Source organism: Procambarus clarkii, chromosome 22 (genome assembly GCF_040958095.1).
Source record: "Procambarus clarkii isolate CNS0578487 chromosome 22, FALCON_Pclarkii_2.0, whole genome shotgun sequence".
NCBI classification, from domain to species: Eukaryota; Metazoa; Arthropoda; class Malacostraca; order Decapoda; family Cambaridae; genus Procambarus; species Procambarus clarkii.
In genome coordinates, this window is record NC_091171.1 from 46,906,091 (window position 1) to 47,036,090 (window position 130,000).

Consider the following 130,000-nt stretch of genomic DNA (forward strand, 5'->3'; position numbering starts at 1 on the left):
CTAGTTGTGCTTGCGGGGGTTGAGCTTTGGCTCTTTGGTCCCGCCTCTCAACTGTCAATCTACTGATGTACAGATTCCTGAGCCTACTGGGCTCTATCATATCTATATTTGAAGCTTTGTATGGAGTCAGCCTCCACCACATCACTGACTAATGGTTTCCACCTGTGTCCCCTTGTTCGCGTACCACCAATGTTAAACAGTTTAGCCTTATCAACCCTGTCAATTCCTCTGAGAATTTTGTAGGTGATCATGTCCCCCCTTACTCTTCTGTCTTCCAGTGTCGTAAGGTGCATTTCCCGCAGCCTTTCCTCGTAACTCATGCCTCTTAGTTCTGGGACTAGCCTAGTAGCATACCTTAGAACTTTTTCCAGCTTCGCCTTGTGCTTGACAAGGTACGGGCTCCATGCTGGGGCCGCATACTCAGGATTTGTCTTACATATGTGGTACACAAGGTTCTGAATGATTCCTTACACAGGTTCCTGAAGGCTGTTCTGATGTTAGCCAGCCTCAAGGTAGCCTCGCATATGCCGCAGATGTTATTCTTTCAGGAGACAGGTTTGGTGTGATATTAACTCCTAGATCTTTCTCTCTGTCCGTTTCATTAAGTACTTCATCTCCTATTCTGTAGTGTCTGGCCTTCTGTTTCCACTGCTTAGTTTCAATACCTTGTATTTACTGGGGTTGAACTTTAGTGTGTGTGTGTGCGCGCGTGCACCTTACTTAAATTTCAACTTAAACTGGTGACGGGATTAAGATTAAAGATTAAACTTAGTTAAGATAAAACTGTGAAGAAAAGTTAAGAGAACTTTATCTCTCAATCCTAGAAAAAAAAATGAACAGAGGGGCTATGGTCACTACTTACAAGGTTCTAAGGGAAATAGACTAGGTGTAAAAGGACTGTCTCTTCATAGTGAGAGAAAATAGGACAGGAAGACAGGTGGAAAAGCAAACCAGTTGAAGAAATGTAAGGAAATACTAGTAGGAGTGGTCAACAAGTGGAATGCACGGAAAAAAGTTGTGAAAGCCACCTTCACGTATAATTTGAAGGTCAAATAGAGCAAAGAACTTGAACTATAGCAATAAGACTAGTAGGTAAGCACTGTCAGGAACACACGTGTTCCTTGCTTCACCCTCGCCATGTTTCTGGCTACAGACTGCCAGGAGGACCAGGATGGCAGTTGTCGTACAGCACCCGCAACGGAGTTTGATCTATTCTGGTCCATAAATTCTCTGTACTCGTCGGAGCAACTGACAGGGTCCATGAGTGAACATTACATATTCCGTCTATGCAAATTATTTGGGTCGCCGAATTGTAATGCCCGTGGCTAAAATTACAGAAACGTCAGGCAACGGGTAACGCGGCTTCCGTTGTCTGCTGGCATTGTTGTGAAATTGCCTCGCTGCCAGACGCTCCATCCGGAATGGAAAATTTATTTCTGGATTTGTATCGCGTAACTTTCAAAGAAAATTACTTCTTTTGTCATGCTTCAGATAAACATATGATTATTTTGCATTCTAGATCAGCAGGCACACACCATGATGGATTATCCGTTAAGCACACGGCCTGTTAAGCCTACCAGAGGGTTGGGGGTCAACAAAAAATAAAAAGATAACTTTTTGTTTTCCTTTTCGTACAGGATGTTACTAACTAGATACCGAAGGACTTTTGCCATTTATTGATTACTTAATTCTATTTGTGTCTATGTTACTAATTGATTTATTTTATGTGCCATTCTATTTAGGCATATTCTGGTCATAGAGGAAAGTCAAATATTAGGTACTAGCTTGTGTTATTAGTGAATAAGCTGTCAGATCTGGCCACATATTCTGAAGGAGCCTAAGGCCTACGAAAGTCTTAATAATCGAACCTGAGTACACACGCGAAAAGGTAACTTACAAATATTATCGTTGATTAACTCTGAGCTAATAATTATTTCAATCATTCGCGGATAATGAAAGATATTTACATACTCTACCCAAAGTGTCCTAGTGTAGGTCAGTAGGCTGACTCACATCCCATATATTTCCTTAACTAACTATCCTGTGAGTTTGGGATTTACAACCCATCCTCCTGAAATGTACTTATACTCGTATATTACTTGTTTATTCGAAAGTATGAATGTGTAATGATAGACCATCAAAATGTTCACATTTTTTGGTACTTACAATTGTAGTGAGAAAAATAAAAATAAAGCCTAACTTAATCATTCTTAGGCCGAGTATAACATATATATGTATTATATATATGCTATATAATACATATATATAATATAATGTTAGTGCTAGGATTGGTAGGATAGGAACTATGTTCTGTATTTATGTTGCAGTTAAAATGTTTCTATCTGGCCAAATTCAATAATACTAAAAGACTCAATAATACTAAAAAGTAGTGTGTATATATGAATGCTACACATTATTCATCTATAGACATCCATATATGGTGAAACACATGTGAAGAACCTCTCACACACTCACAGCTCCCTGACAAGAGAGAAGAACACTGTTTTCCAAAGCGGTGCGTTTTCTGATGGAAGAAAACGTAGGTCTGTGGAGATGCGTCTAACCCCCCAACATGCACGCGCAACGCCAGTGTTTATATATATATATACCTAATTTCATCTTCATAGTTTTTCACTTTTTGCCTTAAAATTGCACTGTATCTATTGCTACCCAATCTCCCAACCTTTATGTTCCCAATTTGAACATCTTTACCATTGTGGTCAATTGCTGTCTTCTTATATGTGCTGCCAATCTGCTGTATGGTGTTTATAAATCTTGTTTATCTGTATCTTTTGCTACCCAGTCTCCCAATCTTTATGTATCCAATCTGAACATCTTTACCATTGTGATCATTGCTGTCTTATATGTGCTGTCAATCTGTTGTATGGTGTCTATTAATCTTGTTTAAATTACTAATCAAGCTGTCAATGTAATCAATCAGAGCTTTAATATAACAATGTGCTTTAATATACTTACTAAGCTCTCTCATCTCATTTTTCTCTTGCAATGTATCTTTATCATTTATCAATTCTGATAGAAATTACCTACTTAAAATTATCTGCTAGATTAAGGACCTGCCCGAAACGCTGCGCGTACTAGTGGCTTTACAAGAATGTAAATACTGTACTATCCAATGTATTCTCACAAACCCAATGTACCTTCTTGTATATATATATAAATAAATAAATAAATAAATATATAAGCTTTGCCCGGGTCTGGTGGGTCCCTCCCTGTTCCCGCCACGCACGCAGCTGCTTCACTTACAAAATGCCCACCCTCCTCCCGGGATCCTCTGCATCCCCTGTTTTCTTTTCAAAGGGATGACGCACAGGAAGGCTCAGGGGATACTTGTTCTAGCTTGTTAAGCATTTGCGGTATCTTTGGGGGTGCTCCGCCGGAACCCCCAAAGTGATAAGCCTGCAGATAGATAAGAAATGTTAACATGAATTGTAATTAGTGTAAATTCAAATAATGCAACTTTCAATTACTACCTATAGATGTAACTATTAATTGTAATTGATTTAATACTTTATCATTATACTGATTATTCATTATAATTATTCTTTACTACTTTATTGTTATGCATTACAGTCACTAATTATTTATCATTTACCCTAATTAGCTATTTGATACATTAAAATTATTGCTTATCATTATACTATTTGTTATTATTATTATATTATTATTATATAATAATAATTATTTATTAATTTATTATTAATTTATTATTTACTATTATAAAATAAACAAGTCCCCCACTCTGAGCGCGTTTTCTTCCAACCTCAGAAAAGAGCCAGCTTAGCTTAGCTGCCAACAACCACACATCGTGTCAGCAAGGCGGATAGCCCGCCTGCTTTCATACCTCTCACTGTATTTCCCACTTCTTAAACTTTCTTTTATCTATGCCCCTCCTTCCTCTTTTCTAAAAAAAAAAAGCTACTCTTCTCCCCTCAACTCCTCTACCCCCTCGTCCCAATCTATCCTCTACTTTCCCTTGTGTTGAAATCCCTTCAGAATCTTTACACTAAAACCTGCCAGGTTTATGACAGAAAAAGCATATTTCTCCTGACCTTCCCCGCATATATTTACAAGCTGAGCGAAGAGGAAAGACAAACAGACAGGCAGATAATGCAGACAGTAAAATATTATATGTTAGAAAGAGAGGACGGCATCTCTGAGAAATTGACGGGTTACTCTTCTAATACACACTTGACCGCTATAGCGAGTTGAAACGACGTCCATAAACTAAGATTTTATGTCCTTTTCCCCGACGAAGTGACCGTGCGACAAAACGTAGCGTGACATAAATATCTCTAGAGTTCTTCAGCCGTGTCAAGTTAAGTCAGAAATATTGTTCTTGAGTTTAGGCCCGTGGAGACTATGTGGGGAAAGTGTATTAATCCCCGGGAGAAGTCGGCAACTGTGTGTGTGGAGCAGCCTAATCCTCCTACGAAAAACGTCGCTTTTCGCTGGTATGCGTTACATAAGGCCCCAAAAAATCGTGTGTGTGTGTGTGTGACCATCACGACCGGACATAAGATGATGGTAGCCATTCCCAGAAATACTTGTAACCGAGTCTAAGCCGAGCAGTATAGTAACATCTAGAAGTCTGCTGATTTTATTGGATGATCCATAGATGTGTGGTTCCTCTTGCATGATAGTATGATGATAGATGGAATTACTGGTGTCGATTTCACTTTGCCTCAGATCTACAAGATTTTGCTGAAGTTCTTGGTGTACTATTGCTCTCAGTCTGCTTATTGATAATCCAAGGTTATACTCAATGTCTTCTTTAAAGGCAGATTCTAAAAAAAAAAAATGTTTATTCAGGTAAGGTACATACATACAAGAGATTTTACATAATTTGATCGATATATAGATGGAGCTAGTACATACAATGCCTAAAGCCACTATTACGCAAAGCGTTTTGGGCAGGAAAAACATTATTGACTAAAACTTAATACTAATTGAGTATAAAGAATAAAATGTGTTGAGAACAAATAAAAATAAAGATAAAAAAGGGGGAAACATGGCTGAAAACGCAGCACAAATACAAATAGGTCGACAAACAACGTTGTTTAAGAAAACAGAAGGTAAGGTAGGTTACAGGGAATTTATTAGGTATAGCTTCGTTTTTATCTTAAACTGATTGAGAGAGGTACAGTCTTTAACATGGTTATCTTGAGGTTATCTTGAGTTGATTTCGGGGCTTTAGTGTCCCCGCGGCCCGGTCCTTGACCAGGCCTCCACCCCCAGGAAGCAGCCCGTGACAGCTGACTAACACCCAGGTACCTATTTACTGCTAGGTAACAGGGGCATTCAGGGTGAAAGAAACTTTGCCCATTTGTTTCTGCCTCGTGCGGGAATCGAACCCACGCCACAGAATTACGAGTCCTGCGCGCTATCCACCAGGCTACGAGGCCCCTATTGGTTGGGAAGGTCATTCCACATTCTGGGTCCCTTCAATTGTAGAGCATTTCTAGTTTGATTAAAAAAAAAACAAAGATGCCCGAAACGCTTTGCGTAATAGTGGCTTTAGGCATTGTATGTACTAGCTCTATCTATAAGTCCACCAATCTTTGTAAAAAATTCTTGTATGTATGTACCTTACCTAAATAAACATTTATTTATTTATTTATTTATTTATTTATTTATTTATTTATTAAGTCGTACTCTCGGAATATCAAAACTGAATTTATTTCTGGTGTGGTGGCTCATGGGATCTGTTACAACCTTTAATGAAACTTTTGAGGTCAGGATTGGCATTACAGTTCAGCGTTTTATATATGTATAATACAGATGAGAGAATGTACAGTGACTTAATATCTAACATATTCGGAGATTTGAGTAGGGGTACCGAGTGATGTCTGGGGCCAGAGTTGGATATTGTCCTAATAGCAGCTTTGTGTTGAGTAATTAGAGGACGTAAATGATTTTGGGTAGTAGAACCCCAAGCACATATACCATAGTTGAGATAAGGATAGATGAGGGAGTAATAGAGCGTCACCAGGGCATAGCGGGGTACATAATATCTGATCTTAGAAAGAATGCCAACAGTTTTTGAAACTTTTTTTGATATATTTAGAATGTGTCCCTGGAAATTCAGCGTCTGGTCAATGAGAACGCCAAGGAATTTGCCATCTAATTTGTTACAAATTTGGGTATTGTTTATTCTGAGATTTATTTGATTAGAGGATTTATTGCCAAACAGAATATAGAAAGTTTTGTCAATATTAAGGGTGAGTTTGTTGGCCGTTAGCCAAAGATGGACTTTATTTAGCTCAGTATTTACTGTGGCATTTAGAGCAAGGGGGTCAGGACTGGAGTAAATGAAGGTTGTGTCGTCAGCAAATAGAATTGGTTTGAGGTGTTGGGAGGCATTTGGAAGGTCATTAATGTAGATGAGAAAGAGGAGAGGGCCAAGTATGCTGCTCTGAGGAACACCGATGTTGATGGGTAGGGTGGGAGAAATTGAATTATTCACAGAAACATACTGGAGCCTGTCAGTAAGGTAAGATTTGAGGAATTGCAGGGAGTGTCCTCTGACCCCATAATGATGTAATTTAAGAAGAAGGTTTTGGTGGTTGACAGTGTCAAAAGCCTTACGCAGGTCCACAAATAACCCAACAGGGAACTCTTTTTTATCAAGAGCTGCATGAATCAAGTTAATCATACTAATAAGTGCATCGTTAGTGCTTTTTTTGGGTCTGAAGCCATATTGACAAGAGCTAAGTATATTGTGTTTGGCTAGATAGGAGTAAAGCTGCTTGCAGATTAGTTTTTCAAATATTTTTGACAAGTTAGGCAGGATTGATATACGTCTGTGGTTGTTAACATCTGTGAGATCACCACATTTGTGGACAGGGGTTACTCTCGCTTTTTTTAGAATATCTGGAAAGTTTTGGAGTTCAAGTGACTTGTTGAAGAGCAATGCAATAGCAGGGGATAAAGATCTGGAGGCTTTTTTGTAAATTTAAGTTGGTATCTCCTCGAGGGCACTAGGCTTGGTTTTAAGGGAAAGGATTATCTCATTAACGTCAGTGGAATTAGTAGGCTTTAGGTTTAGAGACTGTGGATAGTTATCTGTAAGATAGTCCTTAACGTCAGTACTGGTATTCTTTGGCTAACTCATCAGTTGCAGCGTGATTACTTTGCGTATAATCATCATCATCATCATCATCTAGCCATGAAAAATATACTTAGCTCTTGCCAATATGGTTTCAGACCCAATAAAAGCACTAACGATGCACTTATTAGTATGATTAACTTGATACATTCAGCTCTTGATAAAAATGAGTTCTCTGGTGGGTTATTTGTGGACCTACGAAAGGCTTTTGACACTGTCAACCACCAAAACCTTCTTAAATTACATCATTATGGAGTCAGGAGTCACTACCTGCAATACCTTCAATCTTACCTTACTGACAGGCTTCAGTATGTTTCTGTGAATAATTCCATTTCTCCTATCCTACCCATCAACATCGGTGTTCCTCAGGGCAGCATACTTGGCCCTCTCCTCTTTCTCATCTACATTAATGACCTTCCAAATGCCTCCCAACACCTCAAACCAATCTTATTTGCTAATGACACAACCTTCATTTTCTCCAGTCCTGACCCCCTTGCGCTAAATGTGACAGTTAATACTGAACTAAATAAAGTCCATCTTTGGCTAACTGCCAACAAACTCACCCTTAACGTTGACAAAACTTTTTATATTTATTATATTTTGTAATAAACAATATCCAAATTAAAAACAAAGTTGATGGTAAATTTCTTGGTATCCTCATCGATAACAAGCTAAATTTCCAGGAACACATCATAAGTATAGCAAAAAAAGTTTCTAAAACTGTTGGCTTCTAAGAAACTGTTTTCTAAGATCAGATATTTTGTACCTCGCCCTGCCCTGGTGACGCTCTATTACTCTCTCATCTATCCTTATCTCAACTATGGTATTTGTGCTTGGAGTTCTACTACCCAAAATCATTTACGTCCTCTAATTACTCATCATAAAGCTGCTATTAGAACAATATCTAACTCTGGCCCCAGACATCACTCGGTACCCTTACTCAAATCTCTAAATATGTTAGATATTAAGTCACTGCACATCCTCTCATGTGTATTATATATTTAAAACTCTGAACTGTAATGTCAGTCCTGACCTTAAAAGCTTCTTAGAAGGATGTAACAGAACCCATGGGCACCTCATCAGAAACAAATATCTATTTGATATTCCAAGAGTACTACTTAATCAAACTAGAAATGCTTTACAAATCAAAGGACCCAGAATGTGGAATTACCTTCCCAATCATGTCAAAGGCTGTACCTCTCTCAACCAGTTTAAGATAAAAACTAAAAACTACCTAATAAACTCCATGTAACTTACCTTACCCCTAAATATCAACCCATGTCTTACAATTTTAAACAATGCTGTTTCAATTCAATTTCTTTCTTTATTATGCACCCCATACCCATCCCGTGGGCGGTGGTGTAAAGGATTACAGAGGCACAAAATAGGTTCAGGAACTGAACCCTCTAGTTATCTTGAGTTGATTTCGGGGCTTTAGTGTCCCCGCGGCCCGGTCCTCGACCAGGCCTCCACCCCCAGGAAGCAGCCCGTGACAGCTGACTAACTCCCAGGTACCTATTTACTGCTAGGTAACAGGGGCATAGGGTGAAAGAAACTCTGCCCATCGGTTCTCTCCGGCGCCCGGGATCAAACCCGGGACCACAGGATCACGTGTCCAGCGTGTTGTCCGCTCGGCCGGCCGGCCCCTTAACATGTACATAGTTCGTTTAGCTAAGCAAATAGCAATCTTTTGACGCTAGTTACAAAATTATTAATGTTATATATACATGTACACATACTCATGCATACATGTACTTATACAAAGGGGGGTAGAAAAAGCCTAAGCTACTCTATCCCTTTGAGATGTATTTCTTTCTTATCTCAATAAACATACTTGAACTGTACATATACATACGTATATATATATATATATATATATATATATATATATATATATATATATATATATATATATATATATATATATATATATACGTATATATATATATATATATACGTATATATATACATATGTATATATATATATACATATACATACGTATATATATGCCCGAAACGCTTTGCGTAATAGTGGCTTTAGGCATTGTATGTACTAGCCCTATCTATAAATCCATCACTCTTTGTAAAATCTCTTGTATGTATGTACCTTACCTAAATAAACATTTGATTTGATTTGATTTGATATATACATACACATACATATTTAATCACCCACACAAATACACACATCAATAATCTTTAGTGTCACAAGTGATCAACAAGAGGCTCGCAACAGTCACTATACAAGGCACTTTACATCTATGGTGAGTCACACAGTTACTAGTCTTGCTGCACACCCACCCAACTGGGCGGCAGCTTTACAGTCATGTGCAGGCTGCACCTACAGTAAGCAAATTTTGGATACTTCGCTAAGATTTCGGGCAGCACATCATTATGAATGCAGTACTTACACATTTCTTGGACACTATTGATGGTGTTATCTCTAAATTCCGCGATTTTTTCACATTCCATTATACAATGCTGTTTGTTGACCAACTTGTATAATTGCTATTTTCTGCCATGTTCCTCCCCTTTTCTTATATTTTTTTTATTTTTTTCAACATAATTTATACCTTAAGCTCAATTACTATTAAGTTTTAGTCTAAGTGTCCCCCCCCTTACCATGTCCGAAACGCTATGCGTACTAGTGGCTTTAGGTATTGTATGTACTACCTCTATCTTTAAATCCAACATCATGTTTGTAACTCATCTTCAATATATGTATCTTTACCCGAATAAAAAAATCTAATTTTATCTAAAATCTAATCATCATCTTTTTTTTGTTAATGGAGAGATAGAAGGTTCGAGGAATGTTAAATACGAGTTATATTATCTAGCTTTAAGCAATACAATTTTATGCAGTGTGTGTTCTTCATAACACTCTCTAGTATTACAACTTACGTGTATTATATTTAGAGTATACTTATATTCACAGTTGCATTAATGTTAATATTATTGGGAAGTAAGTGAGGCGGGTGGGTGTGTGTGAGGCGAGGTTAGTGAGGACGACTCAGCGCCCTCACGCCTCACCTCCCTCATCATTATCATCAGCTGTTGCTGCTCCTAACCCCACGACGATAACATCATCATTATTATCAGCCACACAAGTAACATTTAACAACGTAGTGAAGAGTCAGGTCTTGTATGGGACTAGTCAATCCGGATTTTATACAAGACCAGCCGAGCCTGGTCTCGTACAGGACCAGCTGAGCCTGGTCTCGTACAGGACCAGCTGAGCCTGGTCTCGTACAGGACCAGCTGAGCCTGGTCTCGTACAGGACCAGCTGAGCCTGGTCTCGTACAGGACCAGCTGAGCCTGGTCTCGTATAGGGCCAGCTGAACCTGGTCTCGTACAGGGCCAGCTGAGCCTGGTCTCGTATAGGACCAGCTGAGCCTGGTCTCGTATATGACCAGCTGAGCCTGGTCTCGTACAGGACCAGCCCAGCCTGGTCTTGTATATGACCAGCTGAGCCTGGTCTCGTATAGGACCAGCCCAGCCTGGTCTCATATATGACCAGCTGAGCCTGGTATCGTACAAGACGAGCCGAGCCTGGTCTCGTATAGGACCAGCCGAGCCTGGTCTCGTACAGGACCAACAGAGCTTGGTCTCACCCAGGTCTTGGATATGACCAGGCGAGTCTGGTCTTTCATAAGACTATGTACGCCAGGCCGTATAGGCCAAGGCAAGCCAGATCAGTCAAGATAAATTCTTAAGTAGAACCAGGCAAGCCCAGTCTTCCATAGGACTAGGGGGGGTACCAAGTCTTTCATAGGAGTCTGGAGGCACTACCAAGAATCATGGGCGAGCTACAGGACCTGTTTCAACATTTGGTTCTTGAAATGAAGAATTTTCTGTGTCAGGTACTGTAACAGTTTGTATAGCTGGTATATTGGATGTACTCTACGGTACATCTGGTATAGCTGGTATATTGGATGTACTCTACGGTGCATCTGGTATAGCTGGTATATTGGATGTACTCTACGGTATGACTTATTAAGTAAAAATTTCAGAAATGTTTTGATTTTCCATTTTCAGTGTCAAAAAGCTTGTTATGCTTATTGATGTCCCATAGACCAGCAATCCATCAACTTTGTATCTTACCTTGTATGTATGTACCTTACCTGAATAAAAATGTATTTATTTATTTATTTATTTATAACAACAAACCTTCCTTTCCTTGAGAATGAGAAACCTGTACATATACAGGACACAAGAACAAGACACAGTCAAACTCGAAATATATTTTCCTGAATTTACCTGTATATTACAGTATATGCTAACTTGGTAAAGTTGCTAGATTTGAGAAATTTATTGTTGTTCTATAAACAATAGCTGTGTTAGGTTTATGACAAAATTTATGGTATAAATTACAAGAAATGTTCTACCAAATGGTGCTAGAATAAATGCTTTATATGCAATATCTACAGAAATATTGTAAAACAAAAAAAATGGTGGACTCAGAAGTTGCATTTCACTTTCCAAGTGTTTGGCCACCCTGGTGCTGATCTCCAGACAGGGACTGTCACCAATTTATAAGGGAATTTTTACATAACTATGTATATTATAGTCCATAATATTACTAATTCTTGGGAATGATGCCTAAGCCACGCATCAGTAAATGAAGACAGGACAATGTTTCGGTCTGTCCTGGACTTGATGATGGTCCATTATGGACCAAAATGTAATTTCTTCATTTTCTGATATATGGTTTCGACATCATATCTTCAGCCATGTTATTGTGACTCGTCTGCTCTTTGGAATCACTTAGCATTAAAATCTAATACTGTAGTAGCAGCATGTGTCAGTACTCTTTAGTGGTACAGTACTGTATTTCATTTTGTTTGGTGATTTTTTCTTTTTATAAATGTGTGTCTGTAGATTAGAAAAACACAGACACCTATGTTTGGTAACTAATTCCTAGGAAACCACTGACTGTTATCTAGCTTATGTAACTCCATGCCCAGTCCATGTTACCATGAGGTAACATGCTAGACATGGTCATGTCTAGCATGTTACCTCAAGAAATAAAGGCCTATATATATCTTGAGGAAATTAATAGAGAAGCAGGATATGAATTAGATCAAATCTACAGTGATGTATCTGCTAACTCTACTAATGGTAGGGCTGGAGCAGCATACATTATAATCAGGAACAAATTAATAAAAATAAGGACAAAGCAGGAATTGAGAACTATGCCTCAATTCAAGCAGAGCCCACTACTGTCGTCATGACATTAAGATATCTAGAATAGAACAAGCAGGGGAGAGCAGTAATCTACACTGACTCAAGAGTGGCACTACAAAGCCTCAGAAAAGGTCGAGCAGAAAACAGGGTAATAGTAGCTGAAATCAAGATAATAGTGATAATGCTATTGAACTAGGAAAGGAAAAGAAAGTATGACTATATATTTGCTTGATACCTGCTTGATGGGGTTCTGGGAGTTCTTCTACTCCCCCAAGCCCGGCCTCTTGACTTGTGAGGGCTTGGTCCAACAGGCTGTTTGTTGCTTGGAGCGGCCCGCAGGCCCACATATCCACCACAGCCCAGTTGGTCCAGCATTTCTTGAAGAAAATCATCTAGTTTTCTCTTGAAGATGTCCACGAAAACATTTAGCACATGAAGGATGATCCAGTTTTTGTGGGTTCCCTCTCATGTTGAAATTTGTGGGAATAAATGAGCGGATGGGCTGGCTGAAGAGGGTGCTGAAGAAGATCATAACTTTAATCATTATAGATGAAAAGGAGGGGGCTGAAAGAGGGAATCTGTAATGGTAAGCATTAATTTTGGATACAAGATAGTGCCTGAGAGTGTTCATGTCAAAGAAACATCAGAAATACCTGTAGTATAATAAACCCCACATTTATTTATTTAAATACAAGAAGGTACATTGGGTTTATTAGAGTACAGAGACTTGAAAGTTTTATATTCTTGTAAAGCCACTAGCACGCATAGCATTTCAGGCAGACATTGTTTGAATTAGGAAAGCCCTTTTATTTTGTTTTTAAATATAGATACTGTCTGCAAAAGGTTACCCCACTTTGTGCCTGCAAGATAATGAGAACCTTCAGGGTTACAAGATGTCAATCCCTTGTTTAACAGTTAAGTCCCAGCTGCATCTGTGTACAAGTGACAGTGAACAATCCAGCGAGATTTCTTCCTTTCCCGGGGAATGTTGTACATGCTGCTATGGTAGTATGTTCGCTCAGGATGAGTGATGCTGGACAGTTATTTAGGACTCCAGGGCAAAATTAAATTTTGCAGCTCCTGTCCAGAAACTGGCAACTTTACCCCAATTCAACTATAATGAAAAATGCATAAATTTAAAGAATGGAATGTAATTCCACAGTAGACTATATCAATATTCATTGTCATATTAAAATATATTATGTTATACATAATTATAAGATATTATTTATTACAGTAAAGCATATTACATACCTCTGAAAAAGAGGACTTTTCTTGACAGTTCAAATTATTCATTGCATGAGTGATTACTTAACTAATTTGTACAAATATATAAAAAAGACTATACAAAGCCTGTGATTTTAATGTGGACGTGAAATTGGAATGATATTTAGTAATTTACATTAATTGCAAGGCAGCTTGAGCTAAGAGTAGGCTACGCTTCCTCTGGCCTAAAAGTCATCATATTTTCTTGAATACTCTCTCAAGAAAATCCTGTCTTGTTTCCAGGCACAGGCAGATGGTCAGGTAGTGAAGTATGAGCTGGAGGTGGTGGTGTCGGCATGGCAGCCGAGCACTCCCCATGTGCCCTCCTACAGTTCTGCCTTCCACAGTGCTCTTCTTAGCTTACTACATGTACTGCAGGTTAGATCTTTATCACTGCTGTATTTGAAAATGAATGGTATGATTGACTCTGGTATTTCCAGTGCAGTATCCATTATAATACCAAGGAGGGTTTAAAGCCATTCCACATGATTAGTTCTCCAAGACGACTTCCAAGTCGCCTAAGTTAAAGAGTCTCTATGCAATAAGTTGACAATAAGTTGTGCTCTCGAAATTTTGTACAGTATATTTTTTGATACACAATATTTATGTTCCATGCTGCATATTGTTAATACAGTATATGTAGTGTATTTTGTTAATTTTGTTAATTAGAACTTTTATAAACATGCCATTAGCTTTTTTTGCTTTCTTACACATAACTTCATGCATGATTTGTCATTTTTCCTTTGCAGGAAATTAGTAACCGCTGCAGTTCTCCAGGCTTAAAAGTTGTTAACCCAGAAGCAAGAACCTACTCTCCACAGCTTCAGTCAAGTGACACAAATGTTTGTCACAACTTGGAGAGAATGTATGCAAGCGAAGTCCAGTGTGAAAACCATCTTCCCATAGCACCAAATCAGCAACACCCAATTCCAGTAGAATACATCATTAAAGATGTTTCAAATGAACACATCCCAGATTCACTGGTAAAGCGCTTATCACCCCAGCAGCCAACCACGAAAGAAACAGAAGCAGCTAATGTACTTATGAATCTATCAGGCAAAGCAGCGGACAGAACAAATCAGACGAGATTGGATTCGGGTCTTTCTACCTATCACGAGCTCACTATTCCTGATGTAAGTAAATCATCTTTGTACTTATTATCATCAGGAACATTAAACTCTAAATGTGAATCGAACATTATCAAGAGAGAGTATTCTTTGTGTGATGAAGTTCCTCAAATCAATGAAAAAGACTTGCTGCCTCTTGCAACTCAGGTACTCTGTCAGTATTGTTCACAACAATGTGAAGACTTGGTCGAACTTCATGAACATGTCTTAGCTATGCACAACGTACCTGAAACTGAAACACCATTAATGCCTTCCAACAAAAAAGTGAAAAATCTCTCTGAAGATGATGATGAATTCCTCAGAAGGCTCAGTGATGGTAAAAAGCAAAAACAAGACAAAATTGAATCGAAGCAAGATATTGAACCAAAGCAAGATGCTGAAAACCAAATCAAAGAATGTTCAAAAGACTCGGCTGTTGTGCTTCCCACAAGCACCTCGTCTGACGTACAGCTGACCAAAAACAAGCAGTACACAGAAGAAAAGAAATTAAAGAGAAAACAAAAATTAAAGAAGGAAAGTAAACCAAGCAGCAGCTGGATAATTTATGAAGTGTCTGATCACCCAAATTGTTCGCTGGGGGAAGAGAGTGAGCAAACCAAAAGTTATGTGAAGGAATGTAAAAACTCACCTCAGATGCAAAACACTCCTGGGTCAGAATTACCCACATACAGTTCTCATGAACATTTTGTTCAGGAAAGTACTACACCAGAAGCCAGAAATGATAACTTTTATGATAAAGATGAAGAATGGCTAAAACATAATTCGGGTGAAAATATAACTGAGCTCACACCAGTAGGAAATGATGCTCTGGCAATGGCTATAGAATCCTCACAAATCAGAGTCATTGAGGCAAAAGTAACTATCTATGTGTGTGTAAAGTGTAGCTCTGGCTACACTGATGCTCAAGAATTTAAGGACCACATCTGTCACGCAAGTCGTCCACTTGTGCAGACTTGTGCTGATGGGTCTGTGACACTGGCGTGTGACACAAGTGTTTGCGAGGATCGTATCCAGCTGCCAGAAAGTAATATGTGGTATTTTCCAGAATTTTGTATCAGACGACCTGCGGAAGATGAGAAAAGTGAAATTCGAGGCTTGCAGATCATTCACAATCCCTCAGGAAGAAGAATACTGCTACATACGCACTACCAACCTGCTTATCTCAGTGAGCAGCTCATTTCTTTCAGGTCAGCATTATCCTTAGGGCAAGTAGTGTTAGTTAAGAGAAATTTCAACTGGAATGTACTGTATATAGTGTACAAAATTATCTTAAGAAATTTTCATTGTAATGTGTAAGAAATATGAGTTTCTCTGTTAACTTACTTGGTTCCTCAGTAAGGTAAAATTCAAGTCTATTAAACAGTATAACTGAGCAGTCATGCAAATGGATATTGTGCACTGTTGCCATAGGTCATTGCAGGGTCATATTGGTGCTAGGGAGACACTGGAGAACTTTCAGTTTTGCCCAGAATGACTTTTCATAGGATTATCAAGTTGGGTCATTCACAGGAGTATTGAGACCATAATCTATGTCAGTTTGCCACAGGATCATATACAGTGCAGCATGGCAACACTGGGATTGACAACAATAAAATTGTTCATATATTCACTAAAAAATAATCAGATGCTAAGGAGTACTAGACAATAATTCACTCCAGCTACAGATGACTGACAGAGATTGAATCGTAAAGTGACTGCTTGGTGACAGTCACTGGAGGTAGGCACATGGGGGCAGGTTGTGGTTAATGTGGGTGCTCTTACTGGCATTCACTTGTGATGCCTACTAGGGCTTGCAAGGGCTTTACTTTTTATCAGTTAACCTTCTGGAGGTCACTTTACACTAGAATGTTCTCCATTACCTTTCTAGCACTAACGTGGCCTTGAAGACCCATGTGAAATGTTGATGTGTTTGACTTTTTCCTGATCCTGTACACAGATTTTGGATCTTATCTTGAAAAGGAATTAGGAATTTTTTTTCATAATGAAACTTTTCATATTTATTTCCCTTCCTTCTATCCCTTCCCTCCATACCTCCTCCCTACTTCAAATACATTTTAAACTTTAATCCACATCCCTCAACATTTAAGCTGTGCGCTCTATTTAACCTCGGACCCTCTACAGGTGTCCCACTTGTGAGAACGACTCTGATAGTCTGGGCAGATTCCTAGAGCATTTAACTAAAGGTCCGTGCATGTTTTGGTGCCCTGAGTGCAAGTTGGTGTACATCACGCAGGATAAGCTACAGAAGCACAGAGCCTCTCTTCATCCCTCTCTGGAGGTAAGATGGTGGGAATGTAGTCATTTCTTGCATTGCACAATGCACAGGAATGTGTTATCTCTATGGGGAAATATTGAACCTGTGCAGTGGAGCTTGAGGATATGGGTTCAATACCATTGTATGGCCTCAATATTTTCTCATCTGTTGCATTGTTCTATACAATATTTTCCCTTTAAGTAAGATCCTCCAGTAAAGCAAAAGAAGATTCAGTTTGTTTCTTCCTTTGTAAATAGAAGCTTGATTGATTTTTTTAGCATTCATTCAGGTTTTACACAAACAAGGATTTTATTGCATTATTGGGTTAGTTCTTGTTTTAATATACTGTATATAGCACAGAAGTGATTTTCTGGAGGGATTGAACAGTGGATCCTTGAAGCTAGCTTGCTGAGGTAGGATGATATGACCCATTGCTGAGTCAGGTCAGCCTTTAAAAGAGTCCTAAATGGCCTACTGGGGATCAGAGTCAGAACCTGGGTTTCCCTCACAGGATTATGATCACCAACACCAAGAAAACATTCAAAAGGTAAGCATAACAATACAGACAACTACATAATTCACAGAAAGTAGTTCTAATTCATTAATTTACTTGTATGTTTTAATAAACATTGTTTGGCATTCGTACTCAAATATGTGAAAGTTGTAGGTCAATATGTGTTGAAATGAAGGCAAGAAAAAATACCCCCCCCCCCTCCCACAAAAAAAAATATATGGATAATTATAATAATTATAATGAATTAGGCGATATATTTAGGTATATTTTATATAAGTCAAACAGCCCTAATCTGGTCCCTAATCATCAAAACAATCTAAAGAAGCAAGAAAAATAGTGTGAAATCTGTGAAAAAATCAGCCCAAAAAAATTCAAAGTCCTAAGTTCTGCCAGTTATGACTGATTTATTTGCTGACCAATTTAATTCTTTCTTCACATAGTTATGGAAGGGTATGCATTCTCCAGGATGTAGAGGTTACAACAAAATCAGATAATAAACAAAGAAGAAGAAAAAAAAATGTGTAGACATTGGTGAAAGTAACAGGTTGTTCATTATTGAATAATGTATTTGTGTGATATATAACAAAATAGAGCATAATAACATACTCATTATTATATGTGTTATTATGTATTACTCAGCAATGCTATAAAAACACCAGCTGCATATTCACTTTGTGGACACTTCTAACTACTATTCTTCTTTGTGCATCAGACAGCTGCTTGCATTTCCTTATTACTTCATTATCCCTCAGTTCCAGTTAATAGGAAATGTTCTCCTTATCAACAAAACATTCTTCTTTTAAAAAATAATTGTCTAAAATCCATTTCTGAAAATATTGGGATGAAACTTTCACGACGCTGAAGCCAATAAGTTGGAGATTTGTTTAACATTTAATATTAATTTTCACATACAATAATTCAAATATATTTTCACCCAGCCCAAGCTTATACCCCCATTTACAGCCCAGGCTGTTGCATTGTAAGGGTTAAGGCATTCATTCACATTGAATTTAATTTGCCACTTGACACTCCAAGCATATATTTTATCTAGATAAATTTGAAGTGCATTATAATTGTCTGCATCTCCTGTCTTCCCCAGTATCTTAGCATCATCTGCAAACATTTTCATATAATCCTGTATTCCTTCTGGTAGATTGTTTATGTAGACGACGAACATTACTGCCGCAAGAACTGAACCTTGTGGTACTCCGCTAGTAACACTCCTATAGTCAGATACATTGTCTCTGATTACTGCTTTCATCTGTCAGTTAGAACATTTTTCATCCATGTCCTAAGTCTCCCCTGTCACCCCTCCATCATGTTCAAGTTTCCAGAACAGTCTCTTTGTGGCTGCCTTGTTGCCTGTGGTTTGGGCTTCGGTGGCTCTGCCCAAGCGGCTCATTCCCCACCTTTGGGTATTGATAGCAGCATTTTCCTGACCCATTCTCTCATGTTGGCAGGCTGTGCTGACCTGAGCTTTAAATTCAGCTTGGTCTTTAACCCACCTGTCTGCCTTTCCCTCTTTTTTTTTGTGCTCCTTCTCTTTCCTGTTCCCACAGGCTCCCAGCCCCTTGGATGGGTCCTTTTGCAAAGGAGTTCTGCCTATCCTGTTTTGTAGTGGCCTTCTGGGTTGAGTTCTTGTTGGTTATTGATTGGGGTTGGCCTCCAGTTGGAGTCTGATTCCCAGATCCCCCCCCCCCCCCACTGATTCAGTAGTGGGGTGGGGGGGCTACCCCAGTGAGCTAGCTTTAGGGAAATCACCAAGGCCCTTTCAGAAAGAGATATTTCATTATATACAATGCTGGTTTTTCTAGTTTTCATGTATGTTCCATGCTTAATTTTGTGTAATGCTTTCCCCACACTGTTGCTCTCATGTTGAGACTGGGAAATATTGCTTATGTTTTTGCTAGTATTAGAAGTGTTGAAAATGTTTGTGGAACACTACATAATTTTATCCGTTCCTAAAAGGAATAAAAGTTTTCCAGGATAGAATATAAGAAAAATTCAGATATAATAAGAATATGGTTCTAACTGAAGTCCCGTACATCCTTACAGGATCGCACATGCCCAAACTGTTGTATGGTATTTGAGAAGAGGCACCAACGAAATAGACACCTTAGGACTAAATGCTCTCAACGCCACATTTGTGTCATCTGCGGTGGAGTACTCAAAAATGAGTACAATCTCAGGGTTCACATGCAGTCTCATGAGGTAAGAAGCTGTGAAAATTATTTCTTCGCTTCCTTGAACCAGCAGTCTGTATGAGTCTACAGACATGCATTCCTCTCCATGCTCTGAGTACCTTTTTGTCCACCATAACCAGTTAAATTTTAAATAGGTTGATCACATAGTTAGGGAAGGAAGACAGTGGTGAATCTAGTTTGAGCCACCAATGAGAGACCAACTTACCATCAGACAAATGAATGAACATTAGACCTAACAAACCCACTCTAAACAAAACATCCAAGGTTGAATGTAATAAAACAGCTTTCTGTTGGGTCCCCTCAGTAACTCCTTGAGGCTAGTAGCTCCCTGAAGCCTAACATTGAGCCAGGCCCTTGTGAGTTCTAGGAACATCAGAGGCACAGAGAGTCTGGGGATACTAGATCTTTGCTTTTAATTTAAGCAAAGTAATTTGCTTTTAATGAAATATAGAATAGGCCTGGTCCTGTTTTATATTTATCTGCTATCCCTTTCTCAAAATTTCTTTCTCCCTATCTCCTCACTGCCGTGTACAGTAGTAGTTTCTCGCTTCTTTGTATTGCTAATATGTTTGAAGGTTTGGCCTCTTCCTATATTGATTCCTTTTTTATGTCTTTGTCTCTAGCCCTTTCATAATTTCTGTTGCACCAATCCTGTTTCCTAGTTCTGCATCTCTGTGTTGGTATAAATTGTTTTGCCTTTATCATATATTTCACTAAACTTGACATACATGTGCACCTATCTCTCTTTCAAATAGAGAGAAAGATCTGGGGGTTGATATCACACCGAACCTGTCCCCAGAGGTCCACATCAAAAGAATATCATCAGCGGCATATGCTAGACTGGCCAACATAAGAACTGCCTTTAGAAACTTGTGTAAGGAATCGTTCAGGACCCTGTATACCACTTATGTAAGACCAATCCTGGAGTATGCAGCTCCAGCCTGAAGTCCATTCCTAATTAAACACAAGACAAAGTTAGAGAAGATCCAGCAGTATACCACCAGGCTCGTCCCGGAACTGAGAGGAATGAGCTACGAGGAAAGGCTAAAGGAGCTGAACCTCACATCCATGAAAAACAGAAGAGTAAGGGGAGACATGATAACCACCTACAAAATTCTCAGGGGAATTGACAGGGTGGACAAAGACAAACTGTTCAGCACGGGAGGGACACGAACAAGGGGACACAGGTGGAAACTTAGTACCCAGATGAGCCACAGAGACGTTAGAAAGAATTTTTCCAGTGACAGAGTAGTTTATAAATGGAATGCACTAGGAAGTGATGTGGTGGAGGCTGGCTCCATACACAGTTTCAAATGTAGATATGATAGAGCCCAGTAGGCTCAGGAATCTGTACACCAGTTGAGTGACAGTTGAGAGGTGGGACCAAAGAGCCAAAGCTCAACCCCCGCAAGCACAATTAGGTTATCTTGAGGTTATCTTGAGATGATTTCGAGGCTTTAGTGTCCCCGCGGCCCGGTCCTCGACCAGGCCTCCACCCCCAGGAAGCAGCCCGTGACAGCTGACTAACACCCAGGTACCTATTTTACTGCTAGGTAACAGGGGCATAGGGTGAAAGAAACTGCCCATTGTTTCTCGCCGGCACCTGGGATCGAACCCAGGACCACAGGATCACAAATCCAGCGTGCTGTCCGCTCGGCCGACCGGCTCCCCGGGTGAGTACATCTCATTTACTTCCCTGCCTTACAGCAAATCTTTCCAGTCAAATTCATTAAATAACTTTCTAAGTTTCCATAGTGTCCTCTCCTGAAATCAGGTTTTTCAATTGCTTCAACTTACTCATTTTCTTATAGATTATAACACATTGCTTACTTTATTCCCAAAAGGACATGGTCACTTTTGCCCAAGGGAGGAAGGTACTGAATATCAAATATCTGTTCCTTTTTTCTGGTGAATATCAAGTCCAGCATGGAGGGAACATTCCCTTCCCTCATCCTTGTAGCTTGTTTAACTTGTTGATACGTGAATGTCTCCAGGATGAGGTTTACGAATCTTCAGGGCCCAGAAGTCTTCTGTTCTAGCTTCATGTGTCTCCCATTCTATGGCTTTCAATTTGAAGTCGCTAACTACCAACAATCATGATCTATCTTTATCCACTCCTGCTATATTCCCTCTCATTATTGTTATGAGGCCCTTGTGTTTATTACCCAGCACCTATCCAGAACAACAATTTAGTGGGTTATTACTCTACATGATTTATTTATATATGCAGTATTGTACTGTAATTTAAATTGCTATTCTTTATTTCATCAAGTTTTTCAACAAGTTAAAATACATTGGTGTATACTGTATTACAGGAAAGAACTCATGTGTGTAGTGAATGTGGTGCAGCCTTTCACCGTCGACAAATTCTAACGAGGCACATGATGCGTCATTCGGGAAAGAAACCTCACGCCTGCTCACAGTGTGATGCAAAGTTCTATACTCGTCAGCATCTCAAGACACACATGGATAGACATAGTGGTTTCAGGCGGTTTCCTTGCAGTTCTTGTAATAAAGCTTATTATTCCAAGCATGACAGAGATACACACTACTCCAAAGTACATTGTAAAGTTGTTAGTGGACAGAAATCTTTAGTGGTTCACAAACAAAAATTGGAAAATGAGCATATAATTGAATAAGTTTTTATGAATGTACCTGTATATATTTAATTTATAAATAATTGAAAGAATTTTCCATATAGGTTTTGTAAATTACTGGTTATACAAAAACCTTCATGATAATTAGTTAAATAATTACACTTGCAAAACCAAATGAAATTATAATTTTATCCATTCATATTGTGAGATATTCTCATATATATCCTTCTTCATTTCTTAGTTTTTATGTTATCATTGGCATTTAAACAGGAACCACTAATCATGTTTATACTTTTCTTGCATTTTATATGCATGAAAAACAAAATACTGTAATGCACATTCATCCAAATGAAATTAAATATCAAATTTCTGTAATAGACATGGTTTTTGGTTGGATTAATGTTCTTAGTACAAGTGCTCCAGAAATTATCAATGATCAGTCATTGCTTGCTTGACAAGTTAACTTTTAATTTCTCTTTCCTGCAACCCTATTTCTTCCTCCTTATTTTATTTCTTATCCACCTCCTTTTTCCTATTCTTTTCATGCTCTTCACCTTTACCCCTCCTCTTTCTTCTGCCAACCTTTCCTGCTTTGCCTTTTCCTGACAATCTTTTTTTTTTTTTTTCCCCTATCCACCTTATCCTCCTGATATCTCTTCCTTCCATTCTACCCACTCATCCTTTCTCTATTCCATCTGTCCCATCTCCTTACCCATTTATCCTTATATTAATCCTCTGCTTCCTCCACTTCTCATTCACCCCTCCTTTACTCTTCCTTCCTTCCCTCTACCCCCCTCCTCCCTAATATTCATCTTCTCCCCTACTTACACATTGAGCTTGTGCTATTCCTACACTACTACTCAGATTCAGATTATTTATACCAAAGTTATGTAAATCGTTTCAAAGTTGAACAGAATGAGGTGCACAGACACTAAAATATATTTTATTTTAATACACGCTGTATATTGAATAACAAATAGCTTACAATTTGAGTGGTGATATATAGTGGGGAAAACATAGAATCAAATTTGAATGATAAGACTACAATAGTCTAAATGTAATATGAATTTATATAAAGTTGCACAGCTTACTTATTACAATGAACATAATAACAAAAAATATAATTAAGCCATATCAGCAGTGGGTTCACTGGCTAACCTGGATCAAACTCTGTGAACACACAAGAACATGTAATGGAGATCAAATTCAAATTGCTTATCAACAAGCCATATGTTATGTTCAGTAAGTGTAAACAAGTGCAATTTTGCAGGTACCGAGTCATATTGACTAATGAAATATGAACATTTGCTGTTCAAATGTGCCACTTGCTTTCAAAACCTATTCCTTTCACAAATTGCTTCCCTGTAATACACACAGCCTTATTTATATGGAGAGAAATGGGGTAGGTTTGTGCAGTAATAAACCCAACATTGTCAAACGTGACTTACAAATTGGTCTTCATGTCATCTCAACCAAAAATAGTAAACTTCCTTAATCTACATGCCTACTGGCCATAATGTACTAGGCTGAGGTCATTTGATAGAAAGGACCCCCCCCCCCCTATATGGTCTTGATTGCCTTATCCTATTTAGTCTTCCATCATTTGGTTAAATGCCTCGCTTATAAGGGTAAGATGATGTGCTTCTATACCATTCCCTTACAATAACTAGAATACTGTATAAGAATTAGAGAGCACTACATCAGGCCTGTTGGCCCATACTAGGCAGGTCATATTTAACTCCACCCACCTCTCACACGTAGGTATCTCATCTATTATTGAAGTCTGTCTCAGTAATACTAGCTGGTAACCCATTCCACATTACTCTTAAACAGTATTTCCCATATGTTCCTCATAAATTGAAATTTCTCCAGCTTGTACCTATTGTTGTGGTTTTTGAGCAAAGACATAGTTTTAGAATCCTGTTTATATTACCCTTGTTTATGCCCTTAACCCACATGAAAACCTAGATCATATCTACCCTTGTCCTGTCTCTCCATGAGTATTTACCGAGACATTTTAATGTCTTCATAGACATCATACCTCCACACAAGGTATTAGTCTTTTCATCCTTCTCTGTATTTTCTCAAGTGTGTCTTATGTTTATTCTTATGTTCATACAGGAAACCAGACTACATTTTATTTAGTCCAATGTTAGATATAGCTAAAGGATAATATGTGTACTTCTGTTGTTGATACTTGTTATAATCATCATAAGCATAAACACCACAAAAATCCATTCAGCTATACCTAACACTGGACTGAAAATGCAGTTTTGGTTGATGTATGAACATAAGACATTCCCAAGGTAAATGCAGCCTAAAATTAAGCCTAATACCTTGTATGGAGGACTTCTCCTATGAAGCACCCTGTTTGTTTTGAGCAATGATGCATTACTGTCTCTGCCACTCATTGCTGCTAGCCATTACTCCCAAGTCTCGGAATTAGATTTATCCGGTACTGTACTATGACTATTACAGCACAGTATTGAAGTGGTATGTCATCCAACCTGTTCTCTCTATAGCATGTTGCATTTTGATGTGTACCAAGGCCAAAAATATGGCCTTAGTACACTGCAATCTGTGCAAATTGCAGGTAAAGGATAATATTCAGAGGTTGAAAATGGAAAACAGATTCACAGAAAATGAAAAGGAAATATGTAAAACATTAAAGACTTAATGAGAACACAACATTTCAACCACAAATGTGGGGGCATGAAAAGCAACTGTCTTAAAAACATAAAACTACACACAGCTCCATCATAAAAAATACTTGTCACTGGGGGAAAGGCATCACAGGAAAAATAATGGGAGAAGATATCATCATCAACAGACATCAGACCCATCCATAAATGAAATGGAAACAATTTGATGGCTATGTAGCACCATCAAATGTGCGGAATAATCAGAGGGCGCTAAATATCACTAAGGATACCAATATGAGAACAGAGACGCATAAGGCGAACGATATCAAAAGTATCCGATTCACCAAGAATTCTATCAAATGATAAAATTCCAAGAATTCTACCTACCATTTCTGTCTTCACCGATGGGTGAAGACGGAAATGGAGCGGGAGTGTGAAGAAAAGTGTTCAAGGAAAAGGTGTTTCAGAACTGTAGGAGGGGTAAAAGCTTTAGTCACTTTGGTCAGGGTTTTACAAAATTTAGGAAGGGGGACCCTCCACGGGGGAAAGGACAGAACAAGATGAGAAATATTGGTACAGTATTATTAACCGAAAGAGAATTATGTAGGCAAGTCAACCGTACAGAAAACGGGTGGTGGTGAAGGGGAACAGGAACCACAGGAGCAAAATTCAAAGCACAACATAGGCGAGATTGAGGGTGTTGTAAGGACTGTGCAAGGTAGCAAAGATATTAGCTATCACGGTAGTCCTGGAGAGACAGGACGCCGGTTTCAACATATAAGCTGAGGGTAGGAGTCGAACAAAAGGCATTAGAGCTAAGGCATAACCCAGTATGGTGCAGAGCATCAAGACAGTAGGAGAAGCAGACGAGTAAGTTGGGCAGCCATAATCGAGTTTATACAGAACGAGAGAGGAGCGTGCACCTATTCGGTCCCCAAGAAATATGAGAAGACCTTAAGGAGGTTAAGGGCTTTAAAGCATTCAACTCGGGGGCAAGAGATATGGGGTGGCCAAGACAAATGAGTGTCAAAGATTAACCCCAAAAGCTTAGCAGAATCTTTATACACAAGGGGAGGACCATAATCGACAGAGGGGGACGAAGAACAATCTGCTTCCGAGTAAAAGTCAGCACAAGTCTTAGTTGTAGAGAAATTGAAGTCATGATTGGTGGCTCAAAACGACACGGCATCAATCGCAAGTTGAAGTCGTTGTTGAAGGAAAAAAAAAAAAAGTCATCACCCCGACAACAAAGGGCAAGATCATCGACATAGAGCACTGAGAAGATGCCAGAGGACCATTGAGGGCAACGAGGAAAAGAATAGTGCTACCCTGAGGTACACCTTCGTATTGCCTTAAAGAAACAGGGAGAGTGGTACCATGCCTCACTCTAAAGAACATAAGAATAAAGGCGCAGTAGTCACAATGAGAGAGGGAGCCACTACAGGGGACAAGGTGGTCACCATTGAGGGCCTGGGGCTCAACCCTACCACAGAGGGAGACAGTAGAGTATTTGGGAGGGTCAAAAATAGTAGCTTGGTCTGGGCCAATGTAGCGTGGGCTACAGAGCCCGGTCTTCCATCACAGTTTGACTCGGGGGCCTGATCGCCCACCTAACGAGCCTGGGTAAGAGATCAGTTCAGTTTCCATATATTCATTTTAAAGTCTGGAGCCTGGAACCAAGGGATACCACCTACCAGGGCAGCCAGGGAGGGAGGCCCAAGCGTGGCCCAGTGCATCGTCCCCAGCAACGCTTTCCCCTTTTGAATGGGGGACGTCCTACTGCATCGTCCATTCTCTCACACTGGTGCAAAGACCCCATTCTCCTTCTAGCCCTAGCCATCCACTTAGGACAGCCCCTCACAGGGAACCCGTCCAGCAGGCGGTCCATTGACTCACAGGCCCTACATGGTGTCCTACACGTACAACCCCCAAAGAGGGGCGAAGGCAACCCTCACCGGTCCCAGGGAGGTGTATATGAGCCCCCCTAACCCCAGAGGGATGGGGAGGGGAATGAAACGCAAGTTAGAGGAAATAGTGACCAACATAATTAGTGAAGACGGCAGCAGGAGCATAAGTAATTATCAAAAGAAGGCACCAAACCGGGAAGGCTATGTAGCACCATCAAATACGCAAAATAATCAGAGGGCGCTAAATATCAACAAGGATGCCAATACGAGAACAAAAACGCATAAGGCGAACGATATCAAAAGTATCCGAGTCACCAAGAATTCTATCGAGGGACAGGTGACCGCGAGGGGCGGTCGGAAAGCAAGACACACGCTCGTCCTGGAAGTCAGGACATTCAAGAAGGACATGCACGACCGTAAGAGGGACAATGCAACTAGGACAATAAGGGGCAGGGCGGCGCTCCATCAAGTGACCATGGGTTAAGCGAGTATAGCCAATACGCAACCTCGCCAGAGCTGTTTCCCACCTCCGGTTACGGTGGAGCAGGAGCATAAGACTTCAAAAGAACAGAGGACCGTCCCATGGAGCATCACCCCCCCAGCAGCCACCTACCAAGCCCCCTCACGACGACAACGGGCTGGAAAGGGAGGGGGAATGAAATGGAAGCGTATGAATGGCAGACAGCCCCAGAACTACTGCCTTGCATTTTGCATCACAGCATTTCAGATATAAAAGGTACCAAGGATTAAATAAAACATTCAGGCATTTTATATTTATTATAAGTAGAGGCATATTGTGGCCTACAAGAACGCAAGACAACTATGTGGCAACTCAGCACCAAAAATAATGTAAAATCCTTGTACTGTACTCGTGAGGCTTGTGTGGTAGGATACCATCCCACCTTGTAGTTTTACAGAGAATCTAGCCATACAACATGAACCAGGCTGTATATGAAGGATCTGGGAAATGCAGTGTTAAGTGTTTATAATCATTGTTTGATGTTCATCCTAATGGGTGAAAAATGGATGTACACTTTTAATACCAATACGGCAGACTTAAATGCAACTTCTCCATAACCACTGCACTTCCTTGCTGACATACAACAGACATGTTAAAACTAAACAATCATGAATCTTATAATCTTGGATGTTCTAAACATTATCCCTAAATGCAAAATGTTTAGCAAACATCAATTCATCAAAGGTAAACTGTATTAACATGGCTCCTGTTGTAAATAGGTAATAACAATAAGCATGACAAATTTAAACACCTATTGACAGTAAATGATGATAACAGTCATATTTTGGTGTAAGAATGGCAGTCTCACAGATATACACACGACAAGAACTGTAAATATAGTACTACCAATCAAGTTAGTGCATAGCCATATATGACACTGCAATTTGTTCCGCCATCTGTACATATGCAAAGCAGAATTTTATTTCTGCATTGTACATGAAACATTTAGCCCTTGGAATGGAACCAGTAATGGAACACGGCAGGCCAACAGTGGTGAATATACACAATTAAAATCTTCAAAATGACTGCCTGACTGCACACACACAGGTTATTAACACCAATATTAACATCTAATACTGTACATTCAATACCTCTTGCCCTATGTTGATAGTCCTAGTAAAGATGGAATTACTTCGTACAGATTTTAACTTGTATAGCCTGAACAAATTACTGACTCTCAGGTCAAACCTGACCAAACAATATTTTGTAGGAATGTCTTTGAAAGAACAATGAGTGGAAGGCAGTGTAGGAGAGCAAGAGATGACCCAAAATAGAACAAAAAAGCTAGAAGAAAAATATTTCATATATGCATATTATATATATATATATATATATATATATATATATATATATATATATATATATATATATATATATATATATATATATATATATATATATATATAAACCACCTTCAATTCAAGAATACCAGATCACATTACTAGATTAAGTAGCTGTAAAGATAATGTTACATGCAGTCTAAAGGTAATTTAACAGGGAGGATAATACAAATAGTCATATTTATCTTTACTTCTTAAATTATACTAATGCTCTATTATCTTGAACAGAATTCAGCCAATCCTAAGCCCTATACTGTATTGACGTGTGCATAATCTTATGGGCAAACATTATGAGTGATTACACCTGACAATTTTTACAATGTGTTGTATACCATTACAGTATTGTCAAAAATACTGTATTTCAATTTTCACATTAAGAAAGAATGCATAACAATGGAAGGACCAAACTGGGCTGCACTATTTTTATCTTTCCTTTTTTTTTCCAAACTATAATGTGAGTATGCATCCCAAGAGTCTCTGCTACTAAGAGTGGGATAACAACTCTTCTCTTGTGTACATTTCATCATTAAACAATCTAGAAACTGATGCCAAAAACAACAAATCTTGTTAGTGTACCCTTCACAACCCATTTCATTTAACAGAAACACTATTTTAAAAACTGTCTAAATAAGTGCTAATAGTTAAATATCTGGAATACAAAAATAAATATATATTCGCAGGCACTTAATATATTTCCAAACATCTGAAAACTCAGGATTTAACAATTCTTGCATACATATTGGCTATTATTATATATTACCACTAACCCTTTCTCCTTATACTGTATTAGAATACGCTTTGTCTAATTTCTTTTCTTTTCCAAGTCGGATCTATGTATTACACAATATCCTGGCCAAATAAATAGCCACTTTCGATGACTGAAAATAAAGAACATCATAAACGTAAGAGCTGTAATTGAACACATTGCATTAGGCTTAACACATGACAATACTAATATAAAGTTTATAGGCAAGTTAAATAAAACTCCAAATAACTACACATTTGAATGTTGTGCTCAAGGAGTTGCAGTCAATGATAATATTGACTGAAATGAATACTGTATGTATATTATATATATATATATATATATATATATATATATATATATATATATATATATATATATATATATATATATATATATATATATATATATATATATATATATATATATATAAAAGTATAGATATACACTGTACTACAAAAAATGCAATCCTTGAACCACACTACATGTGCACATCCAGTGTGAAAATAACTGACAATATGTATGAATAATTGCAACTAAATCAAACTCACTTTGCTAAATGCATTATCTTGCACAACCCCAAAATATTGGAATGCAACCCTACATTAACAAAAACTTAAGTAACCACACCTTTATACTGTATTACATTTCCAGTATACACTGACCCAATCATACAAGAAAACCCATTCAAACATCCATACACTCATATCACCAAACTGCAGTAAAGTTATACAGTTATCAATAAATTGCACTACAAAATCCTCTTAAATATAGCAATAACTATTATAATTAATATAATTTTATCAATCTCTTAAGAAAATACCACAAATGGAAAACAAGGTACGCAAATCATTTTATATCGATCGTTTGTATGTCTATTGTAGTATACCATCAATTCTTACTGCCGTATATGGCTTATACTCACACACGTATTCATAAATGTGCACCACCTGTTAATGGGGCTTGCATGTGTGTTCAAGAAAATTCAGCCGAGCTTGACAGGAAATGGAACAATGAAATGGAACAATAAAACTATTCTCCACATAGTCATTCAAATTTCCCAATTAATATACTGTATATGATGAATAATACTAAGTACATTTATGTCAGCTTTATGATGAAACCAACTGCAGGACTACTATAATTATTTCCATATCAAAATAATTAGCAAAGTGCTCATTCAGCAAGAAATCCTGTGTTAAAATAGAAAACTACACATCATTACCCCATTTCCTACTTTGATGGGATGGGGAGGCATCAGGATGGAGGAAAATGGGGGGGTAGCAATTTACTGAAAAAGGTGCAATTAACCTCACATCACGTGTTATAAGGGTCAGGCAACTGAGCTCATTGTCACTCTAAATACATAAATAATATATAGTGACACAGGATAATTTTAAACAAAGTTAAACAAGCTAATTATGAATTTGAGCCAAGTTTTCTTCAATCTTCTGTTTGAGAGCTTACCTTGCATCACAAGTCAAGATTGTCAGAGCACACATGAGAATATCACAAGAATATTGTCAAAAGGGTTGAAGGACAAAACTAAGTACTGTACAATAATCTACCACAGCCACTGTCATTAAACATTTATCAACTTCCTTTTTATCTTATTTTTTCTCATTTACAATAGCAGTATTTTTACTTCTTTTTTTTTTTAGCTATAAATACACTGGCAGAATATATTTACATAACAGCAGAATATCTGAACAATCTGTAAATAATAGCTAATGTTTTGAAATTTAGAGGAATGCTGAAAATATTTGTAAACTATTATTTGTAAATTTTAATATACATTAAAAACAAAGTCACATTATTTACATATTACATAAAAAAATATATATATTTTTTCACTAATGAAGGCATGTAGGAAATGAGAAACATCTCTACCATTTCCACTCTACTAAACAATATTTAACTTTACAACACTACAACAGACCGTAATGCGAAGCAGCTTGTAGAACATTAAGGACAGCTACTGCACTCAACAATTTTCCAACACAATTACTTTTTTTCTTAAGGGCAGTATAAGTTTGCCAACATGAGCAAGTACTCACAGCAAATACTGTATATCTAGATATATGCCTTAAGCCGCAGATGAAATTTCTAACATTTGTATACAATAAACTTATCTCCAAAAGGGGAAGGATCTGCAGTACACCGATAAGATGCTCCAATCCCAGAAATGTATTTCAACCTTCCAAGGATCTTAAATGATGATATAACCAGACTGAGAAACTTTTAAAAATCTTTCCACTCATTAATTCCTCCTAAATAACTTCGTTATGATCATATTCTATCATTTTAGTCTAGATTATATTCCAATAAATTCTCATCTTCAAAATAAACCACTAAATCTTTCCCACTGAGCTAACACTCCTAGACCAAGGAGATTTGTGTACACTAAGCATGCAAAACCAAAGGCTGGAAATTACTGTAGCCACTCCCTCTCGTTACAGTCGATGGCTACTCGTACATTTTGCATTACAACTACCAGTGCCCGGCATGTCCTCACCATCACCCGAGTCTTCCCTTTACCTCTGATATACACAAGCCTTTAGTATTTAAAGTGTGAATACCTTTTTGTTTTCTGGCCAAGTGCAAGAGCTATGGAGCAAGACTTCCAAAGTGTGTCATAATATAAAAAATACTAAGTAATTACCTACCTTGCACACATACTTAGTTATCGATAATTGTTCCAACACGGAGATTGTGATTAAAAGGGCAACAAGCGAATAATTTTACAATATTTTACTGCTTATTTAACCAATTGACTTCGAGACTTCACTGCATTTTGGTTAGACATAACTAGTGCTTTAAAGACCTAACACAAATTAAGGCCATTAAAAAAATCTGAAGTGCAAACTAAGCCAGAAGACAATGGATATACAGTACCAGTCTGTAGTGCATTTTGATACAAGTGACATTTATTGATAACTAAAACTGAAAATATTTAAGGCTTATTAAAACTTGCAACCTAACGGGAACAATTGATATATAAACCATGCTTCCCCATACTACAATCATTCAAGCAGTACACTTCCTTCACCTCATAATATTGCAATTATGAGATACACACAACTCTTACTCCAGGTTATAAGCAGAAACGTAACCACACACACGCAAGGTATTATGTTAACAAGAATGAAATAGCAAGTAATAATACAAGCAATGCTTTATATTACATTTCTTGTACACCGTCACTTTTTGCTCTAATCGTATATCAGATCCCATTCCCTGCTCAAACACTGTAAATAACTCGTGCTCTACATCACCCCTCACCCCCCCCCCCATCTTATAAGGCAACATCAGCAGAGCGTTTAATAGTGGAACTCTCAAATCATGATATAAGCAGACAGGATAAACTACTCTCACATGTTACTATGTACCCTGCTGCTATAATTAAAACCAATATATTATCCTGCAATGACAGCCCTGCCTCAAGTGTTGATCAAGACATTGTAACAACTTGCAAGGAAATCCCAGATTAATACATAAAGTACAGTGAAATGCTGATGTGCACTGAAGCAGCTAAGAGGTAGTAATGACCTGGCAAGATTACAATCAATATTGACAAAATACTGGAAAGGAATGTAAACAAATAATAAGCAACAGGGAAAAAGAATAACAAATTAATAAACAGCACAGGACAATTCCTGGGTATATTAGAGAAGCTTTTATGTTTTATGCTACATTTCCAGCAGCAACCATACCTTTATGCAGACAGTACGACATACAGGGCTCTCATAAAGAGAGAAGTTTAAAATAAATTCATTTCCCAGACACACACGTTTTCTTTATACACACACACTTCCCACATGTACCACACTTCAGGGTTTTCTCTGCACATTTTCTATCCTCTAAAAGAAAATTTATATATATATAATGCAATGGATGTTTTATTAGGGGTAGATATAATTTATATCCTGCACAAAAAACCCTAATAATTGAAGACAAACTTAATTTTCAAAATTAAGAAACCATAATACAAACAAATGATTAATAATAAGGCTTAATGTAGAAGTTCAATATACAACTTAACAATTACCACAGTAAACAATAATACTTATGATTCAAGACCTCTACCCCCACAGCTGGAGTTGTTACACATAATAACGGAAATTCTTTATCCACATACACAATCCAAGAGAATAATACTCTTCCACCAAAAGAGAAATATTTTTAAATTTTTAAAATGATAGTTACCGTAATTTATTCAAAGATTTCAGTTATAACAAAACGTGTTTATCTTCACAAACGACCGTACACTTTTGTTCCAATATTTTTCTAATATATATATAAAATATATTCAAGTTGCAATACTGCTTCCATTATTCTATTGGCCATGCATCTATAACCACAGCCCATATACGTGGGAGCCAGGCACCTCTCCCGTCCCTGTGGGTAGTGGGGAAGTGCTCTGCACAACATGGTCACGGCCCACCCTAACCTCGGCCTCTCTTTCAATTGTTTAATTCCAGATCTTTAAATTCAAACTCCTGACTTAATGAACATCTCAACATTCAAAAACGTATATCATTATGTTTCATATTGATAAAAGATGGAATTAAAAAATAAATTGTATATGTGTATGTATAATATATATATATATATATATATATATATATATATATATATATATATATATATATATATATATATATATATATATATATATATATATATATATATATATATATATATATAATGTATATATATGTATGTCAGTCATCAGTTATGAATCTTGCATCTGCCAATCCTGCACCAATGATGATAATGTTTACAGTAGAAGTAGAGCAGCATTTTGAACTTTACATTAGCAGCCAAAAAGTGGGTGACAACTCTGGATTTATTAATATAAATGTTTGACAAATAATTGATAAGATATTAGTACTGTATATGTGCCCACTACATTATAAGAAAAAAAAATCAAGACCTTAAGTTTCTACAATTAGTAGTTGTCAAAATCTTCAATAACACACAAAATACCGATATCTATTAAAATTTCAAGGTTTGTTTTTGGCCCACATAAGTGTTCATATGATATTGTGGTATATCCAAGGGGTTGAAAAGTGAGTAATTAACAAAAGGCGGCTCAAAGCCAAGAAGACTACGTAGCACTGCCTGTGTCAAGTTGAAAAAGCATTGTTCCTATGTGTATTTCACAATAAAAATTAAAAAATTTCTTGATAAACTATTAAACTAAAATTACCATGTATCAAACTTAGGAAATAATTTCCTTTATCGACCATATACATTAACATGAATATACAGTATACAGCTCTCAATTTAATTCCTCCAAATCCAGATCCTTATAATGTACAAATAAAAAAAAATCATAAAAGCAAAATATAAAATACATTCACCATCTTTGCCTGATAATGGTGTCAGGTGAAACACTAAATTGGTAAAACACTGCTGATGGAAATAGTCAGGATCTGACGAGAATTCACCCATTGAGATTTTTCAGATGTAAAGTTTTCACCCCATTTGGTATTTTAATGGGACTGGCAATTCAGAATAATTTTAATGCAGTAACTTCAGAGTACACAAAACTATCCATCAAGTCATTTAATTTAATGGAGTACCATACACTGGGCTCCTGTTGTCAATCATAATATGGTATCGTAGACCATCGAAATGTCCTTTCCATATGAATAGGTTATTAAATGCTGAATGATGGTTAGTGTGCAAATACTTAAGTTGCTGGCTACTGGTTATCTTAATTGTTGAAACTTCTGCATACATGTAGGTATAATAAATCAAATACAAGATGAAAGATATACGTGACGAGTACAAAGATGCACTGGTTTTAGAAACCTACTTGAGTGAACTAAGGCATCTCCAAATCAGTTTCTCTCTTATGTATTCATTCACACAAACGTTCTAGAATGTAAGAGGTAGAAGTTTAACAGCATTACTGGCCATATGTATTCTACGAATGTGTAAATCATTATTCCACATAATTAGAAAGTTATATATTATGAGTTGTATTTGAAGCTCTGTAAGGAAAACATGCTCAAAGTAATATCTTCCCAGAAAATTAAAATCTTTAATTTATTTCAACAAAACTGAAGACAAACTTATATTTTAAACATGGGAAAAGAAGAGAGTTGAAGATAACATTATCACAACTATTGGCAATGCCTGAAATTCTTTGATCAAGGTCAACCTGTGTTCTTTACAAGACAAAATGTTACAAAACTGGTACTAAATGAAAAGCTAACTAAAACTTCCTTTAAAGAATAATCCTGTTCATGAAAAATATTATCTTAAAATTTATGAATACCATTGTCTAGTGATCTACTTTTAAATGACTTCCAGCAGTGTTTACCATAAACATATTCCTGAGTACAAGCATTAATGCCTCGGATAAAGTTCTTAACTCTCTTCACTTTCACACAGTCTTATATAATCAACTGATATGTTCAAAGTTCAAAAAAAAAAAAAATGGAACAGAACCAAATTCTAAAATTTAAAAAAAAAAAATTTATGCATCAAATACTGTAAATATTTTAGAAATTTAGGTCAAGCAAATGAAGAGTTAACCTTGTATTCTGGAAAGTATCGAGGCAATGCATTGAAGGCCACAAATGTAATAATCATTAATAATGATGAAAATGAACCTGACTAATATGAATGAAAACATCAGAAACATAGTTATTGAAGCCTTGTGGCACCTCTACAGTTTGTGCTAGAGCAGCAGTAGTCAACACTCACACTTTGTATCATCACCTTATTCCTTGTTGCCAAGGAATAAGCTCACGATATTCCAAAAATGCAAAAATATTAATAATAATAACAACAATAATAATAACAATAATAATAATAATAATAATAATAATATTAATAATAAATACTAACGTGTAAAACTTTATGATCATTAATTTAAAATATTGAAAGATTTACGTCCTAAAAATAAAATAATAGGAAAATTAAGCATACTTTTTTTGTGTTGTGGTTGGTGTTCACATCATTTTGATATCAATTACCTATGTACCATTTTGGCTCACTGAAGGTGTGTGTATTAATTTCAAGCAAACTTCATAGAAAATGCAAAGCCTTTATAGTTGTCAAAATACAAGGATAAAATTCATTCACATCTCAGGGTACCTAAACATTACTCGGAAGAATTGTGCTCCAGAAACTGCCTACAATTTACATGTGTTTTCCACACGTTGTTATTTGAAGAACTGGTCCTCCCACATGGGATGTGCATTTTTCAAAATATTAATATGGCAGCTCAAGCAACACCCGAGTATAAATTCAACCAAAATTAAGGTATGTGGGTAAGTTTTATTGCTAAAATTAAGCCCAGATTAGCAACAGTACTAGATGGCTAAATGTCACCAGCTATATACAAAAACCTAATGTGTCAGCATAATTTTTTTTTGTTTTCTTAATTTTATGATTACATTATGAAGAAATAAAAATTAAAATGCCATAACCTTATTATCCACACTCAATCATTTTATTATCAAGTTCTTAGAAGTAAATATATCTGCTTTAATTATTCTTCCAATACTGTATTTGTTTACTATGTCCATGCATGTTGTAAGCTTTAATCATCTGGCAGGCAGAAGTAAATTATGGACTCAAGTCTTCTTGCCAATAGTACCACTTTAAACAATAACATTCAAATTTACAAGTGGTACAATCCAATAAATTGGCCATAGTTCATTGAACTAAACCTACCCTGGTGTGATGGCAGATATAGAATGCAGTCTTTGACAATTCCAACTTGGTGCTATTCACAATCACTATCAGCCTAACTTGCCCCAGAACTTTGAGACTCAAAACTTGGAGTGGCTTGAAACAGCAGCAACACACTTTTCAAGCATGGTCCCATATTCAGAAATGTGATATAATGCAACAAAAAATGAGATGAAACCATCTAATAAAAGTTTCAACCACATTGCAATGATTATGTGAGAAGGGCCAAACTGAGCAGGTTCACAGTGCTCACCCATTTATCAGCTTCAGCCACAATTAAGCATAAAACAATGATGATCATATTTACACTGGTTCCTGTTACTTTCCCCAAACCCAAACTACGCCTCATGTGAGAATACAAGCAAGGTCTCTCTTCTCGTTCAAGATTTTGTACGAATCCACAAATACCTTCTTGACACGTTCAAACACAGCTTCGTCGTACACAGACCTTGCAGTGTTCGTCAGATCAAATGGCTCTGTCAAAGAAAAAATTATATACAAATATTTCTCATGGCAAGTTAAGAGTACAACAGTAAGAAGTTGGTAGGCAAAGGGCACAAGAGTAAGGAGTGATAAATAGATACTCTACAGTTCTAGTACATAAATATTTATGAGACTAAGAGCTTCTAAAATTACAGCCACAAAAATTTAAAAAATTACACAGTACTTTAACCTTCTGCCATATTAAGTATTAAAACTGCAATTCAGGCTTACCCAAATAAGAAAAACCATAGTCTCTGTTGAATGATATATAGTACTATATAACATGCAGTAACTCATTCTTTAGACAATGATGCTCTCTGTCTAGGTTAAAGACAACTCAACTGTGCACTAAAATAGCTATTAGCACCTACAAACCTTCTATGCAGAGGTATTTCCACATCCGTGTATCATTCTTTCGAGATTTTACATTGCGACACTGAGCTGTAGGTACAGTCCCTCCAGTCCGCACCGAGATCGTTTCCTCAATAAACCTGTGAAATTAACTTATGGTGACCTCAATTTCAGCTTATGAATGTATGACTACATTTCACACAAAAGAAAATATTTAGCTAACATGAGTCACCAACTTATGACTAATAAATGTTAGTCACCAACACAAAATTGACCAAATATTGTGGTGCCTAATATATTTCATAAACAAATTACACACAAAGCACAGGGAATTAAATTATTTCTTAAAATTATCAAAAGTACAGTACTATAAGATACATAGAATAAAGATACTCAGACACACCCAACTAAATGAAGAAAGGTTATATGTAACTACTTTTATCTTGAACCCTCTTTCATAACTCATTAGCTACAGCAGTCAATGATTGTCAAAGAGTCAGGTTATCTTGAGATGAATTCGGGGAAAGAAAGAGTGAAAGAAATTCTGCCCACTGTTTCTCGCCGGCGCCCGGGATCGAACCCAGGATCACAAGTGCAGTGTGCTGTCCGCTCGGCCGACCGGCTCCCTTACACGACATTTGATATAACATTTGACTGTCATGACAGTCATGACATTTGCTCTACTATTTGGATGAATATTATCCTTATTGTTTCAGTGCATTGACATACATCCCAGAGGAACTGAATTTCTCTCTTGGGCTTCAAGTTGAGTCTGCATGTGACTGGAAACGTATTAGTGCTAATTTTATCACCACAAATAATAAAACTGTGTATTTTTATTAATTGTAATTCCTGTACTGTACTTACTTGGTTTTTAACCTTTTGATAGATGGTTAATCATATGTTAATCCCAGAGTATTGCAGTTATTGCCATATGTGGATTTAAACAAAAATTGTCAGTTTTTTACATGTATGATGCAAGTAGATATAATAAGTCTATGTGGATGTAATGGCGTTTACCTTGACGCCTTGAAAATATCCTGCAATCATTTCATGGTTATGTTACTAGGTGAATGTGGTTATCATCATATGACGATTATCATCTGTGGGTGCCACAATGGTGGCTTACGTCTTTGTTTCAATCTAAACTCTTGCCCATTTGTGCCAATTAAGTCATATGTCATTGCCCAAAGCCCAATACCATTGAATATTATGTTCATATCCTTTTCACTACTCTATACTGGTTGTAATAGAGCATACCAGGTAAGCCAGTCATCAATTTAACATTATGTGTTATGTGAGTTATGTGATTTATCAAGTTACTCAAACACATACTCTTGTATAAAAAGAAACAATTGATAAACAATCAGTGAAACATCCGAGGATAACACAGGAAGCGTCAGCAAAGTTGAGCACCAGGTGTTGTCAGGTGCCAGACACAGCCACCACGTACCTTTTCACAATGCCTCTACCCAATGAAACTATAAATATTCACTGATTTTCAGTTTTTCTTACATTTTGCATACAAATTAATAATTATATAATGAAAGATTAATTTTGGGAATTTATATATTTTTTGCGCATAGGTGGGTTTGATCATTATTCCTTAGCCACTGTCCAAGGGTTAATTGGTATTATTTTTATTGCATTGTTGCAATATTTATCAGACAAAATGTTAATGTGGTTTCATTGGAAGCCTGCAAAGCACACGTGCATTCAGTTAACCAAATTCTCAGATATAAATTGATTTCAACCAAAACATAAGTAGATTCAGCCATGGTTTTGATCATCAAATACAGTACAGCAATTCAGCCAATCGGAGGTAGGTCATTCGAGAATTAAATAATTTATAATTCTTGTACTGAATACATCATAATTTGCACAATATTTATCTGATACACTGATATACAATACCCTGATAATATTAATCTAAAGTCTACGTAATAGAGGGATTTTACTTACGTAAAGGTATTGGCAAAGTAGTTGAGAAAACCATGGAATAGCTGACCAAGACTGTCATGGTTGTTGGAGGTGAAAGCTGGCATCTTTTCTGTCACTGGGATTGATGTGATTTGTGCATAGGCACGAAACTTTTCTGGGAAGGCCTTCTGCAAGCATGGTAAAACTGGCGGCTCCACACCCTCTGAAAAGCAAATACAGAAGTTTTATTAATTGCTTTGGCAACCTCAACAAGGTTCTGAAACATTTTAATGAAATCAACTATCTAAAGCATCAAATTAATACTTAATGCAAAACTTTACTAGCAATTTCAGCCTTGACTCAAACCAGATACTGTATGTATTTACATATTATTCAATGTGTGTAAATCATGAAAATTAACATGTGATGAAAAGTGTGATAGATTTTATTCAATATATTTAATTTTAATATCTAAACATCTTGTGACCTAATGTAAGAGAAGAATATCTTAATTACACAAAAACAGCTTAAATGTTTAGGAAGAAAATGCAACAATCACATCCTGAGTTACATACTGGACTATTTTTCCAATCACTGCAGCACATCATGTGCTGGTAACCATTTTCAGCTAGAGAGGGGTAACTAGTGAAGCACAAGTACTCTATGTGCTTCATTAACACATTACTCGCTGTTCAAATTTTCAGGAAAATATCTAGATAAAGATTATTCATATACAAATTGACACCACAGAGTAACCCCGTGGTGTCAATTTGTATACGAATGCCTCTACCCAATGAAACTACTCCCCCAGTATCTATGGAGCCGATCAAAGAAAAATCAAAATTATCATTCGTGGCCGTTTAAAGATAAAGAGAAGCTGCAGAATACGCTATTCGGGAAACTACTTACGCTGCAGGTAATGTATGACCATAAGCACTAAGGAATAGGAGGAGATGGTCATATCCTTAGCATTATTGATATTGTGATGCTGAGCCCAAAGTTTCACCACAAGGACCAGGGGACGCACTCGCCAGTCCACTGCAAACCAAGAATAATACAATAATTACATTTCAAGACAAGAAATATGATTTAGTGCAATATGTAAACATGACTTCATTTAAATAATCAGTGGTCTATATCCTTGGCTTACAATCGAGGAACCTAGATTCAATCCCCAGGCAAGACAGAAACAATTGGGATTATCTCCTTTCACCTGATGCCTCTATTCACCTAGCAGTAAATAGGTACCCAGGAGTTAGGCAACTGTTGCATGTTGCATCCTGGGGAAAGTGAGTGATTGGCCTAGAAATAAAAAGATACCATTAATTATTACAACCCTAAAAAAAAGTATTCGATGTAATAAACTGCCTTTTTCCTTGAGGGCCTAGGTGGCTCCCTGCAGCTTGCCACACAAAGATATCTCCACATATATGTGGAATAGGAGAACATAGACCCCACACAACCTATATTAAATTACAGTATGTGAGAAAGCTTTATTGAATTCTGATAAAGAATGAGATCTATGAGTGGTTCTAGATAAAAAAAACTATCACCTGAGGACCACATTAAGAACATTGTGCACGGAGCCAATGCTACACTGTTAACTTCAAAATTGCTTTTAAATACATGGATGGAGAAACACTAAAGAAATTGTTCATGACTTTTGTTAGACCAAAGCTGGAATATGCAGCTGTTGTATGGTGACCATATCTAAAGAAGCATATCAACAAACTGAAAAGAGTGCAACGACATGCCACTAAGTGGCTCCCAGAAATGAAGGATAAGTGCTACGAGGAGAGGTTAGAGGCATTAAATATGCAAAAACTAGAAGATAGTGATCATATCACCTCTTTTTCTCCTACGTACAAAATAGTAACAGGAATCGATAAAATTGATAGGGAAGAATTCCTGAGACCTGGAACTTCAAGAACAAGAGGTCATAGATTTAAACTAACGAAAAAAAGCTGCCAGAGAAATATCCGAAAATTCCTTTTGTAAACAGAGTGGTAGACGGTTGGAACAAGTTAGGTGAGAAGGTGATGGAGGCCGGCCGAGCGGACAGCACACTGGACACGTGATCCTGTGGTCCCGGGTTCGATCCTGGACACCGGCGAGAAACGATGGGCAGAGTTTCTTTCACCCTATGCCCCTGTTACCTAGTAGTAAATAGGTACCTGGGAGTTAGTCAGTTGTCACGGGCTGCTTCCTGGGGGTGGAGGCCTGGTCGAGGACCGGGCCGCGGGGACACTAAAGCCCCGAAATCATCTCAAGATAACCTCAAGAAAACCATCAGTAGTTTCAAAGCATTATATGACAAGTGTGCTGGGTAGACGGGACGCCACAAGTGAAGCTTTCATCCTGTAACTACACTTTGGTAATTACACTTAGGTAATTACATGAGTTATATCAGCACTAGGAGTCCAGAAAGAAGGCAGCAAATGACTGCAAAACCTCCACCCGGTAATAACTGATCGATCAAATTCTTAGTTCCAGCTGGCCATCGTTAGGTAACTTTACCACTAGGAGGTGCAGGCACCGCCATCTCAACACTCATGACTCTGACGCCTAAGAAATACAAATCAATGCACCTGGAATACATTGGTACCAGGAAACCACCAATGCCCACCCAGAAAGAGGTCTTTCATTACATTCAAAGCTTATTTTCTGGAGAAGCCACATGGTAGCTCCCTTTAGCTAACAACAGAGAAGACAAAGTCAGCACTTACTGGGAGAGGAGAGTGAAGATCAACCCCCCCCCCCCCTAGAAACAAAACAAAGGTTTTGTTTTGCTAACTGACAAATTCTTCACCAGAAAAGAAGAAGGCTGCAAATGAAGACACCATCATGGCCAAGGTACAAAACCCCATGCGTCCAGTTAAGCAGCTCGTTTTCACAAGCGTTCCCAACATCAAGAAACTGTTGTACTGAAATGTCCTAACCCACCAGGGGACCCATTCATAGAAAATGAGACATTATGTCAATTTCATGGGTCACTACCATTTTCTTGCATTACAGCTTTTGGCCTTAGATAAAGTACACGTCAAAATGCAACATACTATAGAGGATAGGTTGAGTGAAGCAATCTAATGCATCAACTGGAAGTGAGGGACAACAAAAAACAGGACTTTGAAGAACATATTCCAGACTGAAGAGGCAAATGAAAATCAAGTGAATCATGAAGAGGAAATGTCAAAGGCAAATGCCAAAAAGAGCAATTCACCAAGACCGAATTATAAGAGGTGACAGTACAAGGCATTAGATGCTGATTGACAACCAAGACAAAAAAAATCAAAACCACCAAAATGGACACAGAAGAAACATAATGAAGAAAGACACAGAAGCAAAAGGAGCACCAAGAAACTTCATACTGCAACCACGACGAAAGACAATGGTGGGATACTAACTCAACCAGCTGCTCATCATACAAATGGTCAGAGGGAATTGCGTCAGAAAGTCCATACAAGTAGATCAGCAGAAAATGCAGAACTAGTAAGGTACATCACTGGGCCAGTGTGTTGTTAAATGCATAACCATGGAAAAATGCATGGGTTTGGACACCAGGACAGAAGAGCCATAAACCTAGGCTCAGTTGGCTGCTAAGGAGCCAAAAGTATCAACTTGCCCAAGTATGTCTTCAACTAGGACAACACCCAGAGCAAGAGATGGGGAAAAAAGATACAAGAGATCCCCACCTCAAACAGTTGAGCCAAAAGGCATCCACTGCAAGATCCTTGCAATCAGGAAATGGAGGCACTTTTAAGTGGAAAGCCACTAGCTCCATGCGGACACAAAGAGGTCCATCTTAAGATGACCTAATGTCTCACAGACCCAAAGGAAGGACAGAGCCAAAGGTGTCCCCTCTGTGGTATTGGGACACAAACGAGAGACTACCTATAAGAATGCTGGACACATTCTGCAAGTAAACCATGCAAAGAACCACAATCGAAGAGTCCTGAAAGTCCTGCAGTCCTGAAAGGACTGAAACGATCCCCTGCAGTTCGGTGAATAAACCACCAGGGAGCAGTCAGAATAGAGTTGGGGAATGGAGCCCTAAGGAAGAAGAACCCTCTGAAGGGCCTGCTACACAGCCGCACGCTATCACTCTGTGTGCTCTACACCTGACAGAGTGGGCCAGACCAATGACACCATATGTTAGGCTACCATGCAGATAACAGGCATATAATATCTGCCAACAAAAATAATCTGGAAAGTACTTAGCAATCAACTATGCTGGATTTTTCAACACTTCACTGTTCTTTAGTATTTCTCTGAATTTTACTGCATCTGTTCCACAAATATGCATAACTCAAGGCTTTTATTCTATTGTACTGGCCAATTTTTCATAGTACATGTACATTACTATCAATGGCATAAAAATATCTCCTTGCCTACCGAAAAACTGTAATAAAGTGCAGATGACATGCCACCTTTACCATCATATACTTACCCACATGTTGCACAGCTCCAAAGACATAAAAATGTTGATCAACTTCTACATTACTATCCATTGCCCCTTACCAGGCTGGCACGCATAATTCCTTCTTGTTAGAACCCAAGCAGTGAACCTAATTTCAATATTCTTAAATTAGATTCCAGTCAACATCCTTACTACATCTCTTGCCAAGCCTGTGTTTTGAACCCATAAATTTATATCCTGGTATCTCTAAAACATGACAGCCTCATTCCTCAATTGATTTGTATTAAAGTTTTTTCTTATTCACATATATTTATTAGCAGCAAGATAAATGCTATTTGATGAGTGCAATTAATCACTAACCTATATCAGTCTTTTGTTGCTTCAAAGTTCTAATATGATCAATATTCACTCCAGTAACTAGATATCCCTTGTGCATAATAACAACCACAGAAGTTATGTAATTGCTCCAAACTAGTTTCTCACTAACGAACTTACGCTGTGAGTAGGAGTTGAGAAGATGTGTGTTGCGGATCCCAACAGCATTGTTGCAGTTGAGGTCCACATCCACCTGGTAGCCCGAATCTCTGAACTTAAGAATGGGCACCTTAGCTCGTATTAGCTCCATTTTCTTAATTGAACCTGAAAGACACATAATGATGAGTGCCATAAAAACGTAAAAAATGTATTTATTATATCAGAAAGTCTGTAGCAAAAAATAAAACATGGCACACTGTAATCAGATATCAGCCCACTACCAAGATGAAATCAACTGTACATGCAAGTTACAAAACAATCAAAAGTCCCTCCAGAATATTTGGTAACTACAGGGAATCCTTGCTGTAGTGAAAGGCACTAATGCATTCCTGGATGGTTCACATTGTGTACAATGCAAATTATTCAGTGGAACATACATATGTTCAATTAGGTGAGAATTATTCATCCAAGCTATTGCCGAGGCTAAGTGTCAGAATGTGACTGTGCTAGCATCATTTATGATTCACCTAATCCAAGTGTAAACTATCATATAATGCTTAAACTCCTTTAAAAAACTTAAATACAACAAAATTTTATATTTGTCAGTTCCCATGGCACAGTGGTAACACACTTGCCCCATGCTTTGCGAGAAATTTGGCCTGGGTTAGCATCCTGGCCGGAGAGGATTGACTAGGAATGGGTAGGAGCAGTGAATGGGTACCTGGTTGTTAAATGATTTGGTGGGTCATATTCCAGGGAAAATTAAGATTAACCCTTAAACTGCAAAGGGTTTAACATATTGGGGGTCCCAGAAGCAAAAAATATTCAAATTATGTAAAAATAACTTAAAATTTTTAAAACAAATCTCCAACTTATTGGCTTCAGCTTCGTGAAACTTTCATCAAAATATTTTCATAAATTGATTTTAGACGAATTTTATAAAAGTAAGAACTTTTGTCGATAAGAACGGCTCCTATTAACTGGAACTGGGGGATAATGCAGTAATAAAGAGATGCAAGCACCTGTCCGATGCTCAAAGAAGAATAGTAGTAAGAAGTGTCCACAAAGTGGATATACAGCTGATGCCTTTATAGCATTGCCGAGTAATACATAATAACAGAAATAATAATGAGTACAGTATGTTAATATGCTCTATTTTGTTATATATCATATAAATACATTATTCAATCTTAATATATGTTACTTTCATCAATGTCCCAAAAATATTTTTTTAGGGGAATTTTTTTTTAAGATTATATTTTTTTTCCTCGATAGTTTATTATTTGATTTTGTTGTATCCTTTACATCTTGGAGTGCATACCCATCCTTAACTATGTGAAGATAGAATGAAACTGATCAACAAATAAATCAGTCACAATTCACAGAACTTGGGACTTTGAATTTTGGCCGATTTTTTCTCAGATTTCAAACTATTTTCTTTCACTCTTTAGATTGTTTTGATGATTAGGGACCAGATTAGGGCTTTTTCACTTATATAAAGTATACCCTAAATATATTGCCTAAATCATTATTATAATTATCCCTATATTTTCTTTATTTGGAAGGTTATTTTTTCTTGACTTCATTTCAACACATATTGGCCTACAACTTTCACATATTCGAGTACGAATGCAAAACAATGTTTATTAAAACATTCAATTAAATTAACGAATTGGAGCTACCTTTATTCATTGTCGATAACTTCAACTTCAATTATCTATGAAACTAGAGTTTCAACTCTGAGTGGCTTCTAAATTTCCAGTTTTTGACCAATTCTCACCATTTTGACATATTGTGTGCTCAGCTGTCTGTTCTACAATCCCTTCAGAATGTATTTTTCATAAACCCTATACAGTTGTAGTTATAATTTGTTTGGTCTAAATTTGCCACATATTTCAAATGCCATATTGACGAACTTTTTTTTTTACAGTAAACTATACTGAAAATCTATATTCTAATTTGATGAAAATGAAGAGAGAATAATAACACCAAATGAATAATTGGTGATAGTTTATATTTGGTCAGCCTTGGTTGCTCACTCGTAAGCATTCCCAGCTCTCACACCTGGGAATGTTGCCTACGATTTTTTTTAATGGCGTCAGTTTACTAAAGCCCTAAGGAAGCTTATGTGAACCTCGTGTAGCTGCGGGACATTTACGTTGTGCCCCGCATCCTCAATTGTATATATACAATGTGCGCCATTCAGCATCATTTACTCAAATTGTATATATATACAATTTGCACCCTTTTAGGGTTAAGGACCTGCCCAAAACACTCTGCATGCTAGTGGCTTTACAAAATGTAAGAACTCTTGTATAAATAAATAAAATAATATAATTTTTGCACCAATAATGAACCAATAAGCATTTTGGCACTGTGGCTTGGTTAAGCCATCTCTATACGAATACTTGCAGTACACTGTATTGACTATCAAGGATTTACAAGCACGACTTCTTTACGAGATTTAGAATTTTGAAAGATACGGTGGTGTTCTTCAACGAAATCAAAGTGTGACTTTAATATGATAGTGAGCAGGTATTTAATGAAGGATTAAAGTAGACCCTCTACTGTAATCCTGTCCCCAATGGATGAAGCAAGACCATATGAAAAGTTCCTGGTCACACTGTAGAGACAAGACAACTGAAGCCAGCTAGCCTGGCAAGCAAGACCAGTCTTGGGTGGATCATTTAGTATCTGGTTCATGTAACAATTGAAAAACATGCCCAGAAAGAAACTTTTTATTTCACTCGATAGCCTACTTTTTTTTTCTTAATATCCATACCTTTAAGCTATCGAGTACTTGATGCAATTACAGTGGTACCTCGGAATGCGATTGTCCCTGTATGCGAGGTTTTCGGAAGGCGAGCAGTATTTACTCCAAAAATTTGTCTCAGAAGGCGAGGGTTACTTCGGGACGCGAGTTTGTTGATACGCGTACAGGCCGACCTAGCGCGTGGTGGTTCGGCGATCGACACCCCTCCGCCCTGCCGCCCCTCAGTTTACCATTGTCTCGCGCTCAGTGACTACCCCCACATCAATTCTTCTCGCGGATTTTCAGTGTTTTGTTGGATTTTTGGTGATTTGTCTATACAATTTGTTATTATATATCTCACCATGGGTCCCAAGAAAGCCAGTGGTAAGGATAAAGGCCAGAAAGCTCATGTGAGGATGACAATAGAGGAGAAACAAGAGATCATTCGGAAGCATGAGAACGGTACACGTGTTGTTGAACTTTGTAGGCAGTACAACAAAGCCACATCAACAATATGCACTATACTTAAGAAGAAAAATAAGATTATGGGTGCTAAAGTGGCAAAAGGAGTAAGAACATTAACGGCACAAAGACCACAAATACTTGAAGAAGTGGAAAAGTTGTTATTAATTTGGATACACGACAAGGAGTTGAGGGGTGATAGTGTTTCGGAGGCCATTATTTGTGAGAAAGCCAGGGTGTTGCACGAAGACCTTCTAAAGAATACCCCTGCAACGAGTGATGCAGATAAGAAAGAGTTTAAGGCAAGCAGGGGCTGGTTTGAAAAATTTAGAAAGAGAAGTGGTATCCATAGTGTTACAAGGCATGGGGTTATGTGATGTGATTATGGAAGGGGACTCCCCTTCCAAACAGTAACTCCTCTCCTCCTCCCCCCTCCTCACCATCTTCCATACGCCTACAGCACTCGACAGCAAGGTAAGTAATAACTGGAACACAGTTTTGTAGGTTTATTTAGATGAATTAGGTAAATTAGGTATAAAAATTTAGTTTGATGTGGGGTTTTTGGGGTAGTCAGGAACGGATTAATTCATTTCCCTTTATTTCTTATGGGGAAATTAACTTCGGAATGCGAGTTTTCGGAAGGCGAGGCGTCTCCAGGAACGGATTAAACTCTTATTCTGAGGTATGCCTGTATATCCTACCTTTCTACAGCTCTATGTTACCTTGGCTTTCATGCTTCACCTCTCACCTTGCCCTTCATCATCTTTCTTCTCAATTTCCCCTCTTCCCATATATAAACAGACATGCCCATTCTTCAGTGTAACAACTTGATAAGGGTTAAGGACAGACATATATATGGAGAAAAGAAAAAGCTATTTATTTAAGCAAAATTCTGTATTTTCTCACCACAGTTGTTGAGTTCTCTTTGGAGAAGACGTAAGACAGCAGTTGCCTCAGTCCGCTGATCAAGGTCACCTGGAGTAACCATGAGACACATGTCAACATCACTGCAGTCTGCTCCAAATCCACTTAGAGAAGATCCAACTACATATAACCGACAACTTGGCAGCACGTTCTGAAAATATTAATTTTATTTTTAGTCAAATTTTGTGTGGGCTGTGCACAAAAAAATATATATTAAAATCAAAGAGAAAATACTTTTCAAGTTTATAAATTCAAATTCTTATAGATGGCATGGGTGAAGGTGGGGCAGTCAAAAAGAATTATTTAATTCTTTTAGATTGTTCTCACAACACATCTCTCATCCCTGATAATTGTCTCAGGACATACTTTTAAAAATTTTAATTCTTCTGGCCTGGAGCTGAATATTTTAGGACATTATAGTGTTCATGTGATAACGTTGACATTTGGTAAGTGGTGTAGGTACAGTATATGAGTAGGTGTAGACAGGAAATGACTAATGGTGGCTAGGGATTGAATGGTACTGTTTTGTACATTCAATGGTCAAGGTAGGTAATTTTTGAGGATGTGAAGGGAGGGATTTCTTGGAGGGACAAAGAGGTTGCTAGGTAGGTGGCATTTTATTCTTAAAATGTTTATACATACAATTGTTGCCATTGGGCTTCACTGCCCAATAATGTAGATACTCAGTTTTCTGATCATGCTCAGATGTTTTTGGTTAAACTCAATGGAATGAGGCACTCGTCATATATTCAAACACACAAAATATTGGCCATTACTAGGGTACACTGCCAAAAAAATGGAGCTCAGTATTATGATACTATAAATACTGTATGGCTACAAGTAAATGCAATGACGACTTCACAAAAAGCTGCACGGAAAACAAAAAAATGTACTTCAAAACAAATGAAACAAAAGCTGCTATATCACTTCAGACATCATGAGCAGATATATTCTTTAAACCAGATAGAAGTATTTAAAGTTCCAAGTCAAATTAGCCCTTAATGTGTGGTTATCACACATCCAATATATGTGTAAGTGAAACATTAAACCAAATTTTTGGATGAAACCTTCATCCTTTATCATTACAGTTAGTAATATATATATACAGTACTTGATCCATGTTTTTGTAAATTACATGTACTGTACATAAAATCTAGATATTTAACACATACATGGTGACCAAAATAAAAGGCATGGCAAATGAACTAAAAAGTAAAATAATTATTGTAAACATCCAAGGTAAAACACTTTAATCCTCTGCCACATACCACTGTCAGCAAGGCACAAGGTCTTTTATTGACAGATCTGGCATGGCACACCATTTGCCAACTTTCTACAGTTAATAAAATAGTAAATACATATTTACTATACTTTTTTTAAATTGTTTTCGTCTGGGCAGACATGCATATACAGTACAGTATTTCCATAGCTGTACTTTACACTTGTCTAGATACAGTACTGAAGAACTTGGAAAAAAAAAAAATGTATCCCAATAAGGGATACTTAATAATTAGGTCAATTAAGCTGGTAAAGGTGCTTGCATAAAATTCAAGCTTTGTTTATAGTGTTACTTTTATACTTAATGGTATCATAAATGTTTGCATACTATTATAATACAATTAAATTAACTTACCCTAATGACCTTGAAAATCTTCTCCCGCAGTTTGAGCTTCTTGAAAAATGTTTCATTTGTTTGCTGATGTTTACAGAAAGTATCCCAAACTTGCTTTGACAGACCATCCCACTCTGTTCCTGTCTCCAGTTCACTTGGGGTTTCAACAACTTCACATTTCCACTTAGTATTCACATTCACTCTCTCTTCACTGAATGTTCCTGCAGGGCCACTTAGACGTTTACTTTGGTCCCGAATGCCATCATTGTTGTACGGCAAGCAGTGGTTATTATAATGGTTTGTATTATATTTATTGTATGCCCTCCCCTGATTATATCGCCCAAAACGTTCATCGCCATGTTGGTTAAAGTCTCTCCAACGGTGCTCAATGTGCCCAAAGAAGCCATAGTTATTGTACCCCTTCTCGTATCTTCGGCCTTGAAAGTTGCAGTTCCTATGTGCCAAATCCGGGCAGTGGTGGCTGTAGTACTGGTTGTTTCCCCTTCCCATACCTCCATTATTGCCTACATAGCCCCCTTGTTGGTTAGGATGATTATGAAGTTGCTGGTTATGGTGGTGGTAATTTATGTGATTGGGATGGTGATGTGGTTGGTGGTGGGGCTGTTGGCTGGACTGATGATGTGGCTGATGTGGTTGATGTTGCTGTGGTTGTGGGGGTGGGAGATGTGCTTGATGTTGCTGTGGATGATGAGGCTGATGTTGCTGGGGCTGATGTGGTTGATGGGGCTGATGTGGTTGATGTGGCTGATGGGGTTGTTGATGGTGGGGCTGATGGTGAGAGTAAGATTGATTGTTATTATAATGAATATTGTGTCCGTCGGAATTATTATTGTATCTCCGTTTCTGTCGTGGGTTGCGGTAGGATCCCTGAGAGCTGACGCTGCAGGCACTAGGAGATCCACTTCGGGACTCTCGATTGCTGTTGTTGGTGCTTCTCTTGCCCGGTACATCTAAGTGACGTCTGAAAGATCATCAAAATGATTAGTGTCAAAAGAATTTTCCAATACAGTACAGTATGCTAGCAAATGAGTGCTTTGCCCATGGCTGTGATATGAGAGCATGACCAGCCCTACAGCTTCAAAAGCATTAAGTCACAGTAGTAGAATGTTGGGAGGTATAAATGCACCGCGTACTATAATTACGAGGCAGGGGCCCTATAGTTAGAACATGCTGCCAAAAGACACTACTAAACTAGTCAAGCTTGGCAAGTACTTAATAGTAATGTGCTTCTCAGCTAGTTCAACCAACCTCATAAATCAGAATACCTGGTAATAATGGGCATCAACAAACAGCAAAGCAAAAAAACCTATTATAAAAACAAATACTTTTCTCACTGGTTAAACAGTCAAGGCCTATATTTTTAAGAAATGTTAATTTCTTTAAAAGAAATTAAAGACTGAACTTAAAAATTTAATTCCTAACATTTTTACAACAGGAAGTGATTTATAAAACTTTCCTAAGAGGTTAAGCATTTCAACATCCAACTGCTTGACGAAAGTTACAAGGTTAAAGAGGACTGATGTTAGTGAATACCTAATAAAACAATAACACATAATAATGAAAAGTTCTGTACCAGTGTCCAACATGCTTCAAGCCTCTATACAGCAAAATAAACTGAGCTGAATGTCTTAAATTCATTTCAACCTGAAACTCAAGTGCAGAACATATTAATATCTTCACTAATATTACTTCCATTTACACTTCCTGGAGTGAAGGAGCATTCAACTGGAAGAATGGAGGGATGGAAAGGTATGGTAGGAATGAATGTTAAAAAAATTCAAAATGAAATTGCCAATGGGGAGGGGAGCCGGTCAGCCGAGCGGACAGCACGCTGGACTTGTGATCCTGTGGTCCTGGGTTCGATCCCAGGCGCCGGCGAGAAACAATGGGCATAGTTTCTTTCACCCTATGCCCCTGTTACCTAGCAGTAAAATAGGTACCTGGGTGTTAGTCAGCTGTCACGGGCTGCTTCCTGGTGGTGGAGGCCTGGTCGAGGACCGGGCCACGGGGACACTAAGAAGCCCCGAAATCATCTCAAGATAACCTCAAGATAATGGGGTGAAACAGTAAATCAAGTGACATTTGATGCGAGAGTATAGTCTCCCAGGATTTTTGCACAATTAACTAGAGTGACATTTTACAGTGCAGAGTGCATCAAGCATGCACCAAGCAATGCACATGGCCTATATTCCTAATCACTGGATGGAGGTTATCGTGAGATGATTTCAGGGCTTAGCTTCCCCTTGGCCCAGTCCTTGACCAGGCCTCCTCTTTGTTACACACCCGCAGGAAGCAGCCCATAGCAACTGTCTAACTCCCAGGTACCTAGTTACTGCTAGGTGACAGGGACATTAGAGTGAAAGAAACTCTGCCCATTTATTTTCACCTCCACCGGGCATCGAACAATAAACACATAAATAACAATAACAATACTGTATTGAGACCTCAGGACTACGAATCCGAAGCACTGTCCATTCAGCTGTCATGGCCCCCACTGGCATGGAATTCTGGCATGTTGGGTAATTGGTTTCTCATCTCTGTAATGCTCACATGGATAGGAACAGTGATCATATGGAGCCCAGTGTCCAATGAGAAATTAGATTGGTCAAATTAAGCAGTTATGCTATCTCAGGATTGCAATGAGAGTCAGGGAGCCCCACTGATTTTAAGGTGCAGTTTGTTGCAGATGGGACACCAGCCAGGTGGCAAGAGATAAGCAGTGACCTTTGGGATCAGCCTTAACCGTTGCAAAGGGGAAGCCATAACCAAGTTGTGACGTTGCTTTCCTAACCATCCTGTACAGGGATATATGGTTGGATCCAGTACCTGTGCTGAGAGTTCATAGACCTGACAGTTGTGCCCCAATGAGACCCTAGCAAGTTCCTCCAGGGGACCAGGACCAGCATTCTCATTATAGACACATACCCGGCTGACATGTGTCATTCTATGTATTAGCCAATATACAAGAATACACCATTAAATTTCTCACTGTCAAGTCACTCTCTACATCTTATTCAACATACTGTACCAGCATTTGCCCGGAATCAAGAGGCAGCAAATGTACAGTATTGTATTTGAAATGTACGAGTGTGAGACAAAGATCTTTAGATTCACCAGAATGAAACAGACTGGTATCAGTAAACCTTTGGAGACAAAGTAAGATCAAGGTCATCTGTAAGCAGAAGTGCCTGCGAGTGACTAACTTACAGTGAACTAGATGACTTTACCTCAGACACCCGTGAGAAAATATAACTTAGCCGCCGTCGTCACCGAGTGACGGCAGCGGCTAAGATTTATGATTTGAGATTTTGCCACTCAAATTTCCCACGTGCACATAGCACCCGTCACCGCCCACTATCACTCACCATACCATGTGACATTACTACCTGCCCTGCCTTCTTACACCTAATGTGTCCTGCAAACTATCTGCACGTGAGTCTGCATAAGATACTGGAGTGTGGAGTGACGATTTCGGTGCCATCTATGGACCTGCACTCCACCTCCCAGGTATTAGATGAGACATTGGTGAAAGGCTCCTGTTTCATAACTCAGTTAGAAGGTGAGGTCGATCTTGACCTCTGGCGAGGGGGGGGGGGGGTAACGATATCAACACCATCTAGGTTGTGCAAGCAATTATAATTTCAACTTCCCGGTGGAAGGGTGTTATCCTAAGGCCACCGAGTATACTGTCTGTCTAGCTAATGATGTTTTATGTTCACAGAAGTGACATGAGGAAGCGATTGTGCTGAGGAGGGCAATTCACATTGGGCAGTCCAGAACTTGGTCCTGTGAGAGGACAAAGTGGCCGTAGTAGCTGTGTGTTAGCTACTTTCATCATCCACCTCATACATCTCAAAACTTCCTCTGAACATCAAATATTTCTTAATCCCCAAGTCAATTATTCCATTTTGAATAATCCACTCAACACTCAAATCTTTATAAATCATTATTTAAATGATACACTCTCTAAATATTTCTTTTACATAACATGAGTACATTTGTCCTAAATCTTTATGTAAGGAAATAAACTGAACAACACACGGTAATAGACATTAAGCTATTTTTTCCCATTCCTAATTCTAATATCGCATCCTGTATAAGTATTTTGCTTCAACCACATACCTTTCCACTACCAAAGTATCCACTTTGGATAGTGGAAAGTATCCACTCGCTGCCCTATGTTTTAGCAATAAATATTCTGAATGTTCTCCATCAAATATTTGTACTCACTTGGTGCCGTGTTTTGGGTCAATAGCATCAGAGAGACTGGAGGGCCCAGGTGGGGTGGAGCAGCGAGAAGAGTAACCCGTGTCGCAGCCTCCACTACCAGTCGACTCAACTCCACCCTCGCTGTAATGTTGTCCACAGCATTAATTGCCACAAATAATATTCAGATCAACTAAACGATCGTCAATCTTTTGACCAATGAGGTAATATTCAAAGCGCTAAGTATAATTCATTCCATTTTCTATCTTGTGGGGAATTCGTACTATACTATGGCAACACTTCCAGTAACTAGATACTATACATTTTTATCACACAAAGGCAACCAAGAAAAGCATCCCCAGGTGGGTATATTTCTGGATTCAAAGAGAGCAGAGTCAAGATTACAAGGTGCAATGATTACCTAATGCTACAATGAGTACAGTGGATATAATGAGTTTAGGAAATGTAATAAATATACTAGTACAGGGTAGTATAATATTTTTGTATACAAAGTTGTGGTTATAGTTGTAGATGTGACTAAGGTGGTTGTAACTCTAATAATGGCTATGATTATGATTGTTGGTGGTTAGGGATGTCTGTAGTTGTAGTTGAAAGTTTTTGTTTGTTGCAATATTTGCAGTGAAAGAGTAATTATGTCAGTGACAGGAAGAGTACCCATTGAGGACTATCATGAACAAAGAGCACCCAAAACATTGTGGTTGCATGTAAGCAATAAGGCCCACAAGAGAAAAACCAGCATGGCAGAAAAATTCAGTAATTGACCTCCCCATAACACACATGATTAGTTATGGTTTATTTAACATATATAATTTATTTATTTTTTTACATAAAGGGCAACAGGCAGTGAAAAGAGCACCACGACAGCAAGACCAGAAGAGAATGCAACATACTCTCTCCTACAACTATGGATTTACAGGGGCAAACTCTGGTATCTACCAGTTGCAGACCAGAGTGCTGGGAGAGTCCTACAAACACACCCTATCAATTTGGGAGCATGCAGTGAAGGAAAAGTACACCCCCCCACAGACAAAAACACCATACACATTCATCACTACACAACACTGCATTTTCCAACAAGAAGGCTCTGTGAGACTGCAGTCAGAGCACAGCCAACCCCTTACCACTGAGCCTCACAGAGGAGCAACTGTCCACGTACTACATGAGGCAAGGCCCCTCGAGGAGGAGTCACCCCCAAGAAGATAACCCTGGTGAAAGGCACAGACAACGCCAACAATAACCAAAGAAGAGAGCCTTGGTCCCATGCAACCACAGCAAACATGAGGCACTAATTATGCATATGTAGCCAATACTGAACTGTATCCAAGGGGAATGCCAACATTTGTCCGAAAGTCAAACTGGGCCCAGTAGACCTGTGTAGGACTAGACAGTGGAATACCAGTGCATGAATGGCCACTTTTCCTGAACTAGCCATAATTTTCTACATACAGGGATACCTCGGTTTAAGAATTTAATCCGTTCCTGGAGACGGTTCGCAACCCGAAAATTCGTAAACCGAAGCGAATTTCCCCATAAGAAATAATGGAAAATGAATTAATCCGTTCCTGACTCCCCAAAAACTTCACTTCAAAGTAAATTTTATACCTAATTCACCCAAATCTTAACTACAAAAGTACATTAAGTTATTACTTACCCTTGCTGATGACTCCTGTTGGCATATGGAAGATGGTGAGGAGGGGGAAGGAGGAGAGATGGTACTGTTTGGAAAGGGAGTCCCTTTCCATTATAACATTAGGCAGTGAAGATTTCTCTGGAGTGCACTCTCTGGCACGTTTTGCCTGCATACCCCTAGGTCCTGGTTGTGGCTCACTGCTTGATTTTCTCACTTTTCTCACAAGGAAACGTTCCATTAAAGATTGTTTTTTCCTTCTTTGCAACACTTTTCTGTAGTGAGGCATCACATTGTCATTAAAAAGATCAATGCAATGGCCTACTACAGCTTTATCTGAGCGATTCTTTTCAGCAAAACTTTGCAGTCCTTCCCGTACTGCACACATTTTCTTAATTAATGAGGAAGGGACATGCTCTACTGCCTCCTCTTCCTCCCCTGAAGATTTGTTGTACTGCCTAGCTAGTTCAACAACAAGAGTACCATTTTCATGCTTATGAATGATCTCTTTTTTTCCTCTATGGTCATTCTTCATGTGATTTCTTCCCTTGAACCTCACCACTGGCTTTCTTGGGACCCATGGTGATATATATAATAACTTTTATGCTCAAATGGCCAAAAATCCGACAAAAAACTGTAAATTCTTGTGAAAAATTAAGGCAGGATAGTCACTGGGCGCGAGGCACTGGTAAACTGAGGCGTGATCGCCGTGCCACCGCGCACTAGGTTGGCCGTACGCATATCAACAAACTCATATCCCGATGCAAAGTTTGTATCCCGATGCAAAGTTCGTATCCCGATTCAAATTTTCCGAACACATCAGGCTCGTATCCCGAAAAGTTCGTAAACAGGGACGTTCGTAACCCGAAAGTTCGTAAACAGGGATGTTCGTAACCCGAAAGTTCGTAAACAGGGATGTTCGTAACCCGAAAGTTCGTAAACAGGGACGTTCGTAACCCGAGGTACCACTGTACCTGTACTGTACTGTAGTTTCATAGTTCATATTATGCACTGAATTTTATTTAAAAAGCTGAACATGGTAGGAACCTCCCACATAAAAGCTACAGCAGAACAAATAAAGATGAAGTTAGCCATAGATGTGAGTTAAAGTGAAATGTGAAGGGGCATTATGTTGTGATTAAGTGCTAAACCTGTAATGATGTCAATTACTATTCAAAGCATGCATAACACCACTTGGAAAAAAAAATATTGTACTATCAATATACTGCATTTCCAACAAAAACCTGTTTTGCTTACCTTTTATTTTCGTTCTTCCAGAGAACATCCTGTAGCAGCTTCTGCACCTCTTGTGGATCAAAAGGTTCGCTTGATGCAGGTATCCGAGACAAAGGCAACTGGCCATCCTCACTCTTCTCTTTCTTTTTGTCTGATGGGTTACAGCATTCAATGACACTGTAATTAAAGCAATGCTCTTCCTGGTCTACAGGCTCAATACTCTTGGCAGAAAGTTCTTTGTTTTTACTGTTATTATTTTTGTTATTCCGGTTTTTGATGGAGGTATTGTTATTGTTACTATTGATGCTGCTGCTGGTATTCTTGGGTTCTTGAGTATTCTTCACAGTTTCTTGACTGAGAGCAGGTAAAACCATTCTGACTTGGGCCTCACCAAAGAGACAAGCTTCGCTTTGACCGGTCTCCTTTGAGTTAGGCACCAGACACAAAACTTTTTCCACTGATGTTTCCAAGTTAGAGAGCTGTGGTGCCAGAAGTCCCTGGGATTGACAATCACTCTGCTTGCTATCTGACACAATTCCAACAACGCTAGCACCACCAACACCACTTACACCACACTTCCCGCAACACTCACTACTAATAACTCTATTTGCACTGATTGTATACAGTTGACTATTATTTGTACTAAAATTGTTGCTTTGGTTTAGCAAGGAGACAAGTCCAGTAATAGGGGTTCCACTTGAATGTCCTCCTTGCAAGTTAATTTGAAACGGAATTGGGATACCTTGAGATACTGGAGAGAAGGTCGGGTTGGAAGGAGCAGAAAGGGTGCTTGATTGGTTAGAGTCTAGGGTAATGAGATGTAAGAGATTGTCGGTGAGCTGCCGTTGGTTGGAGACACCACACTTGGCTGCCACCTGGAAAATAATAATTATACTGTATATTGTATTATACATTACAATTCATCCCAGTACTTAACATGACATAACAAAAATTATGAAATGAAAAAACATTTCTTATCCTCAACTTACTACAGTACATCATTTAGTTTATATTTTTATACTGCCTTTAGTTTATACAAGATAGAAAAAGAGGCAACCATCACATTCAAAGAAAATAACGAGATAAGAGGACAACAAATTAGTGAAAGGTCCATAGGTAGGGAAAGTTATAAGTACAGACATATTAAGAGGCTACACAGACAAAAACTTTGCAATGCTATATAATGAAAATTTATACACAAGCTACAATTGTTTATTATTTAGACGCCAGATTTCCTCGTAAACATGGTACCAGTATGTAGCACGGTACAATAGCAGACGAGAATCTGGACTACGCAGTACTGCATATCCTACAAATAAAATCAGACTAGCAAATCCAGAGATTGACAAAGGATAGGAAAGTATCAGACTAGGTGAAAGATAACAAAGAGGAAAATAAAAGATACCAAGATGAAAACACAAGAAATAGTAATCCCAAGATATTGGCACGACCAAAAGAACTGCCTAACATGACCCCGCTAGTAACACTCCCCACCCAGTAACACACCATGACCCACACCCAGCTACCCAACATGACATTCTAATGGAGTGACAGGCCAATACCTCTCTCCCCTGTCCCCAGAGGAAACCCAGTCACCCAGTAATAATGAGCAGTGTAAATACTCAAACAAGAATGTAATAACGAATAAGGAAGGGGAACATCTATAGTACAGTACTCAATAGCTAGCCACAGTGAATTGATTCCCTCTGCTGCCAGGAAAGAATACTTCATAGCAATTGCATGTTTAATATATCGCATCCAGTGCAGAGAAAGTCACAACGTCTTGGAAAGTTTGCTGCAATACATCATTCAATGAAAAAAAATTTAATATGCTCCTACTAAAGCCTGAACAAAAGGATAAAATTATTTCCTCACTAGTAGTATTAAGTATTGATAGAGACCAATGTACAATTCTTGGCTGCTAAGCACTTGGAAAAGATAAGCTAGTTCCATAGAAAAATGAAACTTCAACGCAGAAAAATTAGTAATAAAGCCATTTATTTGCCTTTATTTACACGAGTTGACTAGAGCGCAACTGGGAACACTCAGCGCGTAGGTTCGAACCCTCATCAAGGATCCTGTGGATTTGTTCTTTGACATATCACGTTAATGTGATTTCTCTGTGTAATAAAGGCAATGTTACAAAGGGTTGTAGATTTTTAAATAAAAAAAAGTTTTTTTTTTTATTTAAATTTGATTTTTCCTAATGAACTTTTTCGCATACAAGATTTATCATAAAATAATTCAAGTTTTTAGTTTGTTACTTGTTAAATAATATTTTACTTTATTTTCATTAAATTGAGTACAGTACTACCAGTTTTGTTTAAAGTGAATCTGTATACATCAATAGCATTACAATATACTGTACTGCAGCATTTTTTAATGCAGTACAATTTATTACAGTAATGTTGTACCAGTAGTGTTAGAATTCTAAAATAGATCATTCTTATACCTGTACAGTATTATACTTTATACAGTACAAGTGCTTCTGTCCTGTCTAAATGATGTACCAGAGCAGTACATACATGATACAGTACACTGATAGTGCCACAAATACTACATTTCACTGTCTAACTACGTATGGTTAATGGTTAATGACAAAACAAAAGTGATAGTTTTGCCAAATGAGCTGTCCTATTTCCTACCTTTTATACATGATATACTAAATAATAATTATATTATACAGTATATACAAAGTTGTACTTGTCCCTGCATCACAATGAAATATTGCGGACAGTGGAATGCAAACTTTTAGTTTTGTATGAACCACGTTTCGTACAAGATCCAAACCAACCAGTGTTGACAATTTATGTCTGTAATTTTTCAGGGTTTTTTTTATATATATAATAAATCTGAATTATTGCATCCTTGAACACTTAACATTTAATATAATATTTCCTGAATATTCAAACAATTTTAGGAGAATTAAAATATTTTTACAGGTACAGTATAGTATTAAGGATTTCAGCCCATGAGTCAAAAGATTTTTATTGTAAGAATATACCAATTAGCATGAAAATGTAGATAGTTATATAAAGTGTCTCTAGAGTATAGAACATAGAAAACAGTATGTTTTATTGTCCTAAGAACGTAATATGGTGCAAATATTAGTACAGTAACACAAATGTATTTAAGCATTCTAATGTTCCATACATTTTATTAAACAAGCTTCTAACACACTATTGAATAATAACACTGAATAAAAAATAAATAAATAAATACAGTAAATAAATAAACTCAAACATTGGAATAAATACGTAAAAATATTTTTACTGCGACTCCCGTCCCAGGTCTAGCCCAGGCAACACAGGCTCACTTCACAACAGTCAGTAACAATTTTTTTTTCTTTTTTTTAAAGCAGCAGTAGCTTCCTCTGAAACCCACTCCCTCCTATGGAGGAGGAAACCCTCCTCACATAGTTCACACCTTAACCCTTGTTAACCCTTAACCGTGTGAACCTTTAGTTGATACAAAGCTAAGGAATCCCCTCGGAACAGAGAAAGCAGCAAAACTTGAGTTTCTTTTCAAAACTTAATTCAAACACAGATCACGGTGATGAGGTTTTTCAAATAAGAACAACAGTAATGCATAATATACCAGTGGTGCAGCAAATCCAATGTAAAACATATACCATAAATTATTATTACCTTTGTTTTTCTACCAACTTTGTGCATCTAAATTAGACGACTGATTTGAATTGTTATATTAAATTCAAAAGAATTTTGACCATAGTTGATTTTTTTTTACCCAATTAATTTGATCTATGTCTGATTTCTCTTTATATTGTAGCAGTTATTTCAATTTAAAGAAAATCTGGTCACATTGCTGACAGCAGTGCAGTACTTTATGTTACAATAATTATTTAACAATTTGATGAGACTAATTGAAATTTGAATTGCCATAGTAATATATTGGTGAAATGATTGTGAATAAATAATATATATTCACCTGAATTCAGATTTGCAATGTTTTGGATACAATAAAGCCCTAATTTTGTTTGTAGGTTTGAATTTTAAGCCATTTGTGCAAGTTGTGGTTCTTTTTTCACATAATTTTTCTACAGCTGGTACTGTATTGCTAGGTATGCATTATTTACTATCCTACAGCTAATACTATACTGCTGTTTATATTATTTACTAGCCTACAGCTAGTACTGTACTGCTATGTTTATATTATTTACTATTTATTCTACAGCTAGTACAGGTACTGTACTGCTGTGTTTACATTATTTACTATCCTACAGCTAGTACAGGTATTGTACTGCTGTGTTTACATTATTTACTATTCTACAGCTAGTACAGGTATTGTACTGCTGTGTTTACATTATTTACTATTCTACAGCTAGTACAGGTACTGTACGGCTGTGTTTACATTATTTACTATCCTACAGCTAGTGCAGTACTGCCTTGTTTACAATGTTATTCTACAGGTAGTACTGTACTGCTAAGTTTACATTATTTACTATCCTACAGCTAGTACAGTACTGCCGTGTTTACAATGTTATTCTACAGGTAGTACTGTACAGCTAAGTTTACATTATTTACCATCCTATAGCTAGTACCTGTACTGTACTGCCATGTTTACAATATTATTCTACAGGTAGTACTGTCCTGCTATTTTTACACTATTTACTATTCTACAGCTACCACTGCTAGGTTTACATTATTTACCAGCTTACAGTTATTACTATAAATGAACGGTACTGCTGTTTAATTATTTACTATTCTACGACTAGTACTGTATTGTGGTGTTTATAAATTTAGCACAGTGTATATATTTATAGTTCTGTGGTATATGGCTATTTTTTTTTACATTATTTACTATTCTACACCTAGTAGGGAAGGTTTGTGAGGGGAAGAGGGGAAGGTTTTGTGCTGGGAGAGATGTGAGGGCAAAGTGACAGTGAATGAGGGGGGAGTGAGGGGGGGAGAGGGTGTGGGGATGAGAGGTATGAAGACTGTATATTGAAGATCCAGTAGTTACAGCAATGGGACAAGATGGGAAGTGTGTGTGTGTGGGGGGGGGGGTGACCTAGACATCAGGTTGATCTGGGCACTGCCAGGTATTCTAAAGTATGAAAAGTAAAATGGCAATGACTCTGTGCTCCTCTCTTTTCTCTTCTGCTCCTATCTCTTTGTGACTTTCACCTTTTCCCCCTCTTTTGCTTTTCAAAATTTTCTGTCATATCATTGTGTTTTATTTATTATCTTCATAAAAATATACTGTAATATAAAGGTATCCAGATTACTGAATACCAAAGACTTGACTTGCTGCCAGGCCATGGAAGGGGGAGGTTGTGAGGCAAGATACTTGGTTCCAATCTTTAACTCTACTAATGCACATAATGTTAAGACAACTGATTACCTCAATATTCACAGAATTTGTTGTTTGCCAGTGTGACCTAGGCATTTAATGCAGGCCTATATTGTAAATAAATACTGCCTGACACACAAAATCCCTGTCATTGTAGAAAGTAAATAAAATATTGTATCTGTAGTGACTGCCATACTCTATTGTGTTGTAATAAGATTTAAAATAAATTGCTCATGCACAAAAATTAATGTTACGAAAAACAAATAAGAGGTTAATGATTATAACAAGGAAAATAAAATACTGTAAGTGCAATACAATAATTTATAACCAGACCTCACCAGAGAATTGTCTACCTTACCTGGGCCAAGATCCATTGCACAGGAGAGGCATTCTGAGGGATGGGGTACATGACACGCATTTACAACCGAGGGCAATGCCACCTCGGCACCAAGGCACTGCAATCAAGGAAAGCAATCATGCATACAAGAGATGTGATGCAAAGAGGGGCCAGGACATGCAAGAGACCCACATATTTTTTCTAACCAAGCAGAGAAAGTAAGTGCACAATCATACATTAAGCAGCAAGCAAGATTTAGACCTGGCTAGCAAAAGCACGGCAAAGCATAATTTATAAAGTATAATCAATTCATGCAAAAACAACTCGGAGGCCAGAAAGCCTTCGAGTTGCTGGCTACAGTGTGAGCAGGTTTGTAAGGCATGATCTTTTTTTTTTTTTTTAACAAACCTATGTTGTGTCGATTGTACAAGATTGTTCACTGAAAGATGGTGAATGATGCCCTCCCTGAGGATTCTCTCCATGAGCTTGCAAATGTGTGATAATCAAGCTGATCGGATGGTAGTTTTTCTGCCAAGCTCTTTCTGCCTTTTTTTTAAAATAGAGGTAACATTTGCATATTTCCAATCTAGGGGATGAGGGCTACCCCTTGGTCCAGAGATTTTGTGAAAAGTAGTTCCAATGTCAGGCATAGTTTCTTCTGCCAGTTCCTTTAAGACTTTGGATTGGATTCCATCCACACCTGGGGCTTTTGAGTCTTTTAGTTTGTCAAAGTTTTTCCTGATTACTTAGCATGTTATGGGTATATATCCCTAAATTCATTCACCTCCCCTCCTTTAACCCTTAGACTGCGCAATACCCACATCTTAAATTATTTTTTGTCAAATCATATAAGTTTTTAAAACTTGCACAAACACATTCCAATTTTTTTTGCATAATCAACTAGGCAAATGCTCCAACTTTGTCTAAATGATCACAGCGTAACTTGAAAAACCAGAGTATCAAAATGAATTTTAAAATTGAATATTGAAAACTTCAGATTTTCAGCTTAGAATAAAAAATATCAACTATCATTAATTTTTCATTTAATGTTATTATCCTCTCAAAATAGCATATGATCTTCATTTTCATTAAATTAAAATATAGGTTTTTAGTATAGTTTAATGTAAAAAAATCGTCAATAGGCCATTTGAAATATGTGGCAAATTAAGACCAAAAAAAATTATAACTCCAAATGTATAAAGTTTATGAAAAATACATTCTAATAGGTAGGTTTAATTCGTTAATTTAATTGTGTTTTAATAAAAATTGTTTGGCATTCGTACTCGAATGTGAAAATTGTAGGCCAATATGTGTTGAAGTCAAGAAAAAAATAACCCCCAAAAAACACAAAATATAGGGATAATTATAATAAATCTAATGATTTAGGGAATATATTTAGGGTTTCCTTTATATAAGTGAAAACCCCTCATATGGTCCCTAAGCATCAAAACAACCTAACGAGACAAAGAAAATAGAGTTTGAAATCAGAGAAAAATTAACCCCCCAAAATTAAAAGTTTTGCTAGTTGTGACTGACTTATTTTGTTGACCAATTTCATTCTATCTTCACATAGTTATGAAAACTTATGCATTCTCCAGGATGTAAAGGTTAAAACAAAATCAGATAATAAACAAAAGGAGAAAAAATAACTAAAATCTTAAAAAAAATTTCCCCTAAAATATATTTTTGGGACATTGATGAAAGTAACATATATTAACAATGGACAATGCATTTATATGATATATAACAAAATAAATCATATTAACATAGTTATTCATTATGTTATGTGTTGTTATGTATTACTCGGCAATAATATAAAGGCTCCAACTGCATATCCACTTTGTGGACACTTCTTACTACTACTATTCTTCTTTTCTGAGAATAGGACAGGTGCTTGCATTCTTTATTGCTGCATAATCCTTCAGTTACAGTTATTAGGAGCTCTTCTTCTTGTCAATAAAACATTCTTATTTTTCAAAAATTCGTCTAAAATCAATTTCTGAAAGCTTCACGACACTGAAGCCAATAAGTTGGAGATTTGTTTAACCTTTTTAAGTTATTTTTACATAATTTGAATATTTTTCAATATTATGCCCCCTAAATTTGTGGTAACAGGCACAGTCCAGGGGTTAAAACATTTGTGTAGGTGATGGGATGTCATCCAACCTTTCTAGTGTGAACACATGTAAAATATTCATTTGGAGCGTTTGCTGCCCTTTTATCGTCCATTATAACTTGGTTAGTCTCTCCTATTAAGGGTCCTACCTCGTCATTTGTTTGGTTTTACCTCTTTATATAGGCATAGAAACAATTTTGGATCTTATGTTTTGAGGAAAATTTCTTTATAGTTTCTTGAGGCTGATCTGATTTTCTGGGTGGCCAAGCTTTGTATACAGGTATTTCATAATCGACGATGTTCATCGTGGATTTATACATTCTCCAGAGGTTCCTCTCGGTCACCAATGCACGTTTTATGACCTTCACAGAATATTCATGAAGTCAAGTGCTGTAGCTATGATAAAACAGCTTAAAAACTGATAAGCCCCTACACAGTAGTTTCAAAGCGCTATATGAAAGAGTGCCTGGGAAGACGGGACACCACGAGTGTAGCTCTCATCCTGTAACTACACTTAGGTAATTACAGGTGACCAATACAAGCTCCAGTGGTAATGGTAGACGATTATGTATCATACAGAATTAAATAGCACAGGAGTTTAATCACGTAACATACCTTTTATGGGAAAAATTCCCAAAGTTAGGATTAGGAGATGAGAAGTACAAAGTAATATTTAGACTACTAAGTACAGTACAGTAAAGATATGTTATGACATTCTGTATTATAATAAAATTATTCCCCAAGTTCTCAGTAGATAGATTCCCGAGAAATTTGGCTTGAAGGTCAAGTGTACTGGGACTTTACTGAAATAAAATAGTAATATATTTTGTACACTAAAAAAAAAAAAACACTTGATTTGGGGTTGTTACGAGGAAAACTAAAGACTTGGAGGTATATGAACGATGTACAGTACTGTAATATTAGGTTAGTGCTTTACCTGTCCTTCACCAATGACAGTTCCCTTACTACTAGGTACCTATAAACCGTGTTCAGATAGGTGAACTAAATCATGAGCAGGACTCTAGCAGCCAGATCATAAATCATTCACCTGAAATGAGAGGGAAAACTGATGAGAAAAAGCAATGATCTGAGTAATGTGGATCATGTGGATGTTAACTATAGTACAGTAACTGAATTGTATAAAAATAAATTCATCACGCCTGCACTCACAAAACATTTTTTTTTTACAAATAAGTATACAGTACTGTACATCCAAAACATTTTCTTTCAGTTACAAAAAGTTTTAAACTAACCTGAATTTGCAGAAAATGCCTTTTTCTTTTAATAAAATACAATACAGAGGAACCTCGTTGAAGAGCAGCCCCATCTACGAGCATTTCAGGTAACAAGTGAGCACTCGCAGAAAATTTGTCTCGACTGACGAGCTTCCGCTCAGTTAAAGAGAAAACCACGTGGTGCTTCCTAGCATTCCCGCTAGTTCTCGCAAATTCTCGGTCGCTTCCGATGACAGTGTTGTTGTTTAATCGTACAGGATAAGCATCCCTCTACATTTATTTGTGCTTTACTGTTTTGTGGTTTTGTGACTAACAAAAAGGGAGTATGCCACCTCTTCCAGTGAGATCAGGGAAGTGTTGGGAATGTTTGAAAAGATGAATGCATTCTTGGAAAAGCATCACCCTGATAAAGCAGTGACTGCACGGTGTGTGAACTTGTTTAATGACAATCTGCGGTCACGTTTTAGGGGCATCCTAAAACAAAAGACAAAGCAAGTGTCAATAGATACGTTCTTTGGAAAGGTAAAGAAAAGACGAGCAAGTGATAGTGAACCACAACCCGGACCCAGTGGGGTGAAATTCCCAAGAAGAGAGCCTGCCTGACTCAGAGGTGAATTCTCCTTCCACACCGTAATACCTCTCCTCCTCCCCACCTCCCCATCGTCTCCCTCAAGCCAGCCACAACTCTTCATAATGTAAAATACAATTGAAAACAGTAAAACAAAACATTTATAATAATTACATATATTATAATTACATTATAAAAATTTCATATTGATGTTTTTTGGGGGTGGAACGGAATAATTCTATTTCCATTATTTTAAATGGGGAAATTCGTTTCGCAAGACGAGCATTTCACATGACGAGCTCGGCGTTGGAACGGATTAAATTCGTTAACCGAGGTTCCTCTGTACCATATATAACCCCTGTACTGTATTGACATTTGGTAATCCAATAATTCTATTGAACTCAAAACTCCCCACCTTGATCTGTCCTCATGTAACTACACACAATTTTGATGGTTATGCACTTTCATTGCATATGTACAACTAGACAAAGTTAAACCATCATCCAAATACAGTGTCCTTTATCAGTATCGCTAGATTAGGTGGGTTGTACAGTATATGTTTCGAATGACGATCAGATGCATTTTTTCTTTTTTCTTTTAAGAGAATACTGTACATTAACATTCTAATACCTTCGTGAATGACTGCCCTAGAATATGATGTTTTTGGTATACAACATCAAATTCATCGCCAAATTTGAATTGGTGTACGACGTTTATCTTGGAATACGACATCTGTCAATACATGTTTGGGTCGAATGCGCACGTGGTGCTGGGGTGTGGGGCGATTGTTTACCCGTGTATCCAGCTTACCCACCCAGTGACGACCATGCTTGAACTCTTTGTAAAGAATTTCATTGTTTGTGCTTTTTTTGTGTTTCTGAACATAAAAGTTCTTATTATATATCATACTATGGGTCCCAAGAAAGTCAGTGGTAAAGTCAGTCAACCTAAGAAAATAGTTGTGAGGATGGCGATAGAGGAAATACAAGAGATAATTCGTAAACATGAAAATGGTATGCGGGTTGCTGTCCCTCTTCCTCGTTAATTAAGAAAATGCGTGCAGTATGGGAAGAACTACAAAGTTTTGCTAAAAAGTGTCGCCAAGATAAAGCTGTAACAGGCTGTTGCATTAACCTTTTTTAATGACAATGTGATGTCTCACTACAGACAAGTGTTAAAATGTAGGTAAAAAAACAAGTATCAATAGACAGGTATATAGTGAAACAAACAAGCAGTGACCCACAACCAGGTCCTAGTGGTATGCCTGTAAAACATAGGAGAGAGAGAAGAGAGTACCGAAGAAGAAGAGAAACAGAAGTGTAAGGAAGAAGCAGACAAGTTCGTCCCTGTCCAAAAGGATAGAAATGAAATGCAAATGAGAAACCCATGGTTTAATCAGAGATGTAAGCTAGCGAAGCAAACTAACTACAAGAGCATGGAGAAACTATAAAAATAATAGGACACTAGTGAGCAGAGAAAGATACCAGAGTGCCAGGAATGGATACGTCAGGGTGAGAAGAAGGGCAGAAAGACAATATGAAAATGACATGGTAAGCAAGGCAAAGCCGAACCCACCTAGGGGTGGGTTCGGGCGTGTGCGCGGGAACGTGAAGCTTTATACAGTATGTACTGTACTTCATATGGACAGTTTAACACCTTTCGCACTTTAGATAGAGATAACTCGTCGCCGTTTTTTTCTTACGATTCCGCATAACAGCCTACTTTTCTCGTCCATCGAAAAAATATTTCTATAAATTCCATTTTTTAACCGAAATGGATGGGATACTTTGTTTTGTAGAGAATTTATTTGCGAATTTTTTTGTACCAGAATGAATATTATATCACAAACTTCTATGAGTAAAAAAAAAAATACACAAAGTATGTTTGGGGGTGTGGCGAGCGTGTGGCGAGCATGTGGCAGTGGGTTCCCTTTAGCTGTTGATATATCCAACACGTGGGAAATATTTGTATGTGTTATGTATATGTCTGTGTAGGGAATTGTACTGCGATCACTGTCATACAAATTATAAAAATGTTTCAACAAGTATAAACATGACAAACATCAAACGAACGAAAACAATGCGTTCGTTTCTCTTGCAAACGCATACTGAGCGACGTGGTTCTATATTTGGCGCTTCTCTTACACATGCTTTGTACAAATGTTATACAGTTCATCTTATAGAAAATTTTATTGCGAACACATTGGTATAAAAAAGAAATACGTACATAGAAAAGTAGGGTCAGGAAACGTATAAACTTTCCAAGCATGATTTCCCCCCTGTGTTTTCGCCAGTGCGCTCGCAGCTAACTACTCTCCACTTCACACACTCTTGCGGTAGGTAATTACCTATATTAAACATTCATATGCATATGTCCGTGTAGAGAATTTTATTGTGATTCCAATGATACCAAAATTAGCGATGTAGGACAACTGTAGGCTTCGCAACCATTAAGAGAGTGGAAACATTTTGTTGCTGTTTGGCGCTCTCGGCGAGTGATCTGCATAGTTTTTTATTTGGTGTTGATACTCCTTATGCTTGGGCGGCATTTTATAGGTATGCTCTTATAGACAATTTCATTGCGAACACAGTGATACCAAATTTAAATACGTGCGCCTTCAATTATTGTCAGGACAGTCAAAAGAGTGTACACTTTTTCGGTCTGACCGCGTAGGCGCGCGAAGTGCCGAAAGCATCTGGGGTATTGTTTTTTTTTGAGCGCCGAGAGCGCGAAAGTGTTAAAAGTATCAAATGTATGTACAGTACTGTACTTTATATGGACAGTTTAAAAGTATGTATTGTATTTTTAAACTTGTCCATACAATGCAGAAAAAACTTTGTATCTTATTGCAAAACCTTTAAGGTATTGTTGGCAACAAGACACTGAATATTCAACTACAGTATATCAGGGAGCGTGTGTAGATATTTTGGTGTAGTTACACTTTCTCACGTATGAGAAATCACTCGCTGCCCCTCCTAAGGGATATATGAACCATAGACAGAGAGGATCACCTTACATCACCAAAGTATTAAAAGCTTCAAGTCAATGCACAAAGGCATTCTCCAAATATCACAAGGAGGACTGAAAACTTTATCAATCACAAATTAATTTTAATGAAAATATGCTATTCCCTTGCCAGCCAAATATAATCACGAACTAGACATCAAGAAGCCTGTGTTAATTTGTTGAACAGATGAACATTAAATCAGACATGAGGTAGCTCTGAATCTTGATAAAGAAAGAAAGAATTGAAGAAGTTATTGAATTTTAATTGTCAAGAATACTGATCTGCACAAGTGATGCTTGTTCTAGAAGAACAAAAACGCAAACACGCTCACTCTCGGAAAGCAACCCACACCCGATGGAAAACAATTACTGTACCTTGGTCTGGGTGCTGTCAGTCCCCAGCTTTTTTGTGATGTGTATATATGTGAACACATTGTACTGAATAAGGTGAGAATAGCTTGAGCTACCTCATCCCTTTATGTGTATTTATACCTAAATAAACTTACTTAAATTTACAATTTAAAATGTATCACAGATCAAAGTTTCTGAACTTTTTTTGGTACTCTGACATATAAAACAGTATATGTACAAGAAAGTAAATAGATATATATTTGTTTACATGGTTACAGAGGGGGTTTTTGCACAGTACAATGGCTGTTGTGAGCCATGAGGCAAGGATGTTGAGTGCCAGTGGCAGCAGGGTCCAGTCATGGCTGGTGACTTGCCAAGTCTGTCCAGTGAGTCAGCAAGGACTGAGGCTGGTCATGGCTGGTGACTTGCCAAGTCTGTCCAGTGAGTCAGCAAGGACTGAGGCTAGTCCTGGCTGGTGACTAGCCAAGTCTGTCCAGTGATTCAGTAAGGACTGAGGCTGGTCATGGCTGGTGACTGTAGCAAAGTCTGTCCAGTGATTCAGCAAGGACTGAGGCTGGTCATGGCTGGTGACTTGCCAAGTCTGTCCAGTGATTCAGCAAGGACTGAGGCTGGTCCTGGCTGGTGACTGTGGCCAAGTCTGTCCAGTGATTCAGTAAGGACTGAGGCTGGTCATGGCTGGTGACTGTAGCAAAGTCTGTCCAGTGATTCAGCAAGGACTGAGGCTGGTCATGGCTGGTGACTTGCCAAGTCTGTCCAATGATTCAGCAAGGACTGAGGCTGGTCCTGGCTGGTGACTAGCCAAGTCTGTCCAGTGATTCAGTAAGGACTGAGGCTGGTCATGGCTGGTGACTGTAGCAAAGTCTGTCCAGTGATTCAGCAAGGACTGAGGCTGGTCATGGCTGGTGACTTGCCAAGTCTGTCCAGTGAGACAGCAAGGGACTGAGGCTGGTGACTTGCCAAGTCTGTCCAGTGAGTCAGCAGTGACCGAGTCTGTTTAGAGGTGTTGTTGCTGCTGACTGCTCTGTGTTGAGAATGATCTGGATGCTGCAGTCAGACGGTCTTATATTCTCATCTGCCATGAGGTGTACATGTAGTAGTACTTACTAACTGTGCTGAAATAGCTGCTATAGCATTCTGATGTAGTTGCTAAAACACTGATGGAGGTCCACAGTGAAATATCTTCATTGTAGTTGGTTTCCTTAATGTTTATCTTGTAGTCATTTTTGCAATACTGTCGTAACAGGCTATGTATGATATGTTACAGCATTCTAAAATGAAATAAAAAAATATATACACTACCCATAATTCCACAATGTACTGTAACTTTGAATTAATGTAACTAGGTTAATTGATTACGAAACCTGATAATATTTATGCAAACAAACATCACGTGCTATGACTTTCATAAGAATAATCTGTAGTAACACAGCAGCATCCTTAATTAGTGTAGGTTTCTGTGCATGGACTTTCTAACTATAACTTTGAGCATCATTAGTAGGCAACACTATACCTGTAGTGCATTTATATTGCAGCTTCCAAACCCCCAGACTTTATTCAGCACTAGTGCTATTTACTCGTGATTCACAGATTCAGTTATTAATGTGTAACAAACGAAAACTGGAATCATTAACAATAAAATGCAAAGAGCACTTTAAGGCACTCTTGAGAGTTGTGCTTTTTTTTTTTAATTAGGCGATATTTTAATGTTTTTAACGTTGTCATCACTCTTTGTGTTTTGAAATAAAAATTATTGAGTTTGGAAACATTTTGACACTAACTTTACCTGAACATTGATAAAAAAAACAAAAATATGTCCTTAACAATTGCACTATGAAGTTTTCACCGAAACCAGGTGCACAATGCGGTGGTTAAATACAGAAGTTTGGTACCATAAAAGGTTACAAGACCAGAAAATCAATTATACAAAATCACATCCAAGCACATTGGATGTAGTGAACATCATTACTGTATCTTCATGTTTAAGAAAGAGGAAAATTATAAAAACAATCCTTACATCAGTGTCTTAAGCCTGGACAGTTAATTGTAACAAAACAGTACAAAAAATAATTCCATTACATAATTAATTGTTCAACATTTATATAACTCCTGACTACACACTATCCTAAATAATGCCAATATTTCACATTATATGAACAAGAAACTACTATATTTCAATTATCATCAACTACAACATTACTGTATTACAATGTTAACTGAGTACAGAATAATTGTAATGTTTTCCACAGAAAATTAATCCTTGGACTAGAAACAATTACGTAATCAGTTCTGTTTATCAGACCTTGGGATAGTTGAAATAGTGACAAGATTGTGTACAATCTCAGACAATATAAATAATGTCATTCCTCCCATGACTTTGTAAATTGAATTTTGTTTTTGTTTTCTCAATTATGAGAAAACTGTATTAGGATATGAAAAAAACATTTTAAAGATGTTTCCAAACCTAGAAAACCATTGTTTTTAGTTCTTTCACTTTATTTACAGTAGTCAGAATTGACTACAAAAAATAGTGTAGCTGTTCTTTGCTAAAAAGTTATTGAAGATGCCTAGAAAGGTCTAAATCTTATAACACTAGACTAGACATCTGCCCGTAATAACAAATCCTTGGACCAAATTGGTGCTGCCATCTGTTGGCGGAGAGAAGAAAATGACACCCCCAAGCAGAAAAATGATTCAAGGAAAAAACGTATTGAATGTAATCAAATTCCTCTTCCTGGAAGGGCCTTAGTGGCTTCCTAAAGCCAGTTTGCTGAAAAAGCTCCCCACTACTGAATCATATTAGCTTTAAGAGTCCAGTATGGCCGATTGGGGGCCAGAGCCTGGCACCCCTCAAAGGCACAGGGAGCAGGGGATTGTTAACATCACCTTACCTTGAGGTTACCTTGAGATGATTTCAGGCTTAGGGTTCCCGCAGGACCGGTCCTCAACCAGGCCTCCTCGTTGCTGGACTGGTCAACTAGGTTGGTGGACGCGGCAGCTCGCAGGCTGACGTATGAATCACAGCCTGGTTGATCAGGTATCCTTTGGAGGTGGTGGGTTGAGGGGGGGGGGGGGGGGGGAAGTGTGGTGGGTTGAGGGGGGGGAGTGTGGTGGGTTGAGGAGGGGGGGGAAGTGGGTGGGTTGAGGAGGGGGGGGGAAGTGTGGTGGGTTGAGGAGGGGGGGGAAGTGTGGTGGGTTGAGGAGGCAGGGGGGAAGTGTGGTGGGTTGAGGAGGGGGGGGGAAGTGTGGTGGGTTGAGGAGGGGGGGGGGGGGGGGAAGTGTGGTGGGTTGAGGAGGGGGGGGGGGGGAAGTGTGGTGGGTTGAGGAGGGGGGGGGGGAAGTGTGGTGGGTTGAGGAGGGGGGGGAAGTGTGGTGGGTTGAGGAGGGGGGGGAAGTGTGGTGGGTTGAGGAGGGGGGGAAGTGTGGTGGGTTGAGGGGAGGGGGGAGAAGTGTGGTGGGTTGAGGAGGGGGGGGGGGAAGTGTGGTGGGTTGAGGAGGGGGGGGGAAGTGTGGTGGGTTGAGGAGGGGGGGGGAAGTGTGGTGGGTTGAGGGGGGGGGGAAGTGTGGTGTGTTGAGGGGGGGGAAGTGTGGTGTGTTGAGGGGGGGGGAAGTGTGGTGTGTTGAGGGGGGGGGGAAAGTGTGGTGGGTTGAGGGGGGGGGGGAAGTGTAGTGGGTTGAGGGGGGGGGAAGTGTGGAGGGTTGAGGGGGGGAAGTGTGGAGGGTTGAGGGGGGGGGAAGTGTGGTGGGTTGAGGGGGGGAAGTGTGGTGGGTGAGGGGGGGAAGTGTGGTGGGTTGAGGGGGGGGAAGTGTGGTGGGTTGAGGGGGGGGGGAAGTGTGGTGGGTTGAGGGGGGGGGGAAGTGTGGTGGGTTGAGGGGGGGGGGGGAAGTGTGGTGGGTTGAGGGGGGGGGAAGTGTGGTGGGTTGAGGGGGGGGGGAAGTGTGGTGGGTTGAGGGGCGGGGGAAGTGTGGTGGGTTGAAGGCACAAAATGGTGCCTAGGAAATGTTAATGCCAAACCCCAACAAAAGCAGTTCCGTCAAGGCCAAATGGTACGAGGCGACAGTATTAGTTATGAGATGCCAATCAACAACCAAGACAAAATAGACACGACCACCTGGATGGACACAGACGAAACACAATGATGAGAGCCCAAAAAAAAAGAGGTGCACCAGCACACCAAACAAATTACAAGAGACTTGCATCAGTAAGTTCAGATATGCAGAACAGCCAAGAATGTCTAAACAGCAAAGCACATCACCAGACCAATCTGCAGAAAGAGGCAGAGTTGCAGAATGACACCCAGCTTCAGACACGGCACCAGAAGAGCAAGTAACCAAGATCAAGTTAGCCAACAAGGAGCTAGAAACATTACCTTCCCCAAGTAGCCCCCCCCCCCCCCCCCCCAACCTAGACAACACTCATCTTGAGGTTATCTTGAGATGATTTCGGGGCTTTAGTGTCCCCGCGGCCCGGTCCTCGACCAGGCCTCCACCCCCAGGAAGCAGCCCGTGACAGCTGACTAACACCCAGGTACCTATTTTACTGCTAGGTAACAGGGGCACAGGGTGAAAGAAACTTTGCTCATTGTTTCTCGCCGGCGCCTGGGATCGAACCCAGGACCACAGGATCACAAGTCCAGTGTGCTGTTCGCTCGGCCTGCCGGCTCCCTGCAACAGTTGAACTGGAGAGGGGAGAGATAGAGAAACCCCCCACCTTGACTTGTGCAGCCACCAGGCATCCACCATGACAGCCACACACTCAGAAAATGTGTGAGAGAAATGCCACGTAAGAGAGAAACCACCAGTTCAAAGCCAATGTGAAGTCCACCTCAGGGTGACAATGTCTCACAGAATAATAAAAAGATGTGCACCGTCAACAGTCCATTCTGTGGATAAGAAAAAAACGAGACTATTTGCAAGAATGTTGGACACATCTCACACACGAACCGCAGAGAGAACCAATTCCCAAGAATCCAAAAGCCAAGCTACTCGCAATGTCCAGTTTCAAGAGGAAGAACCAAAGCATCTCTCCACTGTTCAGTGAATGAACCAAGAGAGAGCAATTTGAATGAAGCCAGAGAACAGTGCCTGGAGAAAGTCGAACCCTCCAAAGGGCTTGCCAAGCAGTTCTCATGCAGTGCAAAAGCACCACCACCCAAGAACACCTGAAACATTGAATCCACTTCTCACCTTCACTGGGTTCAGAAGGGAAGCACGGGCATGAACCCAGGAGGAGGAATTGAAAGAGGTCCATCTGAGCTGGAAAGGGGCAAGGCAGGATAATGGAAACTTCCAGAAATAAGATGTATTCACAGAACATAATGAAACAGAAGTGCACCTGGGTGGTAGCAGCAAAGGAATCCAGCTTGAACATAGTACCTATTGAACTGCCTACCCCATTGAAACCATAAATAGAGGCTAAGGGGGAAAAAACCTACCCAGAGTGAAATACCTCTGCTAATGGAAACAAAAACCAGGAAGGCTTGAAGGACACCCAGACACACTCCCTGGTCTCATCCCCAACCCCTACCCCCCAAAACCCGGAAGTTCAAAAGGAAGGAAGGCATCAACATTAAACAGACCCAAGTCAAATACACCCCCCCCCCTAGAAAAATACAGCTATGATCCACTATTGGAAGCAACGACTCATCTCTCTCCACTGTCAAAGTGGAAGGGACAACCCTTAGAGAAGGCCACAACAAAATGCAGCCCATGCTATGAAGCCCTCAGGTGTCCTGGAATGAGAGGCCCTTTAAATTTGCTAAAAAAATTGCAAAATGTATATGCTATTGGCATATTCTACACTTGAAAACATTCTTAGTTATGTAAATTCAGGCTTGGAATTTATAAGAATACAACAATTAAATAGTCCACCTTGGCACTGAATGCTTTCTCCTCTGGCAATTTTTTTGTTATTTAATTAATGAGAATAAAACACCAGTTTGTTAGATATTTTTTAGACTAATTAGAATAAATGCTCAAGTATGAAAAAGACTCTGCAGAGTACTTTTTCTTTCAGGGTTTTAATTAATTTGTAAAAGCAAATGTGAATTGTTTTCAGCATTTAATTTACTGTATTTTAAAATTGTGTGAACTGTATAAAAATAGTTAAATAAAAATAAAACCAGGAAGAAAAATCTTCCTGGTTTTAACTAACGTAGATATATGACCAAACCTAACCTACCCTATCTTAACCTAACCTAAACTAAACTAACATAACTAAATCAATAATTTATGTTCTTAATATAATATAATAATTATATTTAAAATAAACCAATTGGAAACAATTTATTAAAAATAAAAAAAATCACTCATCCTATTAGGCAAATTGGGCCTTGCTTAGTAAACCGAGAAGTGCGTTCTGGCTACTAGGTACGACATAGACAGACAGACACACACACATATTATATATATATATGTTGTACCTAGTAGCCAGAACATCATACTCAGCCTACTATGCAAGGCCCGATTTGCCTAATAAGACAAGTTTCCCTGAATTTATATATTTTTCAATATTATATTTTTCAGTATTATGATTATTGTATACACCCTTTGATCAATTTGTAAACTTCAATCGTGTAACCCCTTGCTCTTCATCCTTCTAGAAAATTTACACTGTATTAATTTTTAACTTCTTTATAAGGTAGATATCTAATTCCTAGGATCCTCTGTATGCATTGAAGTGAAATAATGTCCATTCTATAATAAGGAGACCAAAACTAAACTTCATCAACAAAAGATAAAGCCGAAGAAGATTGATCGAATGATTTTATTTATATTCAAGAAGGTAGATAAGAGTTGTGAGAATACATAATATTGGTGTTCTTAAAGTCTTGCAGTCGCCAACGCACAGTCATTCGGGCAGACATTAGATGTCTTATTGCAAACACTTCTAGAAATGAATCCAAGTATCCTATTTGCTTCATTCCATACACTTATGTATTGATTTTTTTGTTCAGACCCCCTACTATTCATACCTACTATATTTTTTTATCTTACCTTATATATTTTAGTCTGAAAACATGAACGTCACTGATTGGAACCCTTTTATTCAACACAAAATTTGGAACTGATGGGGCTTTGCCACTAGGCCAGGTGCTGGGAGTGGCTAGGCATTCAGAGCTACATCAAATATTTTCTAGAAAAGAAGATTTCATCTCCAATTATTATTAAAGTGTTTTGTAGATTCCACAGCACCAGGAATGACAAGAAAGATGTTCAGTCTAATTACACAGTCATAGTCTCATTTAAATTCAAATTGAACAGAACCAAACCTAATCTAATGAAAATACTGTAGTAAATAGCTTTAGTGAGTCTTGAAGATATTAAATATTTTTCATCAAATATATCCCTGAGAATTTTAATGAAACATTTTGTAAATTATAAGGTAACTGAATTTTTAACTACAACTACATATAAATATAAATTTTGATCGCTATTGACTGGTACAGCTGCTAGCCAGTACAAGCTAAGAGTTTACAATGTTACAATAACACAAACTCGTCAAATTCTTTTCTTTCACATTTTGCTTTGCATCCTTCACTTAATAATGACTCCAGCCATATTTCTATTATTCAGTGTTGTACTACTACTACTCTTAGCCCTCAAAGTAAATGAAAAACAGATTTGTTACTCACCATGGATGACAAGTTATGGGCCATTCTATGCAATCCAGTCATGAGCACCACAAAACTTGCTAACCAATAATCATAAGCCAACACTTGAGCCTACCTTACTTTATGCTGCCATTGAAAATGCAGGTTATAAAATATTAAGTACTCAAAACAGAGTACTGGACACACACTTATTTGTATCTTCTCTCCAGCATTTCTACTTAGTTCACTATGACACTATGAATGTTACTCTTTTCTGCTTGCATCAAACATGTTTCACACATCACTTAGCAACCGCCCTTCTATCATTGCTTCTAGTTCCATTTGGAGCATAAACATGTAATTGATGACCACAATTCTGTACAATAAATCATGACCAACACATGGAAGAAGGCAGGCATTCACATGGAAGAAGACTGGCAGACACTTGACGGCTAATTAAAATCACTAACGTGGCATGAGTGTCCCATGTGGCTGGTGGCTCGGCCAGACTGTGGTCGTGGGAAGAGTGCCAGGAGTCAAGAGTGCCTGACACGTCACACACAAAACCTTCAGAGGTGCCAATGACACCCCTTACTACACCCATGCTGTGTCCCTTCACTAACTGAAGATGTTGCTCAGAGCATGAATTAAATTTTACCAGTATTTTAACATCTGGCTTTACTATTAAGCTCATGCTTACAAGATACCGAGATACTGAGCCTCATTTAACTTAATTTCTCAGCAAAACAAAAATGAACTAGGATAGAATTACCAAGGCCGGGGGTGTGACACATATAGTATACAAGTGACAAGAGTTCTTGCCCACATTCTTTGTTTAGAACCATGCAAATTTTTATACGAGATTAAGAAACATTTCATTGATGAAGCGTATAGTGTGCAAATAAATTTCTAGTATGTTACAACCATGACATCTATAATATTCAATCCATATAAGTGTATACAAGAACACTCCATGACTGTTCACTGCCAATTATTTGTATAGGCAAAGATTACATTGTTAGCTGTAATGTAAACTTGTATTGAATACAGTAGCACAATGCCCAATAGATGTATAACAGCTCAATAGTAAGGCAACAAAACTGTGATACTTCACTAATTGGTTGCCAGTATCATCATACCTACTCCTAACAAAGTTTACCAAGTTCAACTACTGCACAATTTGGGTACTGTACTGTATAGGATAATGAATCATCATAACCCAACGAAGTATAGACCCTACCCAAAAAATAAAAAGCACTTAGAGCAAAATTAACACTATATGTACTCATTAGTACATATATGTACTATATTTAGCACATATAGTACAACTTTTAGCTGTACACATTTCTAAAACTAATTTAAATTCCATTTATTTCCAAATGACTTAAAATGGTATTCGTATATGGAAAACAAAACAAAAAATTGATATTTCATACTTTCATAATTAAGACTGATAATATATATTCCTCAACTTTGGATAGATTTAGCTCATTTTTATATTTCTTTTCTTGTAGAATTCAAAAGAAAGCAGAAATAAATATGGGTGATTATGAAAAAAATAGTCCCTCAACTTAATATTTTGTTGAATATTTTTGGCACAATCATGCCATGTGTCAAGATTATTATAATTAATGCATAATAACACAGTTTACCTTTTGATTAGGTTATAAAAGTCAAGAGAATTGTCAAATCTATGAAAAACATCAGCCTATGATCTAAAGATTCAGTAGCATCTTGTGCAACACTGCCAGTCAACAGGTTTGCCATACTAGAAGGAATAAGACTGCATATCACATCAACTTAATATTGCTGGGATACAAAACCAATAATACTATACAGTACTGTACTGTACTTTGTATTCTCTAATACACAGTACAATTACGTGACACAAACACCACAAAACTGTCCTTAGAGAATCCTGTATAACATGCCACACTAACATAAACCTGCCCCCACCTACCTACAGTAGACAGCAGCCACCAGTTCTCACCCACTGCCACCCACCTAGTGTTATCCTCACCCACTGCCACCCACCTAGTGTTATCCTCACCCACTGCCACCCACCTAGTGTTATCCTTACCTACTGCCACCCACCTAGTGTTATCCTCACCCACTGCCACCCACCTGGTGTTATCCTCACCCACTGCCACCCACCTAGTGTTATCCTTACCTACTGCCACCCACCTAGTGTTATCCTCACCCACTGCCACCCACCTAGTGTTATCCTCACCCACTGCCACCCACCTAGTGTTATCCTCACCCACTGCCACCCACCTAGTGTTATCCTCACCTACTGCCACCCACCTAGTGTTATCCTCACCCACTGCCACCCACCTGGTGTTATCCTCACCCACTGCCACCCACCTAGTGTTATCCTTACCTACTGCCACCCACCTAGTGTTATCCTCACCCACTGCCACCCACCTAGTGTTATCCTCACCCACTGCCACCCACCTAGTGTTATCCTCACCCACTGCCTTCCACTGACAACTACCATAAACAGCACTAAGGCATACTCACTGTGCACAGCACTCGCTGGCTTTCACCCGCTAACAACCTAATGATATACACTATACAATTTTGACAATGGGGTTACCTTACCTTGAGGTTACCTTACCTTGAGGTTACCTTGAGGTGCTTCCGGGGCTAAGCGTCCCCGCGGCCCGGTCGTCGACCAGGCCTCCTGGTTGCCGGACTGATCAACCAGGCTGTTGGACGCGGCTGCTCGCAGCCTGACGTATGAGTCACAGCCTGGTTGATCAGGTATCCTTTGGAGGTGCTTATCCAGTTCTCTCTTGAACACTGTGAGGGGTCTGCCAGTTATGCCCCTTATGTGTAGCGGAAGCCTGTTGAACAGTCTCGGGCCTCTGATGTTGATAGAGTTCTCTCTCAGAGTACCTGTTGCGCCTCTGCTTTTCAACAGGGGTATTCTGCACATCCTGCCATGTCTTCTGGTCTCATGTGATGTTATTTCTGTGTGCAGGTTTGGGACCAGCCCCTCTAATATTTTCCACGTGTAAATTATTATGTACCTCTCCCGCCTGCGCTCAAGGGAGTACAGTTTTAGGCTCTTTAGTCGGTCCCAATAGTTTAGATGTTTTACTAAGTGGATTCTAGCAGTAAAGGCTCTACACGCTCTCCAGGTCAGCAATTTCTCCAGCTTTGAAAGGGGCTGTCATTGTGAAGCAGTACTCCACTCTAGAGAGCACAAGCGTTTTGAAAAGTATGAGAAGACGAGTTTTGTCGGCTTGCTTGTGTGGTTATAAATAGGAGCTGCCTCGTATGGGCCAATAGGCCTTCTGCAGTTACCTTGTTCTCATGTACAATCTGACCTTCCAATAACAGCCTCCACCGGCTCCCACATACACCCATCTACCATGGACCTGAAGAGTTCAAGTACTGTCCAAAGTGAAGCCCATCTTGGTCATTGCTGCCTTTTATAACAACAGCCACCAGAGCTAAGCTTAAGTAACCAAAATAGATCAATGTTTAGCATTTATATCTACTGTCCATGAGGTTACTGATGTATTTTTAAGTCTAGTTACAGTTGTTAAATACTACTGCTTTGGATGGCATCCCCACCTGCCAACTCTTACTATAGACAGCACCCACTACTCCCACCCACTCTCCATACACTCACCCACACAACCACTTCCACCCACTCATCCACACAACCACCCCCCACCCATCTACCGTACTACAAACAGCACCCGCCCACCCACCCACCATACACAGTAACCATCTACTAGACAGCACCCACATAGAGCAACTAGCCTTCATAAACACACACACACAAACATCACCCCATCTATCAAGTACACACAGCACCCACCAGCCCCACCCACTACCCGGGCACGGCACCCACTTACCGTAGACAGCACCCATTGACACCCACGTAGCAGACGGCACCCACCTGCCCTACCCACTCACCGTGCACGGCACCCACTGACACCCACTGACACGTGACATAATGCCTATATTACACCACGTTGCCCCCCAAAGTGGCTGCTGTCCCACGCTGACCTACATAATCCATAATTGGCGTCCTGCGGCCCCTTGCACCACGTGGACGCTGCCTCGCCTCCCCCTCCCTCTCATGCCCCTCACTAATGTGCCATAGCGTCACAAGGCGCCGAGAGGTGGCCGTGGCACTGGCAACAACGAGGTGGCACTTGCAACAACGCGGTGCCAAGCCCAGGAAGGCCGAATGTCAGCCAAGGAATGCGTAGACAGCGGTACCCGCACATTTCCACCCGTCTCCTGAAATATCTACGGTTTAATTTACCTCTAACTACAGATAGGGACAAGCATGGGGCCTTTATGCAGCCGTAGGGTCAGTGCCAACCATACAGGCTCTTGATAACCCTCCAAAACACAGTAATAATGGAGCGAATACCATACCAGCGACAGAACGGAGAAAATTCCAAATACGGTGCGATCACGAGAATTATTATCCTACTTACTATGAATTACATAACATGTCTCTCGGCGTTCTCTCTGCTTATTTGATCTCTTAAAAATTAATGGAGCATTAATGAGGCGGTATATTAGAGTCAAGTACGAGATCAAATAATATTGTCTGTGAATTAAACGCAAACCCGGGGATTTTAACTTTAAATGGCCGTTGCGCATTTGCCAGCGCCGCTGCCATGCTGTTATATGTGCACGATTTTTATTAGGAAAAACGTATTACTAGAGCATTACAAACATTATTAAAGGCTTTTTAAATACATTTTAAGTTTCATTCTAATGCATATATTTTTAGTTGTATTTGGTAAACACTGAGAAAAATTTAATAAATAAGGGTTAATAGGAAACTTGTTCATGAGGACGCAGGGGTGTCCAGCGGCCTCAACACACTAGAAATATACGCAACACTTACATCAACATATAAAAGTAATCACTGATGCGGGTCTTTGATGAATGTGTGTGATCTTGAGGAGAGTGCATCTGTCACTTAGGGACAAGACGATGTATACATCACTGGCTGCGGTACGACAAGTGTACAATGGCACCCACCGGCCATTCATCAGGTGGGAAACCTCACACCTCAACATTAACTTATGCCGGTTACTCCGCCTAAACTACTACCACAACCCTCCCATATTACAATGTGACTTTATTTCCACGAGGCAGACACGGAAGATTGCGTGCAGTCGTGTGCGTGTGGGCGGTCATGTACGACTGGGCCGTGTGCGTGCAGTCAGCCACCAACACCGCACTTATACATATGTTTGCTGGTATCACAAAATTAATTTTATTTTATTATATATCTTCGTTAAATATAGAGATATTTCAGTTACAATGAAGAATAATATTGGTGTGACGAGTCCAATGTAGCCCCAGTAAGAGCGACGTAGGAAGGAGCAAGCAGAGTGCGTCAATATATAGTGACCTTGGGACTGGGGACTCCCGGAAGTGGAAATACTATTTGTTCTATATTCTATAATTACTGCAATCAGTTAATAAATAACTTTTTGGGCCTTTCCTTAGGACAATAATATGGTTGCTGGTATCAGAAAATTAATTTATTTTTTTGCGATTTACAAACTAATTATTCAATTAGGCAAAAAAAAGTTTCACTAAGTTTTAAGGCTATATGGTTTGTGAGGTTCATTACCTCACAAACCCTCTTCATGTGCAGAGGGAGACAGAAAACTTATATAGTTTCAATCCGTAAATACACTTCTTTCCTAATTTCCTACGTAATTGGCAGGTGGCTGCAGGTAATGAACTTCACAATGGTGAACATTACAATTGTAAACTATGTGAACGAGAGCTGGGACATATACTCTATATCTTTTATTGTCCTGTTATCAATCATTTTAGACCATATGGTATGAGGTACTTTGAGCTCTGTAACTACTTCATACACTCACAAATATTGGAAGATATTCTTGTGCTGTAGCCAGAGAGTGCTAGTGCAGGCTAATAGATCCCATGTATAACTAACCATCCTGTAAGATGGGGATATCACCTATACTTATAGTTTTTTTATCTACACTCTGTAATCCTTTATATCATAAGACAACAGCAGCACATTAATTGTTGTGTATACCTAAGTTGTTAATTAAAAAAAAATGGTATTTATGATAAACAAATTCCACTTTTGTTAAACACTAAATATACATCTCTACGACATATTTACCTGTGTTGATAGACAAATGAACATAAATTATTCAGTTTTGGCGACTAACTCGTTCCTACTACAGTACGTCGTATATCTTGTTTACTGGCTGGCCCACTCTCTCAAGGACACTCTTTAAACCGGTTTTATGTGGAAGTTGGAAATACTGCGCGGTTACAGCTGTCGGTTCGCGACTGAAAGGTCCCAGGTTCGATTCTTGAAACAGGACGTACACGTTTGGGTTCATTTCCTTACAACTCTTATTAATGTATTTAATTATATATTTATAGATAAGAAGGTACATTGGGTTTGTGAGAGTACATAAAACTGGTGTTCTTACATTCTTGCAAAGCCACTAACACGCATATATAGTGCTTCTGGCTATGCTTTTGTTCGTCTAGTAGAAAATATATTGGCACCCAGACGTTATAGGCAACTTTCATGTGTTGCGTCATGAAGAAAGATTGTATATGCAGTATAATATATTGTTGTCCTAGATGGACCTTGATAAGACTACACTGGCATATGGGGAACCTTAAGGTGAACTATAAGCACACTGAAACGAGATATATTTATGAGAAAATACCGAAGTTGTAATATATAACCGAACTATCGTGGGCGTTATGACATCCGGCCAGTGGCTCCTGGTGAGGTGGGGAGCTGATAACATGACTGGGCTTGAGACAGGATTGCTTGCTTTACTCCTCGCATTCAAACGAGTATCCAAAGTTGACATGTAATTGTAAATGACTTTGTCATCCTTGACGCATTGGTACTGCATTGGATTTACAGGTTCCTGAAGATGAGAGGAAATGTCAGTGATGTGGAGAAATGCCCGACAGGCTACTGGAACATTGTCTAACACAGTGCAGAGTTATAAACTTAATAAGATTTCAACTAAGCCATTTCCACTGGAGCCAATCGGGGTCGGCTCCAGTGCCACACTTTAAGAAATATCGGCATCTAACCCAACCCCTCCCCAATGTGATGTTCATGAGGTCAAGAGTGAATGTTATCGTGCTGTCCGTAGACTTATTTCAAAGTTTCAGTTATTTATAGTATTTTTCCTGAGGAAACAGAAGAGGGAGGGAGGAGAGAGGGTTGAGAGGGGAGGAATGTTTGAAGAGAAGGAAGGAGAGACGGGGAGAAAGGTTATCAAGTGGTGAAAGAGGGGGCGGAGGAAGGTAGAGAGAGAGGAAGAAAGGGGGATATAGAGAAGAGACATGAGAAAGGGAAGGAGTGGGGACAGACTGAGATAGGGGAAGAGAGACGTGGGTGCAGCCGGCTACCCAGTTTAGTAATACAATAATCAATGACGGAGTCAGACTCTGTCTCCTACGAATTCCATCCCAAATTAATCTCCGAATGCATAGTACAACTGATGAGTTAGCCAAAGCTTCCCAAAGCATATGCACTTAAAGACGGAGTTGATTACCATCTTGGAGTCCCTTTGGACAGCCTGAACTAGGGCAGTAATTTAGCAGACCCGAGACAAAGTGAATTTCACACTAGTTACTGCATGTGCAGAGTGAGCCACGTATCTATGGCTCATCCAATAATAATATGAGGGATAATGACGGTGGTGCGTTCTGCACGAGGGCTTCAGGGATGCGAGCCAGCAAGTTGAAGATGTTGAAGATCTGCCAGCAAGATCTTCAACATCTTTCGCCATGCTGTTGAGGTGGAGATATATTGTCTGGGATATTGGGTATTCCGATAGCATCCTGGCCAAGAGCGAGACTTCCCAAAGTCTCCCTGGCCTAGGGCGAGACTTCCCAAAGTCTCCCTAGCCTAGGGCGAGACTTCCCAAAGTCTCCCTGGCCTAGGGCGAGACTTCCCAAAGTCTCCCTGGCCTAGGGCGAGACTTCCCAAAGTCTTCCTAGCCTAGGGCGAGACTTCCCAAAGTCTTCCTAGCCTAGGGCGAGACTTCCCAAAGTCTCCCTGGCCTAGGGCGAGACTTCCCAAAGTCTTCCTAGCCTAGGGCGAGACTTCCCAAAGTCTTCCTAGCCTAGGGCGAGACTTCCCAAAGTCTCCCTGGCCTAGGGCGAGACTTCCCAAAGTCTCCCTAGCCTAGGGCGAGACTTCCCAAAGTCTCCCTAGCCTAGGGCGAGACTTCCCAAAGTCTCCCTAGCCTAGGGCGAGACTTCCCAAAGTCTCCCTAGCCTAGGGCGAGACTTCCCAACGTCTCCCTAGCCTAGGGCGAGACTTCCCAAAGTCTCCCTAGCCTATCTTGAGGTTATCTTGAGATGATTTCGGGGCTTTTAGTGTCCCCGCGGCCCGGTCCTCGACCAGGCCTCCACCCCCAGGAAGCAGCCCGTGACAGCTGACTAACACCCAGGTACCTATTTTACTGCTAGGTAACAGGGGCATAGGGTGAAAGAAACTCTGCCCATTGTTTCTCGCCGGCGCCCGGGATCGAACCCGGGACCACAGGATCACAAGTCCCGCGTGCTGTCCGCTCGGCCGACCGGCTCCCTAAGCACGAAACTTCACAAAGTCTCCCTGGCCTAGGGCGAGACTTTTTTCTACAGCGTAGAAGCTTTTCATGCAGTACACACAGGAAGCGGAAATAGGCTCCATATCACTTATGATGGAGGCGGCGAGCCATGTCCAGTTGGACTGTGCTTTTAAAGATGTCACGCAACACGGAGGCCATAGGTGCCATAGGAAGGATCTGCAATATATATCTATATAAATAATCGTTATAATTATTGCTAATATTATTATTTTAATACAGTATTACCCTCCATTACCAGGTGTTTCCAATCTGTTTCTCTGCACTTTGATAATCAGTAAATAGCCTATTGTAATATAATTTAATACTTTTATTTACAATAAAAATTACCGCTGTTCCCGAAAATCATTTCTGTGCAACACTCGTAATATATTTGTTGATGTCTATATCATCTATGATTGTAAGGCAGCTCCTGAGATAGTGTTGACATGCAACATTCACTGAGGGCTTGCACTCTCATAGGTGGGGGCGGGAGGGATGTGGCCAGGTGGGGGCAGGATGGAGGTGGCCAGGTGGGGGCAGGATGGAGGTGGCCAGGTGGGGGCAGGATGGAGGTGGCCAGGTGGGGGCAGGATGGAGGTGGCCAGGTGGGGGCAGGATGGAGGTGGCCAGGTGGGGGCAGGATGGAGGTGGCCAGGTGGGGGCAGGATGGAGGTGGCCAGGAGGGGTCAGGATGGAGGTGGTCAGGTGGAGGCAGGATGGAGGTGGCCAGGTGGAGGCAGGATGGATGGCCAGGTGGGGGCAGGATGGAGGTGGCCAGGTGGAGGCAGGATGGATGGCCAGGTGGGGGCAGGATGGAGGTGTCCAGGTGGAGGCAGGATGGAGGTGGTTCCAAACACGAGTCAGTAACGATGACGCGACAATATTCGCAAGATTCAAGTGAATGGTTTTCTTACAGTCACGGTGACTGGTAGTGAGGTACCAGTCTACTGCTGCTACTGTAGGTACCAGTCTACTGCTGCTACTGTAGGTACCAGTCTACTGCTGCTACTGTAGGTACCAGTCTACTGCTGCTACTGTAGGTACCAGTCTACTGCTGCTACTGTAGGTACCAGTCTACTGCTGCTACTGTAGGTACCAGTCTACTGCTGCTACTGTAGGTACCAGTCTACTGCTGCTACTGTAGGTACCAGTCTACTGCTGCTACTGTAGGTACCAGTCTACTGCTGCTACTGTAGGTACCAGTCTACTGTTGCTACTGTAGGTACCAGTCTACTGCTGCTACTGTAGGTACCAGTCTACTGCTGCTACTGTAGGTACCAGTCTACTGCTGCTACTGTAGGTACCAGTCTACTGCTGCTACTGTAGGTACCAGTCTACTGCTGCTACTGTAGGTACCAGTCTACTGCTGCTACTGTAGGTACCAGTCTACTGCTGCTACTGTAGGTACCAGTCTACTGCTGCTACTGTAGGTACCAGTCTACTGCTGCTACTGTAGGTACCAGTCTACTGCTGCTACTGTAGGTACCAGTCTACTGCTGCTACTGTAGGTACCAGTCTACTGCTGCTACTGTAGGTACCAGTCTACTGCTGCTACTGTAGGTACCAGTCTACTGCTGCTACTGTAGGTACCAGTCTACTGCTGCTACTGTAGGTACCAGTCTACTGCTGCTACTGTAGGTACCAGTCTACTGCTGCTACTGTAGGTACCAGTCTACTGCTGCTACTGTAGGTACCAGTCTACTGCTGCTACTGTAGGTACCAGTCTACTGCTGCTACTGTAAGTACCAGTCTACTGCTGCTACTGTAAGTACCAGTCTACTGCTGCTACTGTAAGTACCAGTCTACTGCTGCTACTGTAAGTACCAGTCTACTGCTGCTACTGTAAGTACCAGTCTACTGCTGCTACTGTAAGTACCAGTCTACTGCTGCTACTGTAAGTACCAGTTTACTGCTGCTACTGTAAGTACCAGTCTACTGCTGCTACTGTAGGTACCAGTCTACTGCTGCTACTGTAGGTACCAGTCTACTGCTGCTACTGTAGGTACCAGTCTACTGCTGCTACTGTAGGTACCAGTCTACTGCTGCTACTGTAGGTACCAGTCTACTGCTGCTACTGTAGGTACCAGTCTACTGCTGCTACTGTAGGTACCAGTCTACTGCTGCTACTGTAGGTACAAGTCTACTCCTATTATAGCTTCAAGGTCATTCGGGTTCAGTACTTGAACCTATTATTGACAGTATCTTTCTGCCGTTTGGCAACAGGAAGGACGTGTGGGGTCCACTACCATCCACAGGAAGGGTGTGGGGTCCACTACCATCCACAGGAAGGGTGTGGGGTCCACTACCATCCACAGGAAGTGAGTGGGGTCCACTACCATCCACAGGAAGGGTGTGGGGTCCACTACCATCCACAGGAAGGGTGTGGGGTCCACTACCATCCACAGGAAGGGTGTGGGGTCCACTACCATCCTTAGGAAAGGTGTGGGGTCCACTACCATCCACAGGAAAGGTGTGGGGTCCACTACCATCCACAGGAATGGTGTGGGGTCCACTACCATCCACAGGAAGGATGTGGGGTCCACTACCATCCACAGGAAAGGTGTGGGGTCCACTACCATCCACAGGAAAGGTGTGGGTTCCACTACCATCCACAGGAAAGGTGTGGGGTCCACTACCATCCACAGGAATGGTGTGGGGTCCACTACCATCCACAGGAAGGATGTGGGGTCCACTACCATCCACAGGAATGGTGTGGGGTCCACTACCATCCACAGGAAGGATGTGGGGTCCACTACCATCCACAGGATGGATGTGAGGTGTTACGTATTCCTAGTTGGATACGTATATAAATTCATGATAAAACTTATTAAGTTCAGAATATATATATATTTGAAATGTATCATAGGTCTTGGCAACATCAGTTGAACAGGAGCGGGTTGCTCTAGTCACACGTCTAATACCTGTTAGTTTCGTGGACCTATTTAGTTATGGGCGTTCCAGATGTCACCTTTTAATATTCACATATTTGTTAATTTCGTGTAATTAAGCATGTGACATACATAATACGAAGCGTGCGAACGAATATATACGATGTCGCGGCTTTCCTCAAGAAGCAATAAAGAGGCATACGGTGCCGTCGTTAAGCAGCATCGATTGTACACGGTGTAGTCAATGGAGAGCTGGCATTCTGGGTCACACAGCAGACGCCATTGCCATAGAAATGGTAGTGACGGAGAGACGATTATCAGGGTGGTAAGGTGGCAGAGCTGTGTCAGTCATACCCAGCAGGAGCTGTGGGGCCATCAGGGCACAGTTACTGGTCGCCTACTGCACGAGTCTTTGGACAAGTAATTAAGAATAAAGTTTCTATACAACACAGAAAAAAGGTTGGATCCAAAGATCTTGGAATAGTATCGCTCGTGCACCGGGTATACTTCGTCCTCAGTGGTGTTCCATTATTTTAACAAGGTATACCACTGATATAAGCAAGGAAATTGAGTAGTTGTGGTTTTACCCACGACGGTGCAGGGACTCTTCCCCCCCCCCCCCCCGCAAATAGCGGGAGAGGCTGATTTAGTTCCCTATGTGGGCTATTTCCATCTACACAGGGCGGCCCCTCGATGGTGACCTGCGACGTGGACAGATGACCCAAATGACTCACAGTTGGTGCTTTAGATGCACTGCACTCCAGCATTAATCAAGAACAGCTGGCGAAGCAGCAGCCACTCTTAAACCATCCGGGAAAGGTGCACAAATGCACCCATCTACAAGGCAGTATATTTACAACAAGGCAGTATAGTTGCAACATTAAGAAAGTATAGATGCAACAAGGCAGTACAGCTACAAGACAGTATAGCTACAACAAGACAGTATAGCTACAAGACAGTATAGCTACAAGACAGCATAGCTACAACAAGACAGTATAGTCACAGCAAGACAGTATAGCTACAAGACAGTATATTCACAAGACAGTATAGCTACAACAAGACAGTATAGCTACAACAAGACAGTATAGCTACAAGACAGCATAGCTACAACAAGACAGTATAGTCACAGCAAGACAGTATAGCTACAAGACAGTATATTCACAACAAGACAGTATAGCTACAACAAGACAGTATAGCTACAACAAGACAGTATAGTCACAACAAGACAGTATAGTCACAACAAGACAGTATAGTCACAACAAGACAGTATAGCTACAACAAGACAGTATAGCTACAACAAGACAGTATAGTCACAACAAGACAGTATAGCTACAAGACAGTATATTCACAACAAGACAGTATAGCTACAACAAGACAGTATAGCTACAACAAGACAGTATAGTCACAACAAGACAGTATAGCTACAACAAGACAGTATAGCTACAACAAGACAGTATAGTCACAACAAGACAGTATAGCTACAACAAGACAGTATAGCTACAAGACAGTATAGCTACAACAAGACAGTATAGTCACAACAAGACAGTATAGCTACAAGACAGTATAGCTACAACAAGACAGTATAGTCACAACAAGACAGTATAGTCACAACAAGACAGTATAGTCACAACAAGACAGTATAGTCACAACAAGACAGTATAGCTACAACAAGACAGTATAGTCACAACAAGACAGTATAGCTACAACAAGACAGTATAGCTACAACAAGACAGTATAGTCACAACAAGACAGTATAGCTACAACAAGACAGTATAGTCACAACAAGACAGTATAGCTACAACAAGACAGTATAGCTACAAGACAGTATATTCACAACAAGACAGTATAGCTACAACAAGACAGCATAGCTACAACAAGACAGCATAGCTACAAGACAGTATATTCACAACAAGACAGCATAGCTACAACAAGACAGTATAGTCACAACAAGACAGTATAGCTACAACAAGACAGCATAGCTACAAGACAGTATATTCACAACAAGACAGTATAGCTACAACAAGACAGCATAGCTACAACAAGACAGTATAGCTACAACAAGACAGTATAGCTACAACAAGACAGTATAGCTACAACAAGACAGTATAGCTACAACAAGACAGTATAGCTACAACAAGACAGTATAGTCACAACAAGACAGTATAGCTACAACAAGACAGTATAGCTACAACAAGACAGTATAGTCACAACAAGACAGTATAGCTACAACAAGACAGTATAGCTACAAGACAGTATATTCACAACAAGACAGTATAGCTACAACAAGACAGTATAGCTACAACAAGACAGTATAGCTACAACAAGACAGTATAGCTACAACAAGACAGTATAGCTACAACAAGACAGTATAGCTACAACAAGACAGCATAGCTACAACAAGACAGTATAGCTACAACAAGACAGTATAGCTACAACAAGACAGTATAGTCACAACAAGACAGTATAGCTACAACAAGACAGTATAGCTACAACAAGACAGCATAGCTACAACAAGACAGTATAGCTACAACAAGACAGTATAGTCACAACAAGACAGTATAGCTACAACAAGACAGTATAGTCACAACAAGACAGTATAGCTACAACAAGACAGCATAGCTACAAGACAGTATATTCACAACAAGACAGTATAGCTACAACAAGACAGCATAGCTACAACAAGACAGTATAGCTACAACAAGACAGTATAGTCACAACAAGACAGTATAGCTACAACAAGACAGTATAGCAACAACAAGACAGTATAGCTACAACAAGACAGTATAGCTACAACAAGACAGTATAGTCACAACAAGACAGTATAGCTACAACAAGACAGTATAGTCACAACAAGACAGTATAGCTACAACAAGACAGTATAGCTACAACAAGACAGTATAGCTACAACAAGACAGCATAGCTACAACAAGACAGTATAGCTACAAGACAGCATAGCTACAACAAGACAGTATATTCACAACAAGACAGTATAGCTACAACAAGACAGTATAGTCACAACAAGACAGTATAGTCACAACAAGACAGTATAGTCACAACAAGACAGTATAGCTACAACAAGACAGTATAGCTACAACAAGACAGTATAGCTACAACAAGACAGTATAGCTACAACAAGACAGTATAGCTACAACAAGACAGTATAGCTACAACAAGACAGTATAGTCACAACAAGACAGTATAGCTACAACAAGACAGTATAGTCACAACAAGACAGTATAGCTACAACAAGACAGCATAGCTACAACAAGACAGTATAGCTACAACAAGACAGTATAGTCACAACAAGACAGTATAGCTACAACAAGACAGTATAGTCACAACAAGACAGTATAGCTACAACAAGGCAGTATAGCTACAACAAGACAGTATAGCTACAACAAGACAGTATAGCTACAACAAGACAGTATAGCTACAACAAGACAGCATAGCTACAACAAGACAGTATAGCTACAACAAGACAGTATAGCTACAACAAGACAGTATAGCTACAACAAGACAGTATAGTCACAACAAGACAGTATAGCTACAACAAGACAGTATAGCTACAAGACAGCATAGCTACAACAAGACAGTATAGCTACAACAAGACAGTATAGCTACAACAAGACAGTATAGCTACAACAAGACAGTATAGCTACAACAAGACAGTATAGCTACAACAAGACAGTATAGCTACAAGACAGTATAGCTACAACAAGACAGTATAGCTACAACAAGACAGCATAGCTACAACAAGACAGCATAGCTCCATCAAAAAGCAAATATTAGCAGCATAGAGGATCTTCGTGTTAGGCTATATAATACATGTTCAAGAAATGTGTAAATACTTGCTATAAATGGATAGCGAGTTTAACTGTATAGATATAGAGGTTGGAACATTAGAAAAAAATTACTTACCTGCAAATTATTTCCTAAATAAAGTGATGTGGAAAAAGAAATCTGAGGATTTTCGGGCGTTTTCTAGCTGTTGACATCTGTCTGTACTTCTCTTGGTAACATCAATAATTTATTAATAACAAAATAAATAAATAAATAATAATAACTAAGAGCATACAGGGACACATTAGGTTGAGTTTTCGATTAATTTCATAAAATTAGTTTTCCTAATAATGCAATGATTATTTTCTATGTGTACTGCATATAACTCCAAACCGAAATCTGGCACTTAATAATTTATAACCTTGATGGGATATAAATGACTGGGCGCGTTTCCTATCATCTAATGCATATGTTCACCTGACAGTAGGTCCCCGGGAGTTAGCTTAATATAGGAGCAAAACACACACTTGTTTATTTGAAATTACATCAATTTCACAAATACACAGGTGTGGGTTTTTATCCTATTATTATTATTATTATTATTATTATTATTATTATTATTATTATTATTATTATTATTATTATGTACAACTGAGTATATGCTAGAAAATATTTATGTTATATGAACGGAAGGGCCAACACATGTGATAAGCAAGTGTTTGGCCGTGAACAGGTGTGATGGTGTTGAGCAGGTGTTATTACGAGTGGTGAATAAGGGGGTCGGGGGAAGAGGGTCGTCAGCCTGCATGCCGGCACAGGGGCACCAGACATAGGGACGGGCCGCCATAAAGCTGTCATTATCATTTGCTGCTTATACAGATGCGGATTATTGTACAGATATAGGAAGGGGTTCCCAATATTAATTCACTAATATTGGCATAACAACCACGTATGTTCCGTTGAAGATTGAACATTGCGAAGAACAATAAACATATAGGTAAAGAATCAAGATACAATACTAATGGAGAGCAGAATCAAGTTAATTTAAATTAGGGTTGGAGAGGGGGGGATGCAGAGGTGAAGCCAGCAAGGAAGGATGTGTGAACAGTGATACAGTATGCAGTAGGGGTGCAGAAACCAAGTAAGATATTTCACAGGAGAAAGCACTGAGGGACGGACTTATCAAGGGAAAGCGCCAGGCCATTACGACACTTGGGAGGGGTCAGGATAAGAATTTTTGATGGGACGGGGGTAAAGGAATGGTATCCAACCACTTGGACGGTCGGGGATTGAACGCCGACCTGCATGAAGCTAGACCGTCGCTCTATTTTTTATCCTGGAAGGGAAGGAGATTTACTCTCCTGTGGAGTGTTAGAGACATGTTCGTTTGCTTGGAAAATGTGGGAGATCTTGATTTATATCACTACATTGTGATAGTATCTGGGTTGTAGTAGGATGGAGATTAGTGAATTTAAAGATTGAGCTTCATGTATGTTCTGTAAGAAGTATTTAGTTATCGTTAGATAATATAGACAATTTGTCAACTGGAATCTGCAATACTAGAAAGTGAGTACACTGCCAGGTGTATGAGTATTTTGTTCACAAAGAAATCACACTAACGTGATATATCATTGAGAAAATCAATTGGAGTAACGAAATAACTGGAACCAGTGATCCGGTAACTCCCAGCCACGCACCTTACCGCTGTACGGTACCATGGTAAACGTTATACATCCCGAGATTCCACTGAATCCACAAGACGTCTGGAGAACCCCTACTGAAGCTAGTCCAAGTTTTTACATATAACCCCATGCACTCTGGTATTGTGGGAGTTCGTCACCCATATACTCCCTTTAAATACACAAAGAAATCATGCTAACATAATATATCAACAAGAAAATCATTGATTTCCTCGTTAATATGTCCTGCCCAACCACTTGGGCAGCATGGTAGAGCGACGGTCTCGCTTCATGCAGGTCGGCGTTCAATCCCCGACTGTCTAAGTGGTTGGGCACCATTCCTTCCCCCCTTCCCCTGGGAGCCGGTCGGCCGAGCAGACAGCACACTGGACTTGTGATCCTGTGGTCCCGGGTTCGATCTCGGGCGCCAGCGAGAAACAATGGGCAGAGTTTCTTTCACCCTATGCCCCTGTTACCTAGCAGTAAAATAGGTACCTGGGTGTTAGTCAGCTGTCACGGGCTGCTTCCTGGGGGTGGAGGCCTGGTCGAGGACCGGGCCGCGGGGACACTAAAAACCCCGAAATCATCTCAAGATAACCTCCCCCCAACCCATCCCAAATCCTTATTCTGACCCTTTCCAAGTGCTATATAGCCGTAATGGCTATATAGCACTTGGCTATATAGCGCTGGCTATATAGCGCTTTCCCCCTGATAGTTCTTTCCTTCCTTCATTAATATATCTCGTGGATTCCCACGTTGTATGACCAATACCGTGTCGTGATACAGGGGTAAGGTGCATGGCTTGGAATACCCTGATTACACACAGAAATCACAATAGCGTGATGCATCAAATGAACAAATCCACAAGGGCCGTGACGAGGGATCGAACCTACGTCCGAGAGAATCCCAGACGCTGCCTTAATCGACTGAGCTACGACATGGTCAAAAGAATTGCAACCAGAAGTTCTACTGAACTTACTTGGAGTTCTACTGAACTCCAAGTACAACTGTTCAGTAGAACTTACTGAGAAGTTCAGTTCAGTAGAGTAGAAGAAGTTCAGTAGAACTTCTGGTCGCAATTCTTTTCACCATGTCGTAGCTTAGTCGACGTAGGTTCGAACCCTCGTCACGGCCCTTGTGGATTTAATTCAATACCCTGATCGTTGGTTTTGAGTCAATGTAATCATTTTCCAATAATTTTCTGTAGCATTTTCTAGCCCTAGCTAGTTAGATATGTTACTGTGTTATATTGACTTGTGGATTATATAGCCAGAAAGTAACTATAATGCAAGGGTTGACTTGGAGGCATTTAAGGTTGTTGAAAGTTCTGTGCGCGTGCGTGTGTCCACAGAACAATAGTACTGTAAGTATAACTCGGCGACCATCTACATGACCAGGAGACCTAGGTCCTTTGAGTTCCAATGTTACAAGCTGGGGGGGGGGGGTGATAAGGCAGATATAGTGTATTTAATGAGAATTAGCAAGAAAACTTCCACCTATGAATTATAGGCAAGGCCTGGCCCCAAGGGAACTTAAACCCCCTAAAATACAATAAATGTACTGTGGTCTAGCAGATGACAGTACCTCTCTCAACCAGTTTAAGATAAAAACGAAGCTCTACCTAATAAATTCCCTGTAACCTACCTTACCCCTCTGTTGTCAACCCATGTATTTTTTTTTTTTCAAAACAACGCTGTTTGAATGTAATTTTCTGTATTAATTTGTAATTGTATTTGTGCTGCTTTTTCAACCATGTTCCCTCCTCTTTTACCTCTATTTTTATTTGTTCTCAACACATTTTATTCTTTTTACCCATTAGTTTTAAGCTTTAGTCATTAATGTTTTTCCTGCCCGAAACGCTTTGCGTAATAGTGGCTTTAGGCATTGTATGTACTAGCTCTATCTATTAACCCAACAAACTTTGTAAAATCTCTTTATGTATGTACCTTACCTAAATAAAAATTATTATTATTATTATTATTATTATTATATAACGTATCCCCTACGGTGCGAGGATAAAACTCCAGCTACAACCTAACTCAGGCTCTTATCAATTAATTAGCATTAACATACTACGAGTAACCCAAGTAACATTACTACATACTACGACGTTAAATCCCTGACTACACATAGACATGAGACGAGACGTACAATAGCAAGCTAGTGGCAAAAACTATTCGCTATTGGGCAAAACTCTTGAGCTTTAATCTGGTGTGACAAAAAATCACATCCCTTGCTGGAGTCTGACAAAATAAGAATGGTGGCTCTAATACCACAGAGAAAAAGAATTACTCGACACTAAGAGATTGTTACAAGAATGTAACAACTCTTGTATATATCTCAAAAAAAAAAAAAAAAAGATGCGCCATGACCGCTCCCGTCTGCTTCAAGAATGAAGGCGAAGGTTCTGGGCTGCTAATTTTTAGTTAAGTTCCTTATTGTCTATCGATTAGGTAGTTTTTATGTCAGCCAGTGACACATTTTTTATGCTGAATAAGTAATGATAACCAAATTGAAATAACACTGATTATAGGTGATTTGAGTTACATGTGAAGTTGTGATTTAAATAACTGGTTACCTGTATTTTCCTGTATTTTGTCAGTAATGATCAGCGCTGGGTATTAAATTCATGGTGTCTATTGTCCCATTCCTCTAGACTAGAACAGATAAACTCAGTTTATCTGAGTTTATCAGTTCAGTTTATATTTTTGTTCTTGCATTGACAAAAACCCTGGTTTTCCCTCCTTAAATTATTATTTTCTAGACTTATAAATCAATTCAATTCCTTCCTCAGCCTAAGTTTAAGGTGGGGAGACAGACCAACATATTGTGGAATGGGAAGCGACTGATAACAATAGGCCATAAATAACATCATAGTGTGTGAATGTACTCCAGTACAGTGCAACTGGCTACAGCAAGAATTACTTATAAAGAGATGATGTCTCACCTATCAAGTGATCTTCACTACATGGTGGGGTTTACGACATTGACCGCAAGGAGGTCATGGGAATGTATGAGCACATTCTTGGACTTCGGTGATGTATTTAATGTCTATATGGCATTCTTTAAGGTCCTTGTCCCCAGTCTCTAAACCTTGTAGAGAGTATATTATGTGTTAATAATATACTCGCTCCAAACTGTCATTAGGCACCATCCAGAGTGTTGACGATACCCAGCCCTGACGAACTACAACATGGCCTCTCACTGGACCTCAACCGCTATACTGTCTGCTGTGTGCTGCCTGCAACTTCAACACAGATATGACTTTCACTGCGATTATCTCTGCATTTTTATCTGCTACAGCTTACTGCACCACGATCATTGTTTACTCATCAGTATGTAACTACATAATGTAGGATCTACAGCCTATCCTGCCGACTCTCCGTCGCTGCCAGGGCACTGCTGGTTCTACAGGGACTCCCACGGCAGCTGCTCTTTCATCAGATTCACCTACCACGTTCACTGCATTCTGCTACTCTGTTGACTTCAGCACTTTCCTTGTGCAGTACAGGACCAACAACTGGCGTTTCTGACTCTTCATCGCCGCCAGGACAATTCAGCTCTAACAGTGATTCCCTCGTTGTCCTGACTACGTGCCTACATTACCTCCTATGGTCCTGGAGCCAGATTCATGAAGCAGTTACGCAAGTCCTTACGAACGTATGCACCTTTCCTCAATCTTTGACGGCTTTGGTTACATTTATTAAACAGTTTACAAGCATGAAAACTTGCCAATCAACTGTTATTATTGTTATAAACAGCCTCCTGGTGCTTCCGAGCTCATTAATTGTTTAATAATTGGAAACAAAGCCGCCAAAGATTAAGAATAGATGTAAAGGTTCGTAAGTGCTTGCGTAACTGCTTCGTGAATCTGGCCCCTGGTGCCAGAGCCCATCCGCCCGGATCTAAATGCTCCACCAGAGACCCCTAGCCCCAGGACTCAACAACCGGCACATTCTTCTTTCCTACTACACCGAGCTCGTCCACACGTACTGGTTTAGTACTGGACTGGACCATCACACCATTGCTCACCAGGTTTTACCTGTATGTAATTATCAAAAGAAGGCACCAGGCCGGGAAGGCTATGTAGCACCATCAAATGTGCGCAATAATCAGAGGACGCTAAATATAACTGAGGATGCCAATATGAGAACAGAAACACATAAAGCGAACGATATCAAAAGTATCCGATTCACCAAGAATTCTATCGAGGGACAATTAGTGACCGCGAGGGACGGTCGGGAACAAGACACACGCTCGTCCTGGAAGTCAGAACATTCAACACGGATATGCACGACTGTAAGAAGGACAATGCAGTTTGGACAATAAGGAGCAGGGCGGCGCTCCATTAAGTCTCCATGTGTTAAGCGTGTACGGCCATCTATACTTATTATTTCATTGCAATTGCTTTTATCAAATTTGTGTCCTTTATATAAGGTAATTAATATGATTGTATTTCTGTGTTTTTCTTAAAGAATTTACAATACCAGTACTGTAACACTCTTAGCGACTGACTGTCCTACTTGAAATTTTGGCAGCATATAAGGTAAAGTCTTATTGGTCCAGAAAGGCAACCTCTATACTAAACCTTAATTCCAACATACTATGTACACAGAGAAAACAATAGCGTGATATATCAAATGAACAAATCCCAAGGGCCGTGACGAGGGTTCGAACCTACGCACGGAATGTTCCCAAATGCGCCTTTGTTCACCAACATACTATGTAACATCAGGGGTGCAGTGCCAATTTTATAGGTGCCGGAACTCTGGTGGGCCTGATGAAAGCCTGTCATTTCCTATCCTATTATGACATACAGTACTTTAAATGTAAGTGCTCATAGGCCATTGCTCCCTGCACCTCTCTGAGGGGACCAGGTTCTGACTCGTGATTCTCGGTAAGCATAAGAACTCCTGTGACTGATGATCCCCAACTAATACAGCACATACTGTATCAGTTTGGATAGCATCAGGGAGCCGACGAGGCTCTCCACAGAAAATACTAATCTAAGAGATTTTATGTGTATCGAATATTTGTAATATGCTACAGTACAAAACGATACAACCATTACTTATTATTCCATTACTATATATAATAGAGCTTCCTATTGTTGTGTTGCTAAAATACTGAAGTGTTTCAAGAGGATCCTAAGGAAAATATAACAAATTCTTAAGTACCACAAATGGAGTAAAACATCTTTATCATGGTTCTCTTTAATATCATGAATAAATACACTGATAATAATGACATGTGAGAGGATACATGATTTAAGTCCTCTTGAAAATCTAATAGGCAAAAATGTTCATCTATTGCAATATTTTTCAGGCTGAGGTCATGCAATTACTGTAGTACATATGTCTTCCCATGAAACAAATTTGAAATCAGTGCACCTCTTCCTTAAAAGCAAAAACTCTCATTGATATACCCTATATGAAGTATCAAAATCATGTCTCTTCATATGCTTTCTGTGCAGCTGTCAAGAGTATTTTCCTCTTTATAATTGCATACAAACAGTAAATATACAGAACACACAACATTTTGTTCTAGTTTCCAACCAACACTCATGGCTAGTCAAAACTTTGTCAAAAAAAAAAAAATGTCTTTGCATAAGGTTTGGTTTTGTGTTGCCTAATAACACACGGTGCTGTAGGAATCGACAGTTAATAAGCAAGTACCTGAGAGCAACACTCATGCTGACATATTGCAGGCTATATGCACATTAACAATTTCTTAAATATCCCAAGTTGCGAATAACATACTCTAAATAAATGCATTAACCCTTTACTCTAAAAACAGAGCATGGGTATTCTCTAAAACACTGAGTGCCAATGTCATCTAACATCCTAAATTAATAGCAGGTAATGCTCGTAATATAAACTTGTATAGTTTTGTGACATGCTAAGTGTTACCTCTGTTGTATATGCACCAGCAACTGCGGGCAAAATTGGACATACAATGAGTGCATATAATGTTTTAATACACCTGGAAATGCTGCTTTAGAATAGAGGCAAGTGTGCCAGTACACGGTGAGATGACGTGATATCATGCTTGTGTAGCTCCAGTATAGAGGTAGTTACACTCTCTCTCTCACTTGCACAACTAGCTTACTGACATCTAGTCATTTGTAGGCTATTTATAAAGTGAAAAAGTAGCAGTTTCTGGATTAGATCATTTTTTTGGATCCCGTAATCTGGGAAGGCACGAACGATGAGTTTATGAGAAGTGTAAATACTCATATGCAGAAATATTGAATCCTTCCATTTAAACCAATAAAACAAATTCAAGGTACATAATTTAAAATAACAAAAATTCAAAACAAAGAAGGAACATATTAGAAAATTATCCTTTAAACATGAAAAATCCTCATACATATTCTAAAGACACAATGAGCAAATATTGCTGAATAATAGAAATTTTGAGATCTTGTGAATGTCTGAAGGCTAAGGACAGCACAGAATTTCATTGACACACATGTGTCCACCAATACAAGAAACGTTTGTTCAAGTTCCAAAGGCAAATACAGTAGTAGCAAATATTTGTGAGTAATATTTAGGCATCATTATACAAATACAAAATATATGGCACTACTTCAAAGGGTTGGTGCATGCTCTGTAGCAGTACACCCAAGATACTAACAAACTGTCGTGTAATATAAAGATATCAAAGCGCTACTCATTACTGGAATAGCAGAAAGTAATTGCTATGAATTATTTTACTAGTGATTATGATGCCACTTATTACAACTTACACAGGCACTGGGGGATTTGTCAGTAAAGATATTCCATCCTTCTTCCATTAACCTGAGAAGTAAATGCTTTACTTTTTTCACAATTTTAGCCTCTCTATTTTGACTGCTCCAAGTAATAAGGAATTTACTAATATGCATTAATTTCAGAATTTCTTTCTTTGAAGCAATTTATTATATAGCTTCATTGATACTATCAACATAATTGCAATGATCAAATCACCAATTTTTTTTTGTATATTGAAATCAACTATAAATGTGCTTTGTATTTCACAAGCTAGTAAACACCATCTGAAGCAAAATTTGATGATTAACTAGAAAAGAAGAACCTCAGTTACTAGTTATGTTTGAGACTATTTCTTTTATTAACTAACTTCTCTTATATAGGATTACATGACAATCTTTACTAATACAGTATAAACTTTGTACTCAAACTTGCTCCTGTGCTTACCCTGTTAGTGGGAAGATACAGCCTTGCCAATGTGATCTCTATCACCGATCCTGATAGGTCATTAATCTTATCCATTACACACACATCTAAGAGTTCTGAAGTCTATAACCATGCAACACAAAAGGCTGTACATATTAACTACTCATAATAATAAAAATATTAAACTAAAATCTCATCTACCTATCTAGTGCATGTAAACATATTCCTGCAAATTCATAGCCATATGATACAATATCTTTCCTAAATACTCCAGTTACCAACCACTTCAATATGATTCCTCGGAAAATTAAAACCACAAAATATTCAAGATGGTGTTGAAGAGTTCCGAGTGTTAATTTGACTATTTCATCACTGAAAAATTTGCCATAAAGATGGCAACATTATAACTACTCTAATTCTTACTTAACAGGATGTAAAGGAAACCACCAGGAAAGAATGGAAAAGTGTTACAGTACAGTATAGGGGAGAGGAAGGAGAGGAAAAACTAAAAAGAGGTTTAAAGTTATATAGTGACTTCCAAACTTCCACACTTGGCAGCATCACAGAACTCGAGTACCAACACACTCCAGAAGACAGTACCCACAGCTGTATATTCCTTATATACTAACATATTTTGCCTGAGCTAAGAAATTACACATTTCATTTAAGGAAACAAAACTGTAGGCTGCTTATCAGGTGCTCATAAGTAGAAATATAGAAAAAAACAGGATATAGTTATAAAGACAAAAGCATGGTTTGGAAATAATGGTATTCAAATGGCCTTCAGGATCAGTGCGGCTTAAAAAAAAAAAAAGGGTAAAAATAATAAATGACAAAACTTTTACTCCTCCTACCATGTGTCTTCGTGGGGACAATTGTCAACTTGTCTTGTGCTATAAAGCAATATTAAAAATTTAAATATTTTATATTGAATCCAAGTGACAATGTGGAAGATATCTGTGTTTCAAAATAGTGAAATTGTATAGTTATTTATAAAGGGCATATATTGTAATTAATTATGATATCTTTCATAAATTATAAAAGAAACAAGTTAATATAACTAAAAAAATATACATACCAGTATATATATATATATATATATATATATATATATATATATATATGTCATACCTAGTAGCCAGAACGCACTTCTCAGCCTACTATGCAAGGCCCGATTTGCCTAATAAGCCAAGTTTTCCTGAATTAATATATTTTCTCTAATTTTTTTCTTATAAAATGATAAAGCTACCCATTTCATTATGTATGAGATCCATTTTTTTTATTGGAGTTAAAATTAACGTAGATATATGACCGAACCTAACCAACCCTACCTAACCTAACCTAACCTATCTTTATAGGTTAGGTTAGGTTAGGTAGCTGAAAAAGTTAGGTTAGGTTACGTTAGGTAGTCGAAAAACAATTCATGAAAACTTGGCTTATTAGACAAATCGGGCCTTGCATAGTAGGCAGAGAAGTGCGTTCTGGCTACTAGGTACGACATATATATATATATATATATATATATATATATATATATATATATATATATATATATTTATATATATATATATATATAAATATATATATATATATATATATATATATATATATATATATATATATATATATATATATATATATATATATATGTCGTACCTAATAGCCAGAACGCACTTCTCAGCCTAGTATTCAAGGCCCGATTTGCCTAATAAGCCAAGTTTTCATGAATTAATGTTTTTTCGTCTACCTAACCTACCTAACCTAACCTAACCTAGCTTTTTTTGGCTACCTAACCTAACCTTACCTATAAATATAGGCTAGGTTAGGTTAGGTAGGGTTGGTTAGGTTCGGTCATATATCTACGTTAATTTTAACTCCAATAAAAAAAGTTGATCTCATATATAATGAAATGGGTAGCTTTATCATTTCATAAGAAAAAAATTAGAGAAAATATATTAATTCAGGAAAACTTGGCTTATTAGGCAAATCGGGCCTTGCATAGTAGGCTGAGAAGTGCGTTCTGGCTACTAGGTACGACATATATATATATATATATATATATATATATATATATATATATATATATATATATATATATATATATATATATATATATATATATATATATATATATATATATATATATAGTGACTAAACTATATATATATATTACTGTATCCTATCTACTATGTAGTCATTATACAAAATATACATAAAACTGTATACACTAGTAGTTACTGAACACAAAATAAAATATATAAAGGGGCAAAGGAATGCATCTATTTCAAATTATGGTCTTGATTATATGACAACTGAAACTTCTTGACAGGCTGACATCATGATTATTTTCAATTATTGATTTAAGGCAACAAAAAATTCATGCACTTTCATTTTTAACAGAAAATCTTTAACATGAGCTAATCCTATTCACCTCACCATTTAAAAAAAAAAGTCTCTAGATATCATGATTAAATAATACTTCAACTTCAAATTACAAAATTTTAACCAGAAAATAAAGCAAACCAGAAAATACACTGCACCTGTTATGAGGCACACTAGTTAACACACATTTAAAACTCCAGTTGCTTACAAAAAAAATATTTCATGGCGGTATTTAAAACAAAACATTCAAATTTATTGAATTTCCAAACAGCTTTCAAAGTCAAAGTAACATGTACATATGCCCTGAGTTTACTGACATATCGCTACTGGCTGGTACATTGCATACCACTCGTAATACAAAATGTTTGGCTAAACAACACAACACAAAGTTTTCCTAATGCATATGAACAATGCTTGTGCATTTATTTCATATCAGAAACTCAATTTCAGTTAAAATTTATCTATTTCATTTTTCTCTCCAAAACATGTGATTCATTATTTACTTTCAAGAAAACAACAAGCAAAAAGAATAAATACAATCCATCATTATCATTCTGAACCTGAAATAACACATACATGACACAAACAAAATCTTATAATACAATAATACATTAACATTCTACTAAATTATAATATGTATACAAGTACTGTATATAAAAAGCACACAACAGCTGGCAGTGAGAGCCAAGCTTCATCTTGGCTAAACAAATATCATATACGAGGGACGGTGGATGTTTGGGGAACAAAGAATCTGAATTAGCAGATGACCATCATGGAGAGAATGCCATTGCTGAATCAGCCATCCCTTTACTTATGATGATGCTGGTTGCTAACGAACCAGCTGAATTTTCAAATATAGCTGATTGAGCTTGATATGTTTTTTTCTGATTGAAGGAGTACAGTACTGTACTCAAAATCTGTTAGTAATATAACACCTGTGCTATAGTATTAGATAATTAACTGCTTAACAGAATATAGGTCACATAGATTTAAATTTTGATTCAATGAAGCAAGCAGCCAATAACCTGCTCCCATTATACAACTAACCAGGTAATGACCAGTTTACTTCTTGAAGAACAGATGAAATTATGATGCTATATACTGGTATAGCCATCTTAACCATGAGGATTTCTACTTTTACCAATTCATTTTAATTGTTTCTTATGATATGCTTGGCAAACAGATGATCATTATAATCACCCAACCTCTCACACCAACTGAGAGGCGAGTGGACAATCATCTGGCTAGCTAATGAGCTCAATTGATGGACAATCTACTTTTTCCAAGATCCTTTACAAACACATCCACCTAGACTACTATGTACTTTCTCTTTTTACTCGATACAATTAAAATTAGGAAACAACATATCTGAGAGTAAATTTACCTTCACAATATATTTAAAGAGCTACAAAATTTGGTGGTAAGTAAGAAACAGTCAATACACACAGTTAAAGTCACTTCATTATTTCTTGTCCATGTTAAAATAGCCTAACGTTTTTTTCTTATTTTTAGGAACGCTAACAATATACCGTGTTCTTTTTTGTTAATAAATATTAAATTGTTTAATTTATATATAAACAAAGAAAATATGATTGGCTTTAATAAGTATAAGAATGTGCCCAATATGTGTGTGTAGACATTATTAAGAAAGGCAGCATATATTTTTGTGCCCAATATGTGTGTGTAGACATTATTAAAAAAGGCAGCATATATTTTATGTTCACTGACAATAAAGGAGAGAAAGTTCAATGAAAATAAAATGGCACAGAGTGAGAAACAACTGTTTTCATTTTAATTTTCCTTATAGACAACCTCAAATACAATTTTGTAATAGTTTAACATACACTCTACATGAACTAAAAACTTAGGTTTAGTATGAGTTCAGGTAAATAACATGTTCCAGGACAAATTTTACTCTAGCTCTCTATAATAATCCGAAGAATGACATGAAACTTAAAAAATTAAATGCAACTTTTTTGAGAAAGGATTTCAATAACCATCTTCTATATAAATACTGCAGGCCAATGACCAATATGATATTAAACCTTGTGCTGCGAGACCTGGAATATTAAGGCCTTTGGATGGACTGAATTTTGTGTAGGTTATTATTTGTTTCAGCCACATTTTTATGACTTTCTCTCTTGTTATTGTTGGCAAATTAGCCATATGGAAATAGAAATATTAAGTTCTAACAAGTGGCAGGCAGCTTACAGCAGTGAGATGCTTGACCCTTGGAGGGCACTACTGTTAAATGCCAATATCCCTGTGACACATACAAAAAATTGTAGAGGGTCTGAAAAAATAATTTTGTCTCTAGGCATCATTAAGTAGCTTTCAGGAAATCCAAGTAAAATGTCTCTACCCCTTGTGGTTTAGCTGTAGTGGCCTGAAGAATTTGTATTTTTTTGGGAAGACATGAGCTGAAGCCTATATATAAGCCTAAATCTTAAAATTACACATAGCACTCCTTTTTACCTGAAATATATACATAGTGATCACTTATTTGTTGTTGTTAAAAGTTTAGTGTTTTCTCTATGGCTGCCCTAAATGTTCAGATACTGAATGGTGGTGTCAAAAATGATATTTTTTTTTTTTTATAAAGGCCCTAGAAGGAAAGTGAGAGACTCAGGATTTATTTTCAAGATGGGGTATGGTTATTGGAGGCCTGAGGAAGCAAATGTGGGCCCTGTGTATGTGCAGGACTATTTTAAATATATTAAATTAAATAAATCATATATATATGATGTACATCCTCCAGGCAGTTAGACCAAAATCCTATATATGATGTGTGCCCTCCAAGGATTAAGGGTTACCACTGCCATCTATAGATGGCTTTCGAGCCCAACTGAGTTAATGAAAAAATTCTATTTTCTTTAGTACTAACATAACATAAAAAATAATTTATTATAATACAGAATAAATGAAATCTAGATATTTATCAACAAGTCAATGAGTAATTATTTTGTAGTAAATAGTAATAAAATACTATAGTGATTTCTAATATTAGAGAATATATTTGATTTACAATATACAGTACAATAATTTCAATGTAATGAAGAGTGTAAAAAGTGTCACAGCATAGATAAATACACAGTCTTGGCCACATACAGCTGGCAGTGGCAAAAGTTGGCTTCAGAGCACAACTTTGTGAATGTGCCAGAAAAACACTAGGTCAGGAATTTTTATTTACTATTTATCCCCTTCTTTACATATATAACTTTCCATTAATTCTATAGGAAACAAAATATTAAATAAATATACATTTGTTTGCACGTACAGTACAGGAAGGACTTCTGAAATTATAGTTGCAGTCTAAGATTTAATGAAAACAAATATGCATACCATTTAGGAACCAAAATATCCACATTAGAAGACCTAAATGAGCTATAATTATAAAAACTCATAATAAAGTAATACATAGAGTAAACCCCCACTTTTCACAGTTTTGGTATGTGTAATTTTGCAGAATATCTTTTAATACAAAATTTTTAGTCAAAAGGAATGGCTAACAGATTTATGAGTTGGTATGATTATTTAACATGATTTAGTAGTAAAAATACTGTATATAAAAATTAAAAGAAATGTTGGAAAGATGACTGCTCTAGGACAAGCAGGAAAAGCCTAACAATGCTTGTGTCTCCAACAATGGTAAACCAGTGTCCTTACCTTTGAGTATACACCAACTAGGGTAATCCATCTTTATAGTATAAGCCCTCCAAGGTAGAGATAGAAAATAATGTATATAACGAGAAAATCAGTAAGGGTCACGAGGTGGCTTCAAACCTATGCTCTTGGTACTCTCAAGCACATGCCTTAGACCACTACACCACGACATGGTCAAAAGAAATGCTATCTGGGATTGAACCCGAATCCTCTAGGGGTCCCGAAGCCTCAACTGAAGCCAAGCCAGGGGTTTTCATGTATTGCCCCCATGTACTCTGGCTGTGGTCTGGGAGATCACCTCGAACTCTTCTTTTCAAATACACTTGTCCTATTGATGTTCTCATTGATACATCATAATAATGTAATTTCTTTGTGCAATGTATATAATACCACACACATCACTGGCAAGTGTTTGAAGGTTTATTAAGCAGTACATTTGTGACTGGAAAGAAACAGATGTAATGAACATTGCAAGAAATAGCAAGTGTATTAAATGCAGGGTGTATTGTAATAGAAGGTGGCAGAAGTACTTAGTAATAATGTTCCAGTAGGTGTTATAGTGAGATAAAAGTGGAATTTTAGGTCTGTGGAACACATCTTTTTTTTAACCTTATATCTCAAAGTTTGATGTTTGCAAAGTTTTTTGCAAAGATATTTGCATTTTCAAAAACACATCCCAGGCAAAAAATGAGGCGTTACTGTATGTTCCTTATTTATGATCTCTGCACGACAACACAAGTCCCCTAAGCTAAATAACGTTGATATCATCTTCAAATTCATTTGAATTCATACTTTCTAAACAATAATACTAGTAACACATACATACCTACATACACAAAAAGTATCAAAATATTGTTAAATTTGTCTTCAGCCAATAGCTAAAACATTAATTAAAAATGTTGAAATATTGTTTACTGTAACTCAACACTGAGTTACAGTACTAATGTTAAACTCATATTATACAAGATATGTAATTAACTTTTACAACTCAACCACAACTGTACCATGTCAAGTTAAAAATATAATTTAATAATCTCCTAAGTTAACAAGCATTATTTAAATGGGGTAATCACAAATCATAAAAAATTGAACTTCCTTTAAAAAGTTTATTTTCCTTAAAGTAGCATACATATGCAAAGAGCTCTTATAAAAATACTGAGAGAAAAATCATCTGGTATTTCAATAACTAGCAGAAGACACAAATCTGACAGGATTGCATTAAAATAGCCTTTTTAATAATGAATGAGCACATCCTTATAAGAAATTTAAATGTTTTTGTGTTTTTTCTTGAGAACAGCATCTAATTGTTACAGTATTATGATATAGTTTGAATAAACATTAAACTAAGAGAATGAAATGTGTTTTCCTTAAATGTCCCTCCAGACACCTTTGTTACTGTACTGGCATTACTGACACTGGCTGTCCCTGCGGTGACTAAGGCTGTTACACAGCAGTGGGAGCAACACGTGGGGGACCTGACGGTGTCACTGTGGCTCCTGGCAGTGATGCTAGCACCTGTAAACATAAATCACTTCAATAAAACACTCTCTATCCATCTATCAGTAATTTGTCTATAAATATACTCACCATATATCAAAACATCAAAGCAGGAAACCACCTACAAAACACATTCAAATCACACTACTGAAAGAAAAAAGCAATGTAAAAGATTTAGGAGCAATCATGTCAGAAGACATTACTTTTAAAAAAAACAACAAAGTTGTTGTCAAAACCGCAAAAAAAATGTCAGGTTGGATAACAATAATCTTCCAAACAAGAGACGCAACATCGATGATGATACTTTTCAAGACATCGGTGCTCTCTACAGTGGAATACTGTTGCACACTAACAGCCCCATTCAAACCTGGGAAAATGGTTGACCTGGAGAGCGTGCAAAGATCCTTTAACATTAGAATCTACTCACTAAAACATCTAAATTACTGGGACCCCTATCAATTTTAAATCTATTCCCTAAAGCACAGGCAGGAAAGATACATAATTATTTACACTTGGAAAATATTAAAAGGACAAGTTTCAAATATGCACACAGAAATAACACATGATACCAGAAGGCATGGCCGGATGTGGAAAATATCCACCACTGAAAAGAAGAGGTGCAATAGGCATGCTGCAAGAGAACAACATCAAAGGCCCAAGACTTTAAAACACTCTTTCCCTACATATACGAGGCATGACTGGTCAACCTCTCGCAGTGATCAAAAGGGAACTCGACAAACACCTGATTAACCAGTTTGTGACTCTTTATGTCAGGCTGTGAGCAGCCGCATCAAAAAGCCTAGTTGATCAGACCAGTAACCAGGAGGCCTGGTCAGAGACAAGGCTGTGGGGATACTGATCTTCAGAATATTCAACAAGTAGTCAACCATGCAACACAAAAATAACGTGTAAATATAGAAAACATTTTGCAGCTAATTAAAAATGCATGTGCACTACACCACAATGTTGGATATAAAAATCATGTATCCACTGTAATACCTGCTGGTTGTAGTGATGATATTACATTTCTACATAAGAATCAAGATGTCTCAAAGAAACAAGCAGTCCCTACAATAATTAACAGTTTGGAACAGACAAGCCGTGTCCACTGAATATTTTACATGCAACACATATTCTAATTATTTTATAAGCTAAAAATGATAAAATGAAAATGAAAATAGACTATTTCACCTGTCGAGTTTATTTCGTTTCATATCTAAAGCCTGCATAAGCTGACTTCAGTAGTGAAGCATACTACAGGAAATAAACCAAAGAATTTCACTGTACATAAAGGCTGTATATTAGGGGTTCTGAAAGACATAGTGTACCTTAGTAATGTCAACACCAGTAAGGGCATGGACAGCTGGGGGAAGCTCACCACACATCTTGGTAATGGCATTGCTCATGGTATCCCCTCCACCAACCATCACAATTTCCTCAGTCTTGGCCAATGGAGCAGCAATTTCAGCAGCAATCTGAAAATTAATTGTAAGAAATATGTTGTATTTTTGTTTGAATGGAGTGAAAGATCCATGCAGCTGCAGTGCAAACACCATATAATGAAGAAGAATCAGAAACAGCACAATATGCACAATTATTTTAAGGTCAGAGATGAGTTCAAGTATTCCAAAAGATACAAAAAATAAAAACATATATGTACTTTATATATTTTGTGACAAAATAATTGATTATCACTTAAGACATATAAGCACCATAATATATACTTCTGAATTACTGTCGATTACAGGTACATAATTTTATATCTTTTAAGAAACACTTAAAAATGCACTTAAATTATAAATATATAGTCAATGCTCAATGCTACATGGCCTTATATTAAATGCATTGTTTCTATGTAATAACAGAAATTCAGGCTTTATTGTAAAATAAAAAGCTATTTTCTGAGCTAGACCATCAGATGCTCCCAAAGAAAAAGCCCACCCAGATCATAAAAAGATGGCAAGTCATAAGTGGGTGACATTCTGCCCTGCCACAATAGGAACTTTTTAAAATATTTGTTTGGTCATACTACTGCTAGGGAGGTACTGGAGAAATGCTCAGTCCAGCCTAGGACCTGTGCAAGTCTTGCACAGGTCCTTTCACAATCTTGCACATCACCAGTTTGTCCATCTGTTCACTACCCTGTACCACCAACAGATAGTAGCACCCATGAAACACACCTGTGTTCCAAGTTTGAAACCCAGTCATATTCTAACTGACCAAAATAAAGATACTTGGTACACAAAGAGATCAGAAATGAAGGTCCAAGCTATGCTGAATGGGTGAAGGTAACCCATGACCGAAATAAACTAAATAAAAACAAATCCCAGGGAGCCTTAAAGAGCTAGGTTAAACCTAGACCTTGAGGAGTAAACAAACAGCTCACCCTTAAACAGAGCAAACGGAACTGGAACAGAGAAGGAAAATTTGGATTGCCAGGCAGTTACATTAAGAAACAAAAACTTGTCTATACTGTATATGCACAAGAAGTCTTCTAAATATATAAAGTATGAGCCTATTTTACAGTAAAACAAAGCTTTTGATAATGAAAACAAGGCACTTAACTGAATCCAGTCTTAAGCTTATCAAACTATCATGAAAATCAAACAGGAAAAATGTGATTAGGCTCCAAGGAAGGGGAGCCCAGGTGTTAATGTAGATGTTGCCATCTGATGGAGGAAAGGGGTAGCCTTCAAGTGGAAAAATTGATACTACGTAGTGGAATTTGTAAGGCCAAGTAGGAGCCTGGAAAGGCTTTGAATATTTATGAATGAACTTTCTGTAATAACTATTGGAAGGACTAAGATCTTCTCCACTGCCATCCTAAAACCAATATAACCCAGTGGAACACTTAAAAAATATCCATGTTGCAATTTTGTCAATTATCATTCTCCCCTGACTATCATGGTCCATTCCTTTGGTGCCAGGATGGATCTTACCTTAGGATGAAGGAGAGTGGAACAACTCTATGAAAGATCATAAATTTATGCAATGCAGTGAAACTGATATAATGCTATTAAAGCACAGCAGCAAGTCAACAAAAAGTAAGGCAGAAATAGCTGATGTTTTGGGTGGTTATGTTTCTGTATTCATATTTGGGCGATCTTTAAATTAGTATTATGAAGTACTGTACAGTACAGTACTTTGTTAATTGAATTTAAAGCACTTTGCAGACTGTAAGTGAAACAAATATTAATACTGTACCAGTGGCCACAACCCAAATCAGCACTTCTGGTTCATTGTTATCCACAACAAATTTGAGCATATTTTTAATCAACATAAATTTTGACAGTGGAATGAATCAATGTTATTAAAAAAAAATACATCATTTGATAATAAACAGGGTTTCCAGTAATGTGTATCTGTTGTATCAAGTGTCCAATGTATACAATACCTGCTCTCTTTTCATGACATTTTTTTTCTTGCAGGACTAGGATGTAAAATTACGCACAAGCCTGTGTTGATCTTATGTCTAAAGACTATATCCACGGGGACTCCACGGACTCCACGGTGAGTCCCACCTCAGTTTCAATACAAATAATTTTATTTCTCACACATAAATATTGACACATGTGACGATCATGCCATTCAGTTTAAAAAATGACCCTCAATCATTTATCAATATAATTATTAATTTGAATAATGCATGCTAAAATAACTATAGCAGTATGCTAGTTGTTTACACATGTACGAGAATAAAAGTTTACCTAGAGCATATATAATACTGTACTGTACTTCAAGAAAATTATACTATTCAATGTATAGTATACTATATTATGATAAACTTTAATTTGTAAGATGATTATGGTACTTAGTAATACAGTAAGTATACATGAATGCTAGGATATATATACACATTACAGCATATACTGTACATAAAATAACATTGTGTTTTTTCACCAAAACCTGGGGAGCAAAATCTAGAGAGGCTGCTGACCCATGGCAGAAATATCTCATCATTATAAACTCTATTTACACGTGGAATAGAGGTGAGCTTTCACACTGCAAAAATTATAACCAGTTTGACAAGCATCCCACGGCAACAGCAGAGAAGTGGTCGACGGTACGGTGATGGGAATGAATCTCAGTGTATATTAGACAGCAAGCAGTTCATGCTGTTTAAAATAATGCATGAAAACAAGTTCTTGAATATACCATATGCATAAAACTTATAAAAGACTATGAATTACTACAATATGCTACAAATGCTTAATAAATAAATTTAAAAACTTTTTCAGATTTGTGAAAACATTTTGCATAATTCTGAACTTGGATATCGTTTACTAATTACGAGGCAACGTTTATCAATTACAAATTACAAATCTGAGCACAATATTATTATTAGACAGTATTTGATAATACACAGTTTAATGTATCAAGTGGCATCCACGGAGATGAAGGCTTGATATGGCTACTTTGTGTGCATTATTCTCACTTATAGACAATACTTAAACTATACCATACAGTATAAAGAACACTTTTATAAGCTGTCTTTTTATAAAACTTGGTTACACTGCTCAATACAATAAATTATGCACATCAAGAATTACTGTGCACATAGTGGGCCAGGAGTTGGAGATCATTTTGACAAATGCATAGCAGGCAAAGGATAATTATTAGGCTTATTGAGATCCCCCTATCTGTGGTCACTCAATTAGCTACTGGTCAGACTCAGTGGAGCTTAATCTAGGTGATTAACTGAAAATAGCCTCAGAGCAGTTCTTGGGCATGAGTATTGAAGACATCAAGGGCACCATCCTCATGACACTTGAGGGCCACCTCAGAGTAATTCTTGGTGGATTTTCAAAATTTTTTTGGTGGATTTTCAAGAGCAATTTTTTCAAAATTCAAATTCAAATTCAAAATCTCAATTAGTATCAAGTTTTAGTCTTAAGTGTTTTTCCTGCCCGAAACGCTTTGCGTAACAGTGGCTTTAGGCATTGTATGTACTAGCTCTATCTATAAATCCATCAATGTTTGTATCACACCTTGTATGTATGTACTTTACCTGAATAAACATTTGAATTTTTTTGAATTTGAATTTTTTATTCATGCAGCTCTATTAAATATTTATCATTAGATTAAACAATTAGACAAACTCATTTAGCAGCCTGCATGTTGCTCCCTCCGTAACATCATTGGCTGTTGAGGTTGTGGCAAGGACTTGTAGTGCATCTTGATTTGTCTTTATTTATTCGTGCATGTTGAGTTGCATTTATTCATGCATTTGTCATTATTTATTAAGGTATCTTGATTTTGCCAATGAAACATGATAATTTAGTCAGTGGAAAATAATCTGTACCACAAAATAATGATGTATCTTAAAGCACTGTACTGTACAAAAGATCTGTATGCTTCCTCTTGCATTTGCTGCTATAGGGAGCACTGACTCAACTACTTTAACACTGCAGACCTTTGATATTTCCACTCTCTCCCTGTCTCTGTCTCTGTCTCTGTTTCTGCCTCTCTCTCTGTCTCTGTCTCTCTCTCTCTCGATTTGATATTCCGTTTTGGTTTTGTGTGATTTGCAACATAACCTACGGTACTTTTATATTTTCTCCCTTCATAGTTTTTATTAAAAAATTTACAAATTGTATTTATTAACTTAAAATTAGAATGAACAGCTGCAACAAACACCACAGGACCCAGTGAAACTTACAACATCCACTTGATAACTGTGATAACCATTGTTTACATGCGTCATGATCCACTTGATAACTGTGACAACTGTTGTTTACATGCGTCATGATCCACTTGATAACCATGATAACCGTTGTTTACATGCATCTTGATCCACTTGATAACTGTGATAACTGTTGTTAACATGCATCATGATCCACTTGATAACTGTGATAACTGTTGTTTACATGTGTCATGATCCACTTGTTAACCGTGATAACTGTTGTTTACATGCATCTTGATCCACTTGATAACCGTGATAACTGTTGTTTACATGTGTCATGATCCACTTGATAACTGTGATAACTTGTTTACATGCATCTTGATCCACTTGTTAACTATGATAACTGTTGTTTACATGGATGCATCATGATTTTTTTTTATTTATATATACAAGAGTACTTAAAATCTTGTACAGCCACTAGCACGCATAGCATTTTGGGCAAGTCCTTAATCCTAATATTCCCAGGAATATGACCTGCAAAATCACTTAACAGAGGCTACAGTTATGGATTGATACCCAATAAATCCTCCCCGGCCAGGATACGAACCCAGGCCAAAGTGCTCGCGAAACGCCAGGCGAGTGTCTTACCACTACGCCACAGAGACTGTTATTTACTTGATAACTGTTGTTTACATGAATGCATCATGATTTATTTGATAACTATGATAACTATTGTTCACATAGTCACATGGATGCAACATGATTCACTCAATAACTGTGATAACTGTTGTTTACATGGATGTAACATGATTCACTGATAACTGTAATAACTATTGTTTGCATGGATGTAACATGATCCACTGATAACCATAATAACTATTGTTTACATGGATGCAGCATGAACCATTCACCAATACTGTACTAAAGACTAAGGATTCCCTTGGAATAGCTGATGCAGTATATTATAATATATATATATATATATATATATATATATATATATATATATATATATATATATATATATATATATATATATATATATATATATATATATATATATATATATATATATATATATATATATATATATATGTATATATATATATATATATATATATATATATATATATATATATATATATATATATATATATATATATATATATATATATATATATATATATATATATAATTCTTTTTTAAGTTTGATTCTGTTTATCAAAATCTAATTTAAAAAAAGAAACATTGTTACAAAAGATAACAAGCACAAATATGATGAAGAGTGCCGCGTGCATGCTGCTATGAAATGAGGATAAGAACATGGTACAGTACATAAACAAAACATGAACAAACTGATAGACTGTTGCATTACTTTACGACAAGTCACAGTAGATCTTGCTGAAAGCACACTAGAGAGGATTAATGTTACAAATTTAAAATGATTACGTAATTTACTTACACTGTACAATTCAATTACTTGTCCATGTGTACAATTCAATTACTTGGTCAAATGATCAGTTTGTTTGTTTAGTTACTGATCACTCTAAATACAATCTACTATACACTATTAATATATTCAGTCATTCATAATTTAACAAAAATTGAATGCAATTCATTAAATAAATTACCTGAGGCAAGCTGTCCAACACCATGGACATAATTGCAGCTTCTCCATATTGTTTATAGGCCAAAGCCTTCAGTTTCATGCTCTCCGCTTCAGCCTTGCCCACCGCTTCCACACTATAGGCCTCCGCCTCACCGATGCGCCTTATCCTCTCGGCCTCGGCCCTGGCTGCTTCCACAGTCTACAAACAAATAAGAAATTACAAAAGCTAAATACTAATTTGCATATCATTATTACACCATTTTTTACTTTCATTGTTACAAAATGAAATATATACACAGTATAAAAGGTAATATTAAAATATCTATTACCAGCAATTCTTTGCAATGCTTCTTAAATAGTAACTAATCTAATCCTACATCTGCCTTATACGATAACTTCTATATGGAAACTCACTTTACATGCCTGTGCTTTCATACTATAATTTTTCTTTCACCTGCACACCTCTACGTTATCTAGATGATTTTAATGAGTACTTATGTAGTGGTCTCTACTTTCTAGAATTTATTTATTTATTTATTTATTTATTTATGCATATACAAGAATGTACATAAGGAATGTGAGGATACAAATATGGTAATTACAGTCTTGTAAAGCCACTAGCACGCGCAGCGTTTCGGGCAGGTCCTTAATCTAAGAAAATTTTAAGGAGGTAAATACTTGAAAAGTTTATAGACAAAAAAATGAAAACAGATTACATGGAATGAAAAAAAAGAAGATGAGAGAAAAATATAGGTACAGTATATTAAAGCACATAGATAGCTATGATTGATTGCAATGACAGCTTAAAATGGTAGTTGACAACAAATTGGTAGGCACAATACAGCAGAAACAATATATGATTGATTGCAATAAATGTTTATTTATAATTTATATGTTTAGTACAAGCATGTGTACATGGTGACTAATAATTTACCTGCATATATCTACCTCATGTAACAGTTTTAATATAACAACATGAACCTTACCTGTGTACGTTTGCCTTGTGCTATGGTTTCTACACGGTAACTCTCGGCCTCAGCAGGCAGGCGAACTGTGGCCATTAACTCCTTCTCCTTTCTTTTGATTTCTTGCTCTTCAACCTAAACTCAGGAATAGATATAATAAAATAAAATAGATTTACTGTATATTCAACTGCATGAAGGCAATCAAGAATGAATCATTGGGATGGCATAACTGGAAACATTTATTTATAAATATATACATTTTACTACAGTACTATATTATGCATGAAGAGAGATATCTATTGGTCATCCAATAAGGTCAGCAGACTTCTAGACTGTACTACTGCTAGACATTGGCTCGGCTACAAGTACCTTTGGTAGTTTGCAACACCTGCTGAAGTAGATCTAACCAAATGAGTTCTATCAGCAGAGCTATTCACATACCTTCCATTACTATGTAACTGAATGAGAAAAAATTGCAAAATTCAAAGATAACTATTCCAAATGTTCAAGAAACATTTAAGTATTTCATTCAAATGATGTACTGTACTACCAGAAAGCTTAGCCAAATATCCAAAGCTTGCTTACTGCAGATAGTGTATGCACATGGCTAAACTTTCCACAACTGCCCATTGGATGAGTGTTGGGTACATGATTAGTAATTACGTAACTGGCTCACCACAGATGTAAATTGCTCGGCTTAGAGACTTGTGTGTGCCAGTTCTTGAACAACTTATATATAAGATGATGATAATATAATAAGATAATGTTTATTCATGTAAAAGTACATACTGTACATTCAAAATGAGTTACAAACAGAATGTTAGATTCTAGATAGAGCTAGTACATATTATACCTTAAGCTACTAATACGCACAGCATTTCAGGCAAGGTGTGGGAAAAACCCTTAACACTTTGGCGCTTTGGGCCCACGAGCGCCACACTACCCCAGATGGCGTTTGGCATTTTACGGGAGTGCGCGGTAATTCTGAAAAGTGTATACTCTTTTCAACTTTGTCACCTCAATTCTCACCCTAAGATATTAAATTTGGTATCAATGTGTTCGCATTAGAATTATCTAGAGGCTTAAATGAATGTAAACTCCAAAAGCTCGGCTTACCACCCGCAGCAAACAGAGAAAGTGAGAACGAGTTACCCGGGAGCGTGCAAGATCAATAAAATGTGTACATTTTTCACTTTGGTTACCTCAATTCTGGTCCTAGGTCTTTCATTTTGGTATCAATGTGTTTGCAATAGAATTCCCAACAGGGGTATATGCATATAATGTCAAAAACCGTAGCACTCTCCACCCGCCGACGTGATGAAAGCAGGCCACGGTTACTCAGAAGAGAGCTCCAGGCCTTCCATTAGAGAGCGCAGTAATACTGAGAAGTGTATACTCTTTTCAACTTTGTCACCTCAATTCTCGTCATAGGTTTTTCAATTTGGTATGAATGTGCTCACAATAGAATTCTCTAGAGGTGTAAATGCATATAAACTCCAAAAACCCGGCTTACCACTCGCAGCAATCAGAAAGTGAGAGCGAGTTATCCAGGATCGCGCAAGAGCAATAAAATGTGTACATTCTTTTCATTTTGGTCACCTCAATTCTCGTCCTAGGTCTTTCATTTTGGTATCATTGTGTTCGCAATAGAATTCTCTAGAGGCATAAATGCATCTAAAGTCCAAAAGCCTGCCTTAGCACCCACAGCAAACAGAGAAAATGACAGCGCGTCACTTACAAGACATTGTAAGTGACTATACAAGACATTTAGCTCAATATAGATAGATTAATTTAAGACATGAATAAATTATAGTTTTAGCAAAATGTTTACCTCAATCTGCTTTCTCCTCTCCACAACTTCAATAGCAATTTCCTCATTTCTGATTTTCTGTCGTGTTTTCGCTGACTGGAGTTCGTAAGCCAACTGGGCTTCTGCTTTCTGAAAAATTAAAATTAAATAAAAACTTGGCCAATAATACCCTTTAAAATCATGCAAGGGCCCATCAACTGTAGAAATAAGTAATTATGTAATTAATGTAATATTTGTAATTAATTACATACAGTACTAAATGCAATAAATATAACCAAATACATATGTGCCTATAGAGAGGCATGTAAAGTACAGTATGTAGCATATACAATGAAAAAGTGATAAGAAGAATATCCTAAATGATTGCCTGATTACATAACAGTGTTATGTAAAATAAGACAATGATAGATACATGGTGCATCACCATAATGAGATGTAACAAACTTAAAGTTACGTTATGAGAAAGGACAATGACTGATGAGAATAAAAGGAGAATTGATAGTGATCTTGGTTTAAGAGACAGCAAAGAGATGAATCTTAATATCAGTGCAGTAACCTCAAACAAGACATTTAATTGAAATTACTGTATATGAATTGGCCCCCTAGACTAATATAATATTTATGAGGAAATGTCAAGTTCAATAAACTTACCGCAGTATTAATTTCTCGGTCAAACTGGGCCTTTTGTAGTTTGTACATTCTAGCGTTGTCTTCAATTTTTGTGTCTGTGTTGTACTTTACATCCATTGCTGTTTTTTCAGCTTCAGCTTCCTATAATCAAAATAGTTTAATATACAGTATACAAATTACACCAAAAACCAATAAAATATACAACTCAATGAACAAAGATTATGTTGGATGTTATCTTAATTAATAACACTTTATACAATGCTACACAGAACAATATAATGATGTATCCTTACTCTGATTGTACTGTACAGTAACTATATTTCCATATTAAGCATTAAATCTTGTATGCAGGGCATAGTATATCAATGTTTAAATCATAAATTCAACTATTTTAAGCACAGAAAATGTCAACACCCCATTGACAAAAGCTTTAATTAATTTGTATTAAACTATCTTTTTTGTTGTTCTTATTTTCTACATTTTGCTCCGCATTCTTGCTTTATACAATCCATAGAGACCCAAATCATCCCAGAACTAAGCAATTTTAAATACTAAGACAACATGCCTTCAATACAAGAATAATAACTCAAACACTGCAGATACTTGACTGATTAGAAAACTTATACCATGATCATTTTTTCACTGTGAACAGTGCTACACAAATTAAAGACAACTTCAAGTTTATTTAAAAGCAATTTTTCAGAAAAGAATGCCAATTACTGTTTCAAGAGAGCAACACATCTGATGCTACAACAGCACTCAACTCAAAAATGCAACAGAGAAAATTCAGTACAGTATGGTGAGATGTTCGTGATACGAAGGCTTTCTTTACCCTTCAAGGCCACTATTAACACTGGCTTTCAAGTGAATTGAGGTAAAATACAGGGTAACCAACAAAAAAGACAAGAGGAATAAAGCTCCCTCTTTATTTGGGAGTGTGACGAACGTACCCTGATGCCAGCATCCCTGTTGGCCTGAGCCACACCAATGTCAGCATCTCTCTTGACTGCTGCAGTCTGAGACTTGCCCAGGGATGACAAGTACTCCACTCGATCATACACATCCTGAATGTTTAATGTTTTGTTGAACATTACTTACTACATAACTTTTCAGTAGACTTAGTCAAAATTGTTAAACTACTGTACTAAATCCTGTTACAATATTACTGGGTATATATCCTACACTGTACGACTAAATATTTTCACATTTTACCACTGATATTCATGCACTTATGTTGTTCACTGTCTTATGAACACAAATATCAACAAACAATTCAATAAATGTAAAATTTATTGTCAATTATTTTTACTGTAACTTGTTTAAAATTGATAAGCTAATTTAATACTAAAACATTTATTATCCAAGTACAGTAAAACAAATTTGAAAAATCTCAAATTCTTGTATGTATATATCTGAATTGAAACTAGAAGTATTAATTAAAAATTAACTAACTAAAATGTGAATATAAATTTTTAGGTGTTGGTTAATACTGTAACAAAATTTTTCATATAAAATATAGCACACACAATACCATTCCATACATTAAAACACTAGTGATTTTTATGTCTAAAAATATTTAACACAATCTTTGAAACCTTCATTTTTTATTTATGTTAACTGTGTGTGGAGTCTTGAGTTATGACTAAACAGGCAAAACATTTCAATGTATCTACATTTATCACTCATGAGTACCTTCAGTAAAAATCCCTTTGTTTATCTTGAGAGAATATGGATACCCTACTTGTAACTGAATCTGTTAATAGTTATAGTAAGAGTATCCTGAATGGACATTACTTGCTTGAAAAAGGAGCACAGTTACAGGCTATATCATTCTAAATTGTAATTTACCTTAATGGTAAAGGAGAGTATTTCAATACCCATCCTTCCCACGTCCATACCAGCAACTTCTCGTACCAGCTGAGCAAACTGGTCTCGATCTTGGTAAACCTCTTCAACAGTCAGTGTGGCTGGGGAAATAGAAATTGATAAACGGAAATGAAAAAAAAATCATGCTTAGTGCACTGTACTGCATAAACGTACAGTACATAAAAAGTTAAATTTTAAGTTACACCACTCAAGTGTAAATAAAATACAGTACTACAGGACAATCCAAAACTTATTAAAAATCTAGTTTTAAACAATTAACTGTCTATACTAATGTACATTACAATTAATAGTATATGATAAGTAATTTCCAGCGCACCAGGACAACAAATATTCTGACCCTACTAAACACCGTGATAAAAAATTGCTGCTTACCGAGAATTGCTCTGAGGTGGCCCTCAAGTGTCATGAGGATGGTGCCCTTGATGTCTTCAATACTCATGCCCAAGAACTGCTCTGAGGCTATTTTCAGTACCTTGTAATCCTTCATAACCTTCACCTGGGCCACACCTGTCACAGTCACCTGCACGCCCAGCGACGTCTCCACGTTCTCACATCTTGGGTTTAACGTGATTACCTACAAATAATGTAGCACAAAGATAACTGTAGTTGTAAATATACTACAGTATACATAGTATTAATAATTACCTACTGAATTGGACAAAATTAGGATTTCAATATTTTTATTGTTTAATATTTAATATAATTTTGAATAGAGAAACATCAGTACCAGCACAGGTTTAGTTTATTTAGATTTAGATTTAGATTAGATTTAGTTTAGTTTATACAGTATATACTGGTATTTCAAATGCATGAACATGAAATTCTGCAAGGTAAAAATATCTCAACCTAGATTAAAGAATTTGGATCTAAATACTGTATCCTATAATAACAAACTGAATGTTATGCCAGCAAATAAGAAATAAACATGCATTTACACATTTCTGCAAGATACAATACTGTATGTAATTTTTTCTCAAGACATAGACATTATTTAACTCCCACAGCAACAGCTTTCCTACCAAAGTCAATATCACCCAATTCTCATCCATCATAGGATGCTTAAGGAGTTAGAAAAAATGAAGTAACTGGAAGAGGATGTGTCGAGAACTCCCAGGCTGGTGGTCAATACCAAGCTGAGATAGCCACTAAGTTAAGATATTATACCAAGTTATCCTGTCCCCACTTCTATGATGAGGAGGTTGGGAGATGATAACTTTTTATTTAATCAATATTTTCTCTTGTCATCACTAACAGGCCTTACCAAAGTTACCATGTATAACCCAAACTTTTAACTGTTCTTGGAACCCATGAACAACATGCAGTCATCCCCCCCACTCCTCCTGCTTCACAGTCATCCCTTCTAAGGAGTCAGTAACCTTTAATCTACGCATGCATTATAGAATATGGCAGGATAAGGGTCAGGTGTACACACCTCGAGGGAGAGCCGCTGGACATCTGTCACAAACCACCATGCCCACGCCCACCCGCCTACAATAGTCTTCTTGGTCGTGGCTCCGCAGCACCCGCCTGCAACAGGAAAAACATGGATATATATAAAAACAGTTGTGGCAGATATAGTCGTTGTAGCAAGTGAAAAGAGAGGCGATGTTGTGGCGAGTGTGTACAGTACTCTGTACAAAACACTGATGCATATTGTATGCCGTTATAAATGTCGTACTTGTGACAGAATATTGCCTAATCAGGTGTTTTGTCCCAACACAAGAAGTACTGTAATGAACACAAGAAGTAATGAAACAAGACTTAAATTACATGATGTCTGTAAGAACCAAATTTATTCAGACTTTAAGGGAGGAAAAATAATAAGCCATTTAAAACAAATATTTAAGATCAGAAAATAGCATGACAATCTCATCTCCTAATTTTTTTTTTATTTTTTATTCCCTAACATCACACAAAACAAAGATTTAAAAATTAAAGGCAAAAGTTTTCAGTCAAACGAAGCAAAACACATTCTATTTAGCTCAATTAAATTGTAAAAGCATAAAACAGCTCACCAAATAGTTTAGTTTAGTTCATTTATTATGCACCCAATACCCCACCTTGTGGGCAGTAGTGGAAAGGGTTACAGAAGCACATAATAGGCTCAGGGACTGAACCCCACAATTCATTTAGCTAAGCAAGTTACAATCTTGATCACCTGGTTACAAAATTCAATGCACATCGTCACATCAACAATGGGCTCGAGACCGGACACAAGTACAGTTTCTAAATTAAACAGCTGACATGTGGAGAGCCTAGTGTCACAATTGATTTGTTTGTCCTGCACACCGCCCCCATCCAGTGGGCAGCAGTGGATAGGTTACAATCACTTAGTTACTACCTACACTTAGCAAACTGGGGATATTTGGCTAAGATTTCTGGTTATCTTGAGATGATTTCGGGGCTTAGCGTCCCCGCGGCCGGGAAGCAGCCTGTAGCAGCTGTCTAACTCCCAGGTTCCTATTTACTGCTTAGAACCCGGAACCTCAGGACTATGAATCTGAAGTGCTGTCCACCCAGCTGTCAGGCGCCCTTGGTAGCAGATCATTTTGAATGAAATATTTACACATCTCTGGAACCTTTGAAATAGAATTGTCTCTGAATTCACGTATCTTTTTGCACTCCACCACATGGGGCCTGATAGCTGAGTAGACAGCGCTCTGTACTCGTAATCCTAGGGTACGAGTTCGATCCCCGGTGATGGCACAAAAAAATGGGCAGAGTTTCTTTCACCCTGATGCTCCTGTTACCTAGCAATAAATATGTACCTGGGAGTTAGACAGCTGTTATGGGCTGCTTCCTGGGTGTGTGTGTTGGGTGGGGTGGGGGATTTTTTTTTTTTGTAGTATTTAGTAACAGTTTGATTGATTGACAGTTGAGAGGCAGGCCGAAAGAGCAGAGCTCAACCCCCACAAGCACAACTAGGTGAATACACCCTCCATCAGAGGATGTGTGAATAATTTTGTTGACACAGTTTACATTTGGTCAGGTCTACATCAGCAGATAATGAGAATTCCCAGATACTTGTAACCGAGTCTAAGCCGAGCAGTAGTAACATCTAGAAGTCTGCTGATTTTATTGGATGATCCATACTGTAAAGACGTGGAAGGACTCTACACCCATTATATGCTTCAAACAGTAAATATTGGTAAGTTATCCTATTGGTTAAATATATATATATATATATATATATATATATATATATATATATATATATATATATATATATATATATATATATATATATATATATATATATCCTATTATATATATATATATATATATATATATATATATGGGCTTCTATCCCTCTAACTATTTTCTTAGCATCAGGGCTTAGTTGAAATAGGAGTTCTCCAAAACTCATTTTCGTACTTTTAAGGTGAAGAAAAGAAGTGATTTACTATAGAGTGTATTACACTTATTTATACAATTTGCACAACGTTTCGAACCTCCATGGTTCATTCTCAAGTGAACAGATCTTACAATGCTGGTTGATTTTATACCCGCACTGGGTCGGGTGATAATACAATATAGGTGAAACCTTCACCTTTATTGTATTATCAAGGATTATCCAGGGATTATCCAAGGATTAATCCAGGGTATTATCAATGGACTCTGTTACTGTCATTAATAATTTTGTTGTATTTGTGTCTAGCTTCAGACACGAGCATGTTACAGTTATGTCTTAAAGAGTTGGGAGTAATTAAGGATGATAAAGCATCACTTACAATTAATGTATCAAGTTTGGAGACATACACATTTCAGTGCAAGAAGCAAGGCAAATAGTTCTGTCTGAAGGGTAGAGGCCCAGTTGTTTATACGGACTCCCCACTTAAAATATAAGCCATCACCCATTGTCAGGACAACTGCACTTCAAATGAACAAATCCACAAGGGCCGTGACAAGGGTTTGAACCTATGTCCGAGAGGATCCCAGACACTGCCTTAATCGACTGAGCTACGACATGGTCAAAATAATTGCAACCAGAAGTTCTACTGAACTTACTTGGATCCTGCAGCCTCTCCGAGACACAAACCAGGGTTTTACACAATTCCCCCATGATAGAGCTCAAATGCATGGGGGAATTGTGTAAAACCCTGGTTTGTGTCTCGGAGAGGCTGCAGGATCCAAGTAAGTTCAGTAGAACTTCTGGTTGCAATTCTTTTGACCATGTTGTAGCTCAGTCGATTAAGGCAGCGTCTGGGATCCTCTCGGACATAGGTTCAAACCCTCATCACGGCCCTTGTGGATTTATTCATTTGATGCATCACACTATTGTGATTTCTGTGTGTAACTGCACTTCCAGCTACACCCATTGGGCGGTATAGGGAACCATCAGTGTATATGATTTGAGAAAGAATGTTCTGTGGACAGAGCATCAGTATGGCTTAAGGCGTTGAGCTTTGCCTCAAGACGAAGCTTGGGCTGATCTCTAATTTGCTTCTTGGGTGGAAAGGAAGAGATTAAAATTGGAAAAAAAGGGTGTAATCCCTTACGGTGCAGAAAAGTGCTGGTGTTGTCTCTCTTGGTACATATTATAAATCTGATACATTCTGAGTTCAGTTCTTTTTAGTTATCCATTTGGAACAATTTTGACTCTCAATAAATAAATTCTGGAGGGCTTCTGTGCAAGGGTTAGGATGATCTAGCCTAAGCATTTTTAAACGAATTTGACAGTTAATTTCAGCAACACGAGCAACGACGCTCGAAATATAAAATTCCTTTCTCGTGTTAAGTATCTTTGTGGTACAAAGGCAGCCAAGGATTATCCTCGAGGCTTCGTTCTGCAGTTTTTTCAAGCCCTCCAAGCTTTCTTTCAGGCATTAAAGCAAACATAGGTGCAGCATAATCCACTAAAGATCTAATGTATGCAAGGTACATCATTTTGACAATTCTGACACTGGCACCAAAGCCTGAGTGATGACCTGCACCAGCCTTGAGAGCTCTGAGCCTCTCTTTATACTGACGACAGAGTCTGAATACAACAGGACCATACAGTGGCACCTCAAGGCCAAAGTACTGAAACTGTTAATTTAACATAGCCAAGCTGGGAGCCATCATACAGTTGCATCTTGCGAACAGCTCCTCCCTGCCTGGGTAGGCGCCGATTTAGTTTCTTTGTTTTCTCTGCAGAGATGACTAAACCTAGGTCCTGACATGAGTCTAAAACAGAGTTAAGAGTGTTCTGTGTGGTAGCATACCCAGTGGCGTGTATCATTATATCATCAGCATAGCTAATGATGAGCACGTTGGGTTTGCTCGGTACAGAGTTTAATATCCGGCCGACAAACCCGGAACTCCACTGATTTCACTGGGAATTTCAGTGTGTAGGTAGCACATATAATGGAATGGGAGAGGAGGGAGAGTGGGTGGGGAAAATAGAGAAAGTGGGTGAGGAGAGTAGAGAGAGTGGGTGGAGGGAAGAAGCTAGGAGAGTGGGTGGGGGGAGGGAGAAGAATATTAGATGGGGAAGGGAGAGTGGACAAAGGAAGAAGAGATAATGGGAGGGCGAGTGGGTGAGGGGTGGAGGGAGAGAGGGTGGGTGGGGATGGAGAGTGGGTGGGTGGGGAAGGAGAGTGGGTGGGTGGGGAAGGAGATGGATGGAGGAGAAAATAGGGAAATTAAGTAATTATCAAAAGAAGCACGGCTGAATGGACAGCGCTCGGGATGCGTAGTCAAACGCTTCCGGGTTCGATCCCCGGCGGAGGCGGAAACAAATGGGCAGAGTTTCTTTCACCCTGATGCTCCTGCTCACCTAGCAGTAAACAGGTACCTGGGAGACAATTGCTACGGGCTGCTTCCTGGAGGTGTGTAACAAACAGGAGGCCTGGTCGAGGGCCGGGCCGCGGGGACGCTAAGCTCCGAAATCATCTCAAGATAACCTTAAGATAACCTTAAGATATGACACCAAGCCGGGAAGGAAGGACTGGAGAGTGGGTGGGGGGAGGGAGGAGATGATAGGGTAAAGGGAGAGTGGGTGGGGGAGGGGGGGGGAAGATTATAGGGAAGGGAGTAGGTGGGAGGATGAGTTGGTACTCACCTATTTGTGCTTGCGGGGGTTGAGCTCTGGCTCTTTGGTCCCGCCTCTCAACTGTCAATCAACCCGAGCCTACTGGGCTCTATCATATCTGCATTTGAAACTGTGTATGGAGTCAGCCTCCACCACATCACTGTCTAGTGCATTCCATTTACTAACTACTCTGACACTGAAAAAATTATTTCTAATGTCTCTGTGGCTCATCTGGGTACTAAGTTTCCACCTGTGTCCCCTTGTTCGTGTTCCGCTCGTGCTGAAGAGTTTGTCTTTGTCCACCCTGTCAATTCCCCTGAGAATTTTGTAGGTGGTTATCATGTCTTCCCTTACTCTTCTGTTTTCCAGGGACGTGAGGTTCAGCTACTTTAGCCTTTCCTCGTAGCTCATACCTCTCAGTTCCGGGATTAGTCTGGTGGCATACCACTGAATCTTCTCTAACTTTGTCTTGTGTTTAACTAGGTATGGACTCCAGGCAGCAGCTGCATATTCCAGGATTGTGGTATGGTGTTGTGAGGGAGGGGGGGGGGGGCGGAGTAAAATGGCGAAGGGGTAAGGGGAGAAATGGCGTCAATGAGTAGTCACCGCCCCTATGCTATAAATAACAGGGGGGGGGGGAGGGGAGACGAGCTACTTTTCCCCCCTTCTTTATACTACCTCCTCCCTTCCTCTCTTCCCCCCCCCTCCCTCCTTCCCTCCCTCTCCTCCCCCTTCCCCCCTCCCTCTCTCTCTCTCTCTCTCTCTCTGAGGCACCAACATGCAAGGCTCGCCAGAAATGTTACTGGTGGGGCTGGAACTGTGGAAGTCTCTTAAGAGAAGCAACAACACCAAGGCTGGAAAAAACAAGATTAACACTGGTGTTGGTCATGACTGAATAAACAAAGCAAAACCAGCCTTAAAAATACTGTCAGCCATAGGTAAACCCACAGAGGGACAGTATACTGTCAGCCACAGGTAAACCCACAGAGGGACAGTATACTGTCAGCCACAGGTAAACCCACAGAGGGACAGTATACTGTCAGCCACAGGTAAACCCACAGAGGGACAGTATACTGTCAGCCACAGGTAAACCCACAGAGGGACAGTATACTGTCAGCCACAGGTAAACCCACAGAGGGACAGTATACTGTCAGCCACAAGTAAACCCACAGAGGGACAGTATACTGTCAGCCACAGATAACCCACAGAGGGACAGTATACTGTCAGCCACAGGTAAACCCACAGAGGGACAGTATACTGTCAGCCACAGGTAAACCCACAGAGGGACAGTATACTGTCAGCCACAGGTAAACCCACAGAGGGACAGTATACTGTCAGTCACAGGTAAACCCACAGAGGGACAGTATACTGTCAGCCACAGGTAAACCCACAGAGGGACAGTATACTGTCAGCCACAGATAACCCACAGAGGGACAGTATACTGTCAGCCACAGGTAAACCCACAGAGGGACAGTATACTGTCAGCCACAGGTAAACCCACAGAGGGACAGTATACTGTCAGTCACAGGTAAACCCACAGAGGGACAGTATACTGTCAGTCACAGGTAAACCCACAGAGGGACAGTATACTGT

The 130,000-nt window shown here is 38.4% G+C and overlaps 3 protein-coding genes across 16 annotated transcripts in view; 1 reads left to right on the plus strand and 2 right to left on the minus strand.

The window, feature by feature from the left end:
• The first annotated feature begins 10,108 nt into the window (after positions 1 to 10,108).
• On the plus strand, positions 10,109 to 24,191 carry LOC123759629 (uncharacterized). Of its 2 annotated transcripts, none has more exons than XM_045744776.2 (6): positions 10,109 to 10,987; positions 13,821 to 13,955; positions 14,327 to 15,891; positions 16,826 to 16,982; positions 19,528 to 19,683; positions 21,992 to 24,191. In XM_045744776.2, exons 1-6 carry the CDS (start codon positions 10,925 to 10,927, stop codon positions 22,313 to 22,315), a joined length of 2,400 nt encoding a protein of 799 aa, XP_045600732.1. In that variant the 5' UTR covers positions 10,109 to 10,924; the 3' UTR covers positions 22,316 to 24,191. The 2 variants fall into 2 exon arrangements, with proteins under 2 accessions (XP_045600732.1, XP_045600743.1); XM_045744787.2 differs by lacking the exon at positions 10,109 to 10,987 and adding an exon at positions 11,415 to 12,897.
• Positions 24,192 to 27,584: 3,393 nt separating this feature from the next.
• LOC123759595 (uncharacterized protein DDB_G0283357) lies at positions 27,585 to 84,511 on the minus strand. Of its 13 annotated transcripts, XM_045744721.2 has the most exons (13): positions 82,052 to 82,157; positions 66,666 to 67,121; positions 66,350 to 66,460; positions 63,318 to 63,414; positions 57,668 to 58,521; positions 54,787 to 54,906; positions 50,557 to 51,517; positions 48,906 to 49,074; positions 44,807 to 44,950; positions 40,804 to 40,932; positions 39,937 to 40,117; positions 37,999 to 38,114; positions 27,585 to 37,616 (listed from the first exon to the last, which is right to left on the minus strand). In XM_045744721.2, the coding sequence occupies exons 4-13, from the start codon at positions 63,375 to 63,377 to the stop codon at positions 37,486 to 37,488; spliced, it is 2,865 nt and encodes a 954-aa protein (XP_045600677.1). In that variant the 5' UTR covers positions 63,378 to 63,414; positions 66,350 to 66,460; positions 66,666 to 67,121; positions 82,052 to 82,157; the 3' UTR covers positions 27,585 to 37,485. The 13 variants fall into 13 exon arrangements, with proteins under 13 accessions (XP_045600677.1, XP_069185062.1, XP_069185064.1 ...); XM_069328961.1 differs by lacking the exons at positions 66,666 to 67,121; positions 82,052 to 82,157 and adding an exon at positions 82,584 to 82,617; XM_069328963.1 differs by lacking the exon at positions 63,318 to 63,414 and having other exon boundaries at positions 82,052 to 82,153.
• Positions 84,512 to 109,459: 24,948 nt separating this feature from the next.
• The window catches only part of Flo2 (flotillin-2), a 65,581-nt gene continuing 45,040 nt past the window's right edge, over positions 109,460 to 130,000 (minus strand). Inside the window, exons 2-11 of the mRNA XM_045744702.2 lie at positions 123,827 to 123,921; positions 122,767 to 122,968; positions 122,356 to 122,474; positions 121,458 to 121,571; positions 120,529 to 120,648; positions 119,899 to 120,006; positions 118,089 to 118,202; positions 117,125 to 117,301; positions 111,199 to 111,345; positions 109,460 to 109,888 (exon numbers count right to left, since the gene is read on the minus strand). Coding sequence (XP_045600658.1) covers positions 109,817 to 109,888; positions 111,199 to 111,345; positions 117,125 to 117,301; positions 118,089 to 118,202; positions 119,899 to 120,006; positions 120,529 to 120,648; positions 121,458 to 121,571; positions 122,356 to 122,474; positions 122,767 to 122,968; positions 123,827 to 123,921 — 1,268 coding nt within the window. The 3' untranslated portion in view covers positions 109,460 to 109,816. The remainder of the gene's footprint in view (positions 109,889 to 111,198; positions 111,346 to 117,124; positions 117,302 to 118,088; positions 118,203 to 119,898; positions 120,007 to 120,528; positions 120,649 to 121,457; positions 121,572 to 122,355; positions 122,475 to 122,766; positions 122,969 to 123,826; positions 123,922 to 130,000) is intronic.

What these genes read in the sequence shown, in the direction of transcription:
- LOC123759629 (XM_045744776.2), top strand. Translation starts at nt 10,925, where the DNA reads ATGGGCGAGCTACAGGACCTGTTTCAACATTTGGTTCTTGAAATGAAG. An exon ending in GAGCAGCTCATTTCTTTCAG is followed by an intron (nt 15,892 to 16,825) that starts GTCAGCATTATC and finishes GACCCTCTACAG; the next exon opens with GTGTCCCACTTGTGAGAACG. An exon ending in CTCTTCATCCCTCTCTGGAG is followed by an intron (nt 16,983 to 19,527) that starts GTAAGATGGTGG and finishes ACATCCTTACAG; the next exon opens with GATCGCACATGCCCAAACTG.
- LOC123759595 (XM_045744712.2), bottom strand. Translation starts at nt 66,749, where the DNA reads ATGCTCGTAGATGGGGCTGCTCTTCAACGAGGTTCCTCTGTATTGTAT. An exon ending in TCTCAACTCCTACTCACAGC is followed by an intron (nt 40,933 to 44,806) that starts GTAAGTTCGTTA and finishes CTTGGTTTGCAG; the next exon opens with TGGACTGGCGAGTGCGTCCC. An exon ending in GAAATACCTCTGCATAGAAG is followed by an intron (nt 37,617 to 37,998) that starts GTTTGTAGGTGC and finishes TTTCTTTGACAG; the next exon opens with AGCCATTTGATCTGACGAAC.